The 137110-nt window shown below is 40.9% G+C and overlaps 16 protein-coding genes across 27 annotated transcripts; 9 read left to right on the forward strand and 7 right to left on the reverse strand.

The window, feature by feature from the left end:
• Positions 1-4848: 4848 nt before the first annotated feature.
• On the reverse strand, positions 4849-13012 carry LOC120567398. 2 transcript variants are annotated; one of them, XM_039814361.1, is made up of 9 exons: positions 12907-13012; positions 12724-12775; positions 8620-8676; positions 8322-8454; positions 7920-8192; positions 7548-7823; positions 7279-7451; positions 7120-7194; positions 4849-5612 (listed from the first exon to the last, which is right to left on the reverse strand). In XM_039814361.1, exons 3-9 carry the CDS (start codon positions 8632-8634, stop codon positions 5433-5435), a joined length of 1125 nt encoding a protein of 374 aa, XP_039670295.1. In that variant the 5' UTR covers positions 8635-8676; positions 12724-12775; positions 12907-13012; the 3' UTR covers positions 4849-5432. The 2 variants fall into 2 exon arrangements, with proteins under 2 accessions (XP_039670295.1, XP_039670294.1); XM_039814360.1 differs by having other exon boundaries at positions 8620-8768.
• Positions 13013-15232: 2220 nt separating this feature from the next.
• LOC120567397 lies at positions 15233-24001 on the reverse strand. Of its 3 annotated transcripts, none has more exons than XM_039814359.1 (9): positions 23899-24001; positions 23730-23778; positions 21709-21765; positions 21411-21543; positions 21034-21306; positions 20662-20937; positions 20388-20560; positions 20187-20303; positions 15233-16547 (listed from the first exon to the last, which is right to left on the reverse strand). In XM_039814359.1, the coding sequence occupies exons 3-9, from the start codon at positions 21721-21723 to the stop codon at positions 16368-16370; spliced, it is 1167 nt and encodes a 388-aa protein (XP_039670293.1). In that variant the 5' UTR covers positions 21724-21765; positions 23730-23778; positions 23899-24001; the 3' UTR covers positions 15233-16367. The 3 variants fall into 3 exon arrangements, with proteins under 3 accessions (XP_039670293.1, XP_039670291.1, XP_039670292.1); XM_039814357.1 differs by having other exon boundaries at positions 21709-21857; XM_039814358.1 differs by lacking the exon at positions 15233-16547 and adding an exon at positions 19821-19959 and having other exon boundaries at positions 21709-21857.
• A 1614-nt stretch (positions 24002-25615) lies between these two features.
• Positions 25616-33610, forward strand: LOC120567394. Of its 3 annotated transcripts, none has more exons than XM_039814353.1 (11): positions 25616-25751; positions 26113-26170; positions 27858-27872; positions 27955-28085; positions 28175-28310; positions 29146-29427; positions 29617-29949; positions 30054-30235; positions 32054-32155; positions 32280-32375; positions 32459-33610. In XM_039814353.1, exons 2-11 carry the CDS (start codon positions 26119-26121, stop codon positions 32684-32686), a joined length of 1557 nt encoding a protein of 518 aa, XP_039670287.1. In that variant the 5' UTR covers positions 25616-25751; positions 26113-26118; the 3' UTR covers positions 32687-33610. The 3 variants fall into 3 exon arrangements, with proteins under 3 accessions (XP_039670287.1, XP_039670288.1, XP_039670286.1); XM_039814352.1 differs by having other exon boundaries at positions 25624-25751; positions 26113-26166; XM_039814354.1 differs by lacking the exon at positions 27858-27872.
• Positions 33611-33923: 313 nt separating this feature from the next.
• On the forward strand, positions 33924-39514 carry prpf19 (pre-mRNA processing factor 19). Its single transcript, XM_039813652.1, has 16 exons — positions 33924-34129; positions 34325-34474; positions 35338-35414; positions 35693-35834; positions 36019-36092; positions 36205-36270; positions 36381-36422; positions 36536-36610; positions 36735-36810; positions 36930-37039; positions 37241-37396; positions 37505-37574; positions 37660-37833; positions 38088-38170; positions 38515-38620; positions 38707-39514. The coding sequence occupies exons 1-16, from the start codon at positions 34111-34113 to the stop codon at positions 38802-38804; spliced, it is 1518 nt and encodes a 505-aa protein (XP_039669586.1). The 5' UTR covers positions 33924-34110; the 3' UTR covers positions 38805-39514.
• Positions 39515-40600: 1086 nt separating this feature from the next.
• On the forward strand, positions 40601-50082 carry tcirg1b (T cell immune regulator 1, ATPase H+ transporting V0 subunit a3b). Of its 2 annotated transcripts, XM_039813650.1 has the most exons (21): positions 40601-40771; positions 42261-42383; positions 42780-42858; positions 42962-43110; positions 43229-43324; positions 43448-43509; positions 43593-43719; positions 43833-43915; positions 44353-44446; positions 44639-44851; positions 44949-45099; positions 45240-45379; positions 45501-45658; positions 45753-45843; positions 45950-46068; positions 46209-46422; positions 47001-47111; positions 47192-47284; positions 47386-47506; positions 47707-47878; positions 49211-49304. In XM_039813650.1, the coding sequence occupies exons 2-21, from the start codon at positions 42267-42269 to the stop codon at positions 49302-49304; spliced, it is 2484 nt and encodes an 827-aa protein (XP_039669584.1). In that variant the 5' UTR covers positions 40601-40771; positions 42261-42266. The 2 variants fall into 2 exon arrangements, with proteins under 2 accessions (XP_039669584.1, XP_039669583.1); XM_039813649.1 differs by lacking the exon at positions 40601-40771 and having other exon boundaries at positions 42267-42383; positions 49211-50082.
• A 736-nt stretch (positions 50083-50818) lies between these two features.
• On the forward strand, positions 50819-53021 carry mrpl18 (mitochondrial ribosomal protein L18). Its single transcript, XM_039812914.1, has 4 exons — positions 50819-51093; positions 51215-51389; positions 52492-52726; positions 52832-53021. The coding sequence occupies exons 1-4, from the start codon at positions 51009-51011 to the stop codon at positions 52907-52909; spliced, it is 573 nt and encodes a 190-aa protein (XP_039668848.1). The 5' UTR covers positions 50819-51008; the 3' UTR covers positions 52910-53021.
• Positions 53022-53696: 675 nt separating this feature from the next.
• si:ch211-203d1.3 (protein phosphatase Slingshot homolog 3) lies at positions 53697-65891 on the reverse strand. 2 transcript variants are annotated; one of them, XM_039812910.1, is made up of 17 exons: positions 65718-65891; positions 64530-64691; positions 63143-63180; positions 62867-63038; positions 61155-61270; positions 60967-61035; positions 60072-60137; positions 59686-59868; positions 59175-59268; positions 58920-59048; positions 58633-58679; positions 58324-58470; positions 55991-56191; positions 55556-55802; positions 55365-55466; positions 55129-55218; positions 53697-54749 (listed from the first exon to the last, which is right to left on the reverse strand). In XM_039812910.1, the coding sequence occupies exons 2-17, from the start codon at positions 64575-64577 to the stop codon at positions 54612-54614; spliced, it is 1887 nt and encodes a 628-aa protein (XP_039668844.1). In that variant the 5' UTR covers positions 64578-64691; positions 65718-65891; the 3' UTR covers positions 53697-54611. The 2 variants fall into 2 exon arrangements, with proteins under 2 accessions (XP_039668844.1, XP_039668845.1); XM_039812911.1 differs by lacking the exon at positions 65718-65891 and adding an exon at positions 63862-63872 and having other exon boundaries at positions 64530-64661.
• An 803-nt stretch (positions 65892-66694) lies between these two features.
• On the forward strand, positions 66695-71368 carry grhpra (glyoxylate reductase/hydroxypyruvate reductase a). Of its 2 annotated transcripts, none has more exons than XM_039812912.1 (9): positions 66695-67010; positions 67326-67459; positions 69047-69119; positions 69209-69325; positions 69403-69491; positions 69706-69807; positions 69952-70087; positions 70272-70402; positions 70547-71368. In XM_039812912.1, exons 1-9 carry the CDS (start codon positions 66925-66927, stop codon positions 70666-70668), a joined length of 990 nt encoding a protein of 329 aa, XP_039668846.1. In that variant the 5' UTR covers positions 66695-66924; the 3' UTR covers positions 70669-71368. The 2 variants fall into 2 exon arrangements, with proteins under 2 accessions (XP_039668846.1, XP_039668847.1); XM_039812913.1 differs by having other exon boundaries at positions 66698-67010; positions 67329-67459.
• Positions 71345-74224, reverse strand: LOC120566441 (zinc finger and BTB domain-containing protein 5-like). Its single transcript, XM_039812909.1, has one exon. It carries the CDS (start codon positions 73728-73730, stop codon positions 71688-71690), a length of 2043 nt encoding a protein of 680 aa, XP_039668843.1. The 5' UTR covers positions 73731-74224; the 3' UTR covers positions 71345-71687.
• Positions 74225-74867: 643 nt separating this feature from the next.
• Positions 74868-75956, reverse strand: tomm5 (translocase of outer mitochondrial membrane 5 homolog (yeast)). Its single transcript, XM_039812915.1, has 2 exons — positions 75722-75956; positions 74868-75309 (listed from the first exon to the last, which is right to left on the reverse strand). The coding sequence occupies exons 1-2, from the start codon at positions 75840-75842 to the stop codon at positions 75275-75277; spliced, it is 156 nt and encodes a 51-aa protein (XP_039668849.1). The 5' UTR covers positions 75843-75956; the 3' UTR covers positions 74868-75274.
• A 1891-nt stretch (positions 75957-77847) lies between these two features.
• Positions 77848-102525, forward strand: frmpd1b (FERM and PDZ domain containing 1b). Of its 2 annotated transcripts, none has more exons than XM_039812916.1 (17): positions 77848-78101; positions 83741-83891; positions 85983-86093; positions 87941-88113; positions 89516-89618; positions 90056-90101; positions 90420-90524; positions 90733-90828; positions 91771-91896; positions 92112-92231; positions 93020-93153; positions 94331-94457; positions 95427-95519; positions 95782-95964; positions 96277-96478; positions 96686-97660; positions 97893-102525. In XM_039812916.1, the coding sequence occupies exons 3-17, from the start codon at positions 85987-85989 to the stop codon at positions 100472-100474; spliced, it is 5172 nt and encodes a 1723-aa protein (XP_039668850.1). In that variant the 5' UTR covers positions 77848-78101; positions 83741-83891; positions 85983-85986; the 3' UTR covers positions 100475-102525. The 2 variants fall into 2 exon arrangements, with proteins under 2 accessions (XP_039668850.1, XP_039668851.1); XM_039812917.1 differs by having other exon boundaries at positions 96277-96424.
• Positions 102526-103499: 974 nt separating this feature from the next.
• Positions 103500-108437, reverse strand: slc25a51b (solute carrier family 25 member 51b). Its single transcript, XM_039812922.1, has 2 exons — positions 108292-108437; positions 103500-106209 (listed from the first exon to the last, which is right to left on the reverse strand). Exon 2 carries the CDS (start codon positions 106134-106136, stop codon positions 105201-105203), a length of 936 nt encoding a protein of 311 aa, XP_039668856.1. The 5' UTR covers positions 106137-106209; positions 108292-108437; the 3' UTR covers positions 103500-105200.
• A 184-nt stretch (positions 108438-108621) lies between these two features.
• Positions 108622-116796, forward strand: ints10 (integrator complex subunit 10). Of its 2 annotated transcripts, XM_039812920.1 has the most exons (18): positions 108622-109202; positions 109355-109422; positions 109788-109891; positions 109992-110131; positions 110215-110296; positions 110387-110527; positions 110687-110861; positions 111826-111995; positions 112102-112241; positions 112401-112554; positions 112761-112843; positions 113335-113490; positions 114239-114347; positions 114715-114794; positions 114947-115109; positions 115270-115363; positions 115652-115720; positions 116195-116796. In XM_039812920.1, exons 1-18 carry the CDS (start codon positions 109074-109076, stop codon positions 116349-116351), a joined length of 2214 nt encoding a protein of 737 aa, XP_039668854.1. In that variant the 5' UTR covers positions 108622-109073; the 3' UTR covers positions 116352-116796. The 2 variants fall into 2 exon arrangements, with proteins under 2 accessions (XP_039668854.1, XP_039668855.1); XM_039812921.1 differs by lacking the exon at positions 115652-115720.
• Positions 116797-116958: 162 nt separating this feature from the next.
• tlr1 (toll-like receptor 1) lies at positions 116959-121654 on the reverse strand. The gene is made up of 2 exons (XM_039812919.1): positions 121326-121654; positions 116959-119587 (listed from the first exon to the last, which is right to left on the reverse strand). The coding sequence occupies exon 2, from the start codon at positions 119578-119580 to the stop codon at positions 117172-117174; it is 2409 nt and encodes an 802-aa protein (XP_039668853.1). The 5' UTR covers positions 119581-119587; positions 121326-121654; the 3' UTR covers positions 116959-117171.
• Positions 121655-122568: 914 nt separating this feature from the next.
• On the forward strand, positions 122569-128821 carry klb (klotho beta). The gene is made up of 6 exons (XM_039812918.1): positions 122569-123948; positions 125048-125561; positions 125705-125973; positions 126087-126343; positions 126576-127504; positions 127984-128821. The coding sequence occupies exons 1-6, from the start codon at positions 123190-123192 to the stop codon at positions 128397-128399; spliced, it is 3144 nt and encodes a 1047-aa protein (XP_039668852.1). The 5' UTR covers positions 122569-123189; the 3' UTR covers positions 128400-128821.
• A 958-nt stretch (positions 128822-129779) lies between these two features.
• On the forward strand, positions 129780-135991 carry ube2ka (ubiquitin-conjugating enzyme E2Ka (UBC1 homolog, yeast)). 2 transcript variants are annotated; one of them, XM_039812923.1, is made up of 7 exons: positions 129780-130129; positions 130754-130847; positions 131084-131142; positions 131263-131345; positions 132377-132476; positions 134329-134457; positions 134565-135991. In XM_039812923.1, the coding sequence occupies exons 1-7, from the start codon at positions 130067-130069 to the stop codon at positions 134637-134639; spliced, it is 603 nt and encodes a 200-aa protein (XP_039668857.1). In that variant the 5' UTR covers positions 129780-130066; the 3' UTR covers positions 134640-135991. The 2 variants fall into 2 exon arrangements, with proteins under 2 accessions (XP_039668857.1, XP_039668858.1); XM_039812924.1 differs by lacking the exon at positions 130754-130847 and having other exon boundaries at positions 129781-130129.
• The last annotated feature ends 1119 nt before the right edge of the window (positions 135992-137110 follow it).

Raw genomic sequence — 137110 nt, forward strand, 5'->3', positions numbered from 1 at the left:
CATGTCTTCTGTGGCTCTCGAGTTTTGTCAAGTCTGAGAAGTCTCAAATCATTTGAGACTTCTCAGACATTCGAGTTGAATGTCCCCTAATTTTATGAAAGGGCAACAATACATTCACTGCAAACCCAGATTTAGTTGTAATTAAACTTTTTAGTGGTAACTACTTATTCTTTCATGTTTTATTAAAAAACATATTCATTACTAAATCACATTAGTTTTTTGTAATAATCTGCTTAAGTATGCAGTGTACAGATCATATTAAGAAGAGATGTTTCTGTATGGGAGCGGCAGGGTCATTTAAACTGTTCTGCACTGAAGCGATGCAAAGGCTCATGGGAAAAACAATATATGTTCTGAACGGTTTCTGTCCTATAAAGTGTGTTTTAAAAATGTTCTGTTAATGTTTTGTGTGTGCATAGTGTTCATGTTTGTCTACCTTTATTGTTGCAGCGTGACTGAGACCCGGGTGGGGACTGATGGGGTCTGGGCAGTGAAGTAGAATATGGTGACTCAGATCCATGCAGAGAACGTTGGAAATTACAATCTCAGCATTGTCATCCTTTCTGTTTAACTGGAACTAATGTATTGAATACATTGTTCTTAAAACTATACTGTTATAAAGAAAAACAAATATTTATAAGAATGATTTATTATATTTCAACAAAAGTAAATTAAGTTTATTAATGGTTTTTAGTAATGATGTAAACTTGGTACTGCATTAACTTACCAGTCTGTGTTAATACAACTTGACCTGTTAAGTTTCACCTTTTGTAAAAACGGTTTAAGGGGTTTTAACGGGTTTCCACGCATATTTCTAGTAAAGTCAACTAATTTGGAATAACAGTGTTGCTGGAGGTCCCCTTCTCAGCAACTCCATCAAGATTCTTTGAGTGTAATAATAATAATAATAATAATAATAACTTTTGTTTTTATAGCGCCTTTCAAGAAAACCAAGGGCACTTTACAGAATTACTGTGGCTGAGCTAAATGAGCATGTATGCTGTGGTAAACATGTGGTGTTTCAGGAGTTTTAAAAAAAATGTCCAGCTAGCATTTCAGATATCTGCAGTGGGTGGTGTTCCAGAGGGATGGGACTGCAACACTAAAGGCTCTGTCTCTGAAGATACAGAGTCTGGTGTGGGGAATGGAGAGCAGGCCAGCGCCTGAGGCCCACAGGTTTCGGGGTGGGGTGTATGGATGGAGGAGGTCGGAGAGGTACTGTGGGACCACGGCATGGAGGGATTTTATATGTGAAGCTGGATTTAATTGGGAGCCAGTGAAGGTGGATGAGGGTTGGGGGGATGTGCTGCCAGGTCTTGGTGTGAGTGAGGACCCTGGTGGAAGAGTTTTGGACATACTGGAACCTGTCTAGGGTTTTGATGGGGATCCCAGACAGGACTCCATTGCAGTATAGTCCAAATGGGAGGTTATAAAAGCATGAATGAGGGTTTCTGCCACGGAGTCAGAGAGTGATGGTTGGAGTCTGGAGATGTTTTTTAGATGAAAAAAGACTGATTTGGAGATGGATTTTATTTAAGTATGGAAAGAGAGGATGGAGTCCAGGATTACACTAAGGTGTTGTATTTGTATGAATTCTGTATTCAAAAAATAAAAAAACTGTTAATTACAAAAAGGATTACACCAAGGTTGCGGACCTCAGAGGATGTGCAGATGGCGCACCCATCAACATCCCAGATGAGATCTCCAAACTTCTGGAGCAGCGCATTGGGTGCCACAACCAAGAGCTCTGTTGACTGGAGCTGGATCCGAGCGGGTGTTGCTAATGGTGACAAATTGCTTCTCGTGTGAGAGGTAAGACTGAAACCAGAGAGCTGTGCCAGTGATACCAAGGTGATGGGATAGGCGGTTGAGGAGAATGGTATGGGAGATTGTGTCAAAGGCTGCGGAGAGGTCGAGGAGAATGAGTATGCTGATGTGTCCAGTGTCAGCAGTGGTGAGTAGATAATTTGTGATTTTGATGAGGGCAGTCTCTGTACTATGATAATGTCTGAATCCTGACTGAAGGGGTTCATAGAGTTCATGGTTGGACATATGCTGATGGACTTGGGTGGCAACTGCTTTTTTCTAGGATTTTACTTGGAATGGAAGGTTGGAGATTGGCCAGTAGTTGTTTGCATTCTCCGGATCTGAACCTGGCTTCTTGAGGACAGATGACATCCACCATGATGGGACACAGGACAGGCAGACATGCTTTGACCAGGACTGTAGGCATTGGATCCAGGGAGCAGGTGGAAGCCTTTGCTTTTGTGACCAGCTTGGTCACTGGATGGTTGTCCACAGGCGTGAAGGAGGAGAGGCAGCGCTGAAGCAGATTAGTGTTGACGAACTGGCCGAAGAGCCGGTTAATTAACCCGACTCGTGTCACTGAACCGGGAGACTCGAGTGTCATACGTCAATGAACCGACTCACTCCTGTTTTTTTTCTTTTACTTCATTCGTGCCGTTGTGTGTAGCTGGTATTCTTCTGCTACTGTGTGTGTAGTAATCTAGCTCATTAGCGCCTCCACTGGAGTGGTGGTGGTAGAATCAATCAGGAAATGAGCTACCTAGACCCGCCTAGACCGCGCACCAGGCTACTGAACGAGACCGAATGTAACCGTGCAACCGGCCGGCCCGCTCGAGTTTAATGTAATCAAACAGTGTCTTGGTTCTTGGCAAGTTTGAGTTATTAACCAAGCCTTGTTTCTGGTGCATCTTAGAGGATTGTGTTCATGGCAATTCACACATTATCGATGGGGGAAGTACAGTACATCACATACAAATACACGTCATGTTATTTTGGTAGTTATGTTAAGTTAAATGTTAGAGAAGTGAATGTTGCTACGTGGTAGGTAGGCTGTCACGAGGAGACCGCGCACCAGGCTACTGAACGAGACCGTATGGACCGTAACCGAGGGTACTGCATGAGTCTATATTCAACCGGGTGTCTAGGTTCTTGGCAAGTTTGAGTTATCAACTGATCCCAGAAGCCTTTATTTCTCGTGCATCTTAGATGATTGTGTACATACAAATTCATAGACTAGATTATCGATGGATATCACATACACACGTCATGTTATCTTAGTAGTTATGTTAAGTTAAATGTTTGTTACGTGATAGGTAGGCTGTCACCAGGAGACCGCGCACCAGGCTAATGAAAGAGACCGTAACCGTGCCTAATGCATGAGTCTATGTAATCACGGGTGTCTAGGTTCTCGGCAAGTTTGAGTTACCAATAGCAGAAGCCTTTATGTCTCGTGCATTTTAGAATTGTGTTCATGGAAATTCATAGGCCACATTACCATGGGGAAAGTATTATATCACATACGTAATACGTAATATTATCTTGGTAGTTAGCCTATGTTAAGTTAAATGTTAGAAGTGAATGTTGCTACATGGTAGTTAGACTGTCATGAGGAGACCGCCCACCAGGGTACCGAATGTAACCGTGGCCAGTGCGTGAGTCTAATGTCGGTCAGTATGAGTGTGTAAATAGTATGTCGAGACCGAATGTAACCGCAACCGCTCGAGTCTTCCGCGGTGTCTTGGTTCCTGGCGGGGGAACGCGATCAACCCCCCGCGCGCGCGCCGAGGGGGGGGGGGGCCACCCCCGGCGGGGCGGGGCCGCCCCCACAAAAAAAGGGGGGGCGGCCCCCCGCGGAAGGGGGGGGGGGGGGGGGGGGGGGGGGCCCGGGGGGGGGCAGGAAGGGGAGGGGGGGGGGCCCAGGGGGGGGGGGGGGGGGGAACCCCCCTTTGCCCGGGAAGCAAATCCTGTAGTTTGATCACATTCAATCAACAGTTGTAACTCTCTTGCAGTCGTAATATAAGCGGAAAAAAAGAGAATGCAACGTGATCTTTATCCAACAGTTATTTAATTTTTTAACATGATCAATAAATTGACTAAACTAAAAAACAGTTAGCCCTTACACTAAAAAAGAAGTCAGGAGATCAAAACAACCGGAAAAACACAGAAATCTTTGTTGGAAAAACAACAAAAAAGTACCAACTTTAGTAAACAGTATATTCACATTCACTCCCCATTGCTAAGAAAAATATTGTGAAAAAAGGTTTTCAATGCCTTTAACCACCAACATGAAGCTAGGTTCAAGGTGGGCACCCGAGAGTAGTGTCACCAACCCAGTATCGGACCAAATGTTAAATATGGTCATAATCTCCCCTCCTGAGTTATGGCATTGAATAAATACAAGAAGAGTTTTTTTGCAGATCATTAAGATGTCACAGTGAAGTTGATAAATATATATAATAAATAATAAATAAATATATCAGCACCTCTTCATTTTATCCTTAGACAGTTGGGTAAAATATTGTCACAATAAGTGTATGAATTCTATGAATTCTTGAGTATGGCCAAAAACACATTTTCTGAGATCACAGGGACCTAGTTTCGAAAATCTCATGAGTTCATCATTAAGTCCAAGTGGACATATTGCCAAATTTGAAAAAATCCTCTAAAGGTGATCCTGAGATATTGCATCCACAAGAATGGGACGGACGGACACAGGGGCGTAGCACAAAAGTCTGGGCCCTTAAGAAAGGCATTCTCTATGGGCCCCTCCCTGCATCCACAGCTATTCATTCTTGCATCTTTTTGGGCCCTCCTCACATGAGGACCCTGGGTACTCAGTCCCATTTACACCCCCAGTCCGACACCCCTGGATGGACAGACACCCTGAAAACATAATGCCTCAGGCCATGACTGTCATTGGTATAATATTACAATTTCACATTGATTTCATGGCCTAATGATCGGTGCAGTTTCTCAAAGCCGCAAGAAGGGCTTATGGAAAAAAGCTCCAGCTCACAGAAAATCGACAGATATACACTCAAATACAAAAATGAACATATATATTTGCTGACTTATAAAATTCTTTACACTTCTGAGTGCGATCCCAGTCCCACAGAAATTGAATAGTTTTTTTCTCAAAAAATTACATTTCCTTGTGTAGGACTATTTATACAAAGCATAAAGACAAAAATAATATCATATATAATTTCCCAGAATGTAATGATCAAAGCCACACAAACACGTTGCTATATATGAGGCTGAAGGAACATGACAAGGGTTTAAAAGTAAACCTGGTGACAGTGGTTTAAATTGCTGAGTGTCGCGTTTTGATCCACATTAGTATTGAAGTCAGTTTGACATCCTCAATTTGCAAAATCTGCTACCCAGACTCACTTTCAGTCCTCATTGTAACATCATCTCCCCTTTCTTCAATATCCTTGGCAGCAGCATACGGTGTAAGTTATGCATTTTAATTATAACCTGAGTTTATGAAACACATTTATATTCCATATTAAACAGGAATACATGGTCCTTTTTCTGTACACCACTTAAATGGCTCTATTTCCGCTAGTCACAATGCACAATGCTAAATTCAACTCTGCATCTCTGAATGTACGGTGTGCTCCTTACAGAAAGTTAAGTTTATCTGAGGTGTAAACATCACAGAAAATTGAGTCTGAAACGAGGGGGACTGCAGAGGGAATGGGCTGTCTTTTGAGCTCAAACTTTGGCACAGGGTCTGAGGAGCGACAATCAGAGCCGAATGTAGGAGCTGGATCGCCTTCTTGCCCTCCTAGAGGTTCAACCTGGAGAGAGAAGTGAAAAAAACAATGCAGATGTGTGAGTTAATAAATCTGTGTCGGTAAGTGTTAAGATTCTAAAATTATCCAAAATAAATATTAGATGAGGAGTTTCTTGCTCTTTGTCCTATATTATGCTCATTTTCATGTTCATACTTATTTTTGGTTTCTAGTAGATCATGTTTACATGCTTTAATGTTCAAAAAACACATACATTTTTTCTTACTGTCTGTCTGAATATACCTGTATTCACCTTCAGTCTAAAACGCTTCATTTTAGCGCCTGTCTCTTCAAAATGGGCTATACTAGGCGCCTGGGTAACTTACCTGGTAGAGCGCGCACCCATATAAAAAGGCTTAGTCCTCCTCTAAGCTGTCCTGTTGTAAATATAGGACTAAAATGCCAAAACAAATCATCTTAAAAAAATAAAAAAGGGCTATACTAGATATTTAGAATAAAAGTGGTCTGGGATTGACTCCACACAGCTTTCAAATTCCGTTCCCCATCAGATGCCGACGCTTTGTCGCGGCCTTTGGAGCCTGTCGACACACAAGGCACTTACATGCTTGCCTTGTCAGACCGGTTATCAAAACAAAGAACAGAGATGCTTGGATTGCAACATACAGAGGAAGTGTGACTTAATTCTCTGCTCAGGACGCCATTACTCCACTATGTCTTTAAGCAAATATTTGTTTGCTGCTGTATTAATGGGTCTTAGGTCAACGTTTCTGGGTCACCTCCATCTGTGTTCTCGGTGTAAGTCTCACTGAACTTATAAATGTGTGTATCATTAGTTTGTGTGTTAAAGGATAGGTTCACATTTTGTCCATCTTAAAAAAATAGACTGGTGCCCATGTGAACGATTAAACACATTGTTACTGTAATGATCCATCCTGGTCATCCTGGTCATTAAGAGTTCCCTCATTGTGATACCAATGTAAGTGACAGGGGACAAAATCTCCAAATATTCCAAACATTCCAAAGTCTTATTCGTACAAAACGTCATCCTTGTATTAATGTCGCTATGCCACAGCTCAGCAAGAAAGCACTGTCCAGGGAACAATAAGGATGTAATTTGGTACTAACATGGCAGTAATTTGATTAACTCAGACTGTTGCAGCCTTGTAAGAATACAGTAGATAGATAGAATAGATACTTTGGGATGATTTTTTTGCACAGAATGAAGACTGTGGCTATCCCCCTATCACTTACATTGAAGCACATCAAGAATGTATCTCTTATGAACAAGAAGTATGATTACAGTAAGCAAACATTGTTTTTTAATACACATGGGCGTGCGAGTATAGTTTTAAGACAGACTTGGACCAAATCAGTGGGTCAAACTACAATAACTATCTTCCACTGATTTCAGAACATTAGCATGCACCGACCTTTTACCTCACACAGTATCTTTGCCTCAAGTATCTCCTTCTCTGCGTTGCCAACAACAACTCTCCTGTGCCCCCCTGGGAAGGCACGCCTCACAGTTTGAAAAGCTTTGTATAAAACCTACCGATGGCTCAAGGGAGGTAGTTGTATGTTCTCCAGGTGCAACAGAGTAACTTGGGCCTGCAGGTTCAATCAAATCCTGCAATTGGAAGGACGACATTGTAGTAAAAATAACAACACATATAAACAGTTGGTCTGAATGCCCATTTGAGGAAGTACTTACATGGTAATACACAGCAGGTGCTGCTGCAGTCTCAGGAGCAGACTCATGGCTTTTGGAAGAGCTGTTTTTACAACAGCACTTTTTCACACAGCAACAGCAGACAACCACCGCAAAGATAATCCCGCCAGTAATAGCAACATAAACATATGGATGAAGGACAAGAGGAAGAGGTTCTGTAAGAGGAGAAGAAGGGGAGGGGGGCTATGTTAATATGAATCATCAGTAACAGTTTGTTCATTCATTTTTTCAAAATGTGTGCTGTTGCTCACCTAGTTCTACCTCCACTATCACAATCTGGGCCAGGTAGCCTTGCTGGTCTCTGAACTCAAAGGTGCCAGAGTCTATGATATTTACAGGATCAATCTCTATGCCCTTAGGCACGATCCGAATCCTGCTATCATCTGTGACCAAATTGCCTGCTTCCATCAATGTGTTGTTTTCCACTTCCCCTGCTGGTGTAAAAGTCACAGTCCATGTGGCAACGAACGTAGGATTTTGGATGAGGAGCCGTTCATTCACATTCGTATTATAGTGTCTATTGTTCTCTGTGTGTGATAAAGATTATATTGTATCAAAACATTTAATCAGATACACAGCAGTCTAAAAGCTCACGTGCAGTTTCTATTCGTTACTAACATCACCTTTCACTGTGAGCCGTATCCTAGACAGCAAAGTGTTGTCTTTTTTTCTGAAGTTGTAGTAGCCGCTATCTGCCTGATTGACGTTCTTAATCTCCCAGATAAAACCCTTCATCTGCCATCTGCTTCCCTTATTGTCCTGAGGGTCGGTGCGATTCCACAGGACCCTCGGTAGGTCCTCACCGTGAAGGGGAGTGAAATCCACGAATTCAGTCTGTCTAGGAACAGTATAGGAATATGATTTCCCGTAATTCCTGTACATCCTGTAAGCACACTCTGAAAAAGCACATAAAGAAAAAAACAGAGTTATGTTATTGCACACACTTAATAGAAATACCCTATTTCCACAAAGGTTTTCTGATAGAATAGCGCTTTTAAAAATACAGTATAGTGTAATATTCTTACCCACAATTTGCAGTTTGATCACATCGTATGGCATAGCATCATCAACTGAGACAGAAAACGTTCCCTCATCTCTTTCTGTCAAATCTGTGAGTTCAACTGAGCCAATGGAAATTTTTAGGCGTGACTCCTTTGCCTGAATTGGAGAATAACACACAAGCATTTATTTAGGACAGATGGTAGATTCTATTCATTCAAAACCTGGTTTGTTCTGACTTTTGTCATATTCAAGATCTTGCCATTCATGGATGTCATAGCAATATTGGTTATAGTATAAATTATAGCGCCAAAAGCTGCTCACCTCGTCCTTATCCATCACTAGCTTCCTGGATCCACCATTCTTCGGAGTGAAGTACAACTGTCCATTGAAAAGAGGTGGGGTAAAACTAAATGGCAATCTCAAAGTTCTGCCATAGCACATACGTTTTTCAAAAAATTCAGCAGATGAACCTTAAATTAGAAAGATACCAGTGAAGAAGAGATAGATGGAGGGAATATTAGGACAGGTCGGATACAAAACATGAGGACATGTGGAAAACATACGATAAGCAACTTCAATACATTTGATATCACATGTAACAGAAAAAAAAAATTGTGAATTATTTTATATATGTGTGAATGTTTCATTTGTTCCTGTGCCCAAAATATAATCAATGAGGGCCCTATATTGAATCTCATTGAGCGATGCGTGAAACAACTCCAAGATAGTTTCACATTGCATGGCGCTTATGTTCTGCCTCTGTTTAGAAGTGGTGAATGTACAGCTCACAGCAACTTAATACGATATAGTGTCTGGCTTTTGTTTGATATTTAGTGTTGGCAAATTACTTTTTATTGAGTCTCTTAGCAAAATAATAGACACAGAAAAGCCAGCGTTACGTAGCGCCTTTTTCCACCCAACCTTATTAAATACAACAGTTGAAATGTTCCTGTCAGCTATCCCCTCGTGCTCCAGGAACGTCAAGAAAAGTCTGCTAGGTATATCCAGCAATTATGTTAGATTAGAAGCTGCCAAAAATGAACTGCAGCCCAAGGTGGTAAACCTCCCCCACCCCCGCTAGTGTGTCAATAGCGTGCTGCAGCAGCAGTCTATTGTTTGGCTGTTCAGTTTTATTTTTAATATCCAATGCTGTCCATATTGCTCCAAAATCAAAACCCCAAGTTCACTGGGTACCCAGGACACCAAGTGTGAAGTAGATTGGATGAACAATTCATGAGATATTTCAAAGACAGACGCACAAACCTACACTACTGGTCAAAAGTTTTAGAACACCCCAATTTTTCCAGGTTTTTATTGAAATTCATGCAGTTCAATGTCTTATTGTATTCTGAGTGAAAAAATACAAATGAACAACTTAAGTTAAAAAAGAAATCATGGAATCAATTTATAAACCAAAATGTATTCTAAATGTTTGACTTATCAAAGTAGCCCCCTTTGGCAGAAATAACAGCTGAACACACTCGTGGCATTCTTTCTACAATGGAAATCAAATATTCTTCAGAACGTTCTTCCCAACTCTGTTGCAAAAGTTCCCATAAATGTGTGGCACTTTTCTGTCCAGTTCATCCCAAACCAGCTCAATGGGGTTTAAGTCTGGTGACTGTGCTGGCCACTCCATGTTTTTAAGGTTACCATCTTGTTGTTTTTTGCTAAGGTAGTTCTGGCATAGCTTGGACTTATGTTTTGGGTCATTATCTTGCTGTAGGATGAACCCCTGACCAACTAGGCACATACCAGAGGGTACTGCATGGCGCTGCAAAATGCTGTGGTAGCCGTTTTGTTTCAGGGTGCCTTTCACTCTGTACAAATCACCGACCGTGGATCCAGCAAAACAGCCCCAGACCATCATGCTTCCTCCTCCATGTTTGACCGTTGATGTCACACACTGAGGAACCATCCTTTCGCCTACTCGACGGCGTACAAAAATCCTGCGTGATGAACCGAAGATTTCAAATTTTGATTCATCAGTCCATAGCACCTTCTTCCAGTCTTCAGTAGTCCATTGACGATGTTTCTTGGCCCAGGCAAGCCTCTTTTTCTTATTCTGACATCTTAGCAATGGCTTTCTTGCTGCAACTCGACCTATCAAACCTGCAGCTCGAAGTCTTCTCTTTACAGTTGAAACTGAGACTTGCTTATTACGACCACTATTAAGCTGTGCTTGAAGCTGTTGTCCTGTGAGCCGCCTATCACGCAAGCTGTTGACTCTCAGAAACTTGTCTTCTGATTCTGTTGTGGCTTTGGGTCTGCCAGACCTCTTCCTGTCAGAGTTTCCCCCAGTTTCTAAGTGCCTTTTGATGGTGTAGAATACTGTACTCACTGACACCTTGACTTTCTTTGCAATTTCGATGTAGGAAAGACCAACATATGATGGTCTGTCTCTCTTCCATTGTTAGGCCTAATTTAAATAAAGTTTTGGGTAACCTTACTTTTTTTTTTAACTCGGGCAGTTCACCACTTACCTTTGTACCATTTCAAGCTATTCACTGGACTTGAACTGCTAAAATTTCAATAAAAAAATAGAAAAATTGGGGATGTTCTAAAACTTCTGACCAGTAGTGTATAGACACACACACAGAGGCGTCCCGCTTTATTAGATAGATTAGAAACCTGTTTGTGTCATGATTCACTCGGCTCTTTCACCTGGATCTTAATTCAATCTAAAATGATAACAGTGCCACACACAAACCTCTTGCATCATTAGCTACTACTAGTCCTAGCCATCTTAGCTGCCAAAAGCTTTATAACTTACAATTTTGTAAGCAACCACAACTCAACAAGTCAACTCAAGCAACTGAGTGAGCAGAGAGACAGTCCGAGACAGGTTATAGGAACTTCCCGACCCGCAGACTCAGAACCGCAAGCTCGCAGACCACGGGATTCACTCAAGAACTCATGAGTCCTCGATGACTCGTGAGTTGTCGATGGCTCATGAGTTCTCGTGTGAGTAGGTGAATCGTGCAAATCAGCCGGCTATGAGTGGATCTGTAGTAAACGAGCAAGTGAAGTCTCTCATTGAGCTCAGAGTAAAGCAAATCCACCACAAAAGCCATTCTTTCACTTCTGAAATAACATACAATGTTCTGCACGTAGCCTAGCTAGGCATACTGTAGGTTTTGGTGTATAAATGTAGTCTGTTAAAATGTAATTAGGTCGAGCAGACAGTTCAAAACATTGCAAGCTCGCCTTGGCTCGCCTCGCAGACAAGTCACGAGTCTTCGATGACTCGTGAGTTGTCGATGACTCATTGGTTCTCGCGTGAGTCAGGCAACCGCGCGAATCAGCCGGCTATGAGTGGATTTGTAGCAGATGAGCGAGGTCTCTCGTCGAGCTCAGGATAAAGCAAATCCACAACAAAAGCCATTCTTTCACCTCTGAAATAACATACAATGTTCTGCACGTAGTATAGCTAGGTCTACTGTAGGTTTGGTGTATAAATGTAGTATATTAAAATGCAATTAGGTCGAGCAGACAGTCCAAAACATTGAAAGCTCGCCTCGGCTCGCCTATAGATCAATACTGACTCAAGTGATTCAAGTGACTTGCACAACCCGGATCAGTTTAGTGAGTGACTCAGAATAACCTGAATCCTTAAAAGGAATCAAGTTTACCAGGCCTAATAGATTACAAAGTCAGCCTACTATCACCTTAAGAATCTATCAAGGGTTAAAGGACTTAGAGAAGCAGGATTTGGAGAAAGATGTAATGGTATCTTTACAGGTCTACCTAAAAAATCTATCTGACAGCTGCAGCTGATTAAGAACGCTGTTGCTTTAGTTCTCACAAAGACCAAGAAAGTGGATCCTATCACTCCAGTTCTGAAGTATTTTTCACTGGCTTCCTGTCCTTCAAAGAACTGATTTCAAACTAGGCTCCTTCTGTTGGTTTATAAAGCACTGAACGGTTTGGGGCCAAAATACATTTCTGATCGGCTGCTACATTATGAACCACCCAGACCTCCCAGGTCGACTGGGACGTCCTCAGAGTCAGAACTAAACAGGGAGAAGCAGTGTTCAGTTTATTTGCACCACAAATCTGAAACAAACTCCAAGAAAACTAATTGTTTATTTCTTAAACTGCACTGTAACTTTTATTCTCATATTTTATCCTGTTATTTATTTTTATATTTTTAACTGTTTTCAACTGCTCTTTAATGTTTTATGTAAAGCACTTTGAATTGCCTTGTTGCTAAAATGTGCTATACAAATAAAGTTGCCTTGCAGGACATAGATAGTTCACATAGTTCACATAGTTGGCATATTTTGAACAAGTTTTAGAGACAGAGCACAAAGATATGTGGAGCCAAGTATTCGCTAATGAAAAAGAAAAGGCTGTAAAGTTAAGTTTCAAATGGGTTAAACCTGCATAGCATTTCTTCTATGAGGCTGTATGATTTATACTCACCACCAAACAAGACGCAGGAAACAGTAGTCACGTATAATAACAATAACATGTCCTGCAGAGAAAGTATGCATGTTAACTTGTAATAGGCTACGATCACGTTTCTCTGAACCCAGAGAGCAAAGAAATAAATGTCACAACAACACAAGATTTGAAAAACTGACAGACAAGAGGTTGTATACTCACTGCAAAGTAATTTCCTTTTGTGTTACAGTCGAGTTCTGTGAGTGTGAGTGTGTGTGGATGGGTGTGTGTCACAGATGTATAGGACGGTGTGTGAGTTTGTACTGTCCGTCGGACAGAAAAACTAGACTGGGCGAGGCTTCCTTCACACTCTGTCATCTTCATAACTGCGCATATACTGTCTATCTGGAAGTGGTTCCCAACCAGAATGCAGCCCCAGGGGTCACAATCAGGGTTCAAAATTAACTTTTTTGTCCACCAGCCAAATAGCTAGTGAATGTTTTGATTTTACCAGCCATTTAATAGATTACCATTGTTTTTTTGTCTTGTGAGTGAAGCACATCTACCAGCCAATTGCATATTGTCCCAGAATTTGGTTGGTAGGCCTAGATCAGTATTCCTCAAAGAGTGGACCGACTCCTGGTGGTCCTTGAGTATATTTGGTAAAGTATCATGTTTTTAATTTAAAATCCAAAACAGTGTTTCTCAAACTGTGTGCCAGCAACTCCAGCACCTAACATTGAGGATCATAGATGTGTTATTTTAAACATAAAAAAACTTGGATGTAAATTAACATTTAAATTGGCTGTTTTCTCATGGACTTCAGCAATGAAGCCGTCCCTTTTGCAACACTGCCTCTCACTTACATTAAGATCACGTGACATTTGAAGAAATAAAGTTTACGGTAACTGCATTCTCAGCATAAGCAGCACCATTCTTCCCTTTGAGATGCCTAACTAAGGCAATGAGTGACTGTTGTAAAACTGTTATCAATTAGGCTATAATTTGTAATATAGTGTAAAAGTAGGATGCCTATCGTTTTGGGGAATGTTTTGGCAGTTACTGTATGTGGTCTGGAGTTTTATTTTTATTTAAGTGGTCCTTGGTCTGAAAAACTTTGAGAAACACTGGCATAGTTGGTGCTAATTTTGAACCCTGGTCACAATATGATAAAAGAATTAGATGATTTTATTATATTATATAAATACAGTATATATATATATATATATATATATATATATATATATATATATATATATATATATATATATATATATATATTCTTTTCTTGTAAAAATCTGGATTCTTTCACCTCTTCAGACCCCTACACATTGAAATTAAACAATTTTAAAAGGAAAAATCACTCTTTGGTTGAACTGCTCTCTCTAGGATACTATTTATTTATTTTCTTGAGAGATAAAAACTGTAGTTTAGAGTACAGTCAAAGTAGAAGTCTGTATGCAAAAGAGATGTAGTTGAATGTGATATCTACTGGAAACTTCACTTCAAAGAGAAAATCCATACAGTAACAATGAAATATAAACCATTTTTACAAGCAGGCTCGGCTTCTTTGCTTGTTTGTTGTTGTTGCTGTTCATATTCTCTGATGTTGTATACTATTCTGAAATGGGCTATTTTGCATATGAATACTTTTGATAGGCTACATTAAGTAGCCTACATTTTTAATGCTAATACTTAGGGCTACATAGGGTACTTTTACTCAAGTCATTTGAATGATTTTGATTCTTATTTTGAGTCTTTTTTTACACTGCCCTGTATTGAAGATGACACTTGTATCAGCACAATGTAAAGGAGGCCTAATAGTGATAAATTGTCTCTGTTAAATTACATTATTTGATTAACCTATTATTACTGATGCACAATTTATGAATGTTATAGTTGGTTGAGATTGAGCTAATTGTAACTACTGTTTGGTAGTTGGTATCAACATTGCATCATATTTTATAAGATCATCATATTTCTTTATGTAAAATCCTAATTTCCTAACTTTCTTGAATAAATGTAGTGGAGTAAAAACGTAATACTTCCCGCGGTGCGTGGTCACGAAAGGCTTGTATCATGTGGACGTGCCAACAGTTTTGTTGTCATTACTTAGAATTCCTCATGGGGAGACAGAAACAAATTAAGGCATCAATAGTTATAATCCAATAATACAACATATCTGAATGGGCCATTCTGTATATGCCCTTTTACTTTGGGTAGCATACTTTAAGTATTGTTCTGCTAATACTTTGCTAATGCCTTTTACTTATTACACAGAGACCACAGATTTGTACACTGTGGTAACCTTTACTACTTTTAAGTAAAAGATCTGAGTACTTCTTCCACCACAGATCTTCTGTGGCTCTGGAGGAGCTTTGTCAAGTCTCACCTGTCCCCTAATTCTATTAAAGTGCAATAATAAATTGCTAAAGTACCCCTTTAATAGTTTAACAGCCAAAAACTCAGCTGCTCCATCAATATTCTGAGTGTAGTTTGATCACATTCAATCACAATTCATCAATTCAACAGTCAGCACTCTGACTGATAATGTGACATGATCTTTATTCAACAGTTAGCCCTTACAATTCAAATGAAGAAGTCAGAAGATCAAAACAACAGGAAAAACACATCTTTCTTGGCAAACAACAAAAAAGTACCAACTTTAGAAGTAAATAGTATATTCACGTTCACTCCCCATTGCTAAGAAAAAGATTGTGAAAAAAGGTTTTCAATACCTTAAACCACCAACATGAAGTTAGGTTCAAGGTGGGCACCTGAGATTAGTGTCACCACCCCGGAATCGGACCAAATGTATAATTTGGTCACAGTCTCCCCTCCTGAGTTATGGCGTTGAATAAATACCAGAAACGTTTTTTTGCAGATCATTTAGATGTCACAGTGAAGTTGCCTCAGGCCATTGCTGTCGTCGGCGCGGAGGCATAAAAACGTAAAAGTAAGTATAGTTACATATCTTTTATTTGTATCAAATATTACAATTTGATTACATGGCATAATGATCAAGGTAGTTTATCAAAGCTGCAAGAAGGATGGAAAAAGCTCTTCAAAACATGACATTTCCTTGTGTAATACTTGAAATTAATACAAAGCATAAAGACAAAAAAAATATCATATATCATTTCTAGAATGTAATGATAAAAGCCACACAACAAGTTGCTATATATGAGGCTGAAGGCATAAGGGTTTGAAACAACCATATGAAAAAGAATATATAAGTAAATTGCTGAGTGCCGCATTTTGATCTCCATGAGTGTTGAAGTCTAGCCTGAGAAGCCTGAGAAGCCAGACCCACATCAAGATGTTGGTCCTGGCTGCAAATTACATTTGCTGCCATTAGGGTGTGTCTAGATTTCTAGACTAGTTGAAGTCAGTTTGAAGTCCTCAATTTGTAAAATCTGCTACCCAGACTCACTTCCAGTCCTCACTGTAACATTGTCTCCCCTTTCTTTGATATCTTTGGCAGCAGCATAAAGTGTAAGTTATGCCCTTTAATTATAACCTGAGTTTATGAAACACATTTATATTCCATATTAAACAGGAATACATGGTCCTTTTTCTCTACACCTATTACCACGCCTTTAAGTTTGCAGGAACTTAATTTTTTCACGCAATGAAACACTGAAATGGCTGTATTCCCAAATTCTACTCTGCATCACTTGAATTTACAGAAAGTTGAGTTTATCTGAGGTGTAAACATCACAGAAAGTTGAGTCTGAAACGAGGGGGAGTGCAGAGGGAATGGACAGTCCTTTGAGCTCAAACTTTGGCACAGGGTCTGAGGAGAGACAATCAAAGCCGAGTGTAGGAGCTGGATCGCCTCCTTGCCCTCCTAGAGGTTCAACCTGGAGAGAGAAGTGAAAAAAACAATGCAGATGTGTGAGTTAATGAATATGTGTCAGTAAGTGTTAAAGATTCTGAAATGATCCAAAATGAATATTAGAATGAGGACTTTTTGGTCTTTGTCCTATATTATGCTAATTTTAATGTCCATACTTGTATTTTTGGTTTCTACTAGAACAGGGGTTTTCAAATTGGGTGAATGTGAGCCTCCCCTTAGAGTAGGTAAGGACAGCCGAGCCTCCCTCTTCCCTAAAATCCTGCCCTAACCCACACATGCCTCTGTAGTAAATGCCATCTTTTGTGTGTTTCAGGCAATGATGAGTTTCAATACCAACTGATAAAATGATAAAACTTTTTAAAAAGTGCACTCATAAACGATTCTTTGCAACAGCAAATCATTTCCAACTTCATGCAGGCCTAAGTGAGGCTAGTTTTAAAATCACTGAACATCAGTAGGCCTATCCACAAGTCAACAAAACATGCTTAACATGCTACTACTGACGACGACACCCGACGGCTGAAATCGGCGCGGTGTGTCTGGGCCTTAAGCGCACATTTAAAGGAGATGCACATCGTCTCGAACAAAATCAGCACAATGGAGAGCTCTCTGATCACACTGAGCTCTTTGATAAACCGAACATACACCATCAATTGAGCACAGTGTGCGACGTCAGTGGACTCATCCAGCTGAAGCGCGTGAAAGGGACTTTCACAAACACCGTCCAGGACCTGCTCTTTGACATCACAAGCCATGTCTGATATTCGTCGCTGGATGGTATTGTCAGACATGGAGATCGCGTCAAGTTTAGCAGCAGCTGCTTCTCCCAGCATCACTGAACACATATCTCTAGCTGCAGGGAGTAGCAATGTTTCGCCAATGTTATGGGGTTTGCCTGCCTTCGCTACACAATTAGATGCTTAGATGCTTCTGTCACCTTCATGTTAATAGTGCCAAATTACTGTATTATGCTTTTTTGTGACCGCAAATCATCACGCTTCCTCTCAAAAAACTCAACTGGCTTGTTCACTAAATTTGTGTGCTTAGTTTCAATGTAACGCCGAAGTTTGCATGGTCTCATGCTATCATTTGCTAGCACCTCCTTGCAGACCACACACTGCGGCAGAGGTGCAGCCTCGGACCCCGACCAGGTGAAACCTAACTTTAAGTACTCAGGATCATATTTCCTACGTTTTTTTGCTGGGTCCTCCCTTAATGCTGACTTCTGTTGACTTGGGACAAGGAAACGATGCATTTTAAAGCGTCCATATTATGCTCATTTTCAGGTTCATAATTGTATTTTAAGGTTGTACCAGAATAAGTTTACATGGTTTAATTTTCAAAAAACACCATATTTTTGTTGTACTGCACAGCTCTCTCTCACTGCTGCAGATCCTCTTTTCACCTGGTTTCTGTTTTAGCTACAGAGTGAGACCTCTTTTCTTCTTCTTCTTCTGTACTATCTTTGATTGCATTCGCACATGCGCAGTAGCTCAGATGTAGATCATGTCAGCTAGCTAACTCTAGAGACAGTAAAAGAAAGCCTGTTCCTCCAACTTTGGTCAGTTACAAGGCAGGATTAGCTGGGAGACTTCTCAATGAGGGCGCACATGTAAGTAGTTCTTTTGTAGATTATGGTGAACTTGTGTGTGTTGTAGCAGTGCTTTGCTATGGAGAACGACGTAGCATGCTAGCGTTAGCATGCTTACGCGTGTGACGTCAAATGCTGTGCCGATTTTGAACAGCTCACCCGGAGATTGAAGGCAGGACACATTCAGAAACCGTATCTCACTCAAAACAGCATGGATGGATTTTTTTCAAAGTTTGTATGTGTGGAAGCACCAGAAACACAAAAGAACACCCCAAATTCCAGAAAAAGTGTTTTTTTCATAATATGGGCACTTTAAAGCTAATACGCGCGTGCACACTTAGCCTACCGATATCAATAGAGCTGCATACAGTTATTTTTTCTTTGCGTGTCGCGCCTCCCCTGTGGCTCTTTGCTATTGAAAACCGCATTACTAGAACAAGTTTGCATGCTTTAATTCACCTTCAGTCTGAAATGATCAATCTTAGCGCCTGTCTCTTCAAAATGGGCTATACTACATATTTTTTTATAGAAAACTGGTCTGGGATTGACTCTATATGGCTCTCCCAGACCGCTCCCCAACTTATTAAATGCCAACGCTGTGTCACAGACCTCGGCATCTGTTGACGCACAAGGCACTCACATGCACTAAAATGTATTCCTTGCCAAACCAGTTCTCAAAGCAAAAAAAAAGATAAGCTTGGATTGCAAGGATTGGATTGACTCCAAAGCCGCCAGACTCCCTTGACAAAAAGTCCTTTTACTTCGAAGAACAGTGGAGTTGCTATCACTGCCTCAATCTGTAAGTTAATTTGTGTTATGTGCAGAGCTGCATAGTAACGAAGTAGAACTACTTCACTACTTTACTTAAGTACTAAAAGGCTGTATCTGTACTCTACAGGAATATTATTTTTTTCTCCTATTTCCACTTTTAATTGAGTACATATTTTCTATGAATGAAATACTTTTACTCCGATACATTTTTTATGTGCTACATCGTTACTCATTACTGTTGTGAATTCCTCACACTGCAGAGACTTTCTTTTCATTACAGTTGCTTGTTCAGAAGTCAGAGACAATGTAAGTTTGTACTCTTTCTATTTAGCTATTGTTGCAGCAGATGAAGCTATTCCTGAGTTGTTTCAGTCTGAAATGAGTCCTGAATGTTAACCGTTTGACCCTGTGATGTGAAGCTCCTAGTTTATCTGTGTGTTGCTAGCTTGCTAACTTCCCTGTACATCACAAATGTTACTAGCTAGTGTGTGATGTGTTTTTTGGGACTTTAATCGTTACTGTGCTGGAGAGGATGTTCATTTTACTTGCACAGTGTGATAATTGTACATTTTATTTCAGTATTTGTTAATATTTGTTATTTTTAATGTAATATATTTAATATTTGTTAATTTCTTTGGCTACAGCCTTGGCTAAACATTTGAAATAATATAAACAATATGATATTCAAACTTTTGACTGCTTTCTTTAATAACTAAATAACACAATACTTGTACTTTTACTTTCAGTACTTGAGTAGTAAATTTTAAAATAAACTACTTGCAATACTTAAGCACAAAAAATGTTGAATACATCAGTTCTTCTACTTAAGTGTGGTGCTTAAAGAGCACTTCTACTTCTACTCAAGTCACTTTTTTGATAGAGCACTTGTACTTTTACTTAAGTATGGGTCTCTAGTACTTTATACACGTCTGGTTATGTGTGACCTTCGGATCCAACCTAACATGGCGTCCATAGCAGTACATTGCTTAGCTCCCCGTCTGCTTCTCCAAATATGGGGCCATGCCAACTGCCATCTAAGTTACTGTACATAAACCTGTAAGGTCAAGTGGGAAGTTATTAACTTGAACACTGAACTTATAAATGTGTGTATCATGACTGTGTGTTAAAGGATAGGTTCACATTTTGTGACGTTTTCCAAACTTAGTCTTTTTCATCGCAAATGTCATCCTTGTATTAATGTCGCTCAACTTGTAAGACAACTCTGCTGTGCCCCACTGGGGAGGCATGCTTTAAATTTGAAAAGCTTTGTATAAATCTTACCGATGGCTCAAGGGAGGTAGTGGTATGTTCTCCAGAAACAAGGGAATTCATTGGCTGATAAGAGTTATCTGGCACAGGTGCAACAGAGTAACTTGGGCCCGCAGGTTGAATCAAATCCTGCAATTGGAAGGAGGACATTGAAGTAAAAATAACAACACATATAAACAGTTGGTCTGAATGCCCATTTGAGGAAGTACTTACATGGTAATACACAGCAGGTGCTGCTTCAGTCTCAGGAGCAGACTCGTGCCTTTTGGAAGAGCTGTTTTTACAACAGCACTTTTTCACACAGCAACAGCAGACAACCACCGCAAAGATAATCCCGCCAATGATCGCAATATAAGCATATGGATGAAGGACGGAAGGAAGAAGTTCTGTAAGACGAGAAGAGGGTGAGCGGGTCTATGTTAATTTGAATCATCAGTAACAATTTGTTCATAAATTTGTTTTCAAAATAATGTGTGCTGTTGCTCACCATCTTCTACCCTCAGTTCCACAATCTTGGCCAGGTAGCCTTGCTGATCTCTGAACTCAAAGGTGCCAGAGTCTATGATATTTACAGGATCAATCTCTATGCCATTACGCATGATCCGAATCCTCCTATCGTCTGTGACCAAATTGCCTGCTTCCATCAATGTGTTCTTTTCCACTTCCCCTGCCGGTGTAAAAGTCACAGTCCATGTGGCATCGAGCGAAGGATTTTCGATGACGAACCGCTCATTCACCTTTGTATAATAGCGTCTGTCGTTCACTGTGTGTGATAAAGAGTATATTGTATCAAAACATTTAATCAGATACACAGCAGTCTAAAAGCTCACGTGCAGCTTCTATCTGTTTTTTACATCACCTCCTACTACAATCCGTAACCTAGACAGCACTGTTTTGTCTTTTTTTCTGAAGTTGTAGTAGCCGCCATCTGCCTGATTGAGGCTCTTAATCTCCCAGATAGAATCCTTCATCTGCAATCTGCTTCCCTTATTGGCCTGAGGGTCGGTTCGATTCCACAGGACCCTCGGCAGTTCCTCACTGTAAAAGGGAAGGAATTCTATGTATTCAGTCTGTGTAGGAACAACAGAGGAATATGGGCTCCCGTAAGTCCTATACTCGTGGTAAGCACAATCTGAAAAAGCACATAAAGAAAAAAACAGGGTGGATTTATTGCACACACAAAGTTTTCTGATAGAATAGTGCTTTTAAATATACAGTATAGTGTAATATTCTTACCCAAAATTTCCAGTTTGATAATATCGTATGGCATAGCATCATTAATTGAGACAGAAAACGTTCCCTCATCTCTTTCTGTCAAATCTGTGAGTACAACTGAGCCAATGGAAATTTGGAGGCGTGAGTCCTTTGCCTGAATTGGAGAATAACACACAAGCATTTATTTAGGACAGATGGTAGATTCTATTCATTCAAAACCTGGTTTGTTCTGACTTTTGTCATATTCAAGATCTTGCCATTCATGGATGTCATAGCGAAATTGGTGATAGTGTAAATTATAGCGCCAAAAGCTGCTCACCTCGTCCTTATCCATCACTAGTTTCCTGGATCCACCATTCTTCGGAGTGAAGTACAACTGTCCATTGAAACGAGGTGGTGTATAAGTAAATGGGAATCTCAAAAATTTGCCATAGCACTCACTTTTTTCAAAAAAACCAGCGGATGAACCTTAAATTAGAAAGATACAAGTGAAGCAGAGATATTAAGAATATTACATATATATTGTACAATGTATGTATAGAATGTAATGCAAGCTGCAGATGTAAACCCAAATGTTAGCATGTTCCATTTGTTCCTGTGCCCACAAAATAATCAATGAAGGCCCTATTGAATCCATATCTACTGTCATGTCACAAAATAAGTACAAATGAAGCCATTGCTTTAATTGACACAACTTCAATATTCCAGGCTGGGATATCCCAGTATTTCAATTCTACTTTGTGTCAGATTAGTGAGCACAAATTCTTTCACCTTTAAATCACCTTTAAATTCGAACATCCGAGTTTACCTAATTATTGACGAATTAGTGTGAATTAATAAAAAGTTCAACTGTATCAAATAGCATATAAATCTATACAATTTAAATAAAAATAAAAAACATTTTAAATTAATAAAGCTGAATTGAGGTTTAGAATCTGTAAATGCTTGTTTTATTACATTTTAATGAATTCATTAAATTTATGTAATCATGTATAAAAAAAATATTCTATTTAAATTACAAGTTGTGGCGTAATAAGGGGGTAAATAGCTGTGTCTGAAAGATCTAAATACTCCAAGTATACTGACTTATTATAAAATGGTAGCTGTTGTTTCCTGTTTGATTTGTTCTCATGTCAAAGGTTAATTCTGCTATAACGTTACTCTACTCACAGAACATCCTATGTTATAACACATTTCACTCTGCAGTTGTTTTCAACGCAATTGTCACAGTTCACATAGTTGGCATATTTTGTACAAGTTGTAGAGACAGCCCACAGATGTGTGCAGTGGTGGAATGTAACTAAGTACATTTACTCAAGTACTGTACTTAAGTACACATTTGAGATACTTGTACTTTACATGAGTCTTTTCATTTCATGTGACTTTCTACTTCTACTCCACTACATTAATCAGCTTAAGTTACTATAGTTGTTTTACAAATTAAGATTTGTGCACACTAAACACACTGTGGTTTATAAAATATGTTTTATTATAAATAAAACTACTCCACAATATATAGGCCTACAAGTCCAGCTGAAATGATTAGCCAATTAAACACAGAACTGCTTAGATCGTTTCCAGTTTCTAAAACGTGAGGAATTTTCTCATGCATTTTTTAAAACTTTTAATACATTAAGTATATTTTCCTGATGATACTTTTACTGGTAACAGAGTATTTTTACAGTGCGGTATTGGTACTTTTACTTCAGTGAAGGATCTGAATACTTTTTTTTATTATTATTCTTTTTTTTATTCTTTATTGTATGACAGTGATACAATCAAGGCACAATGTGGTTGTACATTTATCAAAAAAAAGTGTTGACAGCTTTGATCGAGGTTGTTTTTAGTCCGTTTTTTTAGTCAAGTAGCGAATGTAAGTCCAACAAACAAAAGAGTCTGGCGTTTTCCTTTGTCATGCATTGAAGAGATGTAAGGATCTGAATACTTCTTCCACCTCTGGATATGTGGAAGACTTCTAACAAGTTCCTTCCCGAGGCTATTTTCCATAGGAGCTATTTGCCAGCGGCACTGGGGCTCCTCGCAGCGCTTAGCGCCGCCCAGGACGATTGTGATTGGTTTAAAGAAATGCCAATAAACCAATCCAGAGCACATTTTCTCCCATGCCGGAATGCTGTGTGGATCGTTCTCTTAATACATCCATGGTGTGGACCATTGACTAGCCAGACCCTCCTCCTCCGCCGCGTTGGGAAGGAAGGTCTGGCAAAGCGAGAAGACTTCGCTATTGACAAAACTGAATCTGGCAAAGCGAGACTTCGCTATTGACAAAACTGAACCTTCATCGTAGCATTTCTTCTGTGAGGCTGTATGATTAATACTCACCACCAAACACGACGCACGAAACAGTAGTCACGAATAATAGCAACATGTCCTGCAGAGAGAGAGAGAGAGAGTGTTAACTTGTAACAACGTTTCTCTGAACCCAGAAAGCACAAAACTGAACATCGAGCACATTTTAAGAAAACATACACACAAGAGGTTGTCTACTCACTTCAAAGCAATGTCCTTCTTTGTTACAGTCGAGTTTGTGTGTTGGGGGTTTACTTCTTTACTGTCGACACCGGACAGAAAACTAGAATGGGCGAACTTTTTTTTTCTTCTTTTTTTTTTCTTCAAAAAGCTTTATTATTCAAGTACAGATACACAAACACATTGGAAACATTACATTCATACATACCATGGATGTATTAAGATAACATACATACATATATACATGAAAAAAGGGCTGCATGAAATTTACATCACACTGTCATCTTCATAACTGCGCAATATCCGCACAAACTGCGCATATAGGTCTAACGTCCACCACTTTATTTCAAATTACACCATTTAAAAATGAAAATCACTCTTTGGTTCAACTGCTTGCTCTGGGATACTATTTATATCGTGTAGCATATTGATTTTCTTGAAAGATTAAAGACACAAAGTTTTTAATTTAAAATATGTCGAAGTAGAATATGAAAGTGATATATGCTGGAAACTTCATTTTAAAGAGAAAATCCATACAGTATGACATATAAATCATTTTAATAAGCAGGCTCGACTTCTTTGCTTGTTTGTTGTTGTTGTTGTTGTTTATATTCTCTGATGTTCTGAAATGTGCCATTCTGCATATGAGTACTTTTGATGCATGTAGTAGCCTATTTTCAATGCTTATCCTACTTATGTGCTTTTACTTAAGTAAGATTTTGAATGATTGCGATTCTGTTTTTTGACACAAATAGTATCAGCACAATGTAGGTCTGAGTATTAGTAATACATTGCCTGAGAGTTATATTATATTATTTGATTATATTACTGATGCACTAGTACACTACCAGTCAAAAGTTTGGGGTCACTTAGAAATTTATACACAGAATACCATCTGATATCAGTTGCATTGATTTTTTAATCAGGGCAGCAGTTTTCAGATTACATTATGTGTTTACATAGGCCTTATTGCAAAAGGGTTCTCGACTGTTAAAAAAGAAGTGGCTGATCTTTAATTCAATATCTTCATTGCCCATTATCAGCAACCGTTCATCCAATGTTCCAAAGGCATATTCTGTTTACTTATCTGATATCATTTTAAAAGGCTAACTGAGAAAACACCTTTTGCAATTATGTAAGCACATAATGTAATCTGAAAACTGCTGCCCTGGTTAAAAAACACAATGCAACTGATCTCAGCTGGTATTCTGTCTATAATGGAGTGGAATTGAAATTTCTAAGTGACCCCAAACTTTTAGTGTGTATGTTGTAGTTGGTCGAGAAGGAGCAAATTGTGTTTGGTATTGGTAGAAACATCAAATCATATTTTATAAGAAAATCATATTGTTTCATACAAAATCTTAATTTGGATTTGTTGAATAAAGTAGGCTAGTAACGCGTAATCTACAATACTTCCATCTAAATTGAGGAGGAGTATTAAGTACAATTGAATGAAAATAGCCTACTTAAGTAAGTAGCCTATAGATATGTAGGCTACTCCAGAAGGCTACGGTGCATTTCTCTGCAGAGAAAATATTTTCACAAGTGAGCACCTATATCCTCGTGTTTTTGTAAATCCCTGAGAACATTTTAGGTTTAGTCTTGACGCACAGCCTGTCTGGCGGATCCTACTTTGTAACTGTAAAATCGCTTGCGTTAGTAGCGTATTTATACCCAGGAACTGGCAAAAATAACGTAAACATGTGACGCACCTTGCGTAGGAGATGCTGAGAATAAAGCCTACCATCGCCATAAATAAAAGAAGGGGGCCAATGCCCATGCGCGCTCTGCAGAGGACGTCGTTATCCTCTTATCTCCGTTCATATAAACATCACAAATATTCAGCGGTGGATTTATTCTTCACACATCGTGCAGGTGAGTTCAGACTAAAGTTGCCACATGTGATCATCTGTATCCTACTACATTATGTAATTGGCGGCCTATGGTCCTCTTTCGCTGTAAATTGTGTTCATCGGCTGGGTAACATGTTGGACACCTGAATGGACATGACTTCAGACAGGGCGTCATGGATAACTATATTATATGACAATATTGATGTTTTTATTTATGTACGTAGTATGAATCGCTTTGCAGAAACATCCACACAATTGTCTTTGAGCTCCCCCTTGTGTGGCGTTGATTGTTGACGCATGTCCCGCGGCTTGTCTTCAGAGGAGGGATAAATGACTCTCTGTCCCTGTGATTGTAGATGAAACAATCTGTTCTGTCTTCACAGGTGAACATGTCCTTCTGTGTCCTGCTCACTGCCCTTTTTGCGCTTCCTCTTGCTGTGGGTAAGTTCTTGAATATAATACCACGTTAAATAACGTTGTAGCTATACGTTGTAACTAATAGCTTAAATAACTGTTGTTGATAATTTACTAATGAATTATATATCAGTTATGCAACACATCTAAGAAGAAATCATGTAGGATGCCAGGTTGTAAAAATCCCTGGTATTAATTTTGATAAACCATCAACTGCATTGGTTTCTCTATTTTTAATAAGAAGTGCAGTTTTCATAGCCTATACAAATGTTTATGAAGTAATTATTAAAGACTCATAGATTTGGAGTTATACAAGTCATCAATAAAGGGTTCTTAACACAGTCTGTCAAATCCACACTTGTAAATGTTTATTTGTTGTTAATAAATGGATTATGGTCCAGATAATCTGCAGCTTTTTGCCCAGAGGTCAAACATTCAAGGGTCATATTTTCAATAAACAAATGGCACTCTAGATTTGTCAGCCTATTAATTGTTAATAAAATCCACTCAAATAATGAGCGGATACTTGCTTTACATTGCTGTTTTTAGGCAGATGTTTAGTGCATAACTGTGCTGATTTAAAGAGCTAAAAAGGCAAGTGTCATACTGGAGGAGGATACATTTCACAACTTGGAAAACTTGTTCATATTGTTGACTTCGAACTGATCTGTAAAGCATTAGTAGTAATAATAATAATGATACCTTATTTGTACAGCACTTTCTTCACAGTTATTAAATGTGTTACAAGAGAAAGGGCTAATAATAAAAACAGGCAAACAGATACTATTAAACAGATTAAAAAGTTAAAACCAGAGAATATAAAATGGCATGGAAAACTACAAGAAACATTATCTTTAAAGTGACTATTATTGCCACTGTTCATCACATCCCCAACCGGCACCGTCAGACAACGCCTACCAAGAGCCTGGGTCTGTCCAAGGTTTCTATACAAATAAAGCTGCCTTGCCTTGCCTTCCTAATAGGGAGTTTTTCCTCGCCACTGTCGCATTGCTTGCTCTTGGGGAATTATTAGAATTGTTGGGGCTTTGTAAATTATAGCGTGTGGTCTAGACCTACTGTATCTGTAAAGTGTCTCGAGATAACTCTTGTTATGATTTGATACTATAAATAAAATTGAATTGAATTGAATTGAATTATTCTTATTATTCTTATTATTATTCATAAAAGCTTTCTTATAAAAGAATGTTTTAATATGTTGCCTGTTTAATCTCAATGAGAAGATTATTCATTACTTGTTTATCAAAACAGAAAATGACACTAAGATTACGAGCTGTAGGCTTAATATTTTTTTCACAGGCAGCCTAGCTTGCCATTAAAAAGGCTGGTACATTTTTTGGCTCCAAACAGAATGACTGTCTGATTTAACCTTGGTTTTTTTTTTTACGTCTTGGGACATCCAGCATTCTATATTAATGAAGCAGGCAAGTAGATTATCTGCTATTAGTGTTATTAGATGTAATCTGCGTAACAGTAATGGAGAACATCCTGTTTTTTGAAGAAAAAAAAAGCGGTCTGAGAATGGACCCTTGGGGAACACCACACCACAAACATAAACACACCTTTACAATGTTATTCTAAGCTCTATTAGAAAGCGGTACTACAATTTCCTCAGTGATATTCTAGTGTATGATAGGTTTTAGCATTATGCTGGACAAAATTATTAATAATTAGATTAATTATGCTCTCCCTACAGGTTGGGTTGTACTGGGTGAGTCAAATGCATCACATATCCTTCACCTACAGAACATATTCTCTGAAGATGATGCTGACTTTCTTTTCTGCTTTTAAAGGTGAAAGAGAAGAAGCCCTGATGGTGTGTGCCGGGAGGGAATTTCGTCTGCCGGTGTACTCAACATCCAGAACAGTGACTTTTACACCAAACGTTGAGGGGCAGAGGCGTGTCCTGCTGGACAAAACCATTGTGAGTGGAAGTGTGTCCGTCTTGGGTTTTTGTTGTACTGTATATGTGTATGTACAGATTCCTTAAACCTATTTCCTGTGCAACTGCAGGTAAAGGACCCGCGTTTCGAGTGGACTAGAGATAAAATGCTGGTCCTGAAAGAAGTCACTCATGGTGATCAGGGACTTTACGCCATCAAATTGTTCTCTGGATTCACCTACGAGACTGTTCGTTTGACTGTTTCAGGTACAATAGTTTCCTCTTATTCTGAAATCCATCCCCTGTATTGTTCACACCGCATCAGCTGCCTCTTTGACTGGCTTGAAATTGATGTAAAAATACTACATTATAAGTAAAAACTAAATTATTTTCAGCAAAATGTACTTAAACTTAAAAGTACTCGTAGTGGCCTCTGTAGTATCGGATATGTTTTTATATTTAGCATTTTTAGATCGTTAATACTGAGAATTGTACCTTTATAGCTGGTCGAGGTGAAGCTAGTTTTACTTTGTATACAATTAGTATGGTTCCAAAATTAGACGTCACGCCCCATTCTCAGGGCTATAAGATACACTGGAGTCAAGAGATGATTAAAGATGAAAGTTATGCTGCAGAAATGTTTATTCATTTTTAGACATTTATTTTTGCTTTGTTTTGAAATATTTTATAAGCTGACCTCTTCTGAATTATTAATATACCATATGAGAAGTTTAAAGGGGAAATGGCTCTTTGGTTGAACTGCTGACAACTCATAGACATCTAAAATGTAAAGGCCACCAAATAGTTTTTTAGTAAGGGATCTCAAGTCAAAAATGTTGGGGACCCATGCTTTATTCTTTAACAATGTGTTCTGTATTATTTAAGTGTATCTGTGTGTTTTTTATGCACAATCGTAATCCCAAAGGTAGTTAATAACCCCAAGTGACAAAGTAGTGAATTAAAAACAACAATATTCTTTCTTAAAAGTATAAAGTTGCATACAATTGTACTTAAGAATAGTACTTGAGTAAATGTACGTAGTTACTTTCCACTACTGCTGATCTACCGCTCTCTCATGGCTTACTCCTTTGTCCTGCTTCAGAGTGCGTTAAGTCCCACCACAGAAACTATGGGGATAAATTTGAGCACATCATCCCTGAAAATGGCTCTCTGCTGGAGTTTTCTCCCCGGGGTGCTCCACCTGAGGCAATGCCAGTTGTGCTGTGGAACCGGACGGACCCTGAGACCAGCGATGTGGGCCGGGGGCGGCTGCGGGGAGGGAAGGTCTGGGTGGCCGAAAGAGTGACGCAAGCGGACCAAGGCAACTACACTGTGAGAGACGGCAACGGGACGGTCCTGTCCCGCAGCACACTCACTGTCCGCGGTGAGCAGACAAAAGATGAGAGGATGAGTTTTAGGAAGCTGACTGATGAATTTATCTAACTTTAGGATCCTGTTATCTATAACATTTATATGTTATCCTTTCCTTTCCTCCCGACACCTTCTCATACCATCACATTTCCTTTATTCTGCACCCCTGTCTCTGTGTTCATGATCCTGCATGTGGGTGCAGGGCACTCCTTCAATGTCACCCGCTTCACAAGGGAGTCTCTTAACCTTCCCCTGTTTCTTCCTGTCCCGCATGCCCACCTCATTTTTACCCCCACCCGCTACCCTGATAAATTGGGGCCTTTTGACCCCAAGCCCCCCCGTGGCCCTGTGCAGCTGATCCGTGAGGGCCATATAATGGACCACGACATGCGCTACAGGGGCCTCATCTCTCTGGGCAGGAACGGCACCATCAATGAGGTTGTGATAGGGAGGTTGTCCTCAAGGCATGATGGGATGTACGAAATCAGAGATGGGGATGGCAACCTGGTATCCTCCACCTGGTTGCAGGTGATCGGTGAGTGACAGCATTGACAGCACCAATTTTTTTGCATGTGAATTCTTCGCTTTCTCACATTCATTCTGACATCCGTCCCGTCTCTGTGTCACCCCTCTCTCCAGAAAAGGGAGGCAGATGGCGAGCACTTCTAAAGACCATTACGGTCCCTTCTGGCATGTTTGTGTCATTGGCTGGTTTTATCCTGTTCATGAGGCGATACCCAAACTGCAGCCTGTCACACATCATCGCTGGCCTCAGAGTAAACCGCACTCCACCAGCCAACCCTCCAAGGATCAACATCCAGGTGAGGAAATCAGGAGAACCGGGTTAGTGGCCCTACTGGCTGAGATGGCTGTGCAGGTAGGAGAATTAATATGTGAGGTTTATACTTTTAGCTTTGTCTCATGTTCTAAAAATAATTCTGGTCCTGGCTAATTTTAGTACTTAGTAGGTCTAGTAGTTACATAAAAGCTTGCCATCTTATACTTGAATTAAAATGTTATTTTGGTCTCAGCATCTTACACAGTGCAGTATTATTTCAATATATTTTCACTTTTTATTATGTCAGGTTGTCTTTATTCGGTTTCCAGATGTTTTCAATCATTTAAAGAAAATCTGAAACACCAAATACAAGAGCCCCTCCCGCAAAATAATTCAGTTGATATATATATATATATATATATATATAATTCTTTATTTAGCCTGGAAGGTTCCAAAGAGATACAAGATGTTTTCTTCCATAGAGTCCTGGTCAAGACGGCAACATAATAATAACATGGGGTGGCAGTAGCTCAGTCTGTAGGGAGTTGGGTTGGGAACCGGAGGGTCGCTGGTCAAGTCCCCATATGGACCAAAGTACGGTGGTGTGCATCAAGGTGCTCTTGAGCAAAGCACCGAACCCCCAACTGCTTGTCCATCGACAGCTGCAGCCCCCTCACTCTGACATCTCTCCATTGGTGCATGTATAGGTATAATAAAGTAGAAACTATAAGTATTATTATTATTTTATAAGCAGTTTCACGTGAAAACATGTTCACATATTAGAGCACATAAACAATTAAACACATTTATGAAATACATGAAAATAAAGTATGTTAATAAAGCATGTATGCATGCAGGTGGGGGGAGAAGAAGTAGTGTTGGCTAGAGTAGTAGTACGCCATGTGGGTGGAACAGATTAAATAACCATATGGCATTAACAGGGCCATTAGAGGACATTACTGCTTTATAAATCTAGGCGTTTGGAGCTTAACCACATATATGATTTAATCCATCTCTTAAAGCTTCCATATTTTTGAATCCTTATGTTGTATGAGAGAGGCTTAAATGCTCCTAAATATGGATCAAGCCTTGTGAGGCCTTGTTTTTGCCAAAATGCTGAGGTTATTTGAGACATGCAAGAGACATACAGGCAGGTGACAAAAATGAACCTGAATAAATGAGTGGAGAAACATAGCAAATGCTGATACGGCCATACTGTGAGGGGTCGCTTAATAATGTGGACTTTGTCTTAGGGCTGGGCGATATGGAGAATATCAAATATCACGATATTTCTGACCAAATGCCTCGATATCGATACTTTAACGATATTGTAGTGTTGACTATTGGTGCTTTCACAAAATATTTACATAATAAGATTTTTCATAAATAATCATCAGTAATGTGTATATTATAACTAAGTGGGTAAAGGTAAATAATAGAAAAGTTACAACAGTCTGGTAAGTTCCGAAAATGACATAACTTTACTGTAATGCAGTCTTTAAAACCAGGAAAAGACACCACTTATGCCATATTACGATATCCAAAATCTAAGACGATATCTAGTCTCATATCACAATATCGATATAATATCGATATATTGCCCCGCCCTACTTTGTCTGTCCAGTAGAGATCCACATACTTCCACAATCTATGACAAGGAGCATTAAGTTGTTCTTGTGGCTTATGGTGGCCAATCTCCTTACTTAATTTGTCACCCATCTGTAGGTAAAAGGTTGTGATAGGACTGCAAAGTTTAGCTATCACCCCCAATAAAACACAAACAAAGTATGTGAGGTAGTTTCACTATAATAATGTATGCGTGCGCTGACTTGAATGTGTTTATGTATGTTTGTCTGTGCAGGACTACAGCCAGCCCAGCACTCCGCCCTCAGGCTGCTACAGTCACTCTCAGCAGCCTGAAACACCAAGAAAATTGACCCCTAGAGCCAGTCCTTCTCATACTGTAAGGTTGATTAACTGAATTAAATGAGTTAGCTGGTTTTGTGTCTTTGCTTAGAATTGTTAATAAGTATTGTGTCTGTGTGCATGTACTGTATGTGCTTGTGTTCTGCCGTTTCTATTTCCAGGGTTACAGTCCCGTTATAAGTACTCCGAGAGCTGAGAACCAGGAAGCACACAGATTGGCAGCTAGGAGCTCCCCTTGTCATAATTCAACTACTGAGGTAACACTACACCCCAGCAGTGAGTATTTTTATGTCACACAGACTCAAGTGTTTTTTAAACACATGTTTTCATCCCTTCATAGGGGGACATATCTCACAACAATGGGGAGGAGAGAAGGATTTCCTTTTCAGTTCCCGGGTCTTCAGACTGCCTCCACTCCTCTGAGGACTGTGTTCAATTCCAGATCAAGAAAGATGAAGATAAAGAAAGGTGGAGCAAATCACAAAGATACTTTTCCACACTGCCACTAGACACGGACACCTCTGAAACCTGCAGTGTGTACACTTCGGAGAAATTGAACTTCTTATAAAACAGAGAATTGGAGCTGAAGGAAGAAGAGGAAACGTAAAGCATGGAGAAACTACAGTATTGGATTCTCAAGTGGAGAAAGCTGTTTTGTACCAGAAAGACCTTACCTGTGCCTTTTGCATATTAGCCTAGTTTTAATGGTTTGGTATCATGTTGCATGTCATTTTTTCGTGTAATTTTTTGAAGCATGAGTTGAGTATAAGGCAAGGCAAGGAAAGTTTATTTATGTAGCACATTTCCGCAACAAGGCAATCCAAAGCGCTTTACATAAAACATTTTATGGACATTTAAAAGGACATTTAAAAAAACAACAATTAAAACAGTCATTAATCATTCCTGTCTCAAATTGCATATTGTTGACACTGTTGATGTTTCTCCTGAAATCTCCTGCTGTTACCTACCTCCAGACCCTCAGGACCAATATGATCTGCACTGAATTTGCTGAGTGTTGGTACGAGTATGTTTGTGATATGATCTCTAGGGCTACATAGAAATAAGAGTTGTGATACAAAGGTTTGCAAAAGGGAATCATTAAGTACTGTACAGTAATAGAGAGTTAGTTGACATGTTTTTCTCCATCCATCATGTTTACCATTCCTAACTGCAACAATTAATGGTCATGTTAAATGTCTGCTCTGCAGTTCAGTGATTTTTTGCAATTATATAGTGTTTTTACCATTGAGGTTATTGTAGTAATAGCTATGTGAAACGTAACATGTTCCACCAAATATTGCAATAGCATATGAATCTGGGAATTCTGTGTACAGGACAATATCTTCACCATCAACATACACCCTAATAACCCTTGTGGTACTTTTTGGACTATCAAAATGTAATCTCCTAAACAATAAAATATATCTTCAACATGCACATTTTATATGAATGTACTGTATGTTTGGCTGTAACTAAATAACTATTATTTTCATTATGGATTAATCTGGATCTTTTTTGTGATGAATTATAGGCTATCAAATGTTGGAAAGTGGCAAATGGCCATCAGGTCCCCAAAGTATAGCTTAACATCCTAAACCCTAAGATATTCAACTTATCCTATCACAATTGAGAAGCTGTAAACATAGAATACTTTGTATTTGTACTTGATAAATCTATTTAACGATTAACCTATTGTCAAAATGGTTGTCAATCAATTATCTGTCTATCTGGTCTTTCAACTCATCATTTCAGCACCGTTTCTTTCCGGCAGTAGAGGGCAGTGGAGCGCATGTGAGGCTTTGGCGCTCGGAGAGACTGGAAGAAAGCGTAGAAGAAGAAGGAGACCCGTTTGTAGCGGCAATGAAAGGACAGCGTGCTACTTCAAATTTGAGCAAAACATAAGTTAAGTGTACATTAGCGATAATAACTATCAAACCACAGGACGAGCATAATTTCACTTTCAGAAGAGACTATAAGGACTTCGTCGGGAAGATGTCTTTGGTTTGTGCAAGTAAGTGAAGTTGAATTGATGTGACGGAGGTAGTTTAGGTTAGCTAGACACCGCGCTAATGCTACTAGCTAGCTAATATAGCTAACGCTAGCGGCCACGCAGAGCCGCCTTATACTTAAGGTTCATCGGTTCTGTTTGTGGTTATTTTATTGTTGGTATCATGTGGTCTTTAAGCTGTAACTGCATTGTATCTAGTCTCCAACGAGGTGCCGGAGCACCCGTGCGTCTCCCCGGTATCCAGCCAGGTGTTTGAGCGCAGGCTGATCGAGAAGTACATCGCAGAGAATGGGACCGACCCGATGAACGGACAACCCCTGTCTGAGGAGCAGCTCGTAGATATCAAAGGTAAAACTACTGGGAGCAGCTGCAGATCTACACCCTGTTGCCAGTTTATTAGATTTAGATTAATGTTACACCTAACTTAAACTAATGCAGTTTAATTACTATAAGAAATTGATATTCAACTGCAACACAAACTACCGGCCCCAAAACGAATGAATGAATGAACGAACGAACGTTTCTTAAAGCGGTTTCAGCAAAACCGGACATTATAACCTTCGTGAAAGTAGGATCAGTTGCAGGGTTGTTGTATGAAACTGCGTTAGTTATAGCGAGGTGTAACGTTACCTGATAACGTGGCACAACTGAGAGAAGGCTTAAAAAAAATATGTCGGTATTATTTGTAACCTTACCAGCCATCATTAGGATAGCGATTAACAGTGCTGCAACTAACGATTATTTTCATTTTTTATTTCTCTACAAAGCCCTTAGTTTATACATTGTAAGAAAATAATGAAAAATGGCAGTCACAATGTCCTAATATTAAATTCACTGTCACATAAAAGAGTTTTTTGGGGTTTTTTTTCATCACAACTGAAAAACGAGAAGTAGGGAATATTTGACATTTTGCTTTAAAGCTTATTAATGGATTATCAAGATAGTTGATTAATGTCAATTGATCTATTGCTTAATTTACCAATTGTTTTAGCTGTCGTGATGTTTAAATGTATGTTTGGGCAAATATCTGATGTTGTACTTGCTTTAAGATGAATCAATGAATCCCCAATAATATAGTATTGTGTGACTCATCCTATCCTGCAGCATGGTTATTGAAACCTCAACAATTACAATAAATAAACAAGACCAACTTAATTATTGAAATAAGATGACTGCTTGTTATGAACATGAGCACCTTTTCTCTTTTTCAGTGTCCCATCCTATTAGACCAAAGGCTCCATCAGCAACAAGTATTCCTGCCATTCTCAAGTCCCTTCAAGATGAGTGGGTAAGTATTGTTATCCTTGGTGGCGAATGAGAATCAAAAACACCGTCATACTGTAAATGTGAATTTCTTTTTTGAACTAACGGGTGACTTACAATTAACGGTAGTAAAGCTTAGGTGGATCAGGATGTACCAATATTTTCACTGACCGTTTGTTTAAAATTTATGAGGCAAGTTGATAATTGCTAAAAAGCAACAAAATATAACCGTAGCTTAGGGCCGCTTTTTCCTTCTTTTTTTATATTGATTTTTAGAACATGAGAACCTGTTTTCTCTTTTAGGATGCCGTTATGCTTCACAGCTTCACCCTGCGGCAACAGCTGCAGACTACTCGCCAAGAACTGTCGCATGCTCTCTACCAACATGATGCTGCCTGCAGAGTCATCGCTCGACTCACCAAAGAGGTCACTGCTGCGAGAGAAGGTGGGTTGAGAGCAGTTTGTGTGTCCTCTATTTGAGGACAGAATAATTCCGCTTGTAAAGCACATAGGATGGCTCTTATAGGGTCATTAAAGTCTTTCCAGAATCTGCCCCGCACCAACATGACCTCAAAGATAATATTGTGAGAGCATGTTTTTCTGACTATCGGTCTATTTCCTTTTTACAGCTCTTGCCACACTCAAACCCCAGGCTGGATTGGTTGCCCCCCAGGCAGTCCCCGCCTCTCAGCCAGCCGCAGCAGTGAGTGATTGACTTTTAATTCCAGTCGATAAGATACTGAACAGAAATGCTCATCGTAATCTTTTTTTGTACTTCCTCCTAACAATCTCTATTTCTGCCTTCTGTATCTCAGGGTGCTGGTGGAGAGCCCATGGAGATTAGTGAACAGGTGGGAATGACCCCAGAGATCATCCAGAAGGTAAAAAGGTTTTCTTTTATCTACATAAATTGTTATTTGGTCATTAGCTTTTTTTTTTTTTTTTTTTGCAAGTCTAAAATGTGTTTCAATATGCCTTTTTCTGTTTGCAGCTCCAAGACAAAGCTACTATCCTCACTACAGAAAGAAAGAAGGTATTATATTTCTCTTTTATTTAGCTACTTAATGCCCATTTCTGTCATATCTCACTGTTATGATGTAATTTACACTCATGCTCCTTTTTAACTGATTTACTGTATTTTTCCAGAGAGGAAAAACTGTCCCAGAGGAGCTTGTTAGAGCTGAGGATCTCAGCAAATACCGCCAAGTGGCCTCGCATGCTGTAAGCATAGATTTCTGTCTTGAGTATAAATTACATTCTTTCCCCCATTTAATCAGAGAGCTGAAACTGTGATTATTGAATTGATGTACATAGTGTCAACATCCTATCTCTGTGATGTCTTTAGGGTCTTCATAGTGCCAGCGTCCCTGGTATTCTGGCTCTGGATCTGTGTCCCTCAGACACCAACAAAGTTCTCACCGGTACATTGATTTCATCCAATGCTCGGCTGCATCTTTCAATTTTAAACATTTTTGTGATTTTGTTTACACGCTACAAGTTGAGGACTTATAGTTGATATCGACCCTCTGGTGTTCTTCAGGTGGAGCTGATAAGAACGTGGTGGTGTTTGACAAGAGCGAGGAACAGATTGTTGCAACACTTAAGGGTCACACCAAGAAGGTCACCTCTGTCATTTATCATCCATCCCAGGTAACCTTTTCTTTGTTTCAAACATCAACCGGTCCAGTCTTACTCCAACAAACAAATCCTGTGACTGCACTCTTCACAAAAGTGAAGAAACTGTTTGAATTATTAAAACACAGGTTAAATATGATTGGTTATTCTTACTCATTGTTTGCTCCTTTTTTTTTTTTTCATCCCTCGCCCCCTTGCTGTCTCACCCCCCCACAGTCCGTGGTCTTTTCTGCGTCTCCAGACAACACCATCCGTGTGTGGTCCGTCGCCGGGGGTAACTGTGTCCAGGTTGTGCGTGCCCACGAGGCAGGTGTCACTGGACTCTCTCTACACGCTACTGGGGACTACCTGCTCAGCTCCTCTGAGGATCAGGTGTGTGTGTACTGACAGACCGTAAGCTATATTTAACACTGAAGTAAAAGTGATCTCTTCACTGGTTAACCGCACTGACTTCTTTTTTTTGTTCTCGCTGTTCTGCAGTACTGGGCCTTTTCTGATATCCAGACTGGTCGAGTCCTCACCAAAGTTACTGATGAAAGTGCTGGCTGTGGTAAGTGCCTCTATGTAAACTGTTTGGCAGTCTTAATATGAGTCTTCCTGTTCCAGGTGGTAATGTTTCTGTCTACCCTCTACAGCTCTAACCTGTGCTCAGTTCCACCCTGATGGTCTTATTTTTGGCACTGGGACGGCTGATTCCCAAATCAAGATCTGGGATCTGAAGGAGCGCACCAACGTGGCCAACTTCCCAGGCCACTCTGGCCCCGTCACCTCCATTGCTTTCTCTGAGAACGGATACTATCTGGCCACAGGTTAGAACTGCTATTTTTACAGTGTTGCTGCTAATCTTCGATGTGCACGTGTTCTACACTGGGTTGCAAAGTTGCAAAAACAGTTAGGGATATCAAAAAATTGCACACACGTTACATTAACTTGTACACTGGCCTACAATATCTTAAAAACGCTACTAGCATCTTCAGCCCTTGTTTTTGCACTAAAGGGATCTGGAACTGTATATGTAATTGTTTGAAATACCCTAACATCGATGTCTGGTGCTGTGCTCCAGGTGCCCAGGATAGCTCTCTGAAACTGTGGGATCTGAGGAAACTGAAGAACTTCAAGACCATCACTCTGGACAACAACTATGAGGTAGGAAATTGCGGGTACTTCTCCTATGAAAATGCTCATTTCTATACACTAAATATGAAGCTAAAAGCATAAAGACTGGAAACCATTTATTGGCCTGGCACAGTGACATGCATCTTGCGCCAACTCCAGGAAGTCACTGAAGCCAAAGAGAAATAGTTACAGCATGTAACCTGTAAAATCTTAACTTGGTGCCTTTTTACATTTCTGCTTGTGTACGAGTTAAACAAACGAGAAAGAATGGATTTTTTTTTTTTTTTTTTAAACGGTGCCATTCCTCTGTTATCCAGTCTCTTATCCCTCTGTGCTTCTGAATCTCATCACTGTGTGTTTGTTCTCTCTCTCAGGTGAAGTCCCTTGTGTTTGACCAGAGTGGAACCTACCTGGCTGTTGGAGGGTCTGACATCCGTGTGTACATCTGCAAACAGTGGTCTGAGGTCCTCAACTTCACAGGTGAGGCCGAAAGAGTGTGTGTGTGTGTGTGTGTGTGTGCGTGCTGAGGAAGTAGCAGAGTTTTGACCTTGCCTTTGTTATTGTAGACCATACAGGATTGGTGACCGGAGTGGCCTTTGGAGAGAACGCTCAGTTCCTCACCTCTGCAGGAATGGACCGGAGTCTCAAATTTTACAGTTTGTAGAAAAGGATACATTTTTGGATTAAGGGAGGACACTTTAGAGGAGGATAGACTGGTCTCTATGTCTGAGCAGTCACTGTCGTGGACACAGACCTGTAATTCTTAGAAAAGGATGAGAAAAAAAATCACTGCTAACTTTGCTTCATTAGTTTTAGTCCCCCTGTTCAGGAATGAGACCCTAAAAATTGTCTGCTATATGAAACTACAGCAACATGGTTAGGATAACATGTTTGTTGGCATTGTTAGTCCAAAATGTAAATGTTAACTGAGATGCAGAAGCCAGTGAAATGTTCCTGTCTGATTTTCTAGCAATTATGATTTTACTGTTTTTTTTTTTTTTTTTTGTGTATGTGTGTGGGTTTAAAGTTGCTTGGAATACAACTCCAAAGTGTTGTAGTACACTGTTGGGGACTAAAGTTGGTGTGACAACAATCTGCTTTGCTTCTTAATGTAGACCTTCTTCATTACAGTCTATTTAGGGTAAGATGAAAATACATCTGTAGAAAGGTGCAGTACAACTAAGCGAAAAAATAAACTGGTGTATGAGATATATGCTCCTCTGAAAAAAAGTCTTGTTTAACCTCCCTTCACTTTAATTTCCTCTTTCATTTGTTCCATTTAAACTTTTGTCTTTTTCCAATTGTATATTTCTCATTACTTGCTATTTTACCTGTCGCAACTCTGACCTTTTTACAATAAAATGAAATATCTTTTCTATTGCCATTCATTGGTTTGTCAGATCAAGAACAAGGTCACTTGTGGATTCTCTGCAGTAATTAGGATTCCACTGTACTTGTACTTAAATTCCCACCACTGCACTCCAAGGTGTGTTTTTCCTCAATGTTTGAGCTTCACCGCAAAATGATGTATGTGTAGTTTAACAACCGAAAGCTGTTTTAACATTGAGAAGATTATGTGCTCACCTTGTTTATGAGATATGACATTACAACTAGTTTAGAAGCCAATCTTGGTTCAGGAAAGCCTCTAACACAAGTTTGACATGGATCTTTGAAGCAACCACTACACATGCACTGACAATTGACTATAATATAATAAGAAGAAGATGTCATGTTAGGGATCACAAAGTAATTTCACTTTTTTGTGGGAAAACCCATATCGCACAAATAGTTCCAAGCTTAATATTACCAGTGGTAAAATGTAACAACGTCCACTTAAGTACTGTACTTATGAACAATTTGTAGGTACTTGTACTTGAGTATTTCAATTTTCTGCAACTTTGTATATTCCACCACATTTCAGAGAGAAATATTGTACTTTTAACTGCACTGCATTTACTGACAGCTGGAGTTACAGGTCAAGATTTAACATAAAACCCAAGATCAGTGTGCATTCTTGTAAACAGTATATTAATTAGCTATACCTGGACAATTAACACTGAGTGGGTTCATGGACTTTTGTATATCCATACTGCAAGGCCATGTTAAACCCCCAAGGCACGCATTTTGAGGTTGTCACGTCACTCTATTCTATTCTAAAGGCATCCGTTTTCTCGAGCACTTGATAGGAAGTAGTGAATGAGGGATTAAGGTAGTCCCAGTCATGCTTTAATGACAGTCATATGCCACTCATATCATTATGGTGTCGCTTAGCAACTGAAGTTACTGTTAGCAAATCAAACTAGCTACTCCACGCATATTATCTATAAAATAATATAACATCGACTCATCCAAACAACGACAAACGTTTAACGTTACGTTATTTACCGCCATTTAATGAACCGAGTGAAAGATCTCGACCCCTCGTGGCCAAATGAGAGACGAACGCCAACGGTCACGTGAGGCTGCAGCAACGTGACCAAACGGGAAGTGAGACACAAAACCAAAACCGAGCAATTCTGATATACACGTCTGGTTTGTCCCGTCAACAGTCACCGGTCTGTCCCTCGGTACGGAGCTGGACAGCCTGAATCACAGCAGGTTGGAGTCCAGCGGGATTTAGGAAGCAGACAGGTGAGATATTTCATATTTAGCGTCATTTTGTTCTGTTTTCTACTTCTATCCACCGCTATTGTCATGCCATAAAATGAAACCTTTTTCCTTTACGGAATTCCCCGAGCCAATCAAGACAGTCCTTCCTTTTACTAGACTGGGTAAACCCAGCCCGATCTGCCGGCGATTTGATTTCGCCCTGCAGCTCTTAAAAGATTGAGCTTGGTCTGGTGATAGCCAGACTATTCTTTTATCTTATCGTACATCTTCTGTGTGATTGGCATTCTTTCAGACTTCAGACTCATTAGCATATGGCATGCCATTAGAAACGAAACTTGTTGCCCTAATTCTGATGATTATGGCAAAAAACTAATTGTAGACAGACATTACAGAGGTGAAACAGCTGGGGTTATTCGTTTTTTTTTAAAAAAAAAGGCCAAAGTTCCTTCAGATATATTTTTTTCTTTGTATAACGTTACTTGCATTTTTACGTTTTAAGTCATGTTTCCTTTTAATGTTTAGGTAACACCTAGTCTTCATGAATGTAATAACACATGTACTCCTAGCTATTAAGTTTTTTTCATATTGTATTATGTTCTGTTACTTGTGTTTTTTTTTATTGTGAACGCTTTTATTGCGTCTATTTTCAGTAATTTTAGTGGTTTTGGGAAAGATTTTAAGACATAAATTGTAAAAATAAGGAAGATAGTGGGATAGGGTTTTTAAGTTTCATTTCTGCTGTTTTTTATTTGTAAGATGTCCTTGGCTTTTGCTGCTTATTCTTTTAGGGATTGTGTGCATGGTATGTGTGATTGTGTGTGCTGTTTTCTATGACATCAGGGACCATGTTGGAAATGAGTGTTTGCACTTTATGTCATCCTTTGGATTGTTTGTCTTCTATATCCATGAATAAAATCAATCAAAACTAAGGCAGCATGACATTACTGAGGTTAGTCTGTATATAACACAATACAGCTCAACAGCACCACAAACTGCAGCCTCCAAAATGACGACAACGTTGAATCTTCTCTGAAACAGAGATCAACAAAAATCAGAATTTTATAACCTTCGTAAAGGTACACGTAGGATTTATTGCAGAACACTTGTAGTTTTACCAAAGTGGATTTAATAACCTGGCAACTGTATATTTCTACATGTAGCTATATATTTTTTAGTGTATTGAAGAGGGATTGAACTCAAATGAACGAAACTGAGCATGTAATATTGGCAGAAACATTTCTGTGCAAGAATTGAACTCCCACCTGATCGTCACAGACAGGAGGAATTAATGCTTCCCTTTTCTTCAGTTTCCACCCATAAGCTTCTGCATTGTCACTGGGAGGCTTTTATTGTCCTAACTAAAAATAAATGCCCTCTGTTAACATTCTTTAAACCGTTTACTGCCTCTTTTCTCTTCACTTTCTCACCAATACCCCTCTTTCCACTATAAACTGCAGTACTTTGGCTATGTTGTCAGGGAAAACATTAATTTGGACATGTTTCTGTGCAGGCAGTTATGGGCTCCATGTTTCGCAGTGAGGAGGTGTGCCTGGTGCAGCTCTTCCTTCAGTCCGGCTCGGCCTACAATTGTGTCAGTGAGCTGGGAGAACTGGGCCTGGTTGAGTTCAGAGATGTGAGTAACATAAACTCTTGGTTCGCGATCATGTGGTGAAAAGCTCAGAAATGGAGGCCCAATAGCATCGTAAACTAGTCAGCTACTGTTTGGGCCAGAATACCATGTGGAACTACTTTGCCTCCTATTAAGCCTAAATGCTTTTGAGTTGGCTCATATCAGAAGCCACTGATCATCCCTCTCATTCTCAAAACAACCCAGAGCACAGTAACTGATCGGTTTACAACTCAATGTGATTATCTTATGAAGTCACTTTGGAATCTGCAGCATTTCTAAATCATTTAGAGCTTAGATGAGATGGTGAACTGATGGTTGCTGTGAGTCACTGTGAAACACAGCAAATCATTGTCATAAGATGTACATGAGTAACCTTTTTCCTCTGCTCTGATGTTTTAGTTAAATCCAAATGTGAACGCCTTTCAGAGGAAGTTTGTCGGCGAGGTTAGACGATGCGAGGAACTTGAGAAAACTTTAAGTAAGTATTGACTCATTGTTTCCCACCTATATTTTCGTCCATGTTCTTTATTTGTTAGTTTGGATAAGATTCTCCTTCCTTACGTTCTTTATCTGGCCCTCAGGCTTCCTGGAGCAGGAGATCAATCGCTCCCTGTCTCCACCCTTGCAGTGTCCCCTCCCTCCTCCATGCCCGACACCTTTGGCCCCTCAGCCCCGTGAACTCATCACCATAGAAGAGGAGTGCGAGAGGCTGGCCCGAGAGCTCAAAGAGGCGAGCGCTAAAAACAAGGCTGAGATGATAAATGAAAAGCCTCTGTTATCTCATTAGTACACCATCAAAAAAGGTTGAGTTTATTGGCCTGACAGTTTTTTTTTTTGTGTCTCACCAGGTGTCCAGGAACAGAGACAGCCTGCGGGCTCAGCTGACCCAGCTCAGCCAGTACCAAGGAGTCCTGACCAGGACGCACTCTCTCACAGCCTTACAGGTGGGACAAACTACATTTCTGCAAACATTCCTGCATCATGTATTACCTTTTCTTTAGATATGATGCTGGTGTGAGCAAACTGTTTGCACACTAAAACTAACTAATGTTGGCTTCACCTCACAGGCACCACCACCTGTACTGGAAAGCCAAGGTCTGTTTGATAACCGCCAAGATGTCCACCTCAGGTAGATTCATTTTCTAAGATGTCCATTATGTGTTTAATGTTTTTTATCGGTGTTTAACGCTGCATTGCCTCTCTCTTTCTTAGTTTCGTGGCAGGAGTGGTCCATCCTTGGAAGGTCCCCTCGTTTGAACGGTTGTTATGGCGGGCATGTCGCGGTTACACCATCGTGGATTTCAGAGAAATGGAGGATCGACTCGAGCATCCGGTCACGGTGGGAACTGGGAGACCGAGAGAGGGGATCGTGGTTGAGAGATAGATATGGAAGTTATTTGTGCGACAGGGGATAGTCTCTGATCATTCCGTTTGCTGTTTCTTCGTTTGCAGGGGGAAATGGTGCAATGGACAGTGTTCCTCATCTCCTATTGGGGAGATCAGATCGGACAGAAGGTCAAGAAGATATGTGATTGGTGCGTAAACCTGTGCATTCGTTAGATTTTTTTATTATTATTATTAACTTGTGAATTTCCACACTAGGGTTGGGCAGTAATACGGTATACCGCGGGGTCTTAAAAATAGCAACGGTATCAGTTTCAATACCGTCATTAAAACAAATGCAATGCACTTATATAGGAGACAAGGAGACAATTAAATATTAAATATAATTCATGTAATTATGTGTGGTTGTCATCACGTGACAGTGTGGAGGAGAAAGTAGTTTTTTTGTTTGTTATGTTATTATGGTTTCAGTATTAGTGTTTGGTATTCAGTTTCTGAACGTTTGAAAATAGGGAGGAAGTTTGACGGTATCAAAATTTGGATACCGCCCAACCCCTATTCCACACTACAATGTCTGTTGAACCTGTTGAACATCTTTTGATTCCCCACCCCACCCCCACCCCCACAGCTTTCGCACACAGACATTTGCATACCCTGAGAGCACTGCTGAGAGAGAGGAGATTCTCCAGGGACTTCAAAGCAGAATTGAAGATATCAAATCAGTAAGTGTAGCTGTTTATCAAAGCACAGAGCACTATCTGTTGAACACTGATACAATCACCAATGCCCAGTCTTTTGTAATGTCTGTATCACACTTACTCACAAATACTAGAAAGCACAAAAATAGCAGTAATGTGTTTTTTTTCTTCTTCTGCTCAGTACTTCTAAAACCCTCTCATTTACCTCTACTTCAGGTCTTGTCACAGACCGAGTCCTTCCTGCAGCAGCTGCTGATGCGGGCGGTAGCTGTGTTGCCCCAGTGGAAGGTGCGTGTGCAGAAGTGTAAGGCGGTCCAGATGGTTCTGAATCTCTGCAGCCCCTCCGTCACAGACAAATGCTTGATCGCTGAGGCCTGGTGTCCCGTTGACAAGCTTCCTGAACTGCAGAGCGCTCTGAGAGAGGGAGGGGTAAGACAAAGGCAGACTCGACATGAATAAATAAGTAAACGCGCCTAATTTCTCACTCTCTTCATCTTTTTCCCTCACCCTCTTCTCCGTTCCTCAGAGAAAGAGTGGCAGTGGTGTCGACTCTTTCTACAACCGCCTGCCTTCCTCCACCGCTCCACCTACCCTGTTTCCCATCAACTCCTTCACAGCTGGTTTCCAGAACATTGTTGATGCCTACGGAGTGGCCAGCTACCGTGAAGTCAATCCAGGTGCGTCTGCTGCACACCGCTAAAAAACGTTTCTTCATTGAAAGAAAAAAAGGACATGTCAGATGTTCAAAGTAGAATCCAGAACATGCTCAACTTCACATGTATTTTAAGTCAAGTCTTGTCTCATTGTGTCAATGCAGCGGTGTACACTATAATTACGTTCCCCTTCCTGTTTGCTGTGATGTTTGGGGATGTGGGTCATGGTTTACTGATGACTGTGGCTGCCCTCTGGATGGTCCTTGAGGAGAAGGACCCTAAACTAAAGAGCAACACCAATGAGGTAATTTAGGGGATAGTCACTCACACTGCAATCACCTGTCAAACACAAGAGCTGGAACGTGATTTCCACCTTGCAAATGAAATAGTGAAATGAAGTTGTTACCTGTCCCTGCGTGTTTCAGATCTGGAGGATGATGTTTGGAGGACGGTATCTGATTCTGCTGATGGGACTCTTCTCTATCTACACGGGGGCCATTTACAACGAGTGCTTCAGCAGAGGCCTCACTACCTTCAACTCAGCGTGGCACGTCGGCCCGATGTTCGAGAAGAACATTTGGAAGTGAGTACATGTCATACGTCTTTTTTTGTTTTCTCCAATCTCCACACATGCTGTTTCTTGTCCATCTTACCTAATAGTATTTTATTTCTTTCAGTTCATCAGTCCTCGCTGGGAACCAGTACTTGTCCATGGATCCCAATGTGTCTGGTGTTTTCACCAGCCCCTATCCATTCGGCATTGACCCGGTACGGCCGTCACACTCATGAACCCGACTCCATTGTCTTTCAAGCTGTCACCTTGTTTGTCACTGCATCCGTCCTCATTCTCTTTTGCTTTGCGCGGTGGTGTCAGGTCTGGGGGCTGTCCAACAACAAACTAACGTTCCTTAATTCGTACAAGATGAAGATGTCAGTCATCATCGGTGTCATACACATGACTTTTGGAGTCTGCTTGTCATTCTTTAACTACTGGTAAGCAATCACGTTTTACTTTTTTGTTGGCGTGTGTTGTGTGTACACCTCCATTCTGGTGTCTTTCCATATTGATTCTGCCTTGGCTTCACATATCCTCGTTTGGTGCTCTCCCTTGTCGTCGTTTGTGTTTTCTCCAGGCACTTTGGTCAGATAAGCAGTGTGTTCTTTGTGCTGATCCCTGAGCTGTTCTTCATGGTGTGTCTGTTTGGCTACCTGGTGTTCATGGTGGTCTTCAAGTGGATCGCCTACACTCCCGCCCAGTCCAGAATCGCTCCGAGTATACTTATCCACTTCATAGACATGTTCCTCTTCACAGACAACCCTGAGAACCCAAAGCTCTATGAAGGACAGGTGTGTGGTTTGTTGATTTCCCTAAAAGAAAGAGATCAGTGTTTTAAGTCATGTTCTACAAATTATGCTATAGTTTTTATATTGATAAATGCATTTTCCTATGTATGAAAATCACCTCAAAGATTCCTGAAACTTGGTTGAGACATCACAGTGAACATTTAGTGTAACATTATCGTATGTCAATATTAGGTTTGCAAAATTCCAGGAATATTCAAGATGAAAACTTTTCATGGGAATAAACAGGAATTTATGGGGAATATATGGGAAATAACGGGGGTGGGGTGTTTAACAATAAAGAATAAATGGAAATAGATTGATTAAAACTTCTTAATTAGCATGCTCAATCAAGCTACATTGGATGCTGGAAAATAATCTGTACACGTGATGGAAGAGTGCGCTGCTGAATGCAGTGCATGGTTACAATTCAAGTTAATAGGCATACTTTTAACCAAAACATGCCATAAGACTGTATTCCCCCAGAAACCAGTGAACATCTTGAAAGTAGAAATAACAATTTGCAGAACGAGCATGTGTTGCTTAAAAGCGTAACAGCCAGTCTTGTCTCTCTTCATGTGCAGATTGTGGTGCAGAAGACCCTGGTGGTGCTGGCCCTGTGCTCTGTCCCGGTCCTCCTGCTCGGGAAGCCCATGTACGAATACATCACATTCAAGAGAAGACTGCGTCATGTAGTGAGTGTGTGTTTGACTGAACTTTGACCCTTATTCTAAAATTGGATGTCTTTTCTGACGGGATTTCTGGTTCTCCACAGCATCAGGAGGAAGAAAGACATCCCCTGGTGGTCGATGAAGGCTCCATCAACACTTGTCAGGGGGAGGTGGAGGGAGGAGCTGCTGAGGAGGAGGCAAGAGAGAAGCCTGAATAACTTAATTCACTAAACAGACCAAATACAGTCAGAGATGTGTCGTTGTGACTCTGTAAGTGTTTAATCTGTGCTGTCTGCAGGAGTTTGATGCTGCAGATGTGTTCATGCATCAGGCCATCCACACCATAGAGTACTGCTTGGGCTGCATCTCCAACACCGCCTCTTATCTCCGACTCTGGGCTCTCAGTTTGGCGCACGCACGTTAGTGGCACCCATACTGATACACACAAACACGATATACATGTTCATACTCACATGATGCACATACACAGACAGACTTCCTCTCTAAAACCAAACACACTCATACTATTTTTTTTTTTCTTCCACCAGTTATTCACATGCACATGATTTTTACCAAGCATTGATGGCTGTCTGACAGTGAGTTATTTGTGTCTCCACAGAGCTGTCAGAGGTGTTGTGGGTGATGGTGATGCGTATTGCGCTGAGGTGGCAGGGATATGTGGGATCTGTAGTCCTCTTTGTGGTTTTTGCCTTCTTTGCTATGTTGACTGTCTCCATCCTGCTGGTTATGGAGGGACTCTCAGCCTTCCTGCACGCGCTCCGTCTTCACTGGTAAGGATGGGAGGGAGGAGAAGACAAAGGGAAAAATGTGTTGTTAAACAATACTAATAAGTAGGCTAAATATCTGCACTGAGTAAAATCTTTGATAGCTTTTTGCTTTAGTCCATGTTTAAGGCGGTTAGTTAGTCAGGTATGTTATTTATGGACCTATAAGACACCAAAAACACAAACATTAGTCAGACATTGACCAGTACATTGTCTCCTGTCCCAAGCTGCCACAAGAAAAGGTTTCCTTCCTAAAACACAACTCCAGTTTTGATTATCATCTAACCAGTAGAACTCATCAGAAATGGACATTTTACTAAAAAGTGTAGCTCTTACATCTGCATACATTGAACAATAAACCATGAAATGCGCTTCATCTTTAGTCTCCCCTAAATCACATAAATTGTAAAGTGTGTCTGCTTCTAATGGCCAATGCAATGTACCTCAACAGAACTGTGCACACACAAATCTGCTTCACATAAGGCTCTACACTGTAGTCATTTTTCATCAGACAATATGTTTGTAATTTAGGTTTGTAACAAACACCTTCCTCATGGATAAAGAGTCCTGGGATTTACTATCAAAGTTATCCAGATCATTAATAATAATAATAATAATAATAATAATAATACATTTTATTTAAAGGCGCCTTTCTCAGCACTCAAGGACACCGTACAGGGATACATAAGACATTTAAAAGCAGCAAAAAATCTATAAAAAAAAAAATAGAAACAACAGAAATTTAGTAATACATTCACAGAGTCTCTTTACACAGGTTTATCATTTTCATATTGGTGTACACATTGCACTGTTAACATTTCTTCACCTGATAAATGCGTGGGAGGTAATAAATATGCTCAGCAAAGCTCATGGCAATCTTCCTATTTGATTGAGTTATGCATTCTGCATGCAAAGTTGACTTTTTGGATTAAGGGTGCTCAGGGAGGCTCAAAATTGTGCTCAGTACATTTCATAGCCGTCTGCACATTACATTTTGATATTTGTTGTGTGTAAATGGAAATGTTTGCCTCATGATGGTGCTAGAGAAGAGATTCAGAGGTCACCAAAACATTCATTTAGATCGATGAATATCCACATTTAGTTTTCTTTCTTATTTTAATCCATTTATGGATTTAAAACAGGGGTACCATTAACAAAGGTCAGAGCAGCACCAAATCAATAATTTCTAAATAAGAAATTATGTTCAGCTTTATGTCCACTGTAGAATAAACTGGACAGGATGAGTGGTGAAGAGATGTATGGGAATGGAGTGGACGGACAAAAATGGATTATGTAGTTTGTATAATTGCATGTTGACTTTGCTTCTCTCTCTTACAGGGTGGAGTTTCAGAACAAGTTCTACAGTGGATCAGGCTACAAGCTGAGCCCTTTCTCTTTCTCATATCTGATCAATCCATCAGCTCCAATATGATCGGCAAAACCCTTTCTTAGGATTGCCAAATGGTTATGTTAACTTATGTATATTATTGAGGACTACAACTACACACATCAGAATGACTTTGTCTCCCTGTCTTAACAATGGTGTTCTAACGCCTGTAGGCTATGAATGGTTTAATTGACTTGCACAATGATCACAATGCTAAAGACTGTTATTTTTGCATCAGTAGAATGAGAATGAGCCCTATATAATGAATTATAATTGCATTATATGAAATGAAAAAATATACTTTTGTATCCCCTTTCTAATTTTGTTTCACTATCAGTGTTATGCACTGCTTTTTAATTAATCCTTTAGTAACGCAAAAAATAGTTATTAAGTTTTCACTGTATGAACATGTATTAAAGACATAAATTATGAAAAGGGAAAACACACCATTAATGATTGTTCTGCAGTTTAAGGGAAGGTATGAATGTTGAATTGGTATATGTATTGTGCTTTGATAAGTAGGATTCTTCAAATGATATCAGGGAGTTATCTTAATGATTTTCATGAGCCAAAGATACTTTTCCCTCATTGTTATGTCTTCCAAGCACACAGAAGTATTCATTGGTAGCAAAAGTTTTTTCAGGTGCCTTACTGGAACTGACTGCTTGTTTATCCATTAATTCTTTTGGGCAGATTGTAACCTCCATTATCATGCCACTATTTTGAACAAAACTCTGCTTGGACATTTCTCTTTTTTTCTGCCTGTTTGCATTGTAAAATTTATCAAATTTGAACTGAAATTAAATACAATTTTCTTGTTTAATCTCATTGTGGGAAGCCATTCACTGAACAGGCTACCTTACCTGTTGTGTAGTCACACTATTTACTGTCACGTATGTCGCTAACTAATTTATGAAGTTACGAGTGATGGAAGAAGTATTCAAATCCTTTACTTGGGTGTAAGTATAAGAAGTAATACCACAATGTAAAAAAATAGGTCATTACGAGTAAGAAATCTAGCATTCAAAATCTTAAGTAAAATAACCTGTTAAGCAGAGAGGTGTATGAATTATATATTATTGCTTCATTAGCATGCTCTGTTGGATAAACTTGTCAATTACTTTTACACAATCCTCATTTTCATATATTTGTATAGTAATATTGTATTATATCTTCCCATCTTACATCTTATTATCATTTTATATTTATTTGTATATATATATATATACTGTCTGGGTGGAGCTTGGTTTAACTATACCATTCTGTGAGTATGCTCATCTCTAATAATGCATAATATTTTAAGATGATTACATGTGTTAAATCTGAATTTACTAGTTATTTATCGGTCAGATGTAGCTATGAGGAAAGTCTGAAAGGTAGTGAGACAGTATAAAATAGAAATGGTAAAGTACAAGTACCTAAAAAACAGACATACAGCACCTTAAGCTCAGTAATTGTTTAATCTTTCCACCACTTATGGACAGCAAAGCGCTTTTTTGTTTTATTATTTTGTTACCCCATATGTAAGCGGAACTACTGAAGCTGGTGTTTGTTTCTTTCAGTGCAAAGTGACCCGGATGTTGTCTGAATGTCAAAGATGGCGCTCCACATGTCACGGTGAATTCTTCTTATCCGATAGCCAGAGTCAAAGATGTTTTCGTATTTTTAAGGGCGTAACGTTTTACCGGATGGTAGCACCCTGAGTGGACTTTTATTTTAATTAACGAAGTAAAAGAAGCTGAGAAGGAGATGGCTTTGCGCGTAATCAGTCGCAGTGTACGGTTGTTAGGTCAAATTCAACGATGCCGTCCACTTATGCCTACAAACCAGACAGGTGAGTTAGCTAAGTTATTATTATAATCCCAGCTCTTTTGACTTATGCGAATCATATTTTGTGTACAGCTTTGTTGTGTTTATGTGTAGTATTTGTTTGATGAAAGCTGTCTGTTATCCAGCTCGGTGTGTGAGTCAGGCTGAGGCAGCCTCCCAGCCGGAGCCCGGCGCAGATGAAAATGAAGCCGTGAACCCGACCTTTGTGAACAGAAACCCCCGGAACCTGGAGCAGATGGCTCTGGCTGTGAAGGACCGGGGCTGGAAGACCATCTGGCCTCACCGGGAGTTCTACCACAGGTCTGGGAGTAGGAGTGGGGGCTTACGTGCAGTGTCCCAAATGATGAGGGGCTTATTTGAGACAGGTTAGGGTAGCACAGGTGCTTTAGCAGGTTCATAATTCATTAAGGACATTGTATGGGGAATTTGGGACACTACACTGCACGTTTACCATGAGTGTGTGTGTGTGTGTGTGTGTGTGTGTGTGTGTGTGTGTGTGTGTGTGTGTGTGTGTGTGTGTGTGTGTGTGTGTGTGTGTGTGTGTGTGGGATAAAATGTCACAAACCTTTGATTAGATAGAGGTGCATCGTAATAGCTGTTACGTAAAATCAAGTGTTTCAATTTCCTGTTGATGTTCATCACACTGTCAAATAACTGCTGTCAATTTCATATATGTACCAAAGATAAAAATGCACATTCTGTATTACTCTTCCATAGTCTGCATTAACGCTTGTACTGTAACTGTGCAGACCTTAATTGAATCAGTTAGACTGATATGTTATTATTATGGGAGACCTGAGTACATAGAGTCAAATCAGAACTACATAAATGTATCTTTCAGGGTTCATACGTTTTGAAAAAAACTGGGAAAATTATGGAATTTGAAAAATGCAAATTCCAGGCCTGGAAAGGTTTTGGAAAAGTCATGGAATTTTTTTTTAACACAGCATAATATTATGTCATTAATAAATGTATTTTCACGTCGTCTTAACCTCAACATTCTATTCGGGGAGCGATATTATGAATCCCACTATGAACCACATAAATTGTCATTCATTTTATAGTTAAACCTCTGAGGGTAAACTTTAACACCAGATTTGTATTCTTATCATATAATGTCGACTGACATTTTCAGGAACACATAGTCATGGAAATTTGCCGAAAAAGTCATGGAAAGGTATTGGTTAAAATGCGTATGAACCCTGATCTTTACCAGGCATTTAATCCTGCAGATCTAAATTCCCTATATATTTCTTCGACTACCTGCTTGTCTGGTTTTTATGTTTCTTATTTGGTGAGTCAAAGACAAATTGCCAAAAAAAAAAAAGATACTTTTCTATATTATATTCCTCCTGCCCCTCTCACTTCCGTTTGGTCACGTTTGTATCTCTCGTCTTTTCAGGTTGGAGTTTTCTCGCACCCAGCACCACGTAACGGCACACGTGTTCTCCAGCAGCTCTCCTGTCCCGGTGCTTTCCTGTTCAACCAAGGAGTGGGCACTGAAGAAGGAGCTGGCTTCCACAAGCTGCGTGGCAGCGTGTCAGGCTGTGGGTGAGGTGCTGGCACACCGATGCCAGCAGGCTGGCATCACCAGGATGGTGTACAGGGCTATTCCCTGGACGTACCGCTCCGACGCTGTGAGTACATGCAGCGCAAACTGCCGTTAGAAAATTGATTTGCCTTTTTCCTTAAGTCATCAGCTGCTTCATGTTTTTCTCTCGTTGACATTTTCTCTTTCACAGGTTCAGTCATTTAGGTCGGCAATGAAAGAGGGAGGAATCACCCTCAGTGAACCCAGAAGGAAATACATCAGTACCTGAATTTAAATGGCCATCTATTGTATCTATTGTTTTGTAAAAATGTCCCCTGTATCCCTTACTCTCTACTCTTTTGTGAATTATGATTGCACCGATATAAAGATGATGAAAGTAAGGTTGCTTGTTCCTGTGCTTTGTCTCTTGCAGATAAAATGTTTCTGAACACAAGCAGTCCTCTGGTGTATTAGTTAATCAAGAAACAAAGTGTTCGGTTTGAGTATAATCATTTATTTTTTTTTCCACTCATAGGGCTTCTTGTAAACAAGAGTGAGGCGCAGACAGTGGCGAGCTTAATACAATAAGGCATAGAGATGCGGACAAGAAAAGGAAAAAATATATATAATTGATCATTTTATTCATAGTACAGTGTGACGTTGGCTCAGGCAGTGGGGACAGTGTGTGCTGTGGGATTATAAAGTGCATGTTTTCTTTAACGGTGACCATGCAGGTTAAATAAAGTAAGCTTTAGCTTGGGTTCAATTAAAGTAACACCAGCATGAAATACGAATATTCCAGATCAGCATCCAGTGATCAGAAGTCTAAAAACAGTATTTTTAATAATTTACCTCAATCCATTAAACGTCAATATAAATACATGAGAAAACCCTGAACATTTGCTCTCGCATTTTGGTATAAACACACATAACATGCACCCAGGTCATTAGCAATTAGGGGTTGATACATGAGAGAATATATATATATATATATATATATATATATATATATATATATATATATATATATATATATATATATATATATATATATATATATATATATATATATATATATATATATATATATCGCAACACTTCGGGGAGTCACATTTGTACTGCAATTAGAGAAAAAGTACAAGATTCATACATACATTATGCAGCCACCACCGCGTAGCAAAAACACTAAAAAAAACACCAGTCATAGAGTCGTATTTCATTCTCAGGTACAAGGCACTCATGCAGCCCTGGTGTTTAAATAGAATGAATAAAAACTAAAATTGGAGACTTTGGTTCTTAACATACTGACATGATAAAAGATTTTCTGTGTAATATACTCATTGGCACATTGGAATAGGAACAGGCTAGTGCCATAAAACTGGCCCTGACTTGGTCCATGATGCACAGCTTACATACAGTGAAACCCTCCCATCAGTCAACAACGAACGTCTTGTGAAAAACACTTCCAATGAGAGAGAATATGAAAAACATTTAAAACCGTCTACCTCGGATTGGCAGCGTACTCGTATACAGAGGGAAAAAAAAGAAAAGAAAACAGTAATTGCATAGACATCATCTCTGGAGTGATGACGCAAGAGCTGAAGAAGGGGAGAGGGAACGAGGAGGGAGAGACCAGTACTTCTGTATGTGACTCTAAAACACTGATAAACATAATACTACAAATGTACACTGATAATGACTTCAGCCTTCAGATACACTGGCTCTACAGCAAGATCCTTTTAACAACAGTGAACCATCTGCAGTAATAATTGTCAACAGAGATATGCAATGAAACATAAATTAAAAACGTTCATCATCTAAATATGTCAAATATAAAGTTAGAGTGTATCATTGTATGAAAACCTTGGAATATATATTACCAGCGCACACTTTCCTTCAGGTGTTTTCAGGATTATTTCTCCCCACCATAGAATTCCTACTTAATGGGTCCCCCTCCCTCCTGTCTGTGCTCTTCCGTCTCTTTGATCACTTTAGGGTTTGCTTTGACCGGTGTCTGGCAGGCTTCGTGGTTCAGGTGAGACATCCACACACGCCCTCTGGTGAATCAGACCCCGTCGGCCTTGGCTACGCCTCCGCTGCCCAGGAGACTCCCTCGGACTGCCGAGCAGCTTTTGAAGGCAACAAAGAAGTAAAAGTGCATCTTATAGAGCAGCATAGACACTCAACAAAGATTTTGACAGTTTTCCAACCTTAAATCCGGGAAAGAACAATAACATATATCTCTTTAAATCAAAAAGTGGGATTTTATTTTAAATACAGAAGAACTTCAACTATCAAAATTAAAGTGAGATTGTATTTTGCACTTTCAGTACCAACTAAACTCATATTGCTTCGCTATCGCACACCTCATTCCGGAGTTAATTTCAACACAAGGCTCATGTAAGTTGAGGAAAAGGAATTTCCTCAACTTACAAATTAGCCATTTGTGTGTGCAACGACTAAACTATAAAGAGCATGAAAGAGATACTGGCGCTCGGCTTCATTTACCTGTTCACGTCCTTTATCCTCCTCGCTGATGGACTGCATGAGGGAGAAGAGGTTCATCCTGCCACTGCGATTAGCACTCAGAGTGGCAACCTTGGGATGAGAGAGAGAAAGATTCAGTGAAGGAGTGAGAGGGACACATCAAGATAAACAGCTTCAGATGCTGTGTGTGTGTGTGTGTGTGTGTGTGTGTGTGTGTGTGTGTGTGTGTGTGTGTGCGCGCCAGGCAGTCTGATCACCTTGTCTGGTTCATTTACTGTGATAGTAGGACAGGCATCTGGTGGTCCTGTCTGCCCCGGCCACTGGTTGTTCTCAGACTGTGGGGGGGGCTCTTCAAACACCTGGGTGTGTTTTTGGAAGATAAAAGGATTGAAGATTAAACATATGCAGGATTTAAAATTCTAATAACATAACTGATGTAACTAATTACCTCTGTGTGTTCCTCTGGATCTTCTATTTCATCTGGGCTACCCAGATCTTTTTCATCTAGACTCTCTAAATCCTCCTCATCACCCGGCTCATAATCATCAAGTCCCTCATAATCATCATCTTCATCATCATCATCCTCCTCCTCTTCCTCTGCTGGCTTTCTTTTCTCCCCTCCCTCCTCCTTGCATACTGATTTTTGTCTCTGGTCTCTCGACTTTCGCCTCCAGAGTGCGCTGTGACGCTGCTGGCTGCAATGATGGAAAAAACATAACAGCACAATTCTTACATGAGCCCACAAATCAATCCCTCAAAAAGCCACAGACAGCAGCAAACAAACAAAAATGTTGATATTGTCTTGTAATTTTTATGTCAGCAAAGCTTTATCATTTTGGAACAGAGATCTTTATACAGCATTATACCAAACACCACGGCTGACCTTGCATTGAGGATGCCGCTGTAGGTGTGCAGCTGCTTCATGAAGCCTTCGTTGGGCTTGACGATGGACCGGCAACTCCTAACGTAGGACAACGCCATATCCAGTGACCAGTGCTGCTGCTTCATGGCGTAGGAGATCACCGTGGATGCCGAGCGAGAAACGCCCATCTTACAGTGCACCAACACGGCCTGTCCACTTTTCCTGCAATACACAAAGATCAAGAGGAACTCACTCAGTTATTTAGGTATTTTGCTTGACAAATAGTGAAAGGATAATTAACTGAATGGAAGTATTAGTCACAATGTGACAACTCAAAACTGCAGCAAATTTGCCGGTGAGGCAAAGCTAGGAACATAGTACATGATATAAAGCAGAAGTTGAACATTTTAAGAAATGCACTTATTCACTTTTCTGGCAGAGAGTTAGATGAGACGACTGATAGCACTCTCATGTGTGTGCGCTCAATATGAAGCTACAGCCAGTAAGCTTAGCTTAGCATACAGCTAGCCTGTCCATAGGTAAAATAAATAAATCTGCCTACCAGCACCTATGAAACTCAGTAATTAACACGTTATAATACCGTTAGTTTAATCCATACAAAAGCCAAAGTGTAAAAACAACATTTTAAAGGGGGAGGGAGGGGGCTCTTTTTGGGACTATTTTCTTGGCCATGCACAGTAACTTCCTGGACTGTCCACCGGTTGCCAGGCAACTGCTAAGAGCCAATAAATAGTCCAGCAATTAGTGAGCTTTAGAGGAGCTGGTGGACAGATTTGTTACTATTGGACAGAGCAAGGCAAGGCAAGGTAAGTTTATTTATATAGCACATTTTCATACTGTACACAGAGGCAATTTAAAGTGCTTTACACAAAATTTACAAAAAAAGCATTTCGAAGAAAAATAATTAAAAAAAAAAAAATGTGTATAAAACGTACTAAGACAACGAGATATTTTTAGTGCAAATTATCAGCAGCAATCAGAGTTTACATAGCCAGTTTTCAGGTAAGCAATCATACAGTTTGAGCCTATTATTTTCAATTTTAATTTTTTTTTTTTTTATTTACTGATTTGATGTTTCATGTAGTCAGTCAGTGGTAGCATGTCATTCCCAGGTGGGTGCTACTAGAGAGTCCCCCCCCCCGGCGCTTTTAGTGTCTATGATAAAGCGCTATATAAAAGTAATGAAATATTATTATTATTATTAAAGGGTTCATAGTGTGGAAGCAAGTCAGAGATGTATTTGGGCTTAGACCATTGACTGATTTGCAAACAAGTAGCAGTATTTTGAAGTCAATTCTATGATAGACTAGTAGCCACTGCAGAGACCTGAGAACTAGTGAAATATGTTCCATTTTCTTAGTCTTAGTTAGAACTCTAGCAGCAGCATTCTGCATCAGCTGTAGCATTTTTGGTAAGGCCTGAGATACAGTTACAGTATTCTAACCTACTGGAGATTAAAGCGTGAATTACTTTTTTCTGGGTCTTTGTTTTGACATGCATCCTCTAATTCTGTTATGTTTTTAAGATGCTAATAGGCAGATTTTTCTGACTTGCAAGATCTGACTTAAAAATGACATCAACATTTCTTACTTGGCTTTTAGGCTTAAAAAAAAGGGAATTAAGATGTGCCTAAATGTTCAGCCTTTCTTCAGTGGTACCAAAGACAATTACCTCAGTCTCATCTTTGTTTAGTTGCAGGGAACTGTGGCACATCTAGTCATTGATTTGGTCAATGCATAGACAGGGGCAAAGTCACTCGATGAGAGAGCCATGTACTGTATAATGTGTCGTCTGCATCGTAATGGTAAGTGATTCTTTTTGCATAATTAGGCCTAGTGGGAACATATATAGGTTGAATAAGAGAGATACCAGAATTGAACCTTGAGGTACCCCACACGCTAGGCTAGGCTGGGCTACCTGCTAAGCTAACCATCTTGTGGGTCTAGCTTCATATTTTGCAGACTCTTGAGAGTGATATCAATGTTATCATCTAACTTTATGAGTATTTTCCAAAAATTTTGAAAACTTGTTTTAAAGGACTGTATACAATCTGTACTGGTCTATGTAACAATACAGGAGGTTATCATGGACTGTTGGTACAAATCACCTTTTAGTATCAGGGGATTTAGTGTCAAACATCCCCCCTCCTGATTGAGCTTCAGTCTGGTTGCAGCAGTCAAAAATATATGAAACATATTATTAGTGATATGGTTTTAGCTGGATAACTCTAAATGTGATGTGGTTAGTGATGTGATAGCAATGTGATTGTCTACAGTTGTAACCTGCAAAATACAGCACAATGCCTTTTGACAAGTTTGGGGTTTCAGGACTACCTTGCAGTGTTGATGAAGTTGTAGGTGTCTGTCCAGTGAGAGAGCAGGTCGGTGGCTTCCACATCGTACACTCTGATGTTCATATAAGTGAAGGACTCTGGGAAAAAGTTGTCAATCTCCCTGGTCACATTCAGAATATAGCCCACACTGAAAAACATACAGACACACACTTAGAACCACAGTGGTGACTTAGCAAAACACAATGCACAATTCAGTTTTACCCCTGTCACGGGACAATTGGAACTAGAGATGGACAACAACAATAATACACAGAGCTATAGAAAAATGTTGCAGGTGAAAAACACTGACTTGTTTTTCTTCAGCTCCTCAAAGTTAGCTGCGTTCCACTCAGAGCCCTGAAACCAGATAAAGGAGAGGTTCACTTGAGGTCACATGACAAAAAGGAAAGGGCCAACAGAACTGTCTTCCCTATCGCTGTCAACACAGATGTTCCACAAAGGGGAAGTTACGCTCACATTAACATCCTGATAAAAAGCACACTTCCGTCAGTTTATTGCCTAAAGTATAAGAAAGGCTTCTCGCCATGCTGGTAAAATGAAGATCATTACTGTCTTTGAAGCCCAGCAATCACTTACCAGGTAAAGGTAATCAAATATTTTGGAAGGTTTGTCCATCTGAGCCATAGTGACCAGGATCTCGTTGTCAATGTACTCCTTAAAGGGTCTCATGTCGAAGCCTATCCTGGTCTCCAGGGCAGAGTGCACCTACAGTAGCAAAGGAAAGTTATACAGGCATACATACATTCTCTTTTTTATACATTTTTTTTTTCCTAGTAGTTCTCTGACACTCTTCAAGCCAACTTCCTCTTTATATCTGCCTGCATGTCTTACCATTTTAGATGTGAGATTGTCCAGGTCTTCAGTCCTCATGATGTCTCTCAGATGCTCTTTGATCAGCACCTCGTTGGAAATGCGGTCTGCCGAGCTTCCCATGCAAGAACAAGGGAAACTTAAAGTACAAGCTGACAACTTTCATTGTATTTCCACATTCATAGCAGAGGTGGAATGTAACTAAATATATTACTACACTTAAAGAGCTCATATTATGCTCATTTTCAGGTTCATAATTGAATTTAGAGGTTATATCAGAATAGGTTTACACAGTTTAATTTTCAAAAAACATCATATTTTTGTTGTACTGCACATTGCTGCAGCTCCTCTTTTCACCGTGTGTGTTGAGCTCTCTGTTTTAGCTACAGAGTGAGGCATCTCACTTCTGTTCCATCTTTGTTGGGAGTCGCACATGCTCAGTACCCAGCTAGCCCGTTTGTCACGGAAGTAAGCAAAAAAGCATAATATGAGTACTTTAACTACAGTTTAGAAGTACTTGTATTTGACTTACCTCTGTCCATTACTGTCCCTGCGGACCGACTCCAGGTCGTTCATAGCTTCCCACTCGTTGAGGCAGAAGCGGTCTGACTCGATGTGCTGGTGGTAGTGCTGGGCCCACTCCAGGCCGTTGCCTGGAATCACTGCTGCCTTGACTGCCCGCTCGCAGCAGCCGTGCAACGCCTGCAGCACTGACCTTACAGCGGCGGGGAGGCAAAAGATGATGTATATTTGAGGACACTAAAAAAACTTAAAAAGGAGCTACAGAGGCTAGAAATGCAAGATTTAGAGTGAGTGGAAGTCATGTTGTTGTGCTTTAGGAAGTGATGTGCGCTGGATGCCATAGTAGGGACATTCATGTTTTTACATTAATGCGTGGGTGTCAGCATTTTCACTCACCACATGGTCTGCATAGAAACAGGCTTAAAAATTCTGATCTCTTCAGCTGTCGTAACGCTAAAACCACTGTGGATAAAAAGAAAGAAGTATGAGCTACAATACGGAGAATAAAGAGCAGAAAGAGAGAACTGAGGAAATAATACTTATTAGAAGCACTGTTGGACTACCATGAAGAAGACAGAGAGAGATTATTCAGTGTAAATTTGTGATGGTTCTTGTAAAGACCGTGAGGACAGAGAGAGAGAAATTAGCACAGTTGGAGGTGTGAACCAGACTGATGAGGGTGAACATGCTCGTGTGACATGGCAGCCGATCAGAGCTTGTGACAGCAGATGAGTTAAAAACACAGCAGTCAACAGCAGAGCTTGACTGTTTTTAGCACTGCTAACTCTCAGTTTCAGTGCCCTTCTCTACATCCTCCTCTTAGCATTGACGGCTAATAAGAACACTGAAATGAGTGGCGCAAGCCATAAAACAGCCTCAACCATTTTAATAAAAGCATAGCTGGTTGTTAAGGTCACTAAAATCTACACTAAAACTGAGTTAGTAGATGTTTGGGGTTCTGGATGCCCCACAATGTAAACAGGGAGTTGCTTTTAGTGATAGTGAATATTTACTGATTCAGAAAGAAGCCAAACATACTTTACTTTCATTTCAGTGCACAAACACATGATCTCCATGCTTATGTAAGGGTCTGAGTGAGCGATAGGAGCAGTTGTAATTTATGGAGAATGATTCCGCTCCATAAATAGAGAGTCCATTACTCATTCACATTATCTCTGGCCAGAATCCCAGACATCAGACTGCACAGTCTGTGCTGCAGCCTCACAAACTCCCTGCTTGTGCATTTACACTTTCAATTTATTCCTCATTCCCTTTTTTAAATAGTTCTTACCCGTCTCCGTCCAGATACACCTGGGTGTCGCTCCATACTGGCAGAACCAGGCCGATGGTGCACTGATCACTGCAAAGAGGCAGGGAGGACACAGGAATAGTGACTTGTCGAAGCTAAACCAGAAATTATTAACTGAACAGAAATGTTATCTCTGTGACACAGTACACCTGCATCTTGGTTACACACACCTCCGTGAGTTGGGGAAATCCATGCCCAGTAGGATGCTCTCGTGTTTTTTGCCGAGGGTGGAGACAATGATCAGATACCTGACTCTGACCGAGCTGATGGACTCCAACTGCACCGCCTGCATGACACAGTGCGGAGGACGAGAGCAGCAGGGAGACAGAGGATGTGGGAGACACAAAGGAGACAAAAAGGAGGGCAAGAGGAGAGAGGCCAATTACAATTAATGTACTTATATGCAACGTGTTTTCCTCCGAAATCAAATTATGGAAGTCAATGTTGTTTTTAAAGAGAAACACAGATACTGGCTATAATCCACTTAAATGACCACTCCTGTGCTCTTTTCACACTCACTGACTGGCGGAATACATGTACATGTATATACATGTTCACAGTAACTCCTTCCAAAATTAAATTTTTTTTCTGCCATCCACACAGTTTCTGGTTTAAATATATTTCTGGGTAGTCCATCATACACAATTATTAGTCCTTCTTCCCACATTGATGCATGGTGATACAGGTAAAAGTAAAGTGGTGTATTCAAGTCCTAGTGGGCATTTCTTAAAACCATGACTATAAGAGCTGACTACCGAATAAAAGATGTAAGATTTTTTAGTTTGTCTTCTGAATTTGACAGGATTTCAGCTGTATCACCATGGAATAATAACATAACTGATGCAAAAAAACAACTAAGTGTTCAGCATAAGGGATGTTTCAGATTTCTGCAGCATGCTTTCACATTTTAGAGCTGAAATGAATCCTGCAGCTGCCTGAACAAATTACTGCTTAATCCAAAAATCAGTGGAATGCTTTGGAAAGTATCAGTAATATGTTGTTTTGCAGTACTGGACTGAAACATGCATAGCTAGTACAGTATAGGGCTGGGCAATATATCGATATTATGTCGATATCGTTATATGAGACTAGATATCGTCTTAGATTTTGGATATCGTAATATGACATAAGTCTTTTCCTGGTTTTAAAGGCTGCATTACAGTAAAGTGATGTACTTTTCTGAACTTACCAGACTGTTCTAGCTGTTCTATTATTTGCCTTTTCCCCACTTAGACATGATGTCCACATTACTGATGATTATTTATCTAAAATCTAAATGTGAAGATATTTTGTTAGAGCACCAGTTGTCAACCCTAGAATATCACCGCAATATCGAGGTATTTGGTCAAGAATATCGTGATATCTGATTTTCTCCCTATTGCCCAGCCCTAGTACAGTATACAGTATAATCTATTGATGTGGAGTTCAGCTTACACGTTTACACTAAACTTATACTAATACCCCATAGTCATGTTGTCCTTAACAACTTATAGAATATGACTATCTGACGTGTCCCAGCCAATCATATAATAATTACAATCAAATTAAATTGATCAGGTGTGATGTGTGTGAGACGTTTTGCATTCGGAGTGCCTGCTCTGGTGCATCAAATCAAGCCTAATTGTTTTTCACAGGTAAACTGTTGGACCATAAACTTCTCACTGTGTGACGGTCTGACTGAACAGAAGAGGTTATGATGATTCCACCATAATCAACTCAATATATGATTGAACTCTACATACTGATGTTATGACCTTTACCTGAGATATATGATTATACATGTTGATGGAAAAGGATTATTTGGCTTACCAAGCAAAATTCTTTCTGCATAACAACTTTTACTGATCTGATTTGCAACCTGCAGGTAAACATGAGGCCTCACCAGCTTGATGGTATCTTCTGGTCGGAGCTGTTCAACCATGGCATGAAGTTGTCTGTGCTGTGGAGCTCCACCGCCTTCTTTCACAGAAGAAGGTGGAGCCCCCTCATCGAGGCCCCCGCCCTTGCCTTCTTCCAGCAGAAGGGCCGCCCCCTTCACGAGGGCAAAGCTCTCCCTACAGATAGACAGAGATCAGCCGCTGTAATCCACCAACTGGGAATCATTTTGTCAGGACTGTTATTAGATGTCAATTCCAAGACAACACTGGTGCACATCTACCTTTTCTGAAGTCTCCCTCTTCTTTGGAGGCTTTCATCCTTAAAAAAAAAATCAATCAAATCAAATCACAAAAAAGCCTCATCAAGAAGACTGAAAAATGAGAGAATTAACTTCTATTGTGTTTGTGTGATTCAGTTTTCTCAAAGGTAATGATGTATGATTTATCTGTTCTATACATTCCAGCAGACTGTAACATTTTGGTTGTGCAGACTGTTTGAAATCGTAAAAAAGGGTTGACATATGCTCATCCCCAAAGAAAGTTCTAAGCAGATGATGGAGTTGTAATACAGTAGATAACATGAGTAAACATTGTTTTGCTCCCAAAATGGCACATTTCTAACTTGATGGAAGACTAACGTGTTGGAACACTGTGACAAATCTTCTGGGAACATTGGAGGCAGTGTGTGTGAGGTCTTTCCTGTTGCGAAGTGTGGACAGAAAAGGCCGGAAAAAAATGTTCACTAATTTCTCGGGTGAAATGTGGTGCAACAAAGATAAGGTGCAGTGGAAGACTGAAGTGAGGGGACAGACACAAAGAGTGATGTGTAAGCACAGGGAAGAGGAATCTAAGGGGGTGGAATTAGTGAAATCATACAAAGATAAGAAATTAAGCAGAAACACAAAGCAAGAGAGGGGAAGGAGAAAGAAACACAAAAGAGCGAGTTGTAGCAGTAGTAACAAGGGTTAACAGAGAAAGAAACTTGAGACAGTAACATTACCTGTTACGCAACTGACATGTCCAGACAGAGTCAAGAAAAAAAAAAGAAATTAAAGAGGAGAAGCCAGGAGAGGAACGATGAGGGTTTGAAGAAGAAGAAGAAGAAAAAAGGAGAAAACACAAGTTAAGATAGTAGAGTGATTAGATACTGTGACCAAATATGCACAAAATGAGACTTGGACCCACAGTCAGGTCATTTATGGTTTAGCTAGCAATGACAAAGACCAGAAGAAAAGCCAGGTTTTGGATGTAAAGTTAAATAATCTTAATGATAGAGTGACAAAATGAGAGGAGATAAAGTTAAATAACTACAGTGGCAATGGAATAAGGTGATCCAATCACTCTCTGACACTTTAATGAATGTGAAATGCAGCTAAATCACTCTGACGATGTTGATGACTAAATCTGTGGCAGGTTTGCCCTGTAAGCTCATCAATGCAATCACATCACTGGCAGCAACTGAAAAACTAAAACGGCCCTTATTATCTTTCAGGCAAATGTAGTGATGGCTGCTCTTCATGAAGAACTTGGACGGTCCAGCATGAACAGCTGGTACAGGTCGGAAACACTATTTGTAAAGAAAACTTTCAAAATGACATTATCTGAGGATATGATGCAAAATGCCCTACTTGTGTGTGTTCAACAAGGCATGTGGATGACTGAACTCACTGGAGCAGTGGAGATGGATGGGAGTCTATGCAGGGTCAACAGAGCCATTGCAGAGTACAGATCTGTCTCCACTAAACCTGCTGTTGCGGGCAGGCTCAGACAGGCACTGCAGGTTCCTCAGCCAAAAGTGTGCCGTGGGCGGGCAAATAGTGGTATTTTCTTCTGAAATGACACACAGATATTTGGATTTGAATTCATCCATTAAATAGGCTTTATGCCAGATATTCCTAGAGAAGAGGATTGAGGTAGTTGTCTGCTACATGAAGTCCTATGAAATGGAAGGAATAGTTTAATCAAGTAGAAGTAGAGTTGGGCAATGTGAGGATAAATACATAGACTTTACACAATAATGTCAGAGGTTTTGTCACATCTATGGTTTTATTATGCCAACATTGATCAATGACATTTCTGGATTAACAGGATTTTTGAATCAATGTGATGAAGCACCTTGATATTTTGGCACCTCCCCTAGATTATCAGAAATCAGACATTTTAAATAGTTATTTAACCTATAAATTGAATTTCAAGAAAATGTCATAATATTGTCATGATATCAATAACGTGGTATAAAATGACATAGACTGATAGACGATTTTAAATCACGTCCCAGATTCTTTCTATATACAGGAACGAAGCTGCATTCCTAAAGTGCCACACACTTGTGTATTGTGTACGTTATAATAGCAGATAGAAAAGAACGACTATAAAAATTAAATAAGATAAAATACTCCCTCTTGTGCATATTAGAGTGTAGTGATTGCTATAATTAAGTAGCCTACAGTCTTGCAAATAAGGATGCGTCTTAGGCATAGACTATATGGTCTTAGGTCATCATGCATTAGCCAATATGAACATTAAGTAGGCCTATATAAGATCTTCCCATAAATGGTTCCTTGAGTCTGTGGACTGCTGACCATCGGTATGACGTGAACAGTGCGGTGAAATGGCTTTAGGCATGCACATGGTACACTAATTTATGTCGTAGCAGTGTTAACAGCCGACTAATCATAACGAAGTAGTTGACTACTTGACTGACGAGATAAAAACAGCCCGCGGTTCGTTACTGCAACAAACCCAACAGCAAGCTACGGTATGTAACGTTAGCCTGTCAGTCAGCGGACGGCAACGTTAGCCGCTCCTAATAGAAATTATAATAATTCCCTAAAGAAAAACAATTTATTTCCTCACCTTTTCCAGACTGGGTCCACTCGAATTTCCTGCTTTGAAGGTTGCTTGTCTGTTCCTCAAGTACAGAGTGCTCCTTATTCCGCCCTCTGTCGCTTTCGAGGGTAAAGACTTCACCATTTACAGCGCAGCGGCTCAGGCTGCCCCAGTGGAGGACACATCAGTCAACACCGAACAGAAGCAGCGCGAGCCCGAGGACACGAAGATGCAGGAGGAGACAATGATGTCATACGCAAGGAAACTTGGAGGCACGTAGTCCCACAGGCCACAGTGGCCACAAAAAAACAGCTATTTTCAAAAGGAAAATTATACAGTTCTTGGTTTTCAGGCTGGCTGTCAGCAAGTATTCAGATGATTTGCATAGGTAAAGGTAGCAATTACTACAATGTTAAAATACTCCTGCATTAAAAGTCTTACTTAAGTAGCCTAAAAGTACACAAGTATTATCAGCAACAAATGCACTTATGCAGCAAAATGGCCAGTGTTATATTTTATCAATATTTGATTATAATTACCATTTCATTTACTGACTGAAAGATGTATTTAAGGCTAGCTGGTCGATAGATCTAGCTATGGCTGAAGGATACGCTATTGTCCGCTCCTTTTTTACACGATCCCAGGAAGCAAAATCAGAGGAGAAACGTAAACATCTCCATACCGGGGTGAGATGTTTGGGGAGGTTGACAATTTGCTCCCAAATAAAGTAATAATAATACAAAATGCTGAACGACGCATTCAGCTAGACTGATGTTTTATTTATATAAGAATTGTACACGTATTTTTACAACTGACATTCTGACCATCAATTAACAGACAAGACGGACATTAAATTTGTATAAGAATGTCAAGAAAATACGTCCATCAGAGAGGAAGACTGTAAAACCAGCCCCCCATGGCATGGATGTAGCTAAACGTTCTGTGTTAGTGGGGAGACGTCAGCGTGTGGAGGATGGTCTGGCAAAGCCAAAGCGAGGCCACCCGTTCAGCTGAAATAGCTGCAACTCCACGCAGGCGCAGTAGGCCTATATGAAGTCAAACACTTCCTGGTTTCTGTGGGAGGAACGCTGTGTAAAGTTTTGTCACAGTGAGTGGAGCAGACGTTGAAGGTTAAGATCTGTCTGGGCTGAGTGTGTATACGTCCATCCTCCCCACACAGTTATACGCTCTTCTGTCCCAAGAGGACTTGCGTCCATTTCGACCGTTAAGTGGGATGCAAACTGTTGGTAAACTCATGAAGGTGTTCGTGACGAGGCGCATCCCGCAAGAGGGAATGAAGATCCTGACAACGGCGGGAGTGTATGCAGTATTTTTAACTGTTATTTGACAACAAATCGACAGGGCTGCATTTATTAACAAAACTATATACAGACTATGGCTGTTCTCCTAGTGTACCCTGTCTGTCATCAGTTTTACTTGGATTCATGTTACACACTTCAGTAGCAAATAGAAACTGTGAGATCTATTACATTGAAGTCCACTGTGACAGACTGTGACCTCTCACATTCACCACTACAGTTAGTTTATTTAGCTAACCTATATGCTTTAAATCAGCCTGTATGCCTGAATGACATGCCATTTAATGCATTTGGTTCTTTTCTGTCTCCTTGGAAGCAGGTGTGAGGTGTCTTTGTGGGACTCGGATGAGCCTGTGCCTAGGGCAGACCTTCTCAAAGGTGTGCAAGGAGCTCATGGTATTCTCTGTCTGCTGTCAGACAAGATTGATGCTGAGGTTCTGGATGCTGCAGGTACTCATTGTGTGGGTGTGTGTGTATGATCCATTTAGTCCCACCTGCTTTCCAGAGAGTCCACTGGGTACATAAGAATAAGAATAGTAATTATTAGGGATGCACCGAATCCAGCTTTTTGGGGTTCAGCCGAATACCAAATCCAGATTTTTGGGGTTCGGCCGAATACCGAATCCACTGGTTAAGATTATACTGAAACCGAATACTGAATCCTACTCCCATCCTCAGTCCACACATTAATGAAGTAAACACCTGCTTTCCAGAGAGTCCACTGGGTACATAAGAATAAGAATAGTAATTATTAGGGATGCACCGAATCCACTAGTTAAGATTCTGCCGAAACCGAATACCGAATCCTACCTATTCCCATCCTCAGTCCATTAACGCAGTAAACACAATAATGAAGTAAACAACGTCCACACGGCCCACTGTTTGTTCGGTGTAGGGCTAGCAAAGCTGGTAATGATCGTCTGGTTAACACCAGTTTTTAGCTGTGACTGACCTTCCTTTGCCGTACCTGAAGTTGCTGCATTTTGGCTGCTGTCTGTAGATTCCTTCATGCACAACTCGTATTATTTCGGATGTTTCATACGCAAATGTTTTAACAGTATACATTTGGTCCAATATGTGCTGTAGAAAATGCTACTTAGTTTAATGGAAAATCAATAAAAATTGCTAAACTTCAAATGTTTTAACAGCGGCGATGTTGTGTATTGTTTAGGGTTCTTGCCACCACGAGATGAATCGGCATTGCAAATTGAACATGTAGCTCGACTTGAATCGCCTTCTTTTGACTGAAAGTACTGCCAAATACCACTTTTTTTCTGTTCACGAGTTCCATTTTCACTTTCTCACAGCCTACTGCATTGAACGGTCCAACTACGTAAATACCTTCCCGTAATCAACGGCGGTGTCATTACATCGACCAGCGTAGCGCCAACGTAGGGTTCAGTTCAGTGGAAACAAATTCTAAGGTTCGGCAGAAACCGAACCCTGTCAAAAAGCCCAATATTCGGCCGAAGCCGAATCCTGGATTCGGTGCATCCCTGGTAATTATAATTTGCTTTAGTTACAAATTGCTTTAGTTACAAATGACTGTATTTTCATTTTCTAGGAAGTCTGTTTATTTTTTTATTAATTGATCAGTCTATAAGAAGTCTATAAGATATTAGCAGAGCCTAGAGTATTTTGGGGTACATTTTTATGCTTTTATTACAGACAGTTGTAGAGAGATGACAGGAAATGAGGGAGAGAAAAGTGGTTGGATTGGATTCAAATCATTGTTACAATTCATGGTCAGCATCTCAACCCCCTGGCACCCCTGATTTAATTTAATGTTGTAAGACAATTCACCATGAAAACTTCCAAGGGGAATATGAAACAGAGAAAAGCAACACAGTCACAGATTATTTGCATAATGTACTGTATTTTATTAAATGATTGTTTGATTATCATTTGGTAAAGATGAATTTTCAATCAAGCAACTAATCAATAAAAACTCAATTTAAAACAATTCCAACTGTAGTAAAATTCTGTTAATCAAGTGTCTAGATTTCCGTGTTTCAGCTGGTCTGTCTCTGATTTCAGGGCCAAACCTGAAAGTAATCAGCACCCTGTCAGTGGGATTTGACCACTTGGCTATCGATGAAATAAAAAAACGGTAGGTTACATTTAAAAAAAATCATATGCTTATATGTATGATGAAGTGTCACATGGCTTCAAAGTTATATTGGTGTTTGTTTTCAACAGTGGTATACGTGTTGGATACACTCCAGATGTCCTGACTGACGCCACAGCAGAACTGACCGTAGCTCTGCTGCTGGCCACCGCTCGCAGATTACCAGAGGGAGTGGAGGAGGTCAAAAAGTCAGTCTCAACACATTTACACTAATAACTGTCTCCCTCGGGTGACCCAATGATCTTACTGTCTCGTTCTCTCTCAGTGGAGGCTGGAGCTCGTGGAAGCCTCTCTGGCTGTGTGGTTACGGTCTTTCTGGCAGCACAGTAGGAGTCATTGGACTGGGACGCATCGGTGAGGCTTGCTGTTGCTGCTTCATTTCCTTTAGCACTGCAGCTACATTATCATCATAACACATCATATCTCATATGACTAGTAGTAGCCAAGTAGTAGTAGCCTGTAGCCAAAATCAGTGTTGACATTCCTAACTGGCATTGTATGATTATTATTTTTCCGATGAAATTCAAGACCTGGTCATAGGTGAATAACTGTTCTTGTTTGTGTCCAGGCATGGCCATTGCTCGGAGACTCATGCCCTTTGGAGTTAAGAGGCTGCTCTACTCTGGGAGAACGGCCAAGGCCAACGCTGCCGATGTGAATGGAGAGTTTGGTAAGAAAAAGGAGAGAAACACACACAGCAAAATCTAGGTGAAAAATCTAATAACGTTATAAAACTATCTAATAAAAATAATGTTTTTTTTATGTTTTCTCTCGTTCCCCCTTTGTTCCTCCTTGTCACCTCTCTGTTGAACAGTTTCCCTGGATACACTTGTGTCTGAGAGCGACTTCATAGTTGTTTCCTGCTCCCTGACGCCAGAAACCCAGGGGCTGTGTGACAAGGCCTTCTTCAGCAAGATGAAAAACACAGCGGTCTTCGTCAACTCAAGCAGGTAGACTTCCAAAGCAGCTCAGATGTGGGTGTGCATTATGGGAAAAGCATTGGTTTGGAAGCATACCCTGTCTTGATTACTTACTTTTTTTAAGGGTGTAGACAGTTGTCATGTATTTCTGCCACCAGCTGTTGTTTGTGGTTAAATACATAAGGATGAAGATGTAGTAAATAATTGTTTTTAGGGGAGCTGTGGTGAACCAGGAGGATCTGTACGAGGCGTTGACCAGCGGACAGATAGCTGCAGCTGGACTAGATGTCACAACACCTGAGCCCCTCCCAACAAACCACCCTCTTTTGACTCTTAAAAACTGTGGTGAGTAAACAGAATGTGAAATATAGATACATTTTTTTTTTGGGCCTCTTTTCCTTCCTGCTTTGACAAAAATGCCCACATGTAATTTGGATTTGACTTGATTTTCTTTTTTAATGGTCTTCTGTCCTCTCCTGTCTTGTGCAGTGGTGTTACCCCACATCGGCAGTGCCACCTACTCCACAAGAGGCGTCATGGGAGCTTTGTCAGCTCAAAACCTGCTGGGAGGTTTACAGGGCACAGACATGCCCAGTGAACTCACCTTCTAGTGCCTGAAACTGAGCTGATGTGCCTACTGCCTCTTCTGGTGCTGCAGTAACAGAAACTAGTAATGTACTGATCTAGTAATGGTCTCCTATGTGAGATCAAAGTGTAGAAGGGATGAAAAAAGAATTCTAATGTAGTTCAGAAATTCTCAGATCCATATTTACTTCATGTCAGTGTTAAATTAATAGTTTAATTTGATCCTGTCAGTTACTAATGAGCTGCACCTTCAATATACTGTACAATGTGCATTTCTGAGAAAGGAAATGCTTAGTGTCAAATCAATTCAATTGTATTTATAAAGCCTAATAGTGCAATGTTTTGTCATCTCAGATATGTATTCAAGTTCTTGAAAAATAGACTAATGCACAAACTAGCATCACTCCTTAACTGTTGTTCTCATTAAGCCACTATGCATGCTAATTCTCGTGGAGAATTGCAAAACCTTTTCTCATTTGCATTTAAAATGTCTCCTTCAAAATAGAATCACTGGCTTGCCATAAAGATAAGCATTATAATTATTGGTCTGCACTTTATTCAGATGTTAATGCCCCATGTCTACTGTAACTAAACAGTTCAACACTCCAGTTTTTAGTAAAATGGGATATATCTGAAGAGTAAAAACGTATGGCTTAGTTTAAATGTAATGTGTTATGTGTATTTTCTCATTCTTAAAATAAATCAATTTAAGATCAATAAAAACTAGTAAGCATAATTTATTCTCATCCCTCTTACACAGCAGTCAAAAAAACAAGAGAATATTTTCAGTGCATTCACATCAGTTTGGCAAAATTGTATCCGTTTCATTTCATGAATTTGATTTCTTAAAATCACCACATGGTTGAGAACATGAAAAAGCATAACAATTACATGAGCTTATTGACTTTGAATTCATGTAACATAAAGCCAAAATTGATTCAGGAAGTGTATGGGCTAATAAATAATCAAGTTTACAGAGTGCATTTTTTTCAAAGAATTGTGTTGAGTTGTGCGACTCAACAAGCGCCTTTCAGGTAAATGGAGGTCACAGCAGGGTATCTGGGAATAACTGATCGTCTTTCCAGTGCAGGCAGGTGTTTTTTGAGTGCTTATACAGGTGGGAGGACTGGCTGAAGCGTTTGCCACACTTTGGACAGGGGTAGGGCTTTTCTCCTGTGTGGACGCGAATATGTTTCTTACAGTCAGTCAGGTTCATGAAGGTCTTACAGCAGATTTTGCAGGCGTATTTCTTCTCCCCTTCCACCAACAGAACATGGTCTTCAGCAGCTGCTTTCTTGCACTTGGACATAACATCCTCTGAAGCTCTGGTTAGAGACGGCCGTTCGGCAGCATCCCCCGCCGATGAAGAAGAGGACTGATCTGATCCAGGCGGCACTTTGGGGGCGATCCGACGGAAGGTCGTTGCCCCTGAACTTTTCCCGGCCCTGGGGGGTTGGATGAGGGAGGTTTCCAGACCGAGGCCTGGTCTGATGCCACTCAGGAAACCTGCTAAAGAGTTCTGGGTGGGCTGGAGGATGAGTGTGTCACTGAAACCAGGGCCCTGAGTTGGGAGAAGCTGCTGCAAGGGGACAGATGTTACTGGAAAAACTAGTGAGGAATCAGAGGAGTGAGCAGAAGAGGCTTCTCCTGAGTTTTGATACAGTTGGCCAGGATCTCCAGCAGCTGCAGGAGCATCACTGGCAGCAGCGGCAGCAGCAGTAGCAGCAGCAGTGAGGCTAGCTAGGCTGTCTTCTTCCTCCAAAGCTCCCATTACACTCTCACTGCTGGGATTGAGGAAGCAGGAGAAAGCAAGCTCTGACAGGCTGTCAAGGCCTTCGCAGTCTACTGACTCCTCACCCAAATCTCCAGCCTCTCTCTGTGCATCAGTTTGTACATCTGTGCACAGCTGTGATTGCAAAGAGCTAACATCACCCTCTGTTGGGCAGGCTGTGGCCATTTTCTCTTCATTTAGTTGAGCATCCAAATTGTCTGTGCAGTCTTGTGGTGGAGATAGAGAATTGTTTGGTAAATCTGGGGAGTATGAGCTCAGATTTTCCTTTTTCACCTCAACCATCGCCATCTTTGGCTCCTCTCCCTCTTCCTCCCCTTCTTCTCCCACCTTTACTTTGACCACAGTGTCTTCATCTGGATCTCCGCCCTTCTCCCACGCACCTACACCTCCTGCGCTGCTGTCTGATTGGCTCGGCAGCTGGATCTCTTCGGACTCTCCCTTGGTTGCTTCGTATTTCTTTTCCACCTCGTCCTCGCCTCGGCTCACCCAGAGTCCGTCGGTCGTCTTCAGGCAGTCCGGGGACAGCAGCTCCTCTCCACCCTCCTCTGTACTGACGGCGCTTCTGGCTACAGTAGATGAACACTCCTTATAGTTTCCCTCAGGCAGCCTGCAGGGCCTCTTTCTGCCACTGAGCCTGTCCTCATTTGACTTCCTCTTGTGCCTCAAAAACTGTGCAGCACTCTGCTCCCCACTGACTTCCCTCCTCCTCACCCCCTGCTCTTCAACCCCACCAGACTGACTAACCTCCACTACCACGTCTTCCTCATCGACGTCCTCCTCCATGACAGATGTGACCTGTTGAAGCAAGGCCGGCCTCTCCGCCCCGGACGATTGACCCTGTTGCTGTTGTTGCACTGACCTCCAGCCTTTTGGGGGCGAGGCAGGAAAGTTTTTCCTGGACAGGTGGAGCTTGCAGGCCTTCACAACAGTGTTAAGGTGCAGGTGTGATGCCGCCAGCAGCACATCCATCACATTGGAGGCCCCTGGAGAGAGGGTGGAGGTGTAAATCATGTCCAGCAAGGTTGAGAAGGCCTCTGGGGTCACCACCTCTGGATCTAGCTCAATCACACTGGGGCCCCCACCTCCACCTATGTCTGCTCCCGGTCCTCCAACCTCATCACCGCTGTCACTGGAGCTCAGGAGAGCTCTGAAGTGGGAGCTGCATGCTGCCAGGATGGAACGGTGAGCCTGGAAGCTCTGGCCTCCAACCACCACCACACAGTCACACAGCTGAGCATGGAGGCGCTGGTGGTTGAGCTGCTTGAAAATATGCTGGAAATGACCTGGGAAGTCCATAATAGGCGGTGGGATTTGTCGGTATCTAATATTACAGTTGGTTATTTTGTAGCATCCGTGGCGCTATTGGCAATTCAATGGCACAATGAAGCGCTGTCTCCTCGTTATCCACATCAGGCTGGCTGGACCCTGGCATTTCAAAGAAGCCTGCCTCCGGTGTGATGTGTGGTGTATTGTCTGTTTTGTATAACCGGGTAATAGGTTTCCTACTGATGCTCTGGAGTATGGGCGGGCCCGGTCCGACAATAACACGGAAGGATGCGACGCGGTTTCAAGCTTTGTCTCCGAGAACAGCCGGATATCTGATTCCGCACAACGGTTCTTCTCCTACTAACTTAAATATAATAACCAAAATTGTAGTTTTTTTTCATTGTTATTATGAATGCTACTGATTCAGAGCGCTCACACAGCCAACCCGGTTTGGTTTAGCCCCCACTGTCGACGCCTCCATCATTTGTTGTCTCAACCCTCAGTATAAAACAACCCCGCCGCCAGGTGGTGATCCTCTGGAAGTGCATCTACGTTTAATTTAGATTGTAATTTTGATTTACTAGTTTGTTACATTTCATTAAATAATCTTGTAATGGTTACTGCGCACTTACTATTACCAAATGAATTTATTATCGTTCATGTTAAATATCAACCAGTTAAATTAAAATCGATGTAAATACTGTCTAAAAATAAAAACAATTGTTTGTGATATATTTTTCATTGGCAATGGTCTTGTTCTTTATTGCTCTAATTAGGCATCTGTAGCAGATGCCATTTTAGACTTTACCTGCTTTTAAAAAGGTGTACTTTTACTAATTAAGAGTCCCATTCTGAGCTGATAGCTTGCCAATTGATGGGTCCTTAAATGCAATACAAATATTTAGGTGCTAAAACAACCCATGACCGTAAGCAGCCATCATTGGGGCAAATGACAAAGAAAAGCTGCAAACTACTATTCTAGAGAAATAATAGAAGACAAATAAAAAACACCTTGCTGTGTCTTTGAGCATGGTTGCATTAAGACACAGGTTGAAAAAAATCTATTTAAAGGTCTGTCATAAAGTTGAAACAGACAGCTGTAGTATCAAGTAGTTGCTGCTGCAGATGTCTTGTTAGGTTTAAAAAAAGACAGTTTGACATTTCGAGATCCTTTGTTCTTTTTTTATTTCCAGTGATTCCAGATTTAACACTTGCTGTGTACATTTGTAATGCAGTTTGAAACTATTCATTCCATCTGTACAAGACTGAGCAGATCTGCTATGTAAAAACAACAAAATAAACACAGTTTCCCTTTAATGTGTGTACATGGTATGCATACACACTATCAAACTTTCCATTTTACATTTATCACAATCTCTAACTTGAAAGGCAGACTAAAGTTTACAACAAGAAACAAGAAATGAGGATAAGGTGTTTCCTCAGGTGCATGGACAGACACGGGTCTTCTCCAACAGATGTGCTGTAATGGCCCCAGGGGTCTGCTGATGACGGTCCATACGGCCTGGTGGAGTAAATGGTCAGTGGATGGCGGAAGAAGAGACATGCTGCTTTGCTCATATGCTGTCCAGCTTCTTCAACACATATGGGGCTGTAAAAGCAGAAAACACAGATCATTCGTTTCAGTTAAGACCATGAATACGTGAGTTTATTATGTTTTTATCTTTCCTGGGATAGGGCAAAATAGCTAGCTATCGTTACAGTTGTTTTGGGATATTGTAACGTTACCATTTTAAAAAAATGTGTGTGTATATGTGTATATATATATATATATGTGTATATATATATATATATATATATATATATATATATATATATATATATATATATATATATATATATATATATATACACACACACACAAATACCCTTAGGGTGCTCGTGTTTCTCTTAGTGCATGGATTGTTTATCACATGCATGAAGTGACCAAACAATGCCAGTTATCTATTGTCAGTATTTAGCTAAATGTCAATGTCATATCATCTGCCTGTAACGTTACTCACTGGCTCTGAGAAGGGCGACGTAAATAAGAAAGTTTCGTAAAGATGAGATGACATCTTGTCGCATTTTCTTCTTCATCTCTTCTGGGTCCATTTTAGGCCCGAGTCCTTCCAGTTTAAACATGATCGTTGTTTAACTGGGTCCTGTTCTTAAGAGTGCCTTTCGAGCTAAAAATTCACCGTTTCGGGAGCATGGATCAAATAATCTAAACCGGAAGAAGGCCTACGTAACAACGGAAGTAACGATAAACGACGGAGTTCACGGAGGGACAAACCGCACGAAGACGATTAATACATTAATGTGGCTCCCTATATGGAGCAGTTAATAACTAGGCTATATAATAACTATTTATTTTGTTAAATATGGCACAAAAGTATTATTTTACCTTTTCATTTTGAAAATGGAAATATAAAAATACCTTCTGGTTGTATCCCTTGTATGATTCGTTTTCTTTATGTTGCATATACATCCCAGTAAGCACACTTTTTTATTTTTGTATTTATACAGATCATTACAGTCAGATACAAGCAATGTATCATACAACACAAAATACACAGGACAAATGACATACATCAGATAGACAACATACAGAGGTAGGCTACGGCCACAGTCACAATAGGCCTAAATTGTTATTTCTTTATTTGAAAGGGGACAATGAACATTATTCAACATTAAAACAATGTAAATGTCCCTGAGTTAGCTCAAAAGTGCTAATTTTCATCGGTATTCCCCCGGCCAGATGTAAAACAGGCAGCCTTTAAAAATAATGACAGGTATAAAATCACAAGATAAAATTATATAAAACACATTGTGGTTAATAAATACAATTCATATAAAATACTTGTATAACGTTTAAATACACACAGAAAGCATTAGTGCCCACATGTTTGGGTCTCTACCAGCCATTTTTTTGCATTCTTTTTAAATGAAAAGAATGACAAAGACTCTCTAATGGTTGCCAGCACTGTGTTCCATTGCTGAACTGCTCTTACGGAGAAGACAGCCTGACCAAATGCTGTTTTTCTCCGGGGGATGATGCAGTCTTCCCTCACTGCCCCTCTAGTTACCCTAACCTCACTGGATCTAAAATGTTAAAATCACATAGTGGAGGAGGTGCTAAACCATGTCTGATTTTATAAATTAAACAGATATTTTTGAATATCTGTTTAATGGACTAGTGTAGGCTACACTTATGGATGTAAAGGCCTACGTCGTGTTCGGGGTAGAAACACCTAAAATAGTTATAATTATGCACTTTAATTTAGCATTACACTCAGTCTAAGGCTAATAACTCGAACTATGCAAACAAACACGTTAATGGTGAGGAAAATAAATAGGCATATTTGAATTCTTGAAAAATAAAAGGAATTTTGGCTTTTGGGAATGGATAAACCCACTAGGGGACCCTGAATTGGCATTGAATTTTTAATCCCCTGTGAGGTACCAATGTACAACAAATGATTTTGAATCTTTGAATTTTGAAAACCATGTAAATATTGATGCAGGGCCTCAGGTAGCAATGCTCGACCCACTTTGAGGAACTTATCATTTGAGTTGATATTGGGATTTAGGGGTCCAGATTGCCCAACAAACTTGCAATTAGTATGCAGCTGATACACAATATGTTTATTTGTTGTGAAAGTGTAAATCACTTTGAGCTGTATTTATTTTACACAACACATCAGACTTCATAGGAATACATGATAAAGTCCTTGTAAATAAAGATAAAAAGTAGACTTGTTTTAATTTACAGTCAAAACAACGTTTATTAAGATGGATACAATCATTCAGTAGGCCTATATGACTTTCAAAGTATTAGAAATTATAGGCTAACACAAATTTGAAAACTAGATCAAAACAACATCAACACAATATTTTTTTTCAATAACAATAGCCTACACCTCGAAATAGGTGTATTATTATTATTATTATTATTATTTTTATTATTATTGTTATTATTATTGGATTGAAGTCACTGGTTAGAACTGAGCTTGTGGAGGAGGGGTGGGGGTCCTTCGGGCAGACAGCGGAGGAGGCAGGGAGGAGAGAGAGAGAGAGAGAGAGAGAGAGAGAGAGAGAAAAAAAAAAAAAAAAAAAAAAAAAAAAAAAAAAGAGAGAGACGAACAGAGGGAGGGGGTGGGTTTTTTTTCTGAGCTCAGGGCCGAGGATTAGTCAGAGAGCAGACCCAGTACGATGACAGCATCCAGCATATAGCCAAACCCCCCACACACCACATCACCATCATCGTCCTGCCCAGGAGGACGCCGTGGATATTTTTGAGAATCAAACATCGTTTCTCCTCAAATTCTCCGCATCGCTGCTCTTTTTGGGGGATAGCCCTCACAGACTCCCGGTCCGTCTGTCTCCTCCTCAGACCACTAGGTGAGTTTTCTCGGTATTTCACGATGTTATTGTCTGATGAAGGAGCGCCCGGCTGTATACGGAGGAGCCTGCACCTTGCATCCATTCATGCCATTTGGACTGATATTTATCACATCAAAATGAATAATTTAACTGATATTCGTTTTCACAACGCCTGCAGGCTACACCCGTATCACTGTTTTGAGGGAGGCGGTGGAGAGATTTAAATCCGATTAAGATTATAAAGGTAACAAAAGACTGACCTTTTTTTCTTTGTTTAGCCTCCTGGTTTACCGGCATGGCTACTCATCAAAGTTAGTGTTTAGTCAGTGCAATGGTAAATATTGATTATTTAAGGTCATTTATAAAGCATTTATGAGCGATTGACACGGTCGATATTAGTCCATTCTCAGAACCTACATTCAGGTTATTGGGAATATAAATCTGTAGGCTAGCCTAGGCTACTATACAAAATAACAGTCAAAATTCTGACAATTTTTGTACCACACGGAATGACATTAATATTCCCAAACACATGCCTTATGCAGTGATAGTGGAGATCCATGCTGTCGTGTGCGCAGTGAAATCACCGTCACTGGCTACAGACTGGAAATGAACGGACTAAATCCGGACGGATCAGGGGGCTGCCAGGAGTCTGCGTAGTAAAACACGCACATTGTGAATGGGCGTAGGCGATGTGCAGCCAGCCTGGGCCAGTCGCCTCTCCTCTTTTCTTTGCTCATATCCTTTGGCCAGAAGCAGCCTCTTCCCTGCGCTTTTCCGTGCCGTGCCAGGCATGACAAGCGCAACACAACTAGACCGGAACAATGCGTTTTGGTGTTCTGGGGCCTTCATTTAATGCATGACATGATTAAATATGACCGCTGATTGCGGCTCCATTTAAACACGTGTTATAGGCTACCACAGAGCCTTCACTGTTCATAGAGACATCACTTAAGTTGACCATTGAGTATTTTTTAACAGCATCATATGCAGCTGCTCTTGGGCCACAGCTGAACACACACACACACACACACACACACACACACACACACACACACACACACACACACACACACACACACACACACACACACACACACATAGAAACACACAGACATACACTTAATGAATGAATGGCATTTTGGTCCTATGATGAGCAGCCTATGTGAAGTAGCTGTGGCTGCTCAGTGTTTTGCTTTCACTCTTGTGTGCACTGAGAGTGTTTTGCTGTGCTCCAACACTGACTGCTGCCGCCTTTGTGCTATGACTCAGGGATGTATGCTACAACATGTGATAGGAGTTGCTGCTTTGAGGTCAGTCTGCCTGAGGTTAAACACAACGGGCAGAACTTGCACATCAGGAAAGCCTTGATGCCTGGCTGCATTAGCCTCGATCTGCCCCGCTGACTGCTCCTCTGTCCCACTTACTGCAGCCAGCCAACGAGCCAGCCAGCCATCCTCTCCCCCTCTCCTCCTCTTTAGTCTTACAGCTTCATGTCTCAAGGGCACACTGTGTTGCTGGGCTGGTGTTTGCTGCTCCAGTAAAATGCCTGGACCAACTGATCATCCATAATCAATCGATAATTGAAGCTGTTAAGGAATGTGGTTCCTATTGTAACAGCCACTGGCTACTGAGAACTGTTGATCAATCAATACTGATGGGTTTCAGTAGAGGAATTAAATTAATTCATGGGTGTATGTTAATGGTAGTGGATTGATGGATGGATATATTGATGGATGGGTGGATTGATTGACTGATTGATTGATGTACAGTCCAGATGGGTGTACTGTAAATTAGTATTTTCCCGTTCAGACTGTACCAGTATTACTCCTGCAGATGAAAAAGGAGACATGACCTCATTGTGGTGACAGATCCATGGTGATGGCACACTTGACTGGCAGTGGCGCCATAATGTAGGCCAACTCTATTTATGAACATATATTGAAACATTGAGTATAAAAAGCCTAACAAAAATCATTAAGCCTATAAGTAATTACTCAGGTTTATCCTCCTCTATTCTTCGCTGTGATATAAAATATTAAAGTCATACTGTAGCCATATAAGTATTATTCCAAAGCCCAGAGGCCTGCTGGCTCACTGGCGGCCCTCATATTACTTTTACTTAAAGATAAGAACTCTATTGTGCAGTTTTTGAAGGATCACTGAGTTGAAGGAAATTGGCTCAGACAGCAACAGAAGTAAGGCAAACTGTTTTCCAGACTTGCAACATCTATCATCCTCTAACATCCAAAGATCTTCCTCTCTCTCTCTGTCTAGCTGTCTGTCTCTCTCCAGAACTATCAGAACCATCAATAGAGATCTGTAACACAATGCAGCGCACTATTAATCTTCAAAAGACCCATTATTTAATAGTGCACTGGGGAACTCGAGCCTTGCCAGGTCGCTGATAAAAGGGGAAATGAAACGAGCGATGCACGGTGAGCCCTGTCTTAATAATGCTAATGGAATGAGCTGACAAGCTGACTGAAGAATGGGAGATGGGATTTTAGCAAAATGCAACAAGCAACTATGTCAATCAACAGACTTGAACAAGCTACCAAGCTGCTGTTTGACAGTTGACTGTAATAGTGTTTTTTAACTCTTTAATTTCTTTGGTGGACTTCAGTGCAAATGGGAATTTATTTTAATGTTTTATTTTCACAGGGACAAGTACAACTAACTAACTAACTAACATGGCAATCCAGCCAATAGGTGATGCATTTTGAGTTCTGTGAATAAGGAGTTTCACATATTGATCCTCTCAACAGCAAAATAATCTATCCAAAGGGACTTTTATGAAAGGACACCTAACAATTCTTCACCCTGAGTTACTGCAACAGCTGAGCACCTGAGAAGCCTGGTTATTTTGACATTATGGATAAGTCTAATGTTAGCAAATATAATGAAGTGATCAAAGCTGAATATTTTTAATTTCCTCAGAACATGGCAGTGGTGAGATCTTATTAGCTTCCTATCCAAAATTCAAATTGATTGATTATTGTAGAAGCTGCTTGTGACCATGAAGTTGCACAGTAACTTTACATTTTATTAATCTTGAACACTAAGGAATCCATTTGGTTTCAACCATGTCATGCTAGCTCTTTGTGAAGGTAATGCTCCAAAGTTAGGCTAAATTTTGGCCAAAAACTTTAAGTGGTCTGTTGGCCTCCCACCTCCAGATATCTGAACGAAAATACATTGAAATAGCTGCTGTAAATGGGGAAAAAAAATCTCCCCGGGGGATCATGCCCCTGTAACCCCCTTGGTCTGGGCTGAGCCCCGAATGTTAACAACATCTGGCTCCGCCCCTGGCTGCTGCTGCTGCCCTGCGCCTCATGTGGTGCAGCTGTATCCAGTGTTATTTGGCTGAAGGGTGTGTGTGTGTTTCTCTATTTGTGTGTGCATATTGTGCGTGCATGTGTTGTGTGCTTGAGTGTTTGTAACTGTAGAGTGCCCCTGAGTCCAGTCTTTATTCATTAGTGCGGGGAGCTGATTAACAAAAATGTAAGTTTGTAACTGAGAAATTCATCCTGTCAGTCAGATTGTCATATCCATTATCTCGGATTATGTTATTTAGCAGAACAGCAGCTGTACTTGGCCATTTTTCCTCCCACTTCATGTGCTTATGCAAGTTCACTAGGCACTGTCCAGCTTGGTCCGACCTGCATTGGCCCGGTCTGGCTCAGCAGTGCTAATTGGGCTGTTTTTTATCCAGCTGGCTGCACAAAAGCTGCCAGCTCAGTGCCACCTCTCAACCCCTGAGGAGAGAGTGGAGTGCTTCTATGAACTGCATGTGTTCTCATACCAGGCGACAGGATTGAATAACTGTTTTGTCCGAGACAGAGAGAGATTGTGTGGGCAAATGAGCTGAGGGGCGGACATTGTCTCGGAGAAATGAGACACAGCGATTGAAAAAGAGAGCTATAGAAAGCCTTTATTACCTTATAGCACTGTATACAAATATTCTCCATGTACAGTGAAGATTGGCGGAGAAGGTAAAAGGAGGAAAGAAAGGAGAAAGGAGAAAGGTCTACAAGGCCTGCCGATGAGCTGTGTTTGTGGGCAGCTCTGGGACTTAAGGACAGGATTCGCGATTACTATTGATTCAGAACCAGATTAGGAGCAGACTCATCACCAGCTTGCAGACACACAGGCTTTACTGCCTTGGATTTGAAAATGGTGTCACATCATTAGAAAGAGGGAACCCGCTCTTCATTTAAGACACCATATATAGCAGTGGAAAATTATAAAAGTGCATGAGAAACAATGCTACAGGTCTGCTGTTGTATTTATTTATTTAACCATACATCAATGTCTGCTGCCTGGCTTTGTGCGCTCTCAGTTTGTGGAGAAATGCTGCGTTGATCAGCTTTTTTTTACCCACCGCTCCTTGGCGACACTCTTTTTACTTCACTGTAGATACTTTTGTTCTTTCTTTTCTCCTCCTGCAGCTTTTACTCTCCTGTTTCTTTGCCGCTGCCCTCTTCACCCTCTTTCAAATTCTCCCCCTTTCCGTCCCCCCTGCAATATCCTGTCCTTTCTCTCTTTTCTTTGCCTAGACCAATTCTCTTTTCTGTATCCCTTCCCCTTTTCTCAGCCCCTCACAGCCCCACTCCCCACTCCTCTCCCCTCCACCTCCTCACCTCTGCAACCCCCATATGTCTTTCCTGTGTGTCTCTCTTCTTCTGTGCTTTGCTCTTCTTGTTGCCTGTGTTGGCAAGTGGTAGAAGTAGGCGGTCGGAGGCTAGCTGCATTAGCCCCATGCATTATTCATATGCCCTGCAGTCTGTGTGGGTCTAGGTCTTCTGCTGGCTTTTCACTGGGACACATGGGCCTTGTGAAAGAGCTCTGTGTGCGGGACACAGGGCCTGATGGAAGAGCTGCACAGATAAGACTATCAATTCCTTGATTTCTGCTCTCTCTTGTAGATGAAAGCCCCCGGGAGTGAGAGTTTACGTCAGAGATCAACATTCAAGTGCAAAATGAGGAGGTTTCCTTTTAGACGAGATCAAGAATGTTTATTCAGAGTCTCTCGTAATTCAACAGCCAGGGTTTTCACAACAAAACGTTCCCCTGGTGTGTTTTTCTCCCCGAACCACAGGCTGCCTAATGTTTCAGCCATATCTGCCCTGATGTTCATATGAAAGACTTGTCCTATTTTATTATTGGCCAAAATCTCTGTCTGGCTGGCAGCGTTTCTCTCTCCAACACATCACGGTTCACAGGCTGTCCTCTTTGCTTTTAGAGCACACCCAGTAAGAACTGTTAACTGAACTGGGTGGTATGAAATTTTAATTTAGACAAGCAGATGGAGATGGAGTGCCTCATCTCCACATCACCATGTGCTTTTGAGGAGGAGTAGAGAGAAAGACAGAGAGGGAGAGGGAGAGCCTCAGGGACCAGAGGAGTGGCTTCTTGGAAAACCACAACCACATAGCTGGTTTAAACCTGCTTTGCTTGACATACTTGCATGTTCACTCTAAAGACATCAACAACTGGAATAACGTTACTTATAAATAGGTTAAAATACAGCTGATCCGACTTAATCAGACTTGATAACTGGTCGCTTCATGTTCTAATTATAAACTTGTGTGGGTATGCATCTTGTTTATGGGTTTTGACAGGTCTCCCTGATAGCGTTGCTCTGTTCTGCACAGGTGGCCGCACCAAATTGGGATTGGCCCCGATGATCACAAGGACCCCCCTCCACCTCTTCTCAGCCAATCCTGGAGGGTCCACAGAGCTGATGTCTCAGAGGGCGAGAGGGTATTTGTGTTCTGGAGTCCTGAAGAGACAAGCCACATCACGGTGAGTCACGCTCTCACACAGTCTTTAGATAAAATGTGCTGCTTTCTTAAAATATGTGGAAGATTGGAGCTCCTGAAAGTGCTGGTTATCTTGACGACAGAATGTAATATGTCAAATATTTCTCTCTGCCTTTTCAAGAAGCTTACCACAAGCAGTACATTTTAAAATACATTTAAAAAAAAAAGTTTTTTAACGGTTGAACCATTTACACACTATCTGCTTTAGTAAAGTTATAAAGGTGGGCTGTTATTGTAAAGAGTGAAGACAGTAGGTGCTTAGGATGTGCATGCCATGTACTGTATATAAAAACGGCTGTCTGCTGCTGCTGCTGAGAGACTGTCATTGGAGACGACTACCTGACTCGGCAAGGACAGTGAGGGAGGGAGAGAGAGAGAGAGAGAGAGAGAGAGAGAGAGAGAGGATAAAATAAATGAAAGAAGAGAGAAAGAAGGAGAATGACAGCAAAAACGGTCACCTGATTCAGCACTGACTGCAGCACTACAGCACACACACATGCACATCCATACACCTGCGAGCATGCTGCACATTCAACACAATGCAAGAAAGTCTATTAGAAGTCCGAGCATGTGTCATGATCTACTGTATATGACGCTTCTCTCAGTGATCGTTGTCAATAATCACACTGTGCAGCTTTCGGCTACCTAGCCTCACTCATCCACATCAATCTGCCTCAATCCGGATCAGCGGGAAGTGCTAAAGTGACACCCTGACCAGTGTTGGCCCGTGCAGAACGAGGGCCTCTAATCCTCTTAAAGGACAGACCTACACTGCACGCTTTACTATATACTGAGTGAGGCTACAACCAGCAACCACTTAAACAGAGACAAGCTGAAATTGATTGATTGCAATGCAGTGTGCATTGTTTCGCCATACTCACAACTTAAAGTACAACATACACTATACTTGTGCTGTAATGACTTTACCCTCCTCCTCACTCCTCAAAGGCATGTTTCAAAAATGCCTCATACAAGTGTGGCAGATGGCCAAACAGCACAACTGTTGTGCTTATTTTAAGATCTTCACAAAAGTCCTGCAGAAGTTTGCTCCCTATTTCAGAGAGCTGATCAAACTAATCTCTGCGCAGCTGGCTGCCGAGGCCAAGGTACGGATCATTAGGTTTCAGGAGCGCATTCATCATCGTTAGCTGTATTGATCAGGTCTTGGTCGCGTTTCCACAAAGTTTCCTTTCCTTTCTCCCTCTTCCTCGCCTCATGGGGTTAAGCAGTCCAATACAGACACAAACATCAGATGAAGTATATCACAAGACCGCAGCAAAACAATATCTTGTCACCGTAATGCCGCACACAGATAAAACCGCTACTTTAAATAATCCAAAACACATTAAAAGCGGATTCCTCAAACACATCCCTGCCCTCTAAAATCTTTCAATAGAAAAGAAACATGATGATAATCCAGTACTCCTTATAGAGTATATTTTCAGCTTTTGATAATAAACCCTGTCACGGATTTATCAGACGCTCTACAAGCTTAATGCCAGCGTATTGATTGGCTGACATAAACAAAACACAGTTGAGGGGAGTCGAATGTCTTGAGAATTGGTAAGGACTCAGTGCTGACCAGCTTTGCCTCCCTGAGGTTTGCTTGAGCCCCCCATTCTTCATTATGTCTCTGTTTAAAGGGCAGGCGAAGCAGAAAGTGCACAGCTGCAGATTTGTAGTGAACATGCGGATTGTAGCATACTTACGTTGAACTATTTGTGAATCCTGTTATCATGTGATGGTGCAGTTGTTGAGAATCAGGTCATTTAGGCAAATGTGTGACATGTGTTGTTCATGCTGACTATACTCCACCCCTTTTTTTTCTCATTCAGCCTTTCTTGCTCTGTTCACATATCTGATTATTCATCGTATTCAAGGCAGCCTACATGCTCTGAATATTAAAACAGAGCAGACAAAATGCTAATTTAGCTGAAGCTCAATCCTGGTGCTGTACAAGACAGAGCTAAACAGTTTCCCTCCAAATCCTTTCATTATCTCTCCACGTCTCATTTTCTATCTGTGTTCTGATCATGTCTGTAGCTCATATCCTTCTCTATCTTTGTCTCTTTAGATAAATGGAGGAGAAGGAGCGATGTAGGAGCAGGTCTCCAGCTCGGAGGGCCAGTCGGGTGCAGCAGGTGGTGGGAACAATAATACGACGTACCCGAGAGTCGCTTAGCAGGTACAGAATGAAGAAGGGAGAGAGATCAGGGCACAGATCCCCTGTAAAGTTCAGGAAATGTTTCCAAAACTAAAAAGTTAGGATGAAAAATACTCCCTGTGAGGTCTGTCCAATGTTTGCACCTGCGTGAGAAAGAGGAGTAGATTATCATGGGGAAAAAAAGGAGTATGCAGTAGAAAATGTTGGCACCACACAGCCAGTTGTATCAGAAAATGCCAAGCCCACACAAAGCACTGCGGCAACAACTAAAACAACTTGTATAGTAAAAAAAAGAAACTAAACAATAAAGTTTGGGATGGATAGTTGAGAAAACAGCATAATCAATTTCTAGGGCTACTGCCAGATTCTGTAGTGGAGAAGAAATGTGGGAGGTGTGGTATGTATTAATATTAAAAATGTTAGCCTTTCAAATGGTGTGTTTTTATGTGGTACTTTAGAAATCTCTTTCTTAAAAGAGAAAAAAAGACAGAACACAGTAAGAAAAAAAGAAAAAGTGAGCACACACACCAGATCCCCTCCCCAAACCCACACATTCAGACGCATAACACATAGTTGAGTACATATTCAAAACCTGACTGTCCCTCTCTCACAAACAAACACACCCCACAGTTGACCACAAATATGCTTTCAAGAGCCCTTCATTCCCTTGTTGTCCGCAAAGTGGCTTCTCATTCTCAGCAGAGGAGGCCATGCAGAGGAAGCCCAGTGAACTCCAAAAAAGTCTCACCACATCACAGCCAGCTCACCAGGACAGCAGGTCTCAGGGAGAGAGTCACTGATTTAACCACATATACAGATACTGTGTATTCCCAGAGTGCATTTCAGCTGATGATGTATAGCAGTTTATATGAATGTGGACTCTGTTCTCTGCTTCCTGGTTCCTGGCTATTTGACCAGATAGTCAAGGTCCCGAGAGGATGAATTGCAATAACGTTTGATAATGACGCCATCATCAGGTCAAAAAGTTAAATCTTTACTTTGATTTATGATCAAAAGCCTGTAAAACTAATGACATTACCATCAGCCTCAGCTGTACTTAGTGTTTAGTGCTAATTAGCAAATGTTAACATGCTAACATACAAAACTAAGGTGGTGAAATGTTAGCATTTAGCTCAAAGCACCGCTGCGCCAATGTACATCATCACAGAGCCACAGCACGGCTGTAGACTCTTATTCTTGTTGTGTTATGGTTATACGTGTCTTACAACGGATTAGTTTCATATTAATTAGCAGCTCCTTTGGTAATTAATCATTTGAGTCACTTTTATAGTAAACATGCAAAAACAGATTCATAAAAACTAATAAAAGCAAAAAATGCCTCCATTTACAGATACCAGCTTCTGAAATTTGAGTTCTTCTTTTTCACTTTCTGTTTTGTATCATTGTAAACTAAATCTTGTTGAGGTTTATACAGTTGTTTGAACAACATTTGCTATTTGAATATGTCAGTTTGGGCTAAGGGGAAATTGTGATGGACTTTTTTTCCCACAATTTTCAGATTTTTTAGACCAAAAAATAAATGCCCAACTAATCGATGATGAAAATGTAGTTATTTTGTAGCCTCAAATTCTCTGTAAAAACAATCAGTGAAGATTCTTCTTGCTGTGTGAAAGTTTGCAAAATTGTAGTACTTAGGTGGAAAAGTTGAATTTTCAAAGCAACACAACTGTAATGTTTTAAGTTCGAAAGTGCCTAATAAATAAGGCAATGATTTGTAAAAGATTTTCTGTACAAAGTGATGTGAGGAAGTTGACAATGTACAAGGGACACAACAATTTACTGTATGTCTTGATGACCACAGTGTTGTCTCCTAGCAGGTAACCTGTTACTCTGTTTGACGTCCTCAGAGAGCGGTTGCTAGGCGATGGGAGGTCGCAGCGCTCCAACAGTCTGTCCAATCAGAACTTCCAGGCCAAGCTGACGCTGCAGATCACCAGGGACCCGGTCCTGGACAGCAGCACTGGACACGGCTTCATCCTCACCACAAATGCACCCCTGCTGGTCAGGGACATCGCCGCAGGTACATGGGGTGTGTGTGGTTGTGGTGATGGTGTGTGTTTGTGTGTGACACGTTTGTCTAATGGAGATAATTGCAATTTGTTTTCCTGCTTCCTCTCTAAATGGCTACCTGTTTATGAAGCAAATATCTCTCTCTCTCTCACACACACACACACACACACACACACATGCACACACATTGACACTCCACTGGAATTCAAACTGCAGGGCACAGTGCCAGACAGGCCATAGAAACAACAGAGCCACCTGCTCATCCTTTCTATATTCAATCACTTTTCATTTTGTCAACCTTGATAGGGGGAGAGAGAGAGAGGAGAGAGAGAGAGAGAGAGAGAGAGAGAGAGAGAGAGATCCATTACTTTTATGTCTACCCTGTAAAATAAGCTGATAAAGAGTCCCACCCTGCCACCAGCTATGTAATTGCTATCTGCTGCCAAAAAAGGAGAAGTGAGAATTTAAGACAAGATTTAATAGACAGAGAAGATGCCAGCAGGAAGACCAATAGACAACAACCAAAGTGCAGATATGGCAAAAGATAGCAAAACAATAAGTGTGAAAGTGTGCAGAGTGCAGGTGGGGGGGATGACAACTTTGGGTGTGGGAGGAGTCAGCAAAGTCCTGGTAGTGTGAGTAAGGGTAATGTTAGAGGAAAGTGGTGGATGAGGAAGAAGGAAAGAAAAATAAAGAGGAGGAAGGGAGAGGACTTGAAAAACCGCACAGATCAGGATATTGGCAGAGCTGACATGAAAAGCTTGACAGGGTGGGGGGTGGGTTTTGCTTGTCTGGCCAGAGCGAGGGAATGTGTGTGTGTGTGTGTGTGTGTAAGCTTGCAAAGCAGTGTGGGATGCCGCTAGTGAGTCAAAAATCAGGGACAGATGGGGCTTTGCCAGTGAAAATATCTGTATATCTGTATGAGGGAGTATGTGTTTACACACATACAAACATTAGTATGTTTATGTATGTGTGTGTGTGTGTGTGTGTGTGTGTGTGTGTGTGTGTGTGTGTGTGTGTGTGTGTGTGTGTGTGTGTGTGTATGTGTGTTAAAGTAAGCTAAAACTGCTGTGCCTCAGTCGTGCTCTTTTGCCTGAAGACAAATGAGTATAAATAACTAGAGAAAGCAGAGCGGAGCCGAGCTGGATGAGATCCAGAATAACTGTAACCCCTCACATCCTGGAGAGCTCAGCTGAACACTGTTGAGTCAGCCATGTTGAATAACCATATGTGTCATTTTGTGTGTACATGCGTGTGTGTGCGCCTACATCAGTGTGTATATCTCCCTTTATCTGAACAGAAAGTGCAAGCCCAAATGTGCAGCTCGGTTTTTGTTTTATGCAGGGCAGGCGCTTACGCTTTTTGTGTGTGTGTGTGTGTGTGTGTGTGTGTGTGTGTGTGTGCCTGTGTAGGGAGTCCTGCAGATGGGATACTGTACCCAGGGGACCAGGTGCTGCAGATCAATGATACAGTGCTAGAGGATTTGAGCGCTGAGCAGGTGGAAAACATCTTAAGGTAAGAATATGCAGAGATCTATCGATCGATCGATCTATCTATCGATCGATCGATCTGTCTGTCTGTCTGTCTGTCTGTCTGGACAGGGATTAAAATGCAAGTATTTAAATTGTGGTCGATGAGAAGCCAGTTCAGTTACTGGGACCAGTGTCCGGTCCATCCAGTGACTAATTGCACTGTCATAGTTGTTTGCTGGAGTGCATTTCTGTGTGTGTGTGTGTGTGTGTGTGTGTGTGTGTGTGTGTGTGTGTGTGTGTGTGTGTGTATGTGTGATGTGTGTGTGTGTCTGTGTGTGATAAAGGCTTAACAAGTTAAGGGCAAAGGTCAGAGCAGAAAGTGCTTACTTGACAGCTGGTTAGAAAGATAATGATCTCTCTTGTGTGCGTGTGTTTTTTTGCATGGGTTTCTGTGTGTGAATTCATTGTTTCTCCACTCAGGGACTTGGAGGATTGTATCACTGTGACTATCCTGCGGCACATGACAGTAAGTAAATAAGTACAAAGAACACATTGATGAGCTTCTGTCAACACAAACACACACATTCAAAAGGAGTCATTAAACCACACTTCATTAAAACATGAAGCTCTGTGTGTTTCCAAGCATGTGACTGTCAACCCGTGTCTTCTGACAGGATTAACTGCCATAATGCATGTGGACCATTTGATAACGGCTTTGTGTCTCAAAAGTTTGTTGGTCTCAGAGTTGATTTTTTTTTCATTGCGCTTGTTAAAGCTGTGTGTGCGTCCTCGACCGCGGTCCAGCCCTCGCATAATGGCGCCGGCTCGTGTCTTTGTGTTGCAGAATCCCAAGTCGTCTATCATGTCGGCAGAGAAGAGAGCTCGTCTGAGGAGTAATCCAGTTAAAGTGCGCTTTGCAGAGGAGGTGGTGGTCAATGGGCACACTCAGGTGGGAAAACCCTACTGTACTTGACAGAGAACGAAGGCTGTTGTGAGCCACTGATGAATGACTCATCATTGGATCCCTCACACTTTTGATCATTCTCTATTTGGACTTATTTTCCAAGATGTCAAGCTCCCTTTTCCTTTTTTGTCTTCCCTCGTTTGATATTTATTCCTGTCTAACCACAATGTTATTTCTCACTTCTTTCTATCAGGGAAACTCTCTTCTCTTCCTGCCCAATGTCCTAAAAGTCTATTTAGAGAACGGGCAGACCAAGGCCTTCAAGTTTGACAACAGCACCACTGTCAAGGTGTGTATAACAGACATTTAATCTAAGAAGAGAAAGGCAATTTTACCAACAATTGGGCAGATGGGTAACTGGATGATGCATCTCATTACTGGCCGGCCCAAGAGGTGGCAGCATCGCTTTTGGGCGGCTGACATGTTTTTCAATACCAGTGCACTCTATGAAAGCCAATGCGAAGCAACTTTCTATGTGTTCATTTATATAACCTAACCAATACCAACTGAATGTACTTATCTTACTGTAACAATAGCAATAAGTGACAGTTAGACACAAAAATTATTTAAAGAGCATAGATAGATAAATCGTGTTACACGCTGCCTACATTAGTGTCCTCAGAATATCCAATCATTAGCTCCCTCAGTCTTTCATAAGCATTATGACAGTGGATCTAGCTGTGAAAGGCTTCCTAGAAACAAGTGGGTGTATTTTGTAACTAAGCACACCACAAGTTCTGCTGTGATTGCCCCAAGGGTGTTAGAGTGTGGGTAGGCTGTAGCTGTTCTTAATGGCGGAATAATACAAAAAGAAAATTAATTATATTGCTTCTGGAGGAGGAAGTTACGAAACATTTAGAAGTGAGGAGAAGCGTGTTGTGATTCAGAGCCATGAAGCACTTGTTTATTTAAACTGGATTTTGTGAGTAACTCTAGATATAATCTATAAGTCCTGTTGGGCATTTGCAAACTATGAGGTGTACTGTATACAATCATCACAATGAGATATAGAAGGAAAATAATTGTGTCAGTAGCTCACCCTCAGCAGGTCCATGTATGTTGACTTCATGAGCACATTATGATTATTACAGCCGGTTTTGTATTTCAGTTTGTATTCCCAGCCAAAGGGAAACTGAGAGGAGGAATCAGATTTGACCATCTGCCATCAGCAGACAGGGATGAAACATGTTTGTCTAAGGGGGTCTGAACTGTTGGTTTTTCACCATTCCAGGACATTGTGCTGACTCTGAAGGATAAACTGTCCATCCGGGCCATCGAGTACTTTTCCCTGGTGCTAGAGCAACAGTACAGCATCACCAAACTACTGCTGCTGCATGAAGACGAGCTCATACAGAAGGTGAAGGAAACCGTGAATGCACAGATCCACACACAAATCATACTAAAGTTATGTTCATCATTAGGTGTAATTTACTTCAATGCAACTTTTAAGTAGTAACAGTAGACCTACTCACAAGAGGGTACAACCCAGCAAAGATCGGAAGCAGTGTGGTTGATTTGATTCACTTTTAGAGCTTGCATATATCTTTATATGTATGTTTTTGTCTTTACCAGGTGGTGCAGAAAAAAGACTCCCATGACTACAGATGTCTGTTCAGGGTGTGTTTCATCCCTAGAGACCCAATGGACCTGCTGCAGGATGACCCCTCTACCTTTGAGTACCTCTTTTTACAGGTGAGATAATTCTGTCGTCTACAGTACGACTTTCTGTCTCCTTCTCTGTCAATCTTACAGACTTTGTGTTGGTCAACCTTAATCAGACGTTGACCCCTTTCTCCTCACTTACATGTAGAAACCAAGTCCAAATGTTCATACAGGAAGAAATAAAACCCTCAAACTTGCCAAATGTAGTTGAATATCCAATATTTAATAGATGTGGCAACTTGCTCTTGGGTACTCTGTACTGTAAACCTGCTCTAAAACATTACAAAAATAGAGCCAGAATCAAAGTTAAGACATTTGGAGTTAACATGCAGTCGCTCCGTGTCTTTCTCATATTAGTTGAAAACTGCCCTAATATATTAAGATTTATTACTGTGGCCTTGTTTCACCTTGTAAACATTTTGGGAGTTAAAGAACTCCTGCATACAGTCAGATATGTCCTGTGTTGTAGCTCAACTTTGAGACTACATTTCAACGCTGGATGAAAAAAACAAACATTGGGAGTGCCACTTATGTCTTAGTGATTTATTGTTCTACGAGGAGTATTTGCTGCCTGCTGCGTTTGTTTTTGCTGTATTACTGGCACTTTGGGTGTCCCAGTGCTGGTTTACTTTAAAAAAAAAAAAAAAGCGCACAAGCTGTTTATTTTGCAATGTCTGACTTAAAGTGCACGCTGGTATATTAAACAAGTAAATGTTGAAATATGATGCCTTTCAGTTGTACAAAGGAATGTTTACTGTAATGTGCATGTGTATTGGTAATGTCTGCATGCATTATGCTGTGACTGTGTGTGTTTCCAGAGTGTTGGGGACGTGCTGCAGGAGCGTTTTGCAGTCGAGATGAAGTGTAACACTGCACTCCGCCTGGCTGCCCTGCACATGCACGAGAGACTAGATAGTTGTGGACAGACCAGGGCCTCTATCAAGAGTATTACGTGAGTCATATGTGTTTGTCTTTTTAGGGTCACACTGTAGGGACACTACAGCCCTGACTCAAGCACTCATAGGGTTTTGTATAATTATGGTGATCTAAGGGTGTGAGCTTGTTCTACTGCTGTAATCATTGTAATGTGTGTGGGATAACGTTGCATTCGAAATGCCTAATCTATTAATGTGATTGGAAAATGTGTTGCGTTTGTGCAAAAGGGTGTGTATTTGCCCTGTTTCCTGTGTGTTGCTTAAAAGTTTCTTATTGGGTTTTTCAATTTCCCATCTTTCTGTCTCTCCCTTTCACGCTTAAAATCTATAAATGCACAAACACCTTAGCACAGATCCATTTCCCAAAAGACCACCTCACTGACTCACCGTTCATAGATTAATATGATTATTTACGTCACTGCAGTCATAAATACTCTGTGTATCGCAGATGTAGGCTTTTTTTCACCTCAAATGAAACCGATGATGCAGTCATGGTTACAGTTCAGTTAAAATATGGCTGTTTAGTAACATCTAGTGGCAGCCGTGGTGAAAAAAACATCAGCAGATATGTCTACTCACAAATCTCAATGTACGTCTTTGTCATTTTTTTGTCATTCAAGTCTGTATTTAGTTTTCATGTAAAAATGTCAAGCTTACTTGCTGTTAGGTTGGTGCTTACTGATTACCTTAGAGATAAGACCTGAAACTGAATATTTATAATTATATGAATATAACCAAGTTACTAAATGTTACATTGGTGACACAACAATAGGGATATCTATGCATAAAAGTTCATGTTAACCTCACCTTCACCTTATGTGTATTTCATTTCTGTAGTAACCTGACAAATGGCTAGCGTTAGCAGTTCAGTGTTTTAAAATGAAGCTGCACTTTTGAAGCCAGTGTTTGCTATGTATCAAAACACATAAGCTAGCTAGCTTATCAGGCTAGCACTAGCTACATCATACTGCATGTTTCTTACCTGTCCTACAATTTCACATTTGAATCCCAGCCTCCCTTCACCTTTTGCACCAATGCTGCACCAATATTTACTTGGTTTTGGAGAAACTAAATCAGGTGCATAGTGCATATAGGGTACTGTAGTTCAATTGAACTTACATTTTAGGATGCATTGAGGCTACATGTTCATGTATCAGTGTGCTTTTCATTCCTCTGTGTGTGTGGTAATGACAGGAGAGAGTTTGGCATGGACAGCTTCATCTCTCCCACACTGCTGAGCAACATGAGGGAGAAGGACCTGAGGAAAGCCATCAGCTACCACCTCAAAAAGATCCAGTCCCTGCTAGAGCCACGCCAGAAGGTAGGTAACATACAGACTGACGGATTACACAGTATTTTTACAATACAAAAAAAAAAACGGTACATGGAGTATTTTTTCCAATGTACAGATAAAAATACAGCTTACATTTTCAATTCATAAAAATAAATTACCAACTTAAATCATGTGGCAATGTTGTCTATAGTGCTCATCAGGAGATGAGAAGTCTTTAAAGCTTTTTTTGTTTTTAAATACTTTACATACAGAGTCAAAGAATGTCTGAATTTCACCATAAAACAAGTATGTGCTGAGAAGAAACTGAAGAAATCTGGCCTCGTGAATATGATATTTACCCAAAAGACAACAACAATTTTATCACGTTATCAACTTCCTTGTTGTTTGACTCTACATTAAAAAATAAGACCATACATTCTGTTATAGGGACCAAGACCTTATGAGTCTCCCAAATTAATAAAGAAATTGTTCCCTTAGCTTTTTAGAGATCGCTGGATTAATGGCCATCTGAAAAAAAAAAGGATTTCAACTTCCGACGGCGATGTTTTGGGTTTGCATTTATGTTACCTGGGTTTTACTGTTGTGGGGTTGATTTAGTGTTCAGGTTTATCCACAGGTCTTGATGTAACCATGACTGAGACTTGGATGGGGATTGTTGGCTTCTGGGCAGTGAGGGTGCATTACAAGTGGGGTAATGTGGGAATTATCCTGCAGATTGTCACAATACAGTACCAAGGATAGCCATCTGTCCGCATTTGTAGGATGGAATATTGGGGTAGGCTTACATATGGCCACCCCTGGGTGGATATGCCACCCCTGGGTGGGTGGGAGGATGATTATAAAGGAAATAATAGGTCTGGGGTTTGGGCAATGTTTTGGGAAAATAAGTGGATCACATTCTCGGTGGAGAGAATTGTTTTGGTCAGTGAGTCAACCATACCATCCCCCCTGTTTTTTTTCATTCCTCTCTCTTCTTTGTCAACTGCTGTGTTTTAGGTCATTTCTGCAACTCAGGCTCGGTTGGCCTACCTTACTCAGCTGGGAGAACTCATTTCATATGGGGGACGGTCCTACACAGCTACGATGATGGTAAGGGTTAAGAGCCTGATATCACCTGGTGGGTCTGTCTGTAAAGGGATATAACACGTAACAACTTGATTGAAATTCTTGGATCTATATTACATGTTACTATTTAAAAGGCTCAACTAGTCCAGCTGAGCATAACCCTAGATGTTATCTTCCATATTAAAAAAAAACATTTGCACCTTTCCCCCCTTATTCTACCTCTTCCTCCTCTTCTCTGCTCATTTTGTTTCATTATATAACATAACTCACTCTCATCCACACTCAGCTTCAGGACAGGGAGGTGTTGGTCAGTCTGCTGGTGGGAGCCAAGTATGGGATGAGTCAGATCATCAACCACAAGCTCAATATGATCTCGACACTGGTGGAGTTCAGCAGCATCAGCCGAGTGGAGCTGCTCACTGAGTCAGACAAAGTCAGCCTACTGCGCATCTCACTGCACGACATGAAGGTAAGAGAGACATTGAGATTCTAGACTCTATTATTCATAAACACACATACAGTGACACAGATACAAAAAATGGATATTCACTCACCACATTCACGCCAAAGCTCATGCTCGAGTAAATATAGGTCAAGCATTTCTCCTCCAATACACAAACAGTATACAGCCTAAGGGTGTGTGTGGTAGATATATAAAGCAAATTCACTGGACTCAAAGGTGACTCTCTCTCCCTCTTTCTCCCCCTCCATCGCCTTTTCTTTCTTACCCTTTGGCGTTAATCACTTTACCGTTTCTCCTGCAATGCCCTCCCCCTTGCAGCCATTTGCCTTACTGATGGACTCTCTGGCAGCCAAAGACTTAGGGTGTCTGCTGGGAGGCTACTGCAAACTCCTTGTGGATCCCAGTGTCAATGTCTTCCGTCTGGGGCGCCCAAAAGTGAGGGTGCACCGGATTCCTGCTGAAGAAGGTGTGTGTGGGAGGTTCGCCGTAATAGAGGGCGTGTGCTATGAATCCCTATCAAGTGAGCAAAAACTGTTTCACTTTTAAATAATCACTTTCTGGCTTTGGCCATTTGATAGATATTTTACACATCAGAAACTGATGTATGTCACCAGCCAGTATGGGTACCGTTAGAAAAGCCAGTCACATAATATTATCATATTTTAAAACATATCCTTCTCTACTAATTTACTAATTTTCTGTTTGTGTATTTTTCTGGTGTTATTAGGTTATGTGTCTCGCTGCTGTAGTGACTCAGATGACTCAACAGATGAGGATGACCCAATGGATTCTCAGAATTACAAACGCCCAGACCCAGCAAGTCAAGACTGGGAAGAAAGGAGGAGAGAGGAGGAAGAGAAGAGGAGAGAGGAAGAAAGAAAAGAGAGAGAAGAGCACAAAGGCAAACAGGAAGTGAAGATAATAGTGACAACAGAAGGTATGGAAAATGAGGGTGAAGAGGAAGGAGGAGCAACAGGAAATGGTCTGCGTAAATTAAGTATTATGGATGAAGAAATGAACCTGGAGACCAGCTGGTACCACACTGACCCACGGGTCACCAGCAGCTTCTCCAGCTTGTCCAGTGGCTCCTTGAGTGCTGCCCTGGAGGATAGCAATGGCGCAGCTAAAGCCCCATCTCGTCTGGATGTGCTCCGTGGACCACGCGCAAGCGAGGATCTGCCCAGCTTGGACGTTCACCACCCCTACCTCCTGGAGCCTAAACGCCATCAAGGGCCCCTGCGACCCACAAACCTCAATTACCGTGGCAATGACAACTCTTGTCTTTGCTTTGCTGAGCTCTCCAAGGCTGATTTCCTCCCTAGCCCGCCTGAGGCTACGAGTGATGATGACAATGATGATGATGATGATGAGGAAGAAGAGCAAGAAGTTAAGGGACTCAGACGCATTTCTAAGATCCCTAGTTCAAGAGATTTGAGAATGATTGACAGCATACCCTTTCAAAGATCACCCATTAAAAAAAAGAAAAAGATCCCTCCCAAAGTCCCAGTAAGGACGAGTTCAATTCCCGTGGACAAAGCAGGACAGGCTGAGCAGCGCCTCTCCAAGGACGAAGAGGGTCTATTCCTGACACCTTCACCTAATCCCAAACCTGCTCTTTTGGTCAAAGAGACTGCCTCAGAGTCTGAAGATGAGTTTTTTGATGCACAGGAAAGATTTACTCCCCCAGTTCCTGATCTATCAGGTTTGTTTACATCATGTTTGTTATGACTTTGCAGATGAATAAGACAATTTGTCCTTGCCCCAATTTTGGGAAGGTCCTTTTATGGTGGTATGTTTTTTTATGTGATGGCAAGATGTGACAACACTGAGACATTAATGTGATTAAAAGGAGTTGGGGGGGGGGAGGATTTGTGTTAATCCACTGATGCCTTTCTCTTTTTAACCTTTCCTTTTGATTTGTCTCTGTCTCACAGACGCTGAGCTGGCTGACCGGCGGAATGCTAATCGTTTGAGTGGAAGCTGGAATGGTCCTTCATCTGTCCCAGGGAAAGAGCCATCCTCCCCCCTTGCCAATAAAGCCAGATCCTCTAAAATCAAGAGGGAAGAGGAGATGCTTAAAGGCCCCACAAATCAACTTGCCAACCAACAGCCCAGTCCACCAAAACCATCTCAGAAACCTGAAGTTAAGGTTAAACCACTATTGGCACCTAAGCCCCATCTACCTCCTAAACCTCAGATCATTCCTCCCAAATCCCCCCAGCATGGGAGATCATATGCCCACTGCAATGGGGATGCCTCTGGACGTCTGTCCTCTGAACTTCTGGAAATGGAGCCAGACACCATGGAGTTCAAGTCTGTCACATCTGGGGCAGGTGGACTGCCTCTCTCATCACCCCTGATCACAGCAGTGCGGTGCAGCAAGCAACCACTACCCATTACAACACCACAAACTGAGGAAATGGTGAAGAGGCAAGAAAACAATCTGAAAGAGAATAAAGATTTGATACATGGAGCGCATGTTGTTTCCAATGACAAAGCATACATTCCCAATGTAAAGGAAACCTCTAAAGTTGAGGGCAAAAGCAATGGGACTGCTCTACCCACAAGAAAGCCACCAAACCTACCCCCTATCCCTCGCTCTAATTCAGGTACAAAGCTAGCTATCCCCCCACCAGTGCCTCCCAAACCCACTTCTCCCACCAATTTCCACCCCTTATCACTACCTGCTAGCTCTCCTGTCTCCCCAACTGATCCTAGCAAAGGGGTCTTTGAGGATAGCGTCAGTCCACCAAATGGAATCCACCCTTGGAGCTTACGCAATGGCAGCGTCCAGTCAGGATCCAGGAGGGTCTCCCTGAGTCATGAAAGCCTGTCACCCAAAAATACAGACGCACCTCTTACCCTTACCAGCTCCCTTACTTCAACCAACTCCAAAGGTGTTGGAGGCCTTGAAAGCAGAGAGCCTGGAAGATCTGGATCCGGATCAGACCTGAGGACCAGCTCCTCCAGCCTGGGAGGCAGACTGCCAGCTTCTGCCCTGAGAGGGAAGATCCAGGCTCTGCCTTGGTACATGACCCGTTCCCAAGAGATTTTGGGAACCCTGGACTATCCCTCCACGAGCTCCATCAATGGAGACACATCTGGATTTGGCTCTGGCTTGTCTGTAGCCAGTGGGTTATCAGACTTAAACAAGACCCCTGTCAAGGAAAAAGAGACCGTAAACTTAAAACCAGCAGGGAAAGGGAATATTTTAGAGGATGGAGCTGAGGTTGTCATAGCCACCATAAAAGAGGCCCAGGATGTGACCTCACACATGAAAAAGGCCAATGGGATAAACGGCTCCCACCCTAATCTGACTTTTAAAGAGAACAGTGCACACAGTGGCAGTGTTTCATCGGAGCAGCCTCAGTCACGGCCCCATTCAGCAGTGGGGTTGGGAGGTGTGTCCAGCATGCAAATTGGAGGTGACTCACCAACGTCTTCACAAGCTGACACTACTCCTCCACAGCAGCACCGGGAGGCTTGTGGCTGCCACACTGTCTACGCCAACTGCTTCAGTGGAGACACTGAGGATGGAATAAGCTTTGACGAGGAGCTTACTGTTTACGAGTTCTCCCGCCGCACACGCCCTAAACCTGTCCGACCCGCACCCGTCTCTTCTCCTACAACACCCTCTCCAAAGCCCAATATTCTGTCACTGCTGAGGGACAACCCCCGTCCGCTCTCTACTTTCTCCACTGCCTCCTCTGAACTCAGTCCCCTAGTTTCACGTCCAGTTTCCCCCACAAACTCATTTGGTGGTCCTCTTCGTACACTTACCAACAAGAATTACGGTGGGCTGAAGGGAGGTTTTGCCTCCCTACGTCAAGATATAGACCAACTTATGCTGGTCTTAGAGAAGGGAGCACTTGAGCAACCCCAACAAACATCATGCCAAAACTCAAAGCAGGATATCACAGGCATAAAAGTAGGCCCTGACCTAAATCACAATGGAACTGAAGGCATTACTACCCCAGCACGGTACCCAAATTGTACTGGGACAAGCACCGTCGCCATGACAGAGGCTGAAAGGAGTCTTCTCCAGGCAGAGGCTCGACGGTTGGCATCTGGGTGTCAGCGGGCAACACGTGTAGGATGGGCTCCTGATGAAGCCCTACGCTCTTTATCTAACAGCTTCAGTGCGCTGGTTCAGTTGTCAGCAGCCTGCCTGCGAACAAACCCCTGCCCTGGTTGTGACATCTGCCATAACGCGAGTCTGGTCCATGGGGATGAGGACGATGACAGCCAGGAGGCCATGGACAAGCTAAGGGAGATAGTGGGTCTGTACCGAGAGTTTGTTGGGGCTGTTGAGACAGCTGGAACTGGTGCCGGGGTTGGGGGTAAGAGTGTTGGCCTCACTGGGTCTGGACAGGGTCAGGGGGAGAGTGACGGGGTGAGGCTACTAGCCAAACGCTGCACTGTGCTCATCTCCTCTGTATTCGCACTCACACAGCTATTCCGGACATGCACACCAGACACCGCGGACACGCCTGGCCAAGTGCCGCTCAACTTTTGACCTGTGAACTTTTACCCACTAATAACCCACTGACTCTATAGGTGAGACAAGAGGAAACAGCACAGAGCGATTTGGTGTGTAACCCCTGTGTTCTTGTACAGTAAGTGCCATGCACACTACAGCACACAAACTCTAACCCACGTTACACACACCCACATGGAAAACACATACACCAAACAAAACCCTAAAACGTCATTGCTTGGCCTCTTCTTGGACGCATATGGACTATGCATTTGTACATATGAATTTTATAATAATCTTATAATTATCTTATTTTATGATAACAATATGTGTATGTATGTAAGGATGGATTACCCATGTCGTATTTATGTATTTATTTTTACAATATTTGCACCATGGTCTGTGATGTGCAGGTCTCTAGTGGGAAACAAAAACTATGGATGTCACTGGAATTTAAATTTTTCCTTCTCTTTGAGACAGTATTATGTTATCTATTGCTGCTTTAAAGATTTCTCCACTCCACAAGGTGTAATCTGTAAATTGTCATTTTTCAAGTTTAGTATAACAGTACGTTTTACTGACAAAATACAGACAATATACTCTATCACACGCAAAATACAGTTATTAACTGATTTGTTTTATATGTACACCTTTTTAAGGATTTAGTTTTTCAAATTTACAGTCATATTAATGGGATACAAAACTATACCATTACAAAGCAGGGAGAGCACTTTTGACTGTTACAGATTGCACCTTTTTACGAGACACATACCCTTGTGTAAAATGTTTTTCTACCCTTTCCATGGTCCTGACTGACTCTGAGTGAATGCCTCTTGGAAATACTCCCATTACCCAAATGTATGCAGTAATATAACATTATTCTAGTTTTCATCCAAAGGACATTACATATATATTTTCCGGGAATGTGTGGATAAGGCCCAGAAAGCAAAACAGGGGACCTTATTTATGTAGTTGAAAAAATGTTTTTGACTAGGCACAAAGGTGACTGTTAAACTAAAATATGTCAAGATGTAGCAAACATCCAAAGTCTTAAAACACTGAGCCACAACTGTTCCCCACTACGGTTTCCTCTTTGGGCACAGCACCTAAAATAAATAAATAAAATACTGACTGATGGACTGGGTGCTGTATGATGGGGTCAGAACTGTAGATATCCATTTATCTTTTGTGTCCTATTCTGTCTCTTCCTTAGTTTATGGCTATGCAAACATAAAATCTTCACCACCCCACCCTCACATACTGTACCCTTGTTTTTTTGTGCTAACATTAAAAACAACAACAGCTGCATTATGTTTGTCTGAATATAATGGATGCTTTCTTTGTTTGGAATGTTGGCCTTTGTCTTGTTTCGGGCAAAACTTACTGCATTATGGATTGCAACATTGTGCAAAGTTGCATGGCATTAACACGTGTCAATATAAATATACTGATGTCTGTGAATAGTCAGTAAAAAGAATGCATTCCTCGATCAGTTTGCTGATGTACAGTGTTCACTAAACAGCTCGTCTATATCTATCACATGATGCCAACTCATTTCATCAGCCATCCAATTTGAAGATCTACTTGAGCCACCTATGACAACCAGAGGGTAATTAAGCCAGCAGTTGCTTATACAAATATTATAAGGTGATTAGCCAAAATAAAGGCTGCTTGAGTGTTCAGAGACAGCTGGTGAGGACATAGGTACTATATTTAATCTTCCAAATAGATGGACATTTTTGTCAAGGTGGCTATGGTTAAAAAAAATAAGACGGCAGGTCTCTTGTGAGATTTCAGAGCTTCCAGTTGCCATGGAGGTGCAGTAGCAGTGTCCATCATAGCACTAACATCAAGACATACTGTATGGTTCAGGAGCATCTCTAGTTGTTCTTCAAGCAGGCCCAAAAAGTGAAGAGTGCCTGTGTCACCTTACGTGTTTTGTTTCTGTATGGTAAAACTGTGTCAACAGCATTTCATTTTCAAAGAGGACATTGTGTTTCCACGAGCAGTCACTTTTCTGTACCCACGTACAATGAAGTCGATGTACCAAGAAATGTATTATTTGGGAATAAATTACACATTGACCTTAACAATGTCGAACTTCTTGGGTTTTGTCTATAGACCAGTTATAAACTAATTTCACGTAACAACTTACAGTTCATGTAAGCTCCCTTCCTAAATATTGAGTCAGGTCAGAAGACATTAACTTCGCCATCCTGCCCTAACACTGAACCTAGATATACCCCAGCAGACTAAACAGCCTCTCTATTTATACCATCATTGCACTACTAATACTGTTAATAGGGATTACTGTGGGATTTAATTCCCGGCATGGAGTTTTTATACTTCCACAAAGGCAGTGCTCGTCTATGCGTGTAGCACCGGAGCCTCATTCTCTCTTTTGGTGCTGGGAATGTCTCTTAATTATTCACAAAGAGCCAGCTGAGTTATAGAGCAACATTTCCACTCCTATTATTAAAATAAATTCTTAAATGATGCATTTTGAATGTAAAACCTTAAGATTTAATCCAAGGTGATAGTCAGACAGACATTTGTGTAAAATGAAACTGTGAAAGAGCTGAGAAGCTTTTTAACTACGGCAGCTCAACCCTCTTGATCCAAAGTCCCCATGTCAGATTGCCCTTAATCTGATCATTATCTGCTGTCTGACTTCTTGACACAGTAATCTAGAAAGTGTATGTGAGTCATTTCTATGATCTAATACACAGCAGAAATATCAGATAGGTGTTAAACTACATAGTGTACTTGAGTGTTAGACCATCCTTCAGTGTAAGCCATTGTTAAATCTGTTCAGCTCGACTACAATACATCATTGTAACGGTGATGCTGTTTGTGTGATCGATTATAAAGAAGGGATTACGGTGCAAGTATTAGTCACAGGGAGGACTGGCACTGCAGTTATAGGGCACAAAGAAGCCATTCTGTTTCATTATGTATGGGGGCCTCAATTACATAAGTTAAACAATTTGTCAGATTTTTTGTGAATGAAGTTTCTTTTCTTTTTTAAATGTATCCCCATAAACACCCATGTAACAGACATATACACTATCAACCTTTTTAATGGATTGATTTTAAACATTTAATTTCATTGCAATTATTAAATGGACATTTTCATAGTGACTCAGTGACTTGTGCTTCAGGAGAAGTGGTAATTAGAAACGGCATTATTTAATATGTGCAAGGGTGTCCCACTTTCAAAACCCAATTCAAAAGTCTTACTTTCAAAGTGGAAACCCAGGAAAATCCTGAAAAGATGCTTAGGAAACAGCACACTGTGGACAGTCCAAAGTGTAAAGAATTGAAGAAATAGGCCAAATGATCCATTTACATGGCAGCTTGAGCTTTTTGTGCAACTGAACATTTCCCTCTGCCCCGGTCTTCTCTCAGCACATTACTGTTCAGTGTCCAGGCAGCATGCCATCTTTGGGCTGTCATACCCACCGTGAGCTGCTGCGTGGTGACAGTATTTACTCAAGCCTGAAATCTGAGCCCATTATGTCAACAGATGTTACAGGACAGAATTAGAGCAAGCGTGAGAGAAGGAAATATATATGAAAATAGGGAGTAGAGGGAGAGAGATACATGTATAAAACAAGTGATATTAAAGTTTATAAAAAGGAAACAAACACTGAGGAGCACTTAGTTGTATAGTCAATAAGTGAACAATAACCCACAAATGAACAAATGCAGCAATGGTGCACAGTCAAATTAATATCAAAAGGTCTTTTTCTGAAACTGCAAAAGTTTTCTTAAAATGTATATTTTAAACAAAGAGCAAACATTTTCTGTGGGATTATTTGTAGCAACTCTCCCTTCCAATGAATGATAAAAACAACACAAGATCTCAGTGTCACTATGTTTAACTGACATGAACGGCCAAAACTTGAATAACACAAGCCAGAAGCACTTCATAAAAGCAATAAAAATAGTGCTTGACAAAACATTTCAGTTCCAATTGGCAAAGACAAATCATGTGTTTGAAAGGAAAAAATGTTTAAGAATTAGCCTACGTGTATCTGCTAGACAATATTTCCAACAACATGTATATACCTGATAGTCATCTCAACAGTGCCTTAAGTATCAGCCTTTTGATCTCATAAACATGAAGGCCAAATAAGTGGAGATGGAGCATAAAGAGAAATAAAATGGCCAACACTCAATTTATTACACTCTCCTTGACAATAAATGTTGGGGAATTTCAACGGTCAAAAGTACAAAAGTGTTTCAGTTAAGTGGCAGAATTCAGCCTCACAGAATACCTCTTCAAACAAACAAACAAAAAGATGGATGTTGTCTACAAAACACCACAGCACACGGCACATACAAAGAAACAGCTTATCCAGTCAAGTAAAGCGCTGTCAAGTAATGCTCCACAACATTTCTGTACAGAGAGCAAACAAGGGCATTTTAATTGGACCCTGGCACAAGTTTTGTATAGGCTAAAGCGTGTGACTTGTTTTTTATTTTAAATATTTTGACAACAATAAATAGTCATGGCATGTGGCAGGTGGCTTATTTCACACTGACTGTTGGCCCCTGTCAGAAGTGCAACTTCCCTGCTGTCTTTAAATCATGGAAACCCTAGTGTACCAAAATAGGGCCAGACAGCAAGTGCATCGGCTTTACTTTACGATTTCCTTTCTTCTCAACAAACTGGTTCCATCACTCCATACAGGTTTTTCCCCTTTTAAAATGCTTTCTCCTCCTCTCTAGATCTCTTCTTTCGTCATATCCATTCTCCCTCTTACATGAGCTTCAGCAGCAGCTCGTAGGTGGCATTGATGATCCCCCAGGAGAGGAGTGAACGGTGGTAGTTAAGGTGGGCCCCTCTGAAGAGCATGGCCAGACTGCCACCCCTCTCTCTCCACACTGTTAGCAGCACCTTCCTGCAAGGCTGGAAGTCTCCACCGACCTGGGACTGAGCCCGGGACTTGACCACATTTAATGGATAGAACATGATGCCAAGGGCTGCCCCCAACAAACCTCCACACACAAAATCATTCACCATGTGACCTGCCCGACTAGTGACTTCTGGGAGCTGCTCCTTAATGGGCCCGCGGAGCCCGAAGAAGAACACATTGCTAGGGCCATTACGGAGAAGTATGGGCACCAGGCCACGGTAGCATTCTCTGACACCATACTCAGTAAGAAGTGTCCGGAAGGTGTGGACTGTGTTGTTGAAGCGCCCGTGGTGCCGATGGTCTTGCAGGAGAGTCTGCACGCGCTCAAATGGCGTCAGGATGGCCTCTGCGGTTCCTGCCAACGCTGCAGCAAAGCTTCGGGTGACCAGGTCCGGCACACCGCTGCCACCAGCCTGGTCTAGTAAAACTCTAGAGAAGTCCTCGTACAGGCCAAACATGATGGCAACTGTAGTGCTCTTTTGGAGCAGCGGGGGCAGCAGGCCCCGGTAAAGATTCCTTAGCCCATCCCTCTGGAGCTGCCGCACCGCCTCAGTGGCCAACACACCGTGCAGCTGCTGGCGGAACAGCACCTTCTGGATGGGGAAAGTCACCAAGATGTTGGAAAAAGCTGCAATGGAGCCGCAGACATAGTGCTTCCCTTGAGTGCCTGGCCTGGCACTCAGAGCATCAGCAGGCAGCAGGGAGGGACCTCCTATAGTCAGGGCAGCCTGAGGCTGAGGTGTCCGGGCTGACTCCGAGTCCATGGTGCTAACAGCCATGGAAGACTCAGTGCTCCACAGCCTATTCCTTCAGCATCACATCAACACTGCACTCTTTTGTAAAATATAAACCCTGTGAAAGAGAGAGGAAATGTTAGTATGCCTATTATAAATTATGGCAAGAACAAATGGAATTCAATTGGGGCCCAATCAAGACAACATAGCAATGGTTGACATTTTTTAATTAACACATTTTTGGCAAACATTCAATTCACTGAAAAATAACTATGAAAAGAGTATATGTATACACAATAATACAACCAAAACAATAAAATCAAAATACCTACAATGTATTTATTTATATTTAATAAATATCAAATATACATAAAACTGCAATCTATAAAACATTAATATAGCACAATTTATTTTGCATATGTGCCAACATGTGTAGTGATGCAATTTGTTTGTCGAAATAATATCTATAATAACAGATATATTGGTTGGGGTTTAGATTAAATGTAATGGCCCATGATGATTTAAACAGGTTGAACTGTTTAACTCTCAGCCTGCAGCCTTCAACTTGTACAATCAGGCTGCCCCAACTGGCCACTGATAAGAGTTAATAAACACAAGTTAACAGATTGACATCAGCTTAGTCCTGGGGCAGGAGAGCACAGCTATGAGCGGTAGAAGACACTAGGTCTGTTCCTTTAATGTACATTACAAAAGCACCATATATTAACCTTTATTATAAAACGTTTAAATGTAGTTTTTCCTTTTTACTTTGAATTATTGAAGATACTAGTGCCACGCCCTACCACATAGTGCCAAATATAGAACATAGAGGAGATAGTGGAGGCAAAGGTTTGAGGTCATTAGAGGTTACAGCACGTAAACCAAAATATCACTCCAGAAATCCTGACACAGAGTTTCAGGACTGTATGAGAAACCACGCTGCCACATGGCTACTGACCTCTGAGAGAAGCCTGTTATGTAATTTAAAAGTCCCCAGGTTAAAAGTACAGCACATTTGTTCAAGCATTGCAGTTTTTAGGTGTTATTTTAGTTCCATGTTGTGAGACTTTACACAATTACCTCCACGACATTTCAGACAAAATATATACTTTAAACAGGCAACATTGAAACCTTAAGAGTGAATTAAGTACACTTAACTGCTGACAGTTCTGTACTATCATTTTGCTGAATACAACCACATTATGATATTAAAACTGTAACTAACTAACTGGATTGGAGCACAGACAGTCTCTGGCAGACGCTTAACCCCCCCACTCACAGTCACCACACGTTACATTAACGCACATCCTGGACTAAGCAGTGTACACATTATACAAACTTTTGCACATCCCCTGATCAATATTTTTGCACACCTTGCACTAAACCGTACGGCCTTACTTTGTTCACATTTCTTAAGCAATTATATTGTACATATTTGTTATGTTGTTAGTGTCTTTTCACAAACTTTTTATTGTGATATTTCTATTCTGTCTATTGATAGTAGCAGTACTTTTTGTGTATTCCCTTTTTATTGTGTTCATTGCATGCACCAAATACACCAAGGCAAATCCTTTGCAAGTGAAAACGTCCTTTGGTAATAAATACATTATGGTTCGGATTCAGAGGACAGCAATTCTATTACGCAACCGGAAAAGTTTCCATATGTCCTGCGAACACGCCCTCTGTGTAATGGGTTAATGCCTCCTCGTTGTCACAGCATGAGCTCTGTCATTGGGCTGATACAGACAAAAAGGGTTTATGTCACTCAACGGCCCCATTACAACTAGGACACGAAGCAATATTAGTTACTGTATTAATAGCTAGCTACAAAATAAAACCAAATCATCGACGAGCTAGCATGCTTAGCTCAATACCAGACACCCAACTGCTAGGCTGCTTAACCAACTTAGCCAGCTCAACAGTGCTGGTGACTGGGCCTCCTCGGCTGTGTTAGTGACAATTAACATTAGCAGACAATCAGATTTATTTAAGATAGGACACGAGAACAGGAGTCATGTATGTATGTTACAGCAAAACACATGTCAGCCTAGCATTCTAAGTGCCTAGCATAATAAGAGTCAACACGGACAAGCGTTGATGGGTGGTTAGTTGGAAATTTCGTTGACAGCAACGTCAAGAAGCTTAAGAGCGTCTCACAGTTTTGGTTAAGCAACGGCCGGGCACAGATATCAGTCTTTACCTGCCGTTTACGCCAGACGTTGTCCTAATCCTGGACAGGTAGAGTGCAGTTTTCTGCAGGGTAATTGGGCCAACGGCCACAACAAACGGTAGGTCGTGTTTGGTCGGTCTGCAGCCCCAACAGCGGCAGGTGACCGCAGCAATGCAACTTTAGCGCCTGCGCACTACTGCAGATCTGACTTCAGAGAGCCTCTATCACAATATAATACGTCCCTGCTCTTTCATCTTTGCACTATTAGTTTTGCAAATAGTTGGGAAAGGATCCCAGATTATTTCGATGTACAGCATTATGTTGAGTAAAAAGTAAAAAGCTATGACGAACTATTTTCCGGGTTGTTTTGTTCGTCGTAAAGCAGGATGTAGCTGCGACATTTTTTACGACTATTATGTGACGTCATAATATTAACATTGAGATGAATGTGTCGGTAAATAAAGGTTTAGCTTTTACTGGTAACGTTATTCTCAAAACAGCTTTTAGTTGCTCTTCTTTTTCTCTGATATTCATGGTTGTTAAATGTATATGATATAACTGAATAATAGGGCATGGTGTGGTAATTGTAGCAAAGATGCCAGCTAACGTTAGCTATGTATTGCTAGCTGTATTCTTACATTTGGCTCAGAGCAGCTCTCTTTAGCCCCTAACGCTAACGTTAGCTAACTGTCACAGCTTGCACTTGAAATTTATCTACCGAGACGTGTGCGTGTAAAACAAGCGTATGCATTAATCTACCGCGTGTGGGTTCAGTTTGTCGCCTTTGGTACTGAAAGCTAGATTCATGTACAATGTCAGCGCAAAAAGACTGCGATTTTCTGGTGAAGAGAGCCCGGGAGCTGGTCTCTGATGATCCCTGTGCGGCCAAAGCCTGGCTCATAACTGCCAGAACCCTTTACCCTGCAGATTTCAACATACAGGTAACATACGCATTCATCTTAGCTGCATATGGTCAAACCACCAGAGTTTAATGCATTTCTCTCTCTCTTTGTCAAGCATTATCGTGTGTTTGAAATGTGTGGATCCTCAGTTATGACCCCATTGTTAAAATTTGGTTGATGCGTTTTCACAGTATGAAATGTACATCATTGAACGCAATGCAGAGAGGACAGCCTCGGCAGGGAGACTGCTGTATGACATGTGAGTTACAATGTACTATCTCTTAGGGGTGTGGATCTCCATGATAGGCCCCACAATAAGATATTATCATGATACTTATGTCACAATACGATATTATTGCGATATTTTGTAATACATTGCAATTTATTACCTTTTTTTTCCAACTTCAAATTATGTCTCCAAAGGAAGACTTTGTCAACATCTTTTTTTATCTAAAAAAAAGATAGATTAATACTTGGCGTCTGTGTATTGATACAGTATTTCTACAGAAAATATTGTGATTCTATGCTGTATCGACCCTGTCTATCTCTTTGTCTTAGTGTTAATGTCAAGTGCCCTTTGCTGAGTCTGAGCTAACATTTGCAAACGATTTGTCTATTCTTTAGGTTTATAAACTTTCCAGATCAGCCCATTGTTTGGCGAGAGATCAATGTCATCACTGCTGCACTGCGCAGTGACTCTCAGGACAAACATGCACAGTTTCTACGAGGTGAGAGGAGTTAAACACACTGTCAGAAGTGGGACGATGAAGTGTGGGTAGTGCAGTGTTGGTTTTGGAAATCTAAAGAGTGCGTGCTTGTTTCCCCCAGGGCTTTTTGAGACACTTCCTGGCCGTGTGCAGTGTGAGATGCTACTGAAAGCCACGGAGCAGTGTTTCAACACTTTGGAGAAGGCAGAGATGCTGCTCCTTCTTCTTAAGCGCTTTCCAGAGTCTGTAGTCCAACATGGGGTACGTAATAATAACATAACACTTTGAACCCTACACTAAACAGCACTAAAACAGTCTCTAGTAATATTCGTCTGTATGTTTAGGTCAATCTAGGAGAAACCTTGTTGGACGCGGAGGTATCAGAGAATGTGGAGACTCCTGTCAACTGCTTCAGAAAACTTTTTGGTTAGTAAAACACTCAAAACCAAATTTTTCATTCAAAAACAAACTTGCTAGAGGCTTGACTTTAACACAAATTCCTTCTGATTATTACAGTGTGTGATGTCCTTCCTTTGGTCATAAACAACATGGACATGCGCCTGCCGGCCAGCCTGATGCAGAAGTACATGCTGAAAGCAGCTGAATTCTACATCGGCTATGTTACCCGTGGACCCTCCCCTGATGTACAGATACAGGGTAAAGCTGCTGCACTGTGTTGATGTAGCGCTTTACTTTTTTCTTAGTGCTAACCCAGTGTGATCACGTTCCTCAATATGTAGTATCGTCTATCTCCATATTTTCTCTATTCACTGCCTGCCTGACATTTTTGTCTCTTGCTCTCGTTCTTTGATTTAGGCTCTCAAGAAGGTGGGTCTCTGAAGTCAACCGCTGTGTCCCGTGGCTCCCAGCGGTATGTGATTGACGGCCTGTCGGAAAAGTCGTCAGTGGTAGCAGAACCTTGGGAGAGGCTGTTGGATATCCTCGCTGTGGTTGGAGCCCGCTGCGAGTGGCAGGGAGACAAGGGGCAGAGGTAGTCTTATCTGTCTGCCTATCAATCAGCCAGTACTGTGTTTTATGGTTGTTGTGTATTCAGGTGACTCTTGTAATATACAATCATTTATTAGGTACACATAGCTTAAGTTATGCAATCTAGTACAACAGCCCTACAATAAATCCTACATTCACGAAGGTCATAATGTTCAGTTTTTGTTGAAAGTGTTTTAGAGGTGTTGATTTAACTTAATGGTCATTTTGGAGCCTGTCATTTTGAGGTTCTGTTGTGTTGTACTTCATTATACCGAGAGGTGTTTCTGATCAAGAGTCTACCATAATTAGTCTGGATCAACGGAAGTATATTTCCAGGATGAAGCCTGACATCACAACGAGATGTCAGGCTTTGCCCCTCACCTCTCGCTCTCTGTGTGTTGCCGTTCTTTAAATCCTTTCACTATGGAAAACAACGACTAACTTCGAGCTAGCAGACTTTGCTGTCATATAATAGATAAGAGGCCCTCATGGAATTCCGAATGGATCGTGATGTAGTTGCAAGGCAGTGCATGTTTTTAGTACAGTTACATACAAAACCGATTGATATAAATAGTAGTGTAGGAATATTGGTGTATAATATATATTTCATTATATTACATAAAGGTCAGATATATACCTACAATATCAATATTAATGTTTGTTATAATTAAAAGAAACAAGTAAATGGAGCAATTTGGTGTCACAAAACAATGTGCAGATGACGGTTCCATCATGTTAAAAAGTCTGTAAAAGTTAGAGGGCTTAGGGAAAGATTGTTTAGATCACTTATATTCCTTGCAGTACATGCATATGTTATATACATACACATGATTTTACGTGTGTGTGTGTGTGTGTGTGTGTGTGTGTGTGTGTGTGTGTGTGTGTGTGGTGTGTGTGTGTGTGTGTGTGTGTGTGTGTGTGTGTGTGTGTGTGTGTGTGTGTGTGTGTGTGTGTACCTTATGCTCTAGGAGTTATGTGGACATGCTTCAGAGAGTGAAGGAGCTGTGTCGCTACCTGCCTGGTCTGGAAGGAGACACAAGGTCCCGCTGCTGCAGTCAGGTGGTCATCTGTGCTGCGCTCGTCCTCTTCCGCAGCGCCTTCCTCTATGTCTCAGCTGTGCAGCCTGCACTGTTCCAGGGTCAGCCTCTATCTTTGTTTGTTCATGTCACTCTAGTTCTTCAGGATATGCATCTCAATTTTTAATGAAAGGTTAAAAGATCAAATAATGGGTTTATGTTTGGCAGGTGTGAATACGTTGAGTTCAGGGCCGTGGATCCTTGTAGAGGATTTGAGCTCGGTGTATAATGATGTGGAGGGGGAAAGAGGAGCAGTAAAACATGCACATAAGAAACGCAAACTGGCAGATGGGAGAGAGAAGACGATGGTGAGGACTGACCAGATATCATTCATGTTTCTAGCCAACAAAGACTGTGCAAGGTTGTTATGTATGTGTTCTTAAATAGGTTTTAGTATGGGAGTATAGTGTGTTTCCGTTGTATCTGCTTTGGTTTGTTACTCTGTGTGTGCGTGTGTGTCAATGTAGAGCTCAGATGATGAGGAGGGGTTGGGAAAAGGTCGCGGTCGGCACATTTTGGTAAACAAGACTGAGATGCCCAGCTGGTCAGAGACTCTGGAGAGCTTCCGCACAGCGAGGGAAAGCTGGGACCTTCTTCACTCCCATGACGGCCTTGAAACTGGTAAACACCGTTTCTGTTCATGTGTTTGTTTTAGCCACCCAGACAGGCTCCAGTCACTCCAACACCATATCATAAATTGGGAACCACAACCGCTGCAGACAGTTACTCTCACGGCTTATAAAAATGTCTCTATACAATTGTCTTTAATTCTCTTTGAGGAGGGATAAAGGAAAAAATGTTTTAATCATTTTGTAACATTTCAACAGAGTTCAAGAAGATCTGTGCCTCATGGAAAACAGACAGCTGGCTATGGTTCAGAATATTTCTCAGCGACATGATCATATACCAGGCAAGAAACGGTTATCATGAATTATGAAGTTTTCATTGTTTGTGACACGACACCTGCTGCATTTTTTTTAATCTGTCATTCTAAATTATTTTGTTGAATACGTTTGTTCTGGACTAAAATACATTTTATAGATCCCTGTGTGGAAACGTATCAATTGTAGGAGGAGCAAAGAACAGGATATAGCAATACATATATCTTAATTTATACAATATTTAAAGAATGGGGCATTAGAGTTTATGAAACATGACACAAGTTGATGACAACAAATAGATTAAACAGAGGGAAATTGGATGGAATTATTAAAATATAAAGTTTTTCTAATTAGAAGTTAGAGATTTATAAATGTTAAAATAAATATCATTCCATGTGCCTCCATGAGTTGTCTGTGACTATTTTTTTGTGTGTGTGTGTCTCTCACTCTCTCTCTCTCTCTCTCTCTCTCTCTTCCCTCTCTCTCTCTCCCCTCTCTCTCTCCCTCTCTCTCTCTTCAGGGACAGTACCGTAAAGCCCTCACCAGCCTGCACCAGATGGCTGCAGTGCAGCAGCCTCAGCCTGGGCAGCAGAGCCCCTCAGGTCAGGGCAGTCTGGAGCACCACAGGGCTCTCATACAGCAGGCGTCCTGCCACTACGCACTGGGAGAGTACAGGGTAAACACACACACACACACACACACTCACTCTCTCCACTCTTATATCAGGTTGCGTATACAAACACAGGTTGCATGTCTTCAGTCTTCCATCCCCCATTTTTCCATATTTCTGAATCCGTGCCTGGCTCAAATACATTTTGTATTGAAATTTATGTACATTCTCTGTTATTTAATGCCACTCCTGTATATATCTGTAGCTCTAATCTTGTTATACTGATGTCTATATCACACTATTATATACATAGAAGGTTGTTTTCTCTTCAACATATTCTAACATCTGCTGAAATTAGAGCTATTATACAAAAACATAATGCTATGTGGGTCATGTTCCAAAAATAAAAATAACACCAACTGGCCTGCAGGTGGTGTTCATATTCCAGAGATTATGTTCACACGTACATATATTCTTTCCAATTTAACCATTCTGACTAACAGATGATGTGATTACTTTGCTCCAAAGTTTCTATATTTATCAAACATTTTGAACATGCATAGCTTTATTATGTAGCATTATTTGAAATGCATACCTAAATTATCTAGTAACTGGTCACCAATAATTTTCAGAAAAGGTTTTGGCCCGGTAAAAAAAAAGATATCCATAACACACAGACAACGTGTGCTTACAACTTGATTTAGAGTACAAATGACCGAATAAAAGCAGACCGTTTCTTTCAATGGAATTTTGTGTTATAACCCTGCCTTGGTTAGACATGTGATGCATGTATTGTACTGTATGTGTTAATCAGATGGCCTGTGAGAAGCTGCTTGATGTCGTCGGTGGGCTGGTGCCCCCGGGCCAAGAACCAACAAAGAGCCCAGAGGATCACGGGAGAGTCAAGAACAAAACGAGGAAAGGTAAACCGTCAATCTCCCTGCTTTTATAAATCAACGTCAAGTTACTGATTCTGACCTATGAACAGCTTTTTAAGTTATTTAAAATTAAAATCTAATACACCTTTTGTATTCAGCAAAAGATTTCCCACAAATGGTGATGAGTGTGTCTGTATGTCGACAGATTGTTGTAACCTTCAACTCCGTATCAATACTAACCACAAGTTACCTTTGCTGCTATTGACACATTAATGAGAAAGAACTAACTGAAACTACGGTTGTCCCTCGATACAGAAATCACATGAATGGCACCATTTATGATGCGGCAGAGTAATCTATGACTGTGATTATGTCAGCACGTTATGCAGTGACTCATTTTTGTCATATCTAGGTAATGACCTGAGATTGCTTCCCTGCACCAGCAAAGCTGTGTTACCTTTCTGTCTCCAGCTGATGTTAGCCTGCTTCAAGGTACTTCTGCTAGTGAAACTTTCCAGTGTAAATGCATGACATTTAGAGGTTGGAGTCTTAGATATTTACAGCTGGACTGTAACTTTTTTCAGTACTATTTAGATATTAAACCTTGTCTAAACCACTTTCCCTTTTTTTCTGCTTTTCATCAGCTCCGTGCCTTCACAGACAGTCGTGACGACCTGTCGCTCGGCCATGTGGTGGTGCTTCTGCAGCATGACTGGCCACAGGGCGAGATGCTGTTTTTAAAGACAGTGGAAAAGATCTGTCAGCAAGGCAGTTTCCAGTATGAGAATTTCTTCAACTATGTCACCAGTATCCTTTTTTGTAACTACTCACACAACCGTAATAGAGCCTCCACGAATCGATTGGCAAATAATAAATATATATATATATATATACCTATTACTTTGTGGTTACTGTCTGTTTTCTTGTGTTGGATGTTAAATTTCCATAAGCTCATGATTTTTGTCAGACATTGACATGCTGGAGGAGTTTGCATACCTGCGTACACCAGAAGGGGGGAGGATTCAACTAGAGCTGCTGCCCAATCAGGGAATGCTGATCAAGTAAGCCCCTCCCATTCAGAAACGTTTCAGTTTGCATCGTGACTGCGCACTCCCGTTCTGTTGCTGTTTTAAAGAGAACAGTGATGTTGATTGATGATCTAAGTAGACATGGCCTGTGGGGAAAAATGTACTCTGAACTGAAAATGCTGTTAACGGAGCAAGCCTTAGAAAGAGAAGGGGTTTATGGTTTAAATAAAGCTTCTATCATACTCCTTCATTCATTGCTGTAGAAGTTAAGACACTTGAATGCACCCTCACTGAGCGTTGTTGAATGTTGCTGTCCCTTAGGAACCCCAGTCCCGTCCTGGGGGTGGAGTTAAATACCCTTCTGCTCCAAGGGGTGCAGACGATGGACAGGTACCCCAGGCCCCTCCCCCAAACCAGTCACCCTTCCTTCATTCCCAACTTCAAGGCTTGTCATTCCCCCTGTTTTGATTTGGGCCTGTCATTTTACATCAAGAGTTAGTTTGATTTCCTGTCGATGTTTGTTTATTTGAGCCATTGCTCGTCTTTCTGTGGCCATCGCTGCTGTTTTTGTTGTTTAAGGATGATGTTGGTCTTTTTTGTGCAGTCAATTTTATTTCTTTTTTTGCCTTTTCATAACACTTGAACTCATTTCATTTGTGAACATGTTTTCTGTGTTTTTATTTATGAAAACTTTGGTTGTGCAATCTCGACTGGCTGATTTATATATGTAAGGAAAAAGTAACATGCTGTTTCCATGGTTTTGTCTTTACTTTATAGATCTCAGTCTCAAATCATCTCATAATAATACCTCTCTGGCCATATGTAGGTTTGTGTTCATTTTTGTTATCCTTGTATTTTTTTCAGACACCACACAGTGACTCGTGGAATCACCAAAGGAGTGAAGGAAGATTTCCGCCTGGCCATGGAGAGGCAGGTGTCGCGTTGCGGAGAGAACCTGTACAGTGTCCTTCACCGTTTCTGCATTAATGAGAAAATCATCATCATCCAGTCTCTTCCTTGACACGTGGCCTGTGACTTTTGAACCTTTTCATAGTTGATATTCCAGGCACAGTTTTAATGCAGCTGGACTGACTTCATGACTCCAACACAGGGCACACGTCTAGCTCTCTCGTCTTTATCATCCATCTCTGAACTCTTCCGAAAAGAATACCTCTCCTTGCCTCAAAAGTTGACCTCTCTTTTTAGAGAGTTGGAGAGAATACTGTTTTTCTGAATATACAGCGCTCATGCAGTTTTCGTAGTATGTGTGTAGTTTTCTTTTCAACATGTGCTCAACTACATTTGAAGTGGTTTAATCATATTGTGACATTTTGTGGGAGCCAGTATTGACAAAAAGAATTAAGTGCATTTTGATTTCTTGGGTAAGGTTTATTTTTTTGTTACAAACTTGAAGTGTTAGTTTATATAAATGTTTCAATTAAATGCCCTCTAAAAGGTTTAAAGAAGTTGCGATATGATTCATGTCTTACAAGCTTACAATAAGTCAGTTCATAGTACAATATTGAAAATTAGCTCAATAAAGTATGCTCATGTGTTAAAGCAGTGGTTCCCCCCCCCCCTTCTTGTAGATACAAATATTTTTAAAGCCCCCCCCCCTCCCAATGTTTTGCTAGCAGTGCAGCTGAACCATGCATCATTTACTTACATTTAGCCGTAGGGCACTCCCCCCACTTTGGGAACCACTGTGTTTAAGAAAGAATACCAAAAAAAGTGTAAACTTTTTCGCACTTGATCCCAAAAGTATGTTCCGTTTTTGAAACCCTCACTTCTGTCCCATTCACACTTTCACTTCCCACTTCCCACTTCCCTTTCCTCTACAGTCACTCCTCTTGTTCTACCACTGGTGCATTTGGCAGGTCTGTCTGTAGGGCAGCTCTGAGATTAGCCCAGAACAGCCTGTGCTTGGCCCTGTCCTGAGGCCACTCCAAGTATGTGTGCCGGCCCATCATGGACTTCAGCTGGTAGTACTTGGATGGGATCAGGTATTGAGGCAGAGGCTCGAGCAGTACCAGCACAACGCTATCCGACCCCCAAGCGAGGCGTTGGTGGCTGGCGAAGTACAGCTCATAATGGCACCACTCGCTCTTGACGAAGTGAGCAGAGAGAACAAACACGGAGCGTCGGCTTTTCTCCACACAGCCGATGATGTTCTCAATAATTGTCTTTCCCGGCACAAAGTTTTTCTCATGATGACAGATTCGGAGCCCTCCTGTGTAGCCTTCAAGGTTGGGGAGGAGGTAATTTTTCACCCAGTCTGCGTCATGCTGGCTGAAAGACACAAAAGCATGAAACTCAACCCCCACCAGATCTTCAGGTCGAACGTGACTCATTCTAGCGCGGTGTTTGGCTCTGGTCCACTGCCAGATCATGCCCATATACCAGGGAACATCCAAACGATGGCACAGGGTCACAACTGCGACAATCATTACCACTGCTGGGCACAAGATGGCGGCAGCTAGCAGGAAGACATTACAAGAGACCTCTGGGATCGAGATGTCTTTTAAGGTGGTGTCTCTAACGCTCTCTGGGTAGGTGCAGTAATAGTCCAATGGCCAACTTAACAATTCAATTTCTGTTTGACTTTTCTTCTTTTCAGACTTGATGCCAAGACTTATGAAACTGCTCAGAGCACAGGTGCAGGTGAAGGGGTTGTAACTGATGTCCAGGGTTTTTAGTTTGAGGCAGCTTTCCAGCTTGTTCACAGACGGTGCATGGAGGGAATTTGACTTGAGTAGGAGCTCAGTCAGTATGGGGAAACCGTTACATACTGGCAGGTCCCGAAGTCTGTTAGCATTTAGATTCAGAGATGAAAGGTTACCCAGTTTAAAGATGGATGATGGTATCACAGAAACCTGGTTGTTCTGGAGGTCCAGTGTTTCTGTTCCCCTTGGTAGACATTTAAAAATGGAGTCCGTCAGACCATTAGAAGACAGAGTCATGTTGGTGATGTTTGGTGGCCAGACGCATTCTCCCACGCCATCATAAACCAAGGAGTTGAGGCTGAGGTCCAGATGTTGCAAGGACTTCATGTGTTGCACACGTTTGCTCAGCATCAGAAGTTTCTTAAGATTGTTGCCAACCAGAGTCAATTTTCTGACATTCTCCAGATTCTCACATTCAACAGTTTGTTGACCCTCCACTCTGGAGAAGATGGAGTCAGATAGAGCACAATAGGAGAAGTCCAGCAGGACGATAGGACTCTGCGACTTTGGGCATGTCATGTGTATGATTGAAGTCTCAATGATTGCTAAACTCTTCACCGGCATGTTGATAAAAAAGTTGTATACAGCCTCCTGTGAAAAAAAGAAAGACTTCACCACTGCCCTTCTGGCTTCGAATGACTTCATTTCAGATGTCTTGGTCACTTTAGTGTCCATATAAGGCAAATTGTAGATGGCCACGTCAGAGGCGCTCAGATGGGTGATTGATGTAAGCAGAACCACATTTACATATTGAGTCAAGTCTTTCCAGTCGATGGATATGTTGGTGAGATAAAGATGAGATGTGAGGATTTCTACTCTCTTGGTCAACTGCTCGCTCAGGGCGTTGTAGCCACCGGTCAAATCCATCAACTCCACTTCATCAAAGAGTGACAGAGCATCATCAACCACATAATGGTCCATTATTTGATCACTAGTGGAGGCTATCTGAAGCCTTTGAGCATGAACATCCTTCAGACTGCCTGCTGTATAACTCAACTCATTCTCCAGGGAAAGGGTCAGCGTACGCAGTTTCACTTCAGCAATATTCTTGAAATCACCCGCACTGATGTTTTGCGCTCCAAGTGCTAATCTCTCCAGTTTTACCAGGGAACTGAACTCCTTCCCCAGTGTCATGGTGAGAAACCTGTTGCAGGCCAAATTTAGCACCAGAAGGTTCTCCGTGTGGAGCAGGTACCGCTGAGCCGACAGGTTCCTCAGTCTGTTGTGTGACAGGTCTAGATCCTCCAGGAGCGGCGTGTCGAGGAACGTTCCTGGGTCGATGTCATCCAAACTATTCCAAGAAATGTTGAGGAACCTCAGGAGGGAGGTGTTTTTGAAGTCTCCTCGGTGGAGTTTCTGTATGCGGTTGCATGAAAGGTCTACAGACTCAGCCGTCTGTGGCAGGTCTCTCGGGACAAAGGAGAGGTTTTTGGATGAGCGATCTACGATGCTGTCAGGGTATGAACCGCTCAACTTGAGTCCCATCAACATGGCTGCCACCCAGAGGGCAGCGGTCACAGGCCTCATTGTTTGCCTGGATAAAAGTAAGGAAATAAAAATCTACGTGAGTTTTGATACATACACTGACTCTCCAGTTTATTAGGTACACCTGGCTAGAACTAATGCAGTGTAGTAAAACCATCCTGCAATGCATCTTATGAAGGGTCTAGTTTGTGGTGCTGTTGAACTATATTGCATTACACAGGGAGATGTTTCTGTTATTTAGCCTTCCCTCATAGATATAAATGGGGTGGACGAAATATTTGGAACAAATGGTAATGGACAAAATAGTCAGTGTAAACCTCTATAAAACAGTTTCAACAATATAATAAAAACATTAGAACCTTCCTAAAGATGTGATTTGATTGTGTTTCCCTTATTTGACCTTCAGTGTGCTCTACTTGGTCATAACAGGTAGACTTTATAATAACCATCATTAATAAATGGTAAATTGATAGTTAAATAAACTTTAGTTGATAGTTATTTTACTAAACAATGAAATGGTTGTGAAATGATTATGATAACTAATTATCAGTAATGATATTATTTATGATATTTTAACTAGGGCTGTGCAATTAATCAGATTTTTAGCTTTCAGATTTCAGCTCCTAACGGTCATAAAAACAGGAATTGAGAAACACATTACATTTTGCAAGAAAATTCCTATTTTTTCTTGTGTTCTCAAAAAACGTTCAAATAGGGAAAGTATTAGTTTCACTTTTTTCTTGTTTGTTCCTGTTTAACTGTTTTTTTTTAAGTTTAATAAATGCATGAGTAATGAGTAATCTTTTTAAATAATCGTGATTTCAATATTGACCAAAATAATCGTGACTGTTTTTTTCCATAATCGAGCCGCCCTAATTTTAACATTAGTTTAGTGTAATATAAAATATTTAGTTTATACATTTATATGTATAAACTATCATCTGTACATCTGTGTTTATATACTGTCTGCTTATAGAAGGATGTTTATTGTGTAGATATGTTTGATTTATTACTATTATTATTATAACTAATTCTATGTTTGCTATTTCTTATACTTAGGATTAATAAACCTATATAGATAGTTCATAATTTGTCAATGGTTAATCATTGTTTTGTAGACCTCTATAAAAATGATTTGGATGGCTATCATAAAGTTGCAACAAATTCATATAATTCGTGAATGATTAATAAGTGGTTTATAAAGCATCAATTAACATTAATTTGGCCCGATTTAATATTTTTGGGAGATCTCTTAAAAGATGATTATTTGATTATTTGTGCACTGATAATAGCCATCCAAATAATGTTTATTGACAGTTTACAAAAAGGTTTATGAATAATCATTAACAAATACTCAATATATAATATAATATGTAATATATAAAATGGAATGCGTGCAAAAATAAACTGTTAAAACAACATAAATTATATGTTTGACAATAAATAATTACCTTTGATCAGTCATGTATTTAGCATAATTTATCAAATTTAAATACAGATAGCAATTTCTTGAAATCCATAGTCCGATTTGAAATACTGAATTTAACAAATGCATTGAGTTAAGATGCATAGTTTTAATTATTATCTTTCTGAAGTTGTGTTTTATGCTTTTTATTGCTTCTTTCTGTGTGTGTTGACTTGTGTGATATAATTATTCTGCTAATTTGACTACAGTCTCAATCTAAACAGGCCATGGTTGTAAAATACATTTTTAAATAAAGTTAAGTCTAACAACAAAATCCATCCACTATACAGTAGTATATAGGAGTATAAAGGAGTGCACTAACCTGTATTAAGGTCCGATGGGTATTTCAGCAGAAACACCGCAGCTTAATATGTTGTAGACAGTCTCAGTAAACAGCCGGAGGTATCTGCGCTCAGTCTTTAAGTCTACAAAAATATCTCTAACAAAAAAATGCACCAACAATCAAAAACAGTTTGGATCAAATGACAATCACCAGATTTGTAGCCAGTTAAATGCTTCTGTTCTTCTTATTTGTTTTTCTGACACAACCTTTGTTGCTGTTACAGTAAATAACAGCGCTAAGAGGATACATAGAAATGAAAGCAGCTGTCAAACCAAGCACGTTTTTCTGTCCTGTGCATCCTCTTTTCACTTCCCTTTTATTTACTGTAAAGTGTTTTAACTGAAGAAAACCACTGTATTTATAGTGCTTTATGATGAGATATTATGTCAATATGTAGGGAGAGCGGAAGTATTTAAGTCTACTCAGTTATTCTGATTTAGATTTGAATAACCTGTTCTCTGTGTGCTCTTATGTGTTTAAAAGATGTCTTTCCTCTGTTCAACATCGTATCGGTATGATTAATTTACAAAGAACCAAGGGCTCTGTCACAAACAGCATCCTACAAACTATTAACAATAAAGTGTATGTCTGTAAGTCCTACTGTGTAAGGGTGTTGCATAAATGGCACATTTGAAATGCGTTTTTTCTTTAGTATAGCGACCATGCTGAGGTCAGTCAGGCTGGTAGATGGCCATTTCAAACTTATCCCACTAATGCCTTGAAGCAAAGTGTATCCTGGGCAACTACACTGTTGACTCTAGACAACTGTCGACACTGCCTTTTAATGAAGAATGATGAGGAAGTGGCTTTTTAATGGGCTTTATTAATGACAAGGGTGTGTATGGACAGATGGACAATCAAACAAACGCACACTTCCCATCAATGTTTTTAGTCAAGCAGCACTGCTGTTTCCTTAGGTCAGTGACTGTTACTCATACAGCAAGTGGAGCTAAATTTAATAAGGTCATATGAGCTGTTGTCACTGTTCTCACCTGGCATGGTTTGATCAAATCTTAGAAGATCACTGCTGATGTGCTTAGCAGCTTCTGGCCAAAAGACAACTGAGAACAGCCTGTTGTTTTTTCAGTTTCAGGCTGCCCTACAGTACATTGAGTCATCCGTCCTTGTTTTTCGATAAATGTCCTCAGTATGTGTTGAACCTGTGAATTCATTTTGGGAAAATGAAAACCATTAACTCAAATGTGACACATTATATTTCAGCACTGAAAAACTTAATTTAAGAGGGCAAACCACCTTTATGTGTTTGTTGTAAACAGAGGCTGCGATGTGAACTACTTCTTAGTTGTGGAGCTAAGATCAGAGTACAAGCTAATTATTGACACAAGAACATTTTCACAGCAATCAGCAGCATGTGTAGAGCTGTGTGTGTTTGTCCTCAGGAATAGCTCGGTAGTATTATCTTGTTGGTCCTCTCTTTTAAATGGTCTTGTTTTTTGATTTGATAGTATAATTGTTTTTGGATCTACAGGTGAAAATAATTGACCAGAAAACCTCTCAAAAGTGTAGTTAAAAACAAGTGTGTGTGTGTGTGGATATGAGTCAACCTTTGTATGTATGGACATGTGGTAGGGAGGGGCTGAGTGGGAGCACAAGTACACCGAGGGAGAGATAGGGAAGTCTGACCAGGCAGGTTGTCAGATGGATAACGCAGCACCTCAAAGCTTCAGATGTTACTCTCTCCTGGCTGTGATCATCCTCTTCCCTCCTCCACGATAATGGGTCTCTTGTCTTTTTTAAGAGGATTTATGATATTGAACAGAGCAATATCTCTGACTGACACCAGCCACTTCCTTCAAGTAGATTTCTGAAACAAGGTAGAAGTATGCTGAACCATCCTTCTTCTCCCACACAGTTTTTACTCTCCCTCCTGTTGCTGGTGTGTGGTTGGAACACGGCTGCCTGTTCTCTTGGGGAGGGCAGGAAGATTTGGCAGCAGCCCAAGCCGGACCCCATCATCGAAGGCCAATCTTTCCTCCAGGACACCTTCCCTTCAGGATTCCTTTGGGGTTCGGGGACGTCTGCCTTCCAGACAGAAGGAGCCTGGGATCAGGAGGGGAAAGGCCCATCCATCTGGGACCATTTCACCAACTCCACTGTCAGTGGTAATTTGGTAAAAGAGACTGCCAATGTGGCTAGCGACAGCTACACTCGCTGGGAAGAAGATGTGGAGGCACTGGAGTATCTAGGTGCAAGATCATACTCTTTCTCTCTCTCCTGGCCCAGACTCTTTCCTGATGGGAATGCCAGAGGTCAGCCCAATACAGCTGCTGTGCAACATTACAGCCAACTCATAGAGAGGCTTCTTGAAAAGGAAATTGAGCCCATTGTCACCCTCCATCACTGGGACCTGCCACAAGTCCTGCAGGAGCGCTATGGAGGCTGGAAAAATGATACACTGGTTGGACTGTTTGAGGAGTACACTGCCTTTTGTTTCCACACATTTGGGAGCCGTGTTAGGTACTGGCTCACAATGAATAATCCATACCTGGTGGCTGTGCAGGGGTATGGGACAGGTGTGCACGCTCCGGGAGAAACAGGGGGTGCCGCTGGCTCTCTCATTGTGGCCCACAACCTGATCAGGGTAAGTTAGATGGGGTGAACTGATTAATGTGAGTCTGTAGATGAATATAGTCTGAACATATATTGTGCTTTATCTGCCTGCGCTGTAGACAATAGCACAGAAAGTATTGCTCAGATGATATTGACTGTCCGTAGACTTTGAACCTCAGCTGCTATATCAGTTTATGATGGGCAATGAATGTTTGCATCCTCAAGACAGTGATGCAAACACACACCGCACCAGTGCGTTGATATTTTGTTGCAATCAAATTAACTCAATTAAGTTGTAAAACTGTTTGGTTTGTTACATTGTAACATATGAGTGGTGCAGCGAAGTGCAAAGCCCTAATGCTCACTTTTTATTTTATCTCCTTTATGACCAGTTGATCATATATTATTTTGACAGGTTTGTGATCAGTAAACAGGACACTTAAAAAGACATTGAGGTCAAAGTCCACCACATCAGCACTTGGAGCGAAAACAGTGTGTGTCAGGAAGTCATGGAGATATGCCTCATTAATAATCACTCACATTTATGCAGCCCTGCACACAAAGTATGTAGACAGCTAACACCACGCAGATAGCATGAGCACTTGTGCCTAAAAGATTGTTTTCATGATTACTCTATTACTTCCCCTAAGGGAGTTATGTCTTTGGTTCCATGTTTTTGTTGCTCATTTATTTGTTAGTTAACACGATATGTCAAGAAACTACATATAACTTTTAATGAAATTTTGTGGAAAATGAGCCCAAATCAAAAGTAGAAGGTGATTATTTTCTTATCTCTTGCATTTACAGTACTTATATGAACACAGTACATTACATGATTGTCTCTCACTGATTGCCATTTAATGCAGATCTGGATTAAAAGTTTTTTCTATCAATAACATAACAAATTCATAAGATTGTGCAGATATGCGCTCTGTGAGTTTTGCACAATACCAGGACCCTGAAACCCTAAATGGAATTGAGCCGTTATTCATTTTATTATTTAAACCTGTGCTTTTCCTACTGTGGCATGTCAAAATGTCTTACTTGAAAAAGGCCTATTGTACTATTGGGATTGTGTAGTAGACTACAGCAGAATGCATCATAATAATGTGTCTGCTCTGATTTTTCAGGCACACGCCAAAGCATGGCACACCTACAACACCCACTACCGTGCAGCTCAGAAGGGTAAAGTATCCATTGTTTTGGGATCCCACTGGGTTGAGCCACAAAGAGGCCAAGCCACAGCTGCTAATGTTGAGCTTTGCCAGCAGTCAATAGAGGCTGTCCTTGGCTGGTTTGCCAACCCCATCTTTGGGGATGGAGACTACCCAGTCTCTTTAAAAACCAAGCATGGGGCCCTATTGCCCACATTCTCCCCTGAGGAGAGGCTGTGGGTGCAGAAAACAGCTGACTTTTTTGCTCTGTCCTTTGGGCCTAACAACCTCCGTATTGGCCAGGGCCTGGCCCAGTATGGGCAGACTGTGACCGCAGACCTGAGGCGCGTTCTGGGCTGGATAAAGCTGGAGTATGGGGACCCGATGGTGCTGGTGACTGAGGGAAGCTGGTTTTCTGAAGCCAGCGTGGGAAAGGAGGACACAGTCGCCATTTACGAAATGAAGTGGTTTATCAACCAGGTCCTGCAAGGTATGAGAAAAAGTGGAAATAAAAAATAAAAAAATTCAAACAAAGTAAAAATCTTTGTGCAAAAAAAAGAACAAAGAAAAGATGACTTTTTAATGCTTTGAGTTTAAAAAAAAAATATACATATATATTTTATTTTTTTACAGCTATCAAGTTTGATGGTGTGCAGGTGTTTGGCTACTCCGCCTGGTCACTGGTGGATGGATTTGAGTGGAATTATGGCTTCACTAAAAGGCGAGGCCTTTTCTACATCGATTTCAGCCAACCAAACCGACCCAGGACCCCCAAGACCACTGCTCAGTACTACAGACGTGTAGTCACTGACAATGGTTTCCCCAATTTTGAAACCTCAAGAGAGATCAGAGGCCGTTTCCCCTGCAAATTTCACTGGGGTATTGCCGACTCAACTTTACAGGTAAGAAGAGAGATCATCTGAGAAGGCAGGACGGATTTTACAGCAAATAATGCTAAATTGATGGCTATATTTACCCTTACCCCTATTCTTTTATGTCTCTTTTGTTATTGTAGGTCCACTTCTACCCTTTCTCGCCACAATTTACTGACCCCCATTTATACAGCTGGAACCTGACAGGAGACGGATCATTGCGTCCAGTCCCAGGGGCAAAGATCCACACCAGACGAGCCCAGTGCACCGACTACTTGGCCATTCGAGGTCATCTTCGCCTGTTTGCATCCACTGGGGCATCTCACTACAGCTTCGCCCTAAACTGGTCCCTAATTTTACCCCAAGGAGACCTCTCTAATGTGAACACTGAAGCTCTGAGGTAGAAATACACAAACACACCAAATAAATTGACTGTCACTATTTCAGTCTTCCCAAAGTTGACCCAATGTAATTCATTTCAATTCTTTATTCAAAACTATGACATAACCTGCTCCACACAATATTCATATAGATTTAAAGATATCTTACTTAGTCTCTCTTTCTGTCAACACACATTAACTCCTGATTCCATAATTCTGTTTTTTTTTTTACATTGTTATTACATCCAAAAGGTACTACCGCTGTGTCCTGACTGAGCTCAAGAAGCTGGACCTAGAGGCTGTCGTTATTCTCTACTACCCCACACACAGAGCAAATCTGGGCATGCCTGGGCCACTGCATGCCTCTGGTGGTTGGCTCAACTACACCACAGTGGAGGCCTTTCAAGAATATGCAGCACTGTGTTACAAGCAGCTGGGGTCCTGGGTTCCATACTGGATCACCGTCAATGAGCCAAACAGGCTGGTAGATGTTTATTCCAGTGGGAAAGAAAAGCATCGGGCAGCTCATAACCTTCTTCTGGCTCACGCAAAAGCCTGGAGGCTGTACGAGAGGGAACACTCTAGTCAACAGAGAGCACTGGTATCACTCGCATTACATGCCGACTGGGCCAAACCTGCAAACCCCTTCCTGGACTCACATAAGGCAGCAGCACAGAGATTCCTTTTGTTTGAACTAGGTCGCTTCTTAGACCCATTGCTTGGGACTAGATATGAGGAGAAGCATAGCAAGGGGGACTATCCACAAGAAATGAAGGCTTACCTGGAGGAGAGAGCTCGAGTAATGGGCCTCCCTGAATCCCCTCTTCCTAGCTTTACCGAGACTGAGAGGGAGGAGCTGAGAGGGACTTTGAGTTTTATCGCACTGAACCATTTTACCACCCGCTTGGTCTCTCCATATCCATATACACAGACCAATTTTCAGCAGGGACAACCCCCTGATCATGGCTGTCGAATCCTTTCTGATCCCACTTGGCCCTCCTCTAGTCTGGGGAATGCTGTTGTACCCTGGGGCCTGCGGAAGATACTAAACTGGGTGACCCAGAGATATGGAGGGGCTCTGCCTATCATTGTCACAGCCAGTGGAGTTGATGACCCGGCTCCTGTGGAGGACAAACTCAGGCAACACTTTCTCAGGAGTTATCTGCAGGAGGCCTTTAAAGGTGGGACATGCATTTCAGATCCTACATGTCCTTCAGTAATGTTCCTCTTCGATCCAGAATGTTTTGCGTCATCTTTTTTAGTTGGAACAAAATGGCCCTCTTCAGTGTTCAGGATGTTGCAACATATGCACAGATTCACAATAATACAAGCAATACTGGTTTATGACTATATTGCTTTCTGCTATAAAACCTAGATTTGTTTGAGAAAGCATGAAGATCATAAAAACCGAGAGGAGGGGAGAGAACAGTACAGCGACGGTGTTGATCAGTGTTGTGCTCAAACCCTTAGCTCACCTGTATTTGTGTGGTTTTCTAACGTGGTTTAAACACTGGAAATATACTCTTAACATTTGTTTGTTTTTTTAAATGTAAAATACTGTATATCTGGCTTATTCATAATGCTCAAAAAGGAGGAGGAATTTGAGAGTCGATGAGTGATTTATATCTCACCTTTTTTCCTTTATTCTATTTGTTTCCAGCTCACCAATTAGATGGAGTCAACCTGCAGGGCTTCTATGTGTGGAAACTGCAAGATCGACATGCTCCCCAGTTTGGCCTCTTCACCGCAACCCACCACCAATCCAAAGCCAAAGCCTCCATCGCTGTCTACAAAGAAATCATCACTCATGGCGGTTTCCCTGAGGATAACACCATGCAGACCTGCAGGTTAAATGAGCTGCATGGACCTTGCTCTGTATGTGCATGGATGTTCAAGAACAAAGCGATGTTGGTCTTCGGAGGTTGCATCCTATTAACAGGTGTTATGTTGACAGCACTTGTCATCTTTTTCATCATCACCAAGAGAAACCAAACAAGAGGCAGAGGGAGGGGGGTGAACAGGAGGAGAAGAAGGGAAGGAGTCCCTGTATGTTCATGTCCACCTGTTAAGTGCTAACTGTAGAGACATTGACTCTGTCACGTGTAGCAGACAAACTGCGTGTGGCTCATTGACAGAGAAGAGCAATGATCTAAAATCTGGTCCAATAATGCTTGTGTCAAGAGAAAGTGTCTCTGTCCATTTTACTGTAATACCGTAATTGTTAAAGCTATTTTGTTTGTATGTTTCTACAGTTAAATGACCATGAGATCAACAGATTCACTGAGTGCCAAAAAGTCTGGCTGGCTCACATGTTCTTTTACATAAGTGGATAATTGATTGTGTGAGCTCTATAAAGAAGAAGACATGCTTTACCTTATTGCTGACCTATGACCTCCATTATGGATACATTTTGTCAATGCCATGATTCTAGTAATGTAATAAAGTCAGTCAGTGATGATTATATTGTGTAGATCAGAATAAAATTTAACTTTCATATATTTTACAGATGTACAATACGTTTATTTCAGATTTTATTGTCGAATGCACAAAGTAAAAAAAGAAGTATTTTCAAGTGGTATATCCACTTTATTCAAATACCTGAAATGATGTTTACTGTTTGACACCGTTTATATACTGTCTATGTTTGACACAGACTGTGTGAACCTCCACGGGACAATGACGCCCTCTAGTGTCACAGACCGCAGCTCTGATGAAACAATGTGAAGGACAGAGCTGTCTTTTGTTTAAAAAAATGGGGGAAATACCAAAAAGTATCTTTAATTGTTATTCTCAGGTGCTTCTCTGACGAATTTTAACTTACTGTTTATTTGTCCTTATCTGCCTTCAAAAGCATATACCTTTGATTTGTGTACTATGTGAGACAGGCACACACTTTGACTTGGATCATCAGATGAAAAAAACAGGTGCTTGTTGCAATAATGGAAAGCAACTGCCTCTTCAGCTTCCAGGCAGCGCTGTGACCGTTGACTTCAAGGCACCTTACCCTAACCCTAACCTTAACCATTGCCTAATCCTAGTGCCATGAAGGCAACGCTTCCTGGAAGGAGGTTGGGGGCTTTAAAACACCGATAAACGCCTCTTCATGTTCACTTCAAGTGATACATACCTTGCTTTAGACTTGAAAACAAGTGTTGCCTAACTTAAATACTGAGTGAACTTCCCTAGAGCATGGTAATACATATTGGAAGGCACATGTAACCTGCTAGTCATTATGTGAAACCCGGTTTAGGGTTGTTCTGAGATCACTTTTATTTTGCATTAAAAGTTATCTAACATGGCCCACTGACCTTGTCTTTCCAATTATGTCTTTTCCATCATATACTTTAAATTGAAAATATCTAAATAACAACAACAATAACAATGGTAAATTATTCATCATTAACAGATCAACCAATAGGAGAAGGCGTACAGGATGGCAATACAGATCACGTGATGCCCTCTCCTCCAGACTGCATGCAGTTTGGTATTAAAATGTTTTCAGTACAACCAACCATTGAGTTGTTACACATTTGATATGATAGATACACGTTGTGCAATTTTTAACGAATTACAACATCACATTGATAACCGGGACTGACGGCGCTCGCGGCGAACAACGTTGCAGCTGTTTGTTTGAGGTTGTATCCATAAAGTGCAGAGCTACTGAAGGCAGAACAAGCTAGCTAACGTTAGTCAGGTCGGACGGCGACGAGGCCCCAACCGGACGGGAACACGGGGGAACCATGGCCAACATCGCAGTTCAGAGGATAAAACGGGAATTCAAGGAGGTGCTCAAAAGTGAAGAGGTTGGTTGTCACGTTTGCCAGTTAATGTTACAGCTTTCCTTGTTTATTTCTTTGACTACGAGGCTGAATGTGAGTGACGCGTCGCTGGCTGTCAGCTGCTAGCTTTAGCTAACGTTACCTGTATCAGACACGGCAGTGCATCCGGCTTTACTAATAGCTAACGTTACTGGCGCTAGCCTTTTAATATGCCACTGTGGGGAAGTTAAAGCGAAGGACGTTACTGTTGTTAGCAAGCAGTTTATCGTGTTACAGAAGCATTACCAGAAACAATTGAGTGTCGAGGTTATGTTGCTAACGTGTCTGGCTAGCTTACCATGCCTTCTATGGGGACCGAGCTAGTTGTGTTAGAAAAGATAGATAGATTGGTGTGATGATCCGCGTGTTTGTTCTCACATTTGTCCTCCTGGATCTGCATAGATTCGTCTCAACTTACGTTAGAGGGCGTATTATATGTAGATCCGTAAGATGTGAGCAACAAGTTGAGGTCAACTTTGGCTAATGCTGCGGGGGGTGTCAACTTCTGCTGCATCGGCAAATTTGAGTTTGACAGCAAGTTATCTTAACGCTTTGCAGTCTGCCTGTCTGCTGAAGTTATAATGCTTCTTTAACTTTTCACTCTTTCAGACGAGCAAAAACCAGATAAAGGTGGATCTGGTGGATGAGAACTTCACAGAACTTAAAGGGGAGATAGCAGGGCCACCTGACACACCATATGAAGGTGGGCTTATTTAGATACACAGCTAACCTGTATGCATGGTTGGACAAATTCGCGTCACTGACAACGATTTTATTTTTGAGAGAGCCTCACCAACTCACTAACTATTGCAAGAGGCTTTTAATCCCTAATAATGTAAACCAAAGCTATTTGCATCTCAACTGTTATCATTTTATTGCATTCTTGAACAAGCCGGTCGTGATTGTTGAATAATTGTGATACCTCTCATTTTATTACAGGGGGTAGATATCAACTAGAAATTAAAATTCCAGAGACGTATCCATTCAATCCACCCAAGGTAGGGATTCGTTATTACTGTTCTTGTTACTGATAACCATGCATGGCTTCAGCAATTTTCCATTAACTGTGCTAATCTGCAAATGATTTTCTTCGTCCCCATTTTTATTTAATCTCTCAGGTGCGGTTTATCACGAAGATCTGGCATCCCAACATCAGCTCAGTCACAGGTGCAATATGTCTGGACATTCTCAAAGACCAGTGGTAAGTGAGTGTGCGCCAGCATTCCTTACATTCTTAATCAATTACACATCCATCATAAAATACTTTTCTAGTCTGGTAAGACAGGGTTTACCATACCAAAGCCATAAACCTTTCTAAGTTGCTGTTCTAATGCCCAACCCCTGTCAACAGTTAAATAATAACACAATCCTGTTGTCAATAATGTCAACTTTAAAACTATACAAATAGCCCCAATATGCACTGATCCAGTTTCTTACTTATTATAATACATCGATTAGGGGTGCATGATATATCGACTCAATTTTGTTATCGCAATATGTATCCCAATATTTTGTGGAGCGCTGCGTCCCGTCAGTTGGCTGTGTGGCTTAGTTGTGTTTGATTTAGAGCCCGATTGAAACGTTATAATGATCTTCATTTCATTGGCCAGTTACCGTGCCACTTGCACATGTTGGTACACGTCAGCGCACGGGTCCACTACGTGACAAACCCTATGGAGCGAACCACGTGTGTGCATATTTTGACAGAGTGACTGTGTAAGTGAAGAAATAGACAATAAAACAAAACGGTCAGTTGAAATAAACTTTGTGTTGTAAGAAAACTTGTTTAATTTGTTATGAATCTATTTTGATGCGTTTTCCTGTAACTTTTGTAATTTTACATAGGTTTAAAAATATTAATTTATATTGATATCGCAATATTCATAATCAATATCCTATTTTGTCAATATCATGCAACCCTAACATTGATACAATATAAAACATAGGTGCAACAAAGTTAAATAGATGAGATGATGTGGAAAGCATTATTTTTTATTTTATTATTATTATTATTATTATTATTATTATTATTATTTTTTTTTTTTTTTTTTTTTTGTTGTTCAGGCACACTTAGATCAAAGGTATTCAAACCAGCTGGTCCACGATCATGTCGAGTATTGAAAATATTCCTCCACCACTCCCATGCAGTTATACAAACGTTTGTATAAGTCCATGAGGAAAGTTGACCTTATGTTGGTGTTGCACTAAACATTCTCCTCTATGTTCTTTCAGGGCAGCAGCTATGACACTGAGGACAGTCCTCCTGTCACTACAAGCCTTATTGGCAGCCGCAGAACCAGATGATCCACAGGATGCTGTGGTAGCCAATCAGGTGGGTGTGCATGTGTATTTATGCTTTCACTTTTGTTTAACAAATTTACTGTGGATATGTATTTCTATCTTTTCCAGCAGAACAACATATCTTAGTATTGTACTCCCTTCCATTTGACACTAGATATATTCTATATTCTATTCTGGTTATTGTGGACAGTGTGTAAGATACATTTTTGCTTTAACCCTTTGAACTTTGCAATATAATTGGTCCGCCAGCACCTACATTGGTATGTTTCCTTATTGTGATGTCATATCTTGGAATATCTTCAAATGCTTCATATCCCTACCATCAGTACAACCTAAGCTAAAAGGTCATGTAAGTCAATAGACAATAATAATGAATCAAAAGTTTTTAAATTGTTTCCTAAATAAAATACAAAATTGGATGTGTTTTCATCCATTTTTATAAAATAAAAGCATAAACACCTATTGATCCAAAAGATTTCTAAATGTAGAAACATGAACAAAATATTTCTTAATACTCCATAAGAAAATCAAATTTTTTTTTTGAGATATGCTCATTTTTATGAGCAGTGTGTAAAGGCGTTTTGATAGTTTCATCTGCAATAGAAATGGTCCGCCAGCTGTTTTACACCGGACATAATGTCTAGTTGTCACATTGATCATGATATGCACCTCACACATCTGGATATATCAAACTCTTATGGACAGGTTTCCATGAAAACTAGGTGGACATGAATTCCTCTCCTAAGGAACAATTGCTTATTTTTTATGGTGTGTGTTTTGAATTTCGTAGATTAAGGTGGTTGTATTTTTTTGCTAAATGACTGTTGAACAGATCCCATCATCAACTTGGCACACCGTTGTGTACATGTACTAAGTGTTATCCATTTCAAATGCTTAACTATGAATACAGATATGATTTCTTTGGGACACTCCGTAGCGCTGGAAAATATGGAAGTGCCCTTGAATCTATTGTGTTTTGCTACTTTGTTTGTTCAGGTATTTGTGTCAGGTTCATCTGTGTATGACCCTGGATTGTTACCTTAAATGACCTTTATATACGGGTGGATGCATTATGCTTCTTTCTGTGCTGCACACCAGTTAATTGTTACGTTAAGTTATATTCAGTGCAGTGCTAGTAAAGTGAACTGCTGTGAAATATCATGTGTAGGCAGTGAGCTGTTTACCCTTCGCCTGCTTTTCTTATTGAAAAGATTATCCTACTCTATTAAACACATTTCAACACCTACATACTATCACTAATCCTAACCCACATCCCAATGAAACTCGCATGAAGGAGTGAAATGAAGTTAGAAAATATTTAGTTTAGTACGAGTGGTTCAGAAGGTGTTGCACCTCCGATTGTGTTATAGCTGCACTGAAAACACGGCATGAATATTTGACCGTAACAATTTTCCAACTGTTGTACATAATGACCCTTTCAGGTCCAAAACTTAATACGGAGCTGCTTTATTTCTTTTATCTAGCACTTTTTTTGTGTTTATTAACAGTTTTAAATGCTAATAGTGTATGATGATGGAAAATTTACACCTGCATTACATTTGACAAAATGCAACACAGCAAGGAAACAGACTGCTGGGCAGCACTGGGCAGAAATGACTGTCTGGCAGACTGCAGCGCTACTAGTTCTTCTGGCTCTGAATGTCTCAGCAGTCTCAAACTTTTGCAGATAAATTATTTTATTGGCAATCTGTTGTGGAGCCACACGTACAAAATGGTATAGATGGATCATAAGTGCACTACTCCTCTGCTCACATATGTGCTGGGGATCTAAACTAAGTAGAAAAGCACAACGTTTCAGTTGAAGGTGGTGTGCTGAGCCCCTTTTACACAAGCTTACTGTTTTTCATTTGTTCATCGCACAGTACAAGCAGAACCCAGAGATGTTTAAACAGACAGCGAGGCTCTGGTCTCATGTCTATGCAGGCGCTCCCGTCTCCAGTCCGGAGTACACACGCAAAATAGACAAACTCTGTGCCATGGGCTTTGAAAAAGTAAGTATCGCTCTATTTTTTTTTTTCCCCCACCTCTACCGTTTATTGCACTGCTGAATTCTGCCGCAGAATAAAACCCTAAATGTTTTTTTGTTTTTCCTCCCTAGAATGCAGTAATAGTGGCGTTGTCGTCGAAATCCTGGGACGTGGAAACAGCGACAGAGCTACTTCTCAGTAACTGAATCTTGACCCCCTCTCCATCTTCCACTTGATCTTTACCCCTGTCTCCCTCTCCTCCTTACACAGAAACGCCCTCTCTCTTCCAAATTCCTTCTGTCTTAAGGCGTCTTTTCCCCTGTTGCACCCTCATTTTCACAGTGGATTCCTCACCTCCACTCTTCCCCTCTTCTCCATCCATCTCATCACCTCTGCTGTACCACACTTCAATCAGTCGCTCTGTGAGCTCTTATCTCTGGTTTCTTTAAGTTCATTCAACATTCCACTCAGTGCTACAATCAAAAGTTCAACCACATCTTCATCCCTTTTTAAAGCAAATGCTAGACTTAAGACCCCGCCCACGCCTGCCACTCTCCCAGCTTTTCTGGCTGTATCCAAGAGGCGGCTGTCAGCGGCTTATCCTTGCCTATGCAGTGCATTTACTTTCATCTGTGAAAACCATTTTGTAGGAGCAGGTCAAACCATTCAACTAGGCTCTTTTGGTCCTGGTCATGATTTTTATACACTTATGGGCCGGTTTTTCTCAACATGGATTGAGTCCCAGATTTAATTTTAATCGGTATCTATTTTGTAATTTCTTTGCACCGTGTCCAACATCACTTCCTTTACTCATCTCACTCCTACACAATGAACAGTTAGGGCATACTCTATAATGGGATAGGGTACTCTATATTTAGTAGTATACTAACATTTTGGGACCCTTCTGAATCATTATCTTGTGCCATCCACTGGAAGGTTTTGAGGGCACTACAACATTTTCACTTAAAATATGGACCATCGAATAAAATTGTGGTAAAGTAAATATAGTGCACCGGGTATCAAACATGGAGTTATACGGACATCGTATAGAACGAGGCTTATTCCCTGTTCTGGAAACCAGCTCATAAAGTGTCACCGAGGTGTTCACACAGTAGCCATACTCATTTTCATGCCATGTCTCCCCCCACACACACACACACACACACACACACACACACACACACACACACACACACACACACACACACACACACTTCAGCTGTCTCAATTCAAACCTGCAGCGAACCCCAGCTCTTATCCCCACACCTGTTCTTGACATTGCTTACTTCACCTGTCCCTTTCCTCACATTTTTTAAAAGTTTTATTTGATTTTGGCGTCCTGCAGGAATACATTTGGATTCTTGTTTTTAAACTGAAAGAAAACAAAACAAACAAGAAAGACATGTTGAACAGTAACACAACCTGTCACAAGTCTGGACGGAAATATTCGAAAAGCGTTTGAAAAATATTGCATCATCTTAACTACGCCAACAGATAAAAAATGTCAAAAATGATTCATCTGTAAATAAAGATATTAAAGTCTGTGTAAATTAATCCACACTGTGTCCTTTCTGTGACATGCCTTTGCTGAGCTATGTGACATTTCTTAACTGGAATAATTTTCCACCTAGAAAATACAATAACGAGAAACTACCTGGCAACAATGTTCAATCAGTACATCAGTCAGTTTCTTAAGTTTAACATCAGTCACAATATTGATGAATAGAATATAACTGTTTACTGTATGTTCTTTGGTGTTTAGAATCCGACATGTTAATAAGCTTGTTTGGCTGTGCATACATTTGAATAAAAACTAGGGTGAGGCACTAAATTTACAAGACCAACAGAAATTGAACCTACAGGGAATTACATTGCCAGTGAAAATGGAGCAAGCAAGCCAATTTAGATGAAGAATGTGCATGCAGAAGAACTGGCAAATGGATTATGTATAATTGCCTTTTCTGTACAGTACTACTTTGGATTTGTACAGTGCCCTACTGTGGCTTAAAGTTCCTGCTTGAGGAAGCTCATTTTTTTAGTGCGTTTGGAGTGTCAACAAGGAAATGATACAGGCACATAATGTTCAGATCACCTTGCTTGTAGTGAGGCATGCTGACAATGAGCACAATAACAGATGGCCTGCCTGGTGGCATGTTGTGCCATGCTATACCTCTCCAAGAATCCCTGGCAATAATCAGAACACTGCATTTTAGTCTGCATACTCGCACCAAACAGGAGAAAAGCTGCCATTGATGTGTTTATGTCTGCTAATAAACAGTAGTATGTTGTGATCCTTCGAAAGACCTCAGTGACTGTACAGCGCTGCGCCTGCTGCACAGTAAGCCAGCCTCGGGTTTCCCAGGCATCCTGTGTGACAAAAGCTCATTTTGTATCCTTCCACTGGATGCTGGCATATCTCTCCTATCTGGAACTCCTCCAAGCATCCCAGAGCAGAGAGGACTGTACAGCATAGGGCTGAAAATAAGAGCATGCTTTCTGGCTCTATTGGCACTCAAAAACACTGTCTTTACTATTAAAATGCACACCAAATAAATTAAATCGTTGCGTTATTAAAGTGTTGAAGGTTTCTGACTTCACCACAGCAAATAAACCTTGTTCCAGACATGCTATTAATTTTTATGTTTAGACACATTGGAAGGTAAAACTCCCACAGTAT

Source organism: Perca fluviatilis, chromosome 10, assembly GCF_010015445.1.
Source record: "Perca fluviatilis chromosome 10, GENO_Pfluv_1.0, whole genome shotgun sequence".
Taxonomy (NCBI): domain Eukaryota; kingdom Metazoa; phylum Chordata; class Actinopteri; order Perciformes; family Percidae; genus Perca; species Perca fluviatilis.

Bases quoted from the DNA above. Each gene is read 5' to 3' on its own strand.
- LOC120567398 (XM_039814360.1), bottom strand. From the start codon at position 12,772: ATGTTATTGTTATTATACGTGACTACTGTTTCCTGCGTCTTGTTTGGT. The intron at 8,193-8,321 runs GTAAGAATATTA...GTGCTTTTTCAG, and splicing joins GATCAAACTGCAAATTGTGG to AGTGTGCTTACAGGATGTAC. The intron at 7,824-7,919 runs GTGATGTTAGTA...TATCACACACAG, and splicing joins GATACGGCTCACAGTGAAAG to AGAACAATAGACACTATAAT.
- LOC120567397 (XM_039814357.1), bottom strand. From the start codon at position 23,775: ATGTTGCTATTATTCGTGACTACTGTTTCGTGCGTCGTGTTTGGTG. The intron at 20,304-20,387 runs GTAAGTACTTCC...TTCCAATTGCAG, and splicing joins CACCTGCTGTGTATTACCAT to GATTTGATTCAACCTGCGGG. The intron at 16,548-20,186 runs GTAAGATTTATA...TTCTCTCTCCAG, and splicing joins CTACCTCCCTTGAGCCATCG to GTTGAACCTCTAGGAGGGCA.
- LOC120567394 (XM_039814352.1), top strand. From the start codon at position 25,649: ATGCCCATGCGCGCTCTGCAGAGGACGTCGTTATCCTCTTATCTCCGT. The intron at 25,752-26,112 runs GTGAGTTCAGAC...CTGTCTTCACAG, and splicing joins ATTCTTCACACATCGTGCAG to GTGAACATGTCCTTCTGTGT. The intron at 28,311-29,145 runs GTACAATAGTTT...GTCCTGCTTCAG, and splicing joins TGTTCGTTTGACTGTTTCAG to AGTGCGTTAAGTCCCACCAC.
- prpf19 (XM_039813652.1), top strand. The intron at 34,475-35,337 runs GTAAAACTACTG...TCTCTTTTTCAG, and splicing joins GCAGCTCGTAGATATCAAAG to TGTCCCATCCTATTAGACCA. The intron at 36,811-36,929 runs GTACATTGATTT...GGTGTTCTTCAG, and splicing joins CACCAACAAAGTTCTCACCG to GTGGAGCTGATAAGAACGTG.
- tcirg1b (XM_039813650.1), top strand. From the start codon at position 42,267: ATGGGCTCCATGTTTCGCAGTGAGGAGGTGTGCCTGGTGCAGCTCTTC. The intron at 43,111-43,228 runs GCGAGCGCTAAA...GTGTCTCACCAG, and splicing joins TGGCCCGAGAGCTCAAAGAG to GTGTCCAGGAACAGAGACAG. The intron at 44,852-44,948 runs GTAAGACAAAGG...TCCGTTCCTCAG, and splicing joins GCGCTCTGAGAGAGGGAGGG to AGAAAGAGTGGCAGTGGTGT.
- mrpl18 (XM_039812914.1), top strand. From the start codon at position 51,009: ATGGCTTTGCGCGTAATCAGTCGCAGTGTACGGTTGTTAGGTCAAATT. The intron at 51,094-51,214 runs GTGAGTTAGCTA...TCTGTTATCCAG, and splicing joins TATGCCTACAAACCAGACAG to CTCGGTGTGTGAGTCAGGCT. The intron at 52,727-52,831 runs GTGAGTACATGC...TCTCTTTCACAG, and splicing joins GGACGTACCGCTCCGACGCT to GTTCAGTCATTTAGGTCGGC.
- si:ch211-203d1.3 (XM_039812910.1), bottom strand. From the start codon at position 64,577: ATGGCTCTGTTGACCCTGCATAGACTCCCATCCATCTCCACTGCTCCA. The intron at 61,271-62,866 runs GTGAGGCCTCAT...TGTGTCATGCAG, and splicing joins CAGAAGATACCATCAAGCTG to GCGGTGCAGTTGGAGTCCAT. The intron at 59,269-59,685 runs GTAAGTCAAATA...TTGCATGGGAAG, and splicing joins AGGGACAGTAATGGACAGAG to CTCGGCAGACCGCATTTCCA.
- grhpra (XM_039812912.1), top strand. From the start codon at position 66,925: ATGCAAACTGTTGGTAAACTCATGAAGGTGTTCGTGACGAGGCGCATC. The intron at 69,120-69,208 runs GTAGGTTACATT...TGTTTTCAACAG, and splicing joins ATCGATGAAATAAAAAAACG to TGGTATACGTGTTGGATACA. The intron at 69,808-69,951 runs GTAAGAAAAAGG...TCTGTTGAACAG, and splicing joins CGATGTGAATGGAGAGTTTG to TTTCCCTGGATACACTTGTG.
- LOC120566441 (XM_039812909.1), bottom strand. From the start codon at position 73,730: ATGGACTTCCCAGGTCATTTCCAGCATATTTTCAAGCAGCTCAACCAC.
- tomm5 (XM_039812915.1), bottom strand. From the start codon at position 75,842: ATGTTTAAACTGGAAGGACTCGGGCCTAAAATGGACCCAGAAGAGATG. The intron at 75,310-75,721 runs GTGAGTAACGTT...CTGCTTTTACAG, and splicing joins CGTCGCCCTTCTCAGAGCCA to CCCCATATGTGTTGAAGAAG.
- frmpd1b (XM_039812916.1), top strand. From the start codon at position 85,987: ATGGAGGAGAAGGAGCGATGTAGGAGCAGGTCTCCAGCTCGGAGGGCC. The intron at 88,114-89,515 runs GTACATGGGGTG...GTGCCTGTGTAG, and splicing joins GGTCAGGGACATCGCCGCAG to GGAGTCCTGCAGATGGGATA. The intron at 97,661-97,892 runs GTTTGTTTACAT...TCTGTCTCACAG, and splicing joins CCCAGTTCCTGATCTATCAG to ACGCTGAGCTGGCTGACCGG.
- slc25a51b (XM_039812922.1), bottom strand. From the start codon at position 106,136: ATGGCTGTTAGCACCATGGACTCGGAGTCAGCCCGGACACCTCAGCCT.
- ints10 (XM_039812920.1), top strand. From the start codon at position 109,074: ATGTCAGCGCAAAAAGACTGCGATTTTCTGGTGAAGAGAGCCCGGGAG. The intron at 112,242-112,400 runs GTGAGGACTGAC...GTGTCAATGTAG, and splicing joins ATGGGAGAGAGAAGACGATG to AGCTCAGATGATGAGGAGGG. The intron at 113,491-114,238 runs GTAAACACACAC...TGTGTTAATCAG, and splicing joins ACGCACTGGGAGAGTACAGG to ATGGCCTGTGAGAAGCTGCT.
- tlr1 (XM_039812919.1), bottom strand. From the start codon at position 119,580: ATGAGGCCTGTGACCGCTGCCCTCTGGGTGGCAGCCATGTTGATGGGA.
- klb (XM_039812918.1), top strand. From the start codon at position 123,190: ATGCTGAACCATCCTTCTTCTCCCACACAGTTTTTACTCTCCCTCCTG. The intron at 126,344-126,575 runs GTAGAAATACAC...TACATCCAAAAG, and splicing joins GTGAACACTGAAGCTCTGAG to GTACTACCGCTGTGTCCTGA. The intron at 127,505-127,983 runs GTGGGACATGCA...ATTTGTTTCCAG, and splicing joins TCTGCAGGAGGCCTTTAAAG to CTCACCAATTAGATGGAGTC.
- ube2ka (XM_039812923.1), top strand. From the start codon at position 130,067: ATGGCCAACATCGCAGTTCAGAGGATAAAACGGGAATTCAAGGAGGTG. The intron at 131,143-131,262 runs GTAGGGATTCGT...TTAATCTCTCAG, and splicing joins ATCCATTCAATCCACCCAAG to GTGCGGTTTATCACGAAGAT. The intron at 131,346-132,376 runs GTAAGTGAGTGT...ATGTTCTTTCAG, and splicing joins GACATTCTCAAAGACCAGTG to GGCAGCAGCTATGACACTGA.